This window comes from Hyperolius riggenbachi, chromosome 4 (assembly GCF_040937935.1).
Source record: "Hyperolius riggenbachi isolate aHypRig1 chromosome 4, aHypRig1.pri, whole genome shotgun sequence".
Lineage (NCBI taxonomy): Eukaryota > Metazoa > Chordata > Amphibia > Anura > Hyperoliidae > Hyperolius > Hyperolius riggenbachi.
In genome coordinates this window covers 51,274,800-51,418,978 of record NC_090649.1, presented here as the reverse complement: position 1 = coordinate 51,418,978, position 144,179 = coordinate 51,274,800, and the positions used below count along the sequence as shown (strand labels likewise).

Here is a 144,179-nt window from a genome sequence, read left to right as displayed (position 1 = left end):
GATACATTTCAAAATGTAAATTCAGAAGAGGAAAGATTTTACAATGGGCAAACACTGACTAAATAATCTATAAATGAATATCGTAAAAAATAAACAGGCACAGATCCCAAATACGAAAATCCCAGATGACACATGACCACATTCTTGGGAGTTGCCAAAGTTTTTGTGGCCCCAAGGGGCAAATGATTTGTGGCCCTTCCCCAGTCAAATGCCCCGTCTCCCATAATATTAGGTAACCAATAGAGATGTCGCGAACCTCCGATTTTCGGTTCGCGAACCCTGTTTGTGAACTTCCGCGGAAGGTTTGGTTTGCGTAAAAGTTTGCGAACCGCAATAGACTTCAATGGGGATGCGAACTTTGAAAACTAGAAACACTTATGCTGGCCACAAAAGTGATGGAAAAGATGTTTCAAGGGGTCTAACACCTGGAGGGGGGCATGGATGAGTGGGATAGACACCAAAAGCCCCGGGGAAAAATCTGGATTTGACGCAAAGCAGCGTTTTAAGGTCAGAAATCACATTGCATGCTAAATTGCAGGGCTAAAGTGCTTTCAAACATCTTGCATGTGCATACATCATTCAGGGAGTGTAATTAGAGTACTGCTTCACACTGACACACCAAACTCACTGTGTAACGCACCGCAAACAGCTATTTGCGTGGTGACGGCCGTGCTGGACTGGTGCGCAACATGGCCAGAGTGCAGGCCGTGGCGGTTTTCCAGCCCATATGGTCGTCCCAGTATAGATAGGTAGGCATAGGTAGGTGTCCCAGTATAGGTAGGTAGGCATAGGTAGGTGCCTCAGTAGTTAGCTAGGCATAGGTAGGAGACCCAGAATAGGTAGGCAGGCATAGGTAGGTGCCTCAGTAGTTAGCTAGGCATAGGTAAGAGACCCAGTATAGGTAGGTAGGCATAGGTAGGTCCCCTAGTATAGGTAGGTAGGTAGGTGTCCCCGTATAGGTAAGTTGGTGCCCCAGTAGTTAGGTAGGCATAGGTAGGTGTCCCAGTATAGATAGTTAGGCAGGGCCTGGCTGGCACAGTAATAACAATTACCAAGGTCCAGCTGCAACAGATAGGGCTGTATAATGTCAGTGTCAGTGAGCAACACAAAAAAAAAAAAAAAAACCATCAGGAAAACATTAGAGCTCTCAAAAGAGCTGTTGAGGGGTGCTATTTTAGCAATAACAATCAGCCAGGAGGAAGCTAACAAGCCAAGAGCCTAACTAATCTTTCCCTAGGAGAAAAAATCTGCAGCAGCGCTCCCTAGTCTGTCTATTTGCAGGCACACGAGTGAGTGTAATGGCCGCCGGAGCCTGCCTTATATAAGGGGGGGTGGGGCTCCAGGGCTGAGTGTAGCCGGATTGGCTGCAATGTGCCTGCTGACTGTTATGTAGAGGGTCAAAGTTGACCCTCCATGTGCATTATGGGGCGAACCGAACTTCCGCAAAAGTTCGCCTTTGCAGGTGAACGCGAACCACCCAAAGTTCGCCTGGAACCGTTCGCAGGTGAACCGTTCAGGACATCTCTAGTAACCAATGGTGCACACCTTCCCTCCAATATAGGTAGCCACCAGTGGGGTAACTGAGGAGCTTGGGGTCCTGGTGCAAGTTTTACACGGGTCCCCCAAAGTATTCTGACATGAAGCACCAAAACTTAACAAGGATAGTTTCAGAGAGGTGTAATCTGAATAAGGCCTCGTTCACATCATTTAGCGGAGTTGGCCGAGCGTTTGGAACACCACGCCTACGATCGCACGCCATCTGCGCTATTACGCGTCAGTTCATTTGCTGACGGTTGGCAACACTGGCTTTCATTATGGGGTACATGCTGTAATAATGCTCTAGGCTAGAAAACGTATCAATATTGAAAATCCCTTCTTCAGTTCACAAGAGGTGAGGGAATTACCCAGACACTTATATGCCCGGATAATCCAGTTACTCCAACTTCATAATGCAGCCTGGTTATCCATATGTTAGTTGTTGAAAGCAAACCTGTATTGAGGAAACTTGCTTCAGGTCAGATACTCACCTATATAAAGGGAAGGTTCTTGATCCCATAGAGCCTCTCCACTCCTCGGTCAGTCCAGTCATTCTACAGCTGTCCCCCATTGAAGTTCTGTGACTGACTGTGTCTCTGGGACTCATCAGGCAGCCCTCAGACATACTCGCCTCCTCAAGTGCTTCCGAAGATGGGGCATCTGTACTGCGCACGCAGGAGCCCCCCTGTGAATGCCCTCCTCCCCTGCTCAGTAACATACTGTTAACTGTTTCCAGGCTCCAGCAGCATACAATGAACAGGATAGGTCTGTAAAACAAATTCTCCATGTCAACCGGAGTCTATGTAGGCGTTAAGTAAACCAAGGGTCTTATCTATTTGCCATAAATACCTCACAATCCTTCCAAGATCCCTGGTAATTAATGTATCTTAAAGAGACACTGAAGCGAAAAAAAAAATGATGATATTATGATTTGTATGTGTAGTACAGCTAAGAAATAAAACATTAATATCAGATACATCAGTCTAATTGTTTCCAGTACAGGAAGAGTTGAGAAACTCCAGTTGTTATCTCTATGCAAAAAAGCTATTAAACTCTCCGACTAACTTAGGGCTGGTTCAGACGGACGTTTGCAGAGCGTTTACAGCCAGCGTTCAGGGCTTGGTGTTAAACGCTCCCATTCAAGTGAATGGGAGCGTTTGTACCAAGCTTTCAAGCGCGTTTACACAAACGCGGCGTTTGGGTCCCGATTTTCCCTGGCGTTCAAGGAGCCCCTGGAAGCTACATGTAGCTTCCAGGGGAGGTTAACCGCGACGGCTAATGTCCCCCTAGGGGAAGAAAAAACGCGACCGCATCCAAACGCACACGAACGCTGCTGAACGCGACGCCAGCAAACGCAACGCCTCCAAACGTCCGTCTGAACCAGCACTAAGTCCTGGAGAGGGCTGTTATCTGACTTTTATTATCTCAACTGTAATTGAACTGTTTACTTTTCCTCTGCTAGAGGAGAGTTCACTACTTCACAGACTGCTCTGAAAGACTCATTTTATATGCTGAGTGTTGTGTAATCTGCACATATTATAGAATGATGCAATGTTAGAAAAAACACTATATACCTGAAAATAAAAATATGAGAATATTTTCTTTGCTGCTAATCTTCTAGTAATTATTCATAGTACACAACCAATTCATTATATCATATATTTTTTTTCGCTTCAGTGTCTCTTTAAAGAGACTCTGAAGCGAGAATAAATCTCGCTTCAGAGCTCACAGTCAGCAGGGGCACGTGTGCCCCTGCTAAACCGCCGCAATAGCGCCGCTAAACGGGAGTCCCTTCACCCCCAAACCCCCCACTGCGACACTTGGTCGCAGACTTGGTCGCTCCTGGAGGCAGGGCTAACAGCTGCAGCCCTGCCTCCAGTCGCGTCTATCAGCGGCGCATCGCCGCCTCTCCCCCGCCCCTCTCAATGAAGGAAGACTGAGAGAGGCGGGGGAGAGGCGGAGATACGCACTGACAGACGCGCGTGGGGCAGGGCTGCGGCGGTTAGCCCTGCCCCAACCAGGAAGCGCTCCCCCGCATTACGGAGGGGATTTGGGGGATCAGGGACCCCCGTTAAGCCGCGGGATAGCGGCGGTTTAGCAGGGGCACACGTGCCCCTGCTATCTATGAGGTCGGAAGCGAGATTTATTCTCGCTTCAGACTCTCTTTAAATGACACTTATATTTGCACAAAAAAAAATCTCTCTACCTTCTTTTGATTGTATGTTCTATTATTGTCAGTCAACAGGAATACAGTCTGAAGAAAGCAAAGAAGAATACCGTTTTTTTCTTTTTAATTAGTCAATAAATGGTATTATCCTGATTAAAAACTTCCTATCTGTAAAATACAAGCTCCAGTCTGCAGCAATGTTTAGCTACTAAGATAATTAATTACACATTCTGTGTTTCTCTCTGCTTCTTCCCCCTCCCCTGGAATGATTTGTCTGTGATCTGTCCACACAGGAGCAGCTTGCTACCAAGTAAGGATTAAAGCCAACTAGCCAACTAAATCTGTTGGTAGGGTTTCTTTAGTAATAGCACCATCATTTGGGCAATCTGCTCTGCTCAAAAGCCTCTGAGCTCCGTTTGTGATGTTTACATTTAGTTCCTATCATTACTAAACTAGTTAACATTCATTTTATCACCTGAGTTAGTCAAAAAATATCTAAAACTCACCATACAAACATCAGTATTGTTCACCCAAATGGACCCCACCAGCCAAACATTGTGTCCCCATTATGCCCCCCCCCCCCCCCCCCCCATGGTGAAGGAGAGAATAATAACAGCAACAGTTATGCCAAAGCTAACAGTGATATCACTGACTCATAGAGCATCTCCTTTTTAGTGAATTTATGACAATGGCTCTTCAGTATTAGTGAATATGTAGTGAAGCAACTTGCTCACAAAGAGCTAAAGAGACCCTGTAACAACATATAGTAGAATGCAGTAAATTATTCAGGCTACCCACTGTTACAGTAATTTTCCTGGTTTCTGCCTCAATAACACTTCCTATAGCTATATATTGCTGTATATTGTTATGTAGCCCCTCCCTCCCACTGAGGCTGTTTATCATACCCCCATAGCATTCTGGGAAAACAGATCTTTTCTACTTATTTTAGAACTTATTTTAGTAAATGAATATTCCACAGAGATCACCTGCCATTATTAAAAGATGTTGCCACCTGTAATACATTTCAGAATCGGGGTGAGAAAGGATTTTACACTGGGCAAACACTGACTAAATAAAATATAAATTAATATTGAAAAAAAAATATATACACCATTTTATTCATTATGGTATTTTGACTACAGTTCCTCTTTAGAAGCGATCTTAGTGTACATATAGCCCACATTATCACCCTGACAATACGACAACAAACCTAGAAATCAGGTGCACACAAGCAGGGCCAGTGCTAGACTTTGCCTGAGGCAAACTTGTGAAGATATCCCCCCCCCCCCCCACCACCACCCACCCCCTGATTTGGAATGATCGCACAGCACCCGACCATTTACTCTGCTTCATTTAATGTTCTCACATGACATGCTGCAGCTCAACACAATAACACACTGGCTGGCTGTGAGTCTGTGACAAACACACTGCTCACCCTCAGCCACTCCATTCCACCTCAGTCAGGACAGCAGTGCCACCTCCTCCCTTCTGGGTAACAGTGACCAGCTAAGAAAGCAAAATGCAATGATGAGAAGGCAATTAAAGGGCAACTGAAGCGAGAGGGATATGGAGGCTGACATATTTATTACCTTTTAAACAATACCAGTTGCCTGGCAGCCCTGATGATCTCTTTGGCTGCAGTAGTGTCTGAATCACACCAGAAACAAGCATGCAGCCAATCTTGTCAGCAGGGGCGCGTCTGGGCAATATAGTGCCTATGGCAAACACTGAAATTGTGCCCCATATACATTTAGCAGAGGTGCCCCCCAGTATATGTAGTGAGAATTAGCCCCCAGTATTGTAATTAGATGAGTGCCCCCCCTATATAAGTAGCCCCCCAGTATAGGTTGCTAGAGTTAGCCCCCCAAGTATAAGTATAAGTAACGAGTGGCATCCCTCAGTATAGTGGTGGAACAAATGGGAGGCAGAGGCAGACATGGTGCTGTGGTGCTGTGGTGCCCACAGCAAGAAAAAACAGATCCCAAGCTCACACTGCTGCATATATTTACCAGGGAGTCAACCAGTTCACACCTGGATCCCGTCAAGGTGCACGAATGAACTGTAGAAAGAAAAGGATGACTGGGTCTCCACCTGGATTTAAGCCTCAAAGGCTGCGTTTATTGTATCATAGTTAAAAACCACACATGACATGGTGCTGTGGTGCCCATGGAATGAGCCCCCCCTGCACCACTCTACATACGCCTATGCTTGTCAGATCTGACAATAATGTCAGAATCACCTGATCTGCAAGCTTGTTCAGGGCCTATGGCTAAAAGTATTAGAGGCAGAGGATCAGCAGGACAGCCAGGCAACTAGTATTGCTTAAAAATAAATAAATATGGCAGCCTCCATATCCCTTTCACTTCAGTTATCCTTTAAGTCATAGCAAGCAGCCAGCACCTCTTAAAGAACTGACTACAGTGAACTGAAATCTGATTGGCTGCTGGAGGAGACGGCTCTGTTACATCACAGTTGCCGCCTTTCCTGCAGAATGTGTCTCAGTATGATCTCTGTATCAGTAATCAGGTCACTGTGACAATGCCTGGCCTCAGCATCAGCAGCAGGTGTATTGAGGTCACACAGGCACAGACAGCACCTACCTGAGGGTTCATAGAGAGGCAGTGCCGGCTTCCTGCAGTCTTATGGGGCTGCTGTGCTGTGGTGTCTGGCTGTCCTCTCCTCCCAGCCCGCAGGTCATTGTGTGCACTGGGGCTGCCTGTGTCTTGTCTGCACTCACTCCAAGCTCTGCCTCCCCATTTTCTGTTCCTTTATTTTTTTGTCTTTTTTTTTTGGTCAGATGAGTTTTTTTTGTTGCGTCAGGACAGTTGCCAGGAGACGGCAGAGCTATTCCAGCACAGCCTCTCGCCTCTTTTCATTCAGGAGCTGAGGACACATCGCGTTCACCTTCCTGCCGAGGCAGCGCTGCGTGTGGGTCCTACAGCCTGCCATGTTCACTCACCTATGCCGACTGTGTGTGGACGAGGGCCTCATTCAAGGGATGGGGGATGGCACCCACCCCCGCCCATCAGAACTGCTTTGTGTTTTAAATATTTTTATTGAATTATAAAAAAAGGTGTACAACATTCAAAAAACAACAGTTGAAGTCATATTTAATAACAATATAGATTTCCCAAGCAAAGGATTAGAAACAGAGGTGGCCACTAACGGTCCAATTTCTAGCGAAAAAATTGTTTGAGCGATCAGATAATTCTGATTGAAAATGAAATATCGTAATATATTGTTTACTACACCATCAACGAACCAATCTTTGCTTCTTATCTGTCACAACCAACAAGAAAAATCCAAGAACATCCAATTACACCCATATTTACACCCATTCCAATCATCTGATCATAATTATCTGATCGCTCGAACAATTTTTGGCTAGAAATTGGACTGTTAGTGGCCATCTTTAAAGCGGTATCGTCACCATAAAAATAAAATTTCAACAGCAACTGGTCTGAGTGTATTAAGTGGTAAAGATGCTAATCCTGCATTCAAAACTTTTTCTGCTGTTATGATTTGGAGTTATCACATACTTAAGGAGCACTGGCCCTTTAGTAGTCGTTGCCAAAGAATTGCATGCTGGGGGTTCTTATCTATAATCTATTCCTCCTCTTACCTTTATTTCCCTGCCAGCTGCTTATCTGAAACCTGATCCCCTACTCACTTGTGTTTACAAGCAAGGCTGAAGTGACTCAGCGATTGTAGGAGACAAGAAAAAAAGTAAAGGGCAGAAATGACATCACGAGTTAGTCTTAACTGTGGGCAAAAGACATGGCCCCCACCAGGAACAGAATTCTCGTCATTTACTTACTAACATATACTGAAATCAAAAAGTGGACAATATAATACATGTGTTATGTAAGTAGATCAAGTATTTATCTACTTATATACATGTTTTTATTCCCTGGCATAGTATGGCTGATCCTACTGCTTTAAAGGGACTCCGAGCAGTGCAGAAACTATGAAAAGATGCATATCATTTTAAAGCTCTCTTTCTCCTCTTTCCAATGATATATAAACTACCACCCTACGTCATTTAGTTTTCGCTATTTTCGCGATTGAAATTGCCGCGGCCGCGATTTCGATCGCGAAAATAGAGAAAACTAAAAGGTGTAGGGAAACGATTTAGGTGTCATCAGAAAGAGGAGAAAGAGAGCTTTAAAATGATATCCATCAAGCCATAGTTATATTGTATTACACAGGACGACACTATCCCCAGTGTCAGCAGCTCCATTCTGCTGAATGCAGCTGCTGACTTTGACAAAAAGTCGCCCTGTGTAATACAATATAACTATGGCTTGATGGATATCATTTTAAAGCTCTCTTTCTCCTCTTTCTGACGACACCTAAATCGTTGACCTACGCCTTTTAGTTTTCTCTATTTTCGCGATCGAAATCGCGGCCGCTGCAATTTCAATCGCGAAAATAGCGAAAACTAAAAGGCGTAGGGTGGCGGTTTATATATCATTGGAAAGAGGAGAAAGAGAGCTTTAAAATGATGTGCATCTTTCCATAGTTTCTGCACTGCTCGGAGTCCCTTTAACATGCCCAGGACTAATTTTGATGATGCCTCACTTGTAGGAAACAGGGAAGAGCATTTAAGAACACTCCAGGGGTACACATAGCATGTTGTAAACAGTTGCTTCAGGCTACACTTGACTATTTGAGCGCTTTGTGTATTGGATTGTATGTTGTAAACAGTGATGAAGAAAAGTGAAGACATTCTTTTCGCATTCATGTTCGCAAAAATAATGTTACATTTGATTTTTGATGCCATTGGAAGTAAGTTTTGTTGTTTTTCATGCTTTTCACAATTTTTTGCTGTAAAAATGTTCACAGTAAAAATATCATTTTTCTGCGTTTTTGCTATAAAATATTGTTGTTGTTTTTTTGCGGTTTTCTGAAAATATAAGCTATTTTCATGAAAAAATTTTCGAAATTGAAAATAGCATTTCCAATGTGAAAATTGGAACTACTTTGAGTTGACAATATTTGTTGTATTTTATGTGCTGCAATGCTTTTTAGCTTATAACAAATATTGTATTTACTCTGCTTACCTACGTTTGAACTCTGGATTTACTCTCCCCAGTCTCTCAAGCCAATCCAACAGTTGGATTGACTTGAGCTGTGTCTTATCAGTCGTTGGCCGCCTCTTATCAGTGATAACGCCTTGTCGTTTGCACGTCTTTTACTTGACAAAAGTTTTCCAACTTCTTCAAGTTGTTTGATAATTGTGCATTTAAAAGACTTTTGTTGAGCGTGTGTATGCGGCTTAAGAAAAGGGGATACATGGCAGTGACTGCAAGCCAGATAACTAGAGAGTTCAAGGTGTCGGGGTCCCTGGGGCGCTTCTTGGTCTAATAGCAATCAGTGTGTGACAGCTGGAGTGGGAGGGAAGGAGGGGCGCACTCTGGTGTCTCAGCCTTGGGTGCTGGAGGACCTTGTCCCGGCTCTGTGTGGCATACATTACAAGTTTGGTATAAACTGAATAGTTTCATATAATTAATCAGGTTGGATACAATTTGACAATATGTCACACACAGGCAGGCCCGGATTTACATCACAGGAGCCTAAAGGCACAGATGTCCTGTATTAGAGACTTCACCCTCCATGAACCCACAAACCCACACCGCAAGTGTGCTGAGTGGCCCAGCTGTCACCTCCCCCCTATTTCTCCTCCTCGGTGTAGGTAGCTACAGGTGTCCCTTAGTATTAGGTAGCAAGAAGTACCTTCAATATAAGGTAGCTTGAGGTGCCCCCCAAGTATTAGGTTGCTAGCAGCTGAAGGGAGATCTCGCCAGTGGAATGCAGAGAGCAGGGTGAGTAACCTCTCATTTACACTCTGCTCAGGACTCTGTGAGCCGTCTTTCCATCATCAGAGGAGCTCAATGAGTTCTACTGCAGGTTCGAGCGACAACCAACCCAGCTCGCAGACCACACAGCCGCGGCCATGGTGACCCCCCCCCCCCCCCCTTGGGTGAATCCGGCACCCTGGCTCCTGCTGCCGTCCACGAAACTGAGGTACTCCGGCTCCTCCGTAAGCTGAATCCCAGGAAGTCTTCTGGCCCCGATGGAGTGTCGTCGATCTGCCTGAGAACCTGTGCCGATCAGTTAGCCCCTGTGCTCGCCGCCTTATTCAAGCGGTCTCTATCGGACGGCACAGTCCCCTCCTGTCTTAAGCGGTCTACAATTGTACCAGCTCCCAAAAAACCAGGCAGCACTGAGCACAACAACTTCCGACCGGTGGCCCTAACCTCTAACATCATGAAGCTGCTGGAGTGACTGGTCCTTGCCCACCTGAAAAGGTTCACGGACGCCCACCTTGACCCACTCAAATTTGCATATAGGGCAAACAGATCTGTGGAGGACGCCATCAATGCCAGATTGGCATACGTCACGGAGCACCTAGACAACCCTGCCTCCTATGCTAGGCTACTGTTCCTGGACGTTAGCTCAGCGTTCAACACGATCTGCCCAGACATCTTGCTCACAAACCTGACACAGCTCGGGGTGGATCCCACCCTCCGGGCATGGATCAAGCACTTCCTGACGAACAGAACTCAACAGGTGAGGCTGGGAAACTGCTACTCCAGCGTAAGAATCACCAACACTGGGGCTCCACAAGGCTGTGTACTTTCACTGCTATTGTTCTCCCTCTATACCAACCATTGCATATCATCCGCGGACTCTGTGAAGGTCATCAAATTTGCAGACGATACCAGTATCATTGGCCTTATTGGCAGCAACGGGGAGCACAAATACCGCAGTGAAGTCGAGAGAATCTGCAACTGGTGTGAAGACAACAACCTTGTACTCAACACAGCAAAGACGGTTGAACTAGTCGTAGATTTCAGAAGGAACCCTCCCCCCCTCCCACCTGTCCTCATTGGGGGAACTGAGGTCTCAAGGGTGTCCTCGGTACGGTTCCTCGGCACAACTCTCACGAATGACCTGAAATGGGGGCAAAACACCACCAAAGTTCAGAAGAAGTCACAGCAGAGGCTATTCTTCCTGCGCCAGCTGAAGCGCTTCGGCATGCCCCGGAAACTGCTAACAAGCTTCTACACTGCCACCATAGAATCCATCCTCTGCTCCTCAGTCATTGTCTGGTACGGGGGCGCAACGGCCAGCACAAACTGCAGAGAGTCATAACGGACGCAGAGAAGATCATCGGGTCTCCTCTTCCACCCCTTGATCTCCTCCACTCTGCTAGGATGATGAAGAGAGCCACCCTGATCTCCTGAGACCCCTCCCATCCAGGCAGTCGCTACTTCGAACTCCTCCCGTTGGGCCGCCACTACAGGTCCTTAACATCCAAAACCACCAGGCGGGACAACTCCTTCTTCCCCCAAGCGGTTCGGCTGCTTAACTCCAACCCTCCCCCGACAAGGCCCGCCCACTAGCTTGCCCTGGTGGGGTCGGTCAGCCTGCTCTCGCCCGTGCCTGCCTGGTCCCCAACTGCCCGGGTCTCTGTCGCTGTCCTTATCACCACTGTATCATCACTACCCATCCACTATCAGTAGCAGCTCTATTGGACTAACTGTTGCCTCGGGACTGTTTTCACCTGAAAGCCATATCTATATCACTACTGCATTTCTGTACTTCATTGTTAACTGTATGTGTTGCGAAATTGTCCTCTGTCCTCTTACACTATGTCTATGCTATGTGAACCACAATCAATTCCGAGTATAGCTCTGCTGTACTTGGCGAAATAAAGTGATTCTGATTCTGATCAGGCACCTGTAGGCATATGCCTACAGTGCCTTATGGAAAATCCAGCCCTGGTAACACACCATACTTAGGTGTCCATGAAATAGCGGTGTGAGGGAAAATTTCATGCTGAAATCGATCAGGAATTGGCCTGCGTTGTATGGGTAGCCAACAGATCTCTCTCTGATCAGATTCAATCAAAGAGAGAGATCTGGCTGAATCTGTGAGTGTGTGCCTGTCCCCACTGACTCCGTAATGCTGCAAGGGGGAACCTCTGTCCAGGGGCCACATCACTTAGTGGAATGGACACTTGGGGGCCCATACAGATGTGGGTGCCCTGGGGCACTTGGCCCCTTTGCCCTTACGGTAGTGCTGGCCCTGTCCATACGTATTCCTATAAGTCCAGCAATGCTTCAGGGCCCATTTCCGGTAATGCTGAATTCAGCATGAATCTGCAGCGTTTCCGCGCAGGCGAGACGGGCGGGGCAATGCTGCCTATCTTTTCCATGGCTTTGCTGTCCAGATAGCACCGTACCCGAATCCCTATAGCTGTGCATGGCCCGGCTTAGCGACTCGGGCTGCGCCTTTGCGACACAATGGGAGCACCTGCGGAATTAAAAACGGCTACGGCTTCTAGCGAAAAACTAGCCCTCAATATTGCGTTCTCATATATATATGCATGACATGACAGGCCCTCTTTAAAGTGGGCCTGATTTCGGAACTTCCTCTCTGCCTTAAAAGATAAGCAACTGCATAATAATCTTTAAATAAAAACATTTCTTTGTAACAGATGATACAAATCCTGCAATAAATCTGAAGTGTCTACTTCCTGCTTTCATGGAAGCAGACAGACTGTTAACATCCTGTGTTTACAAATTAGCTGCTCTGTTATGGCAGAGGAGATTCCTGAGCTGACACGGCTGAGAGATCAAATTACAGTGGTGATTAGTCACAGAGGAGGGGGAATTAGACAGGCTAAACTCTCTAAATAAATATAGGGTGCATTTCTCTGTGTTTTCCTTCTGTGCTGTGCAAGAGTTCAGGTCCACTGTAAACACATCAGGACTGTCCGCAGAGAGGGTTGGTTTACGTGGGTGTGCTGATATTATACACTAGAAGAGTGGAAATGTGGGCTTATATAAGAGAGAACAGAGACTACCACCATTGTAACCTCTCCCGGCTGCACTTCAGTAGGAAATCATTATTTACTTGAGGCTAGACGGAAAGGGGCTATCTGGAATGAGAAGATCTCTTATCTTCGTGTAGCATTTGATCCCTCCTGAGAAGCAGGCTGGATACTTGCGTGGGGGCTGCGTGCTGAGGGCGTACTTCAGAGAACTCTACACAAGATCCTCCTTAGAAGATAAAAGCAGTTGTTATTTTTAGAGTTTTCGATGACTGTGAAGAGGGTCTCACATTGAAGCCTGGAGCTCTGTACAGATATGAGACATCGAACGATGAACCGTTCCTTTGTGATGGCCTAAAGTGTACCCGAGGTGACATGTGACATGATGAGACAGACATGTGTATGTTCAGTGCCAAGCATAGTAAAAACTATGCTGTGTTCCTTTTCTTGTTCTTCTGCCTGAAAGAGTTAAACATCAGGTATGCAAGTGACAGTTTCTCTCCAATCAGCACCCAGTTGGAATTCATTAGCGTTTGTATGCAAATTATACCGCAAATTGGCATACGATTTTGCATATGTTTGTATGTATGCGAATTTAACCATGTCAGTGCCTGTGTGCCTTTTCATTGGCTTTATGCGAAATCGTATGCGAATTCGCATTAAAAATTCGCATACCGAAACCGCACGTGAATTTACTATTAAAAACATTGTATGCGAATCGCATAGCGAATTCTGATGGCTCTGCCATGCAGATTTTCCTGCACACAAAACCGCAAAGAAATCCTGACAAGTGGAAACAGCCCCATCCACTTGTATTGCCTTTGCGAATTTGCATGCGGGAAATGCATGCGAATTTGCGATAGTGAAAACGGGCCCTCACTGATAAGGAATTGCCATCATAAAACTCTTTCCCGGCAGGGAACAGTTTCTGAGTGCAGGGTAGAGATGAAAAAAAGGTCACTAGTTCATACATTAGGGCTTAGGGTGCTCATATATCACTTGATCGATCGACCTTCCAATTCAATAATGTTTTGTATTGTAAGTCGGTGAATTGGTGAACAGGAAGCCACGTGATAAGTAGTATTAGGACCCCATTATCACTGTTGGCTACTCCTATCAGGCTCCCCCTAGGCTAGGAGTCCCGTAGAAGCCGCTATGGCTGCTATGGTGATCCCTACACCACTGTCAAGATGACTGACGGTCCCCAGTGATCGCCGCCACCACCTGTTCCACATGACACTGGCACATGTGACTTCACAACATGCGCCAGTCACATGGCACCATCAGTCTTCGTGATGGTGGATGTTGAAGGGTGCCAGAAGTCGCGCCGGTGGAAAGGAGAGACTTTATAGCTCCCAGCACAGGGGTGTGGGTGGGAGGGGGTAATTTTATACTTGGGGGATTGGCATTAGATTTAATGCTGAAATGTATCAGAAATTTGAGTGCGGTGTATTGGCAGGCAACAGATCCCTCTCTGATCAGATTCAATCAAAGAAGAAACCATCTAACGATCAATCAGAAGGTCCGTATCAATCAGTTGAGACAATACTACTTTTTTTTTAGCTGATTCACACTGAATCAGACTGAAATTGTGGGATTTAAAAAAAAAGTAATTTTAGGAGTAGGAGGATAGATGCAGTTGTTTATCTCATGAGTTTATTTTCACCTCGGGCTATCTTTAAAGTGTACCCAACCCAGGACGGGAGGGGGTCAGATTGGACACTAAGGCATGTTTCCTGGACCATGGCATGCCTCTATGTCCTCTATGCAATGCTGTCTGCCCCCCTGCGCCATGCTGTCTCCCCTTGAAATTGCCAACATGCAGCTTGTCGGAAATCTCAAGGGGAAGGGGCGTCGCTTGCAGGATAGGCATTCCTGCAATACACCCACTGGGGATGTTCCTAACGCCCCTTTCCCAGCTCTCATTGAGTAGCTCTGCCGGTGCCCCGCCTCCCTGCACTCTGCTCTGTGATGAGACACACAGGGTAGAGCTTGCAGGGTCATGAAAGTGAAACCACATCCACAGGATTGGCAGAGCGAGGCAGTAATTGAGGCTACCTGATTTTACAAAAATTTCCACCTGAGGCTCCCTTGAAAGTTCAGTTGACGGTCTGTTGTGTTTGTACAGGCATCTCCCACCTTCTGTGCCCATCAAAAACACAAATCTCTGCTATGGAATTGTAATGCTTTTTCCTCAGGTTCTGCGGGAAGCCTCCTGCCTCAACTCCACCCCCCTCTCCATGGGACAGCACAGGCTGCTCAGGAGAGCCCAGCAGCCATGGACTGTCACTGCCTTCTGCAAGACGAACAGCATGGAGATTCAGATTCGGTAGCAAAGCTGTGTATTTTTCATCTGTGTAAAAACTTTCGCATTAACCCTGTCAAATAAATCACTTATAATAGGAACCACAGCATTGCCCACTGATAGTAGATTTGCTAAAAAGCTCTGAATTTTGAGGTCATATGGTGCATGCTCCATGTTCATCAGCATGAATGATCTCCCTTTGTGGGGCACCAGGGAAGGTAGGGGAAACCACTAGACACCAGGGATCACTGTTTGGGGGCCACTAGACACTAAGAAACTGTGTATCACTAGGGAACAATACAGGATGGGAGCACAGGAGCACAGGTCACTAGATGCCAGGAAACTGAATAGGGGAGGAGGGGGCCACCAGACACCAGGGACATGTATAGGATCCACTAGATACTAGGGAACTGTAAAGGGGAAGTGTGTGTGTGTGTGGGGGGGGGGGGGGGCACTAGACACCAGAGAACTGTATGGAAAAAAGAAGGGACCACTAGACAGTAGGGAACTTTATAGAGAAAAGAGGGGACCACTAGACACCAGGGAACAGTGTTTCGTTAGAGAACTTTATAGGTGAGGGAGGGGGTCTACTCTGTACCAGGAAACTGTATAGGAGAAGGAGGCAAAAGACACTAGATAGATTTATAGGGGAGTAAGGGGGACCGCTCTACACCAGGGAACTGTATAGGGAAGGGAGGGGGCCACTAGACACCAGAGAAATGTATAGAGGAGGAGGATGGATCACTCTACATCAGGAAACTGTTGGGAGGGGGGAGGGAACACAACCCGCTTTAAAAAAAAAAAAAAGTGAACAAAGAAGTGTTGAGCTGTAAGCACACTGGGTTGTCTTTATGTACTGGCCCCCTTTCTTCAGGGAAATGGGAGTGATCATGTGTGGTAATTCCTTGTGTCGATGTGAATTAGTGACTGTTATAAGCACAGCAGGGACAAGGGCCTCCAGCACCCAAGACTGAGACACCAAAGTGCGCCCCTCCATCCCTCCCACCCCAGCTGTCACACACTGATTGCTATTAGACTGGCACCCCAGGGCCCCCAACACCTTAATCTCTAGTTATCTGGCTACAGTCACTGCCATGTATCCTCTTTTCTTATTTCTCTCTGCTTCAAACACAATAGATGAAATGATAGCTGAGTGAGTTGTGCGTCCCATACTACACTGCACCCTGAGGCTGGAGCCTCTCTCGCCCCTGCCTCGGCCCGGCTATGGTTATAAGTATTTGTTAGTTCAGTGTTTGTATAGGATTTTAATTATTGAAGCAGATATGCTTCTATCTAACCCGTAATGCGGGGGTTACTGCCAGTAAGTTATACTGACATTACACAAGCCTTCCATAGTTTATTCTACATAACAGTCATTTGAGCTCCCCCCGAGATGACATCTGTCTTGCTGAAGTTTCCTTGTCAGTTCTCTAAACAGCTGTTTTGTTCAATAACAGGAAGTCCGGGACTGGCACTGATAGGCATCATGCCTGGGAGACCAGTGGGTGGTGGTGATAACCAGCATAGATAACGGAACAGAAATGTGGAGGCCAGTGGTGGTGGTGGGGGGGGGGGGGGGGGTTGGGGGGGAGAGGGGGTTAGTGGAACATTAAATTGCATCCAGGAGTCAATCTGTCCAGATGGCCATATAAACAGTAGTTACAGTATTGTTCATGAAATAGACGGATGTTTTGTTTAAATATCACCCAAAGCAATCTTTTATGATTGCATTGGGCGATAATTTTGTAGGCAGTTGTGGCCTTTATAAATATTGCTCAGGGAACAATCAAGTCATTGACAGCTAGTAAGGAAACCTTTACATGAGCATTACCATTGGATAACAGCAACAGAACAATGTCATCTCATACAGGCCAATATGCAGTTGACTTCTTCTGGCTGATACTTGAACACGTTGTCAATAAAATTCATTTTAAGCCACCCGCAAGCAAGAAAATATTTAAAAATAGTACTTTTTCACCTACTTTTTGCAACTTTTTCAATTGGAAAGTGCTGAAAAGTTATTTTAAAAAAATTGAAAAATCTTCTCCTGGGAGAAAAAGTTATTTGCATATTGGGTCACAATAAGAGAGAAGCAAGCAATCTAGCTGGGGAGATAGTTCTCAAGGTCGGGCAGGCCAGGTCGTCAACACACAGACATATAAAGTACAGAGACAGGAGACAGATGCGGAATTCTGACTGTTCTGACTCAGATCATTGTAATAGCAATCTATCCCATGAGAGACCTCTATGCCTGGCCTGAATATGCAGATAAATCACTGTGGACAATCCTTATCAGACAGTTGAACTCACCGGACACCAGATTCATCAGATTACTTGCTTTATTCTGTGAGAAGATTCAGATGCAGCAGTATAGACGGACACAGGTTACAGGTGAAAGACTAGCAGAGTTTGGCAACAGAGTATCAGATATAGCGAAGTACCGAATCAGAGATCAGAAGAGTGGTCAGGAAAGCAGAAGGTCATAACAAATAATCAACAATGCCTAGACTTGGGTGTGAGCTCCTAGATCATCAACACCCTGGAACTGGTCTAGATAATAACACAAATGGTAACAGGATTCCTAGACTAAGGTGTGAGCTCCTTGGTCATCAACACCTTGGAAACTGGTCTAGATAATAACTCAGATAATGACACAGATAATAACACAGATAATAACAGGATTCCTAGACTAAGGTGTGAGCTCCTTGGTCATCAACACCTTGGAAACTGGTCTAGATAATAACTCAGATAATAACACAGATACTGACAGAATGTCTGAGTGCTACCACGTAGTGATCGCAACACCAGACACCAGAGAAATGACCAGCACCCAGTATATATACACCAGCGCTCTCCAGCGCCACCCCTAAATGCTGGACAAATGAAAACTACTGGAATTGTCAGCTGATTGGTTTGGTCAGCTGACACCCTTCTGACTGTCATAAAGGCTCTGCCTCTCCGCGCGCGCGCGTCCTTCTGAACCTGTGTGGACTATCAGTCCCAGCCACACCAGACATGTTTTGTAATGTTTCTGCTGTGTTGGATGCGGAACCAGCCGCACCGCTGTCCAAGCATGCGGCGGTTCCTCCGCGTTCAGCAGTACTGTCAGAAATATGCCTATGCGTGCAAACATCCGCATCCGCCGCCTTGTTCATAAGGCATGCAGCGGTTTCATCGCGCTCCGTCATGCCAGTGGATGCAGACCCACGCGCGCAACCTGCCGCGTTGGACGCGGAATCAGCCGCCTTGCTCTGAGTACCCGCGGCAGCTTTTCCGCATTTTCTCACACTCTCCTTCCCCACGCGACTCCTCTTCTTCCTCCTCCTCTTCCACCCTCTGTGCTGCCGCAGGTGTTGTGGGAACATCGGGTTCGGGTGTAAATGGCTCCCATGACTCCTGCTGCCGTAACTCTTCTCGTTCACGCTCCTCCACAGCTGTATCCACCACTCTACGCACGGCACGCTCCAGGAAGTAGGAGTAGGGGATCAAGTCACTGATGGTGCCCTCATCGCGACTCACCAGTTTGGTCACCTCCTCAAAGGGCTCCATGACCCAGCATGCATTTCGCATCAGTGTCCAGTTGTTGGGCCACAACATCCCCATCCTCCCAGATTGTGTCCTTGTACTGTAATGATACAGGTACTGGGTGACGGCTTTCTTCTGGTCTAGCAGGCGAGAGAACATCAGCAGGGTGGAATTCCAGCGAGTCGGGCTATCGCAAATCAGGCGTCTCACCGGCAAGTTGTTTCTACGTTGAATGTCCGCAAAGCGTGCCATGGCCTTGTAAGAGCGCCTGAAATGCCCACACAACTTCCTGGCCTGCTTCAGGACGTCCTCTAAGCCTGGGTACTTGGACACAAATCTTTGCACGACCAGATTAAGCACATGTGCCATGCAGGGTATGTGTGTCAGCTTTCCCAAATTCAACGCAGCAATGAGATTGCTGCCGTTGTCACACACCACGTTGCCGATCTCAAGCTTGTGCGGGGTCAGCCATTGCTCCACCTGTTTGTTAAGAGCAGCCAGGAGAGCTGCTCCAGTGTGACTCTCCGCTTTCAGGCAAGACATGTCTAACACTGCGTGACATCGTCGTACCTGGCATGCAGCATAGGCCCTGGGGTGCTGGGGTTGTGCAGCTGGAGAGGAGATCGTGGCACCAGCCAAGGAGGAGGAGGAGGATGAGGACAGCGAAGCGGTGGTAGCAGGTGGAGAGGAGGTGGCTGGAGGCCTGCCTGCAAGCCATGGAGGTGTGACAAGTCGGTCCGCTGCGCAGCCACGTACTCCCTGCTTGCTGCCATCGGTCACCAGGTTGACCCAATGGGCTGTGTATGTAATGTGGTGGCCCTGCCCGTGCTTGGCAGACCAGGCATCCGTGGTCAGGTAGACCCTTGACCCAACGCTGTGTGCCAGAGATGACACCACTTGCCTCTCAACTGCATGGTACAGTTTGGGTATGGCCTTTTGTGAAAAATAATTGCGGCCTGGTATCTTCCACTGCGGTGTACCAATGGCCACAAACTTACGGAAAGCCTCCGACTCGACCAGCTTGTATGGTAATAGCTGGCGAGCTAATAGTTCTGCCACGCCAGCTGTCAGACGTCGGGCAAGTGGGTGACTGGCAGACATTTGCTTCTTACGCTCAAATACTTCCTTCACGGACAGCTGGGTACTGCTGTGGGCAGAGGAGAAGGAACCGCTGAAGGGAAGAGGCGGTGTGGAGGAGGGTGGCTGTGAAGGTGCAAGGGAGAAAGTGGATGAAGATGATGCACCTGAAGGAGGAAGAGGAGAAGGAGGGTGGCTTGTCTTTTGAGGGGTGCTGCTTTTCCTCAGGTGTTCTTGCCATAGCTGTCTGTGCCTTCTCTCCAGGTGCCTTCGTAAGGCACTTGTCCCTACGTGAGAGTTGGCCTTTCCACGGCTCAATTTTTGCTGGCAGAGACAACAGATGGCTTTGCTCCGATCTGAGACACACACGTGAAAAAATTTCCAAACCGCTGAGCCCCCCTGGGGTGATGGCGCTACGGTGGCATCAGCAGCTGACGTTGAAGGGCATGTTAGCTGGCTGGCCATAGCTGGCGATACATGGCGCCGGACACTGCCCCCAGCTGTTTCTGAGGACGAGCTCCCTCTGCTTCTATCATGGAGTCGTCTCCTCCTACTCCTCTCTGACTCCTCCTCTGAACTGTCCCCCTGGTCATCTCCTCTACCGGGAACATATGTGGTATCCGTATAATCATCATCATAATCCTCCTGGCCAGCTGCTCTTTCCTCAGACACCTCCTCAAGTGCACCAACTTCAGGTGGTCCACCATCATCCCCATCCACACACGTTACGTCCATACTATCGCCACCTAACTCAGACGTATGAGGTGGTGTACCTGCGCCTTCTTGTTGTTGTTGCAGTAGTGGCTGGGAATCAGTGATTTCACCACCACCACCAAATAACTCCTGCGAAGTGTCAAATGCAGCGGATGTGGTGCTTGTTGTAGCGCTGGTGGCTGTGGGAGATGAGGTGTTCTGTGTTAAATACTCAATCACCTCCTCACGATTTTGGGAAGTGATGGCACGTGCCTTCTTCTGAGCACTGTATTTTGGGGCAGGTCCGCACGAAATCACAGCAACACCACCTCGCACAGACCTGCCGGTGCCTGGTGGCCTTCCTCTGGGTCTGCCTCTACCTCTTCCTCTACCTGGTTTGTCCATTGTGTCCATCTTGGGGGGATGCTAGCTTTATGCAGTGAGGTGGGTTCTCACTCAACACAACAGGTAGTTAGATGCAGTGAGCTGGGTTCACTGAACACAACAGGTTGTAAGATGCAGTGAGCTGGGTTCACTGAACAGTAAAGGTACTTAAGATGCAGTGAGGTGGGTTCTCACTCAACACAACAGGTAGTTAGATGCAGTGAGGTGGCCAGGTGAGTTCTCACTCAACACAACAGTTAGTTAGATGCAGTGAGCTGAGTTCACTCAACACAACACTAGGTATATGCAGTGATGAGGTGGGTTAAGTAAACACAACAGGTACTGGGTAGTTAGATGCAGTGAGCTGGGTTCACTGAACAGTAAAGGTACTTAAGATGCAGTGAGGTGGGTTCTCACTCAACACAACAGTTAGTTAGATGCAGTGAGCTGGGTTCACTCAACACAACGCTAGGTATATGCAGTGATGAGGTGGGTTAAAGAGACTCCGTAACAAAAATTTCATCCGGTTTTCTTCCATCCTACAAGTTCCAAAATCTATTCTAATGTGCTCTGGCTTACTGCAGCACGTTCTACTATCACCATCTCTGTAATAAATCAACTTATCTCTCTCTTGTCAGACTTGTCAGCCTGTGTCTGGAAGGCTGCCAAGTTCTTAAGTGTTGTGGTTCTGTGATGCATCTCCCCCTCCAGGCCCCTCTCTGCACACTGCCTGTGTGTTATTTAGATTAGTGCAGCTTCTCTCTGCTCTATTATCTTTTACAAGCTGGATAAATCCTCCTCTGAGCTGGCTGGGCTTTCACATACTGAGGAATTACATACAGGCAGAGCTGTCTGCACTCTGCAGGAAGAAACAGCCTGACACTTCAGTGGAAGATTGCTGCAGGGGGAAAGAAACACACAAATGATCTCTTGAGATTCAAAAGGAAGGCTGTATACAGCCTGCTTGTGTATGGATGTATTTTCTATGTGTGGACATACTGTACATCAACCTACTTCCTGTTTTGGTGGCCATTTTGTTTGTTTATAAACAAACTTTTTAAAACTGTTTTTAACCACTTTTAATGCTGCGGGGAGCAGCGAAATTGTGACAGAGGGTAATAGGAGATGTCCCCTAAGGCACTTGTATGTTTACTTTTGTGCGATTTTAACAATACAGATTCTCTTTAAGTAAACACAACAGGTACTGGGTAGTTAGATGCAGTGAGCTGGGTTCACTGAACAGTAAAGGTACTTAAGATGCAGTGAGGTGGGTTCTCACTCAACACAACAGGTAGTAAGATGCAGTGAGCTGGGTTCACTCAACACAAAGCTAGGTATATGCAGTGATGAAGTGGGTTAAGTAAACACAACAGGTACTGGGGTACAGGGCCGGCCTTTGACCTGAGCGACCGGTGCGATCGCTCAGGGCGCCGGCTTCCAGGGGGCGCTCCTGTCCCCTGGCCGCATATTTTAATTTGGACTCATGAGGCTGCCGCTGCGGGCCCCGGCTGGGTCCTCTCGCTCCGCCCCCTGGTGCCAAACATGTCCGTGATGGAGGGGGGAGCCGCAGCGCGGGGAGGACAGCCCGACCTCTCCCTCCCTTCCTCTCCGGGCCACCCTCCGTGCTCCCCCTCCAATCCGATGCAGACTGCAGCAGGGATAACAACTCACCTCCCTGGTTCCGATCGCCGGCGCCTCTCACATGCCGCTGGTCTCTTCTACATACATAGTCATCACTGATACACACTAAACTTCCTGCTTAACAGGAAGTTTAGTGTGTATCAGTAACTATGTAGAAGAGAGTAGACCAGCGGCAAATGAGAGGCGCCGGCGATCGGGACCAGGGAGGTGAGTTGTTATCCCTGCTGCAGTCTGCATCGGATTGGAGGGGGAGCACGGAGGGTGGCCCGGAGAGGAAGGGAGGGAGAGGTCGGGCTGCCCTCCCCGTGGCTCCCCCACCACTATGAGGGGAGGGAGGAGGGCACCTACCTACTCTATACTGGGGGCAGCTACCTATCTAATCTACACTGGGGGCAGTTACCTATCTAATCTACACTGGGGGCAGTTACCTATCTAACCTATACTGGGGGGCAGCTACCTATCTAACCTATACTGGGGGGCAGCTACCTATCTAACCTATACTGGGGGGCAGCTACCTATCTAACCTATACTGGGGGCAGCTACCTATCTAACCTATACTGGGGGGCAGCTACCTATCTAACCTATACTGGGGGGCAGCTACCTGTCTAACCTATGCTGGGGGGGCAGCTACCTATCTAATCTATGCTGGGGGGCAGCTACCTATCTAATCTATACTGGGGGCACCTACCTATCTAACCTATACCGGGGGCACCTACCTATCTAACCTATACCGGGGGCAGCTACCTATCTAACCTATACTGGGGGCAGCTACCTATCTAACCTATACTGGGGGGCAGCTACCTATCTAATCTACACTGGGGGCAGTTACCTATCTAATCTATACTGGGGGGCACCTACCTATCTAACCTATACCGGGGGCACCTACCTATCTAATCTATACTGGGGGCAGCTACCTATCTAACCTATACCGGGGGCACCTACCTATCTAATCTATACTGGGGACAGCTACCTATCTAACCTATACTGGGGGGCAGCTACCTGTCTAACCTATGCTGGGGGGCAGCTACCTGTCTAACCTATGCTGGGGGGGCAGCTACCTATCTAATCTATGCTGGGGGGCAGCTACCTATCTAATGTATACTGGGGGCACCTACCTATCTAACCTATACCGGGGGCACCTACCTATCTAACCTATACCGGGGGCAGCTACCTATCTAACCTATACTGGGGGCAGCTACCTATCTAACCTATACTGGGGGGCAGCTACCTATCTAATCTACACTGGGGGCAGTTACCTATCTAATCTATACTGGGGGGCACCTACCTATCTAATCTATACCGGGGGCACCTACCTATCTAATCTATACTGGGGGCAGCTACCTATCTAACCTATACCGGGGGCACCTACCTATCTAATCTATACTGGGGGCAGCTACCTATCTAACCTATACTGGGGGCAGCTACCTATCTAACCTATACTGGGGGCAGCTACCTATCTAACCTATACTGGGGGGCAGCTACCTATCTAACCTATACTGGGGGGCAGCTACCTATCTAATCTACACTGGGGGCAGTTACCTATCTAATCTATACTGGGGGCAGCTACCTATCTAACCTATACTGGGGTCACCTACATATCTAATTTGTACTGGGGGGCACCTACCTATCTAACCTATACTGGGGTCACCTACATATCTAATCTGTACTGGGGGGCACCTACCTATCTAACCTATACTGGGGGCACCTACATATCTAATCTGTACTGGGGGGCACCTACCTATCTAACCTATACTGGGGGCACCTACCTATCTAACCTATACTGGGGGGCAGCTACCTATCTAACCTATACTGGGGGCAGCTACCTATCTAACCTATACTGGGGCAACTACCTATCTAACCTATATTGCAGGTACCTACCTATCTAACCTATAGCTGGGACAAATGCCTACCTAACCTATACTGGGGCAAGTATACTGGGGGCACCTACCTGGCTAACCTACAGTATACTGGGGGGGGGGGGATCTATAGCTGGCTACCTTTACTGGGTCACCTATGCCTGGTTACCTATATACTGGGGGGACTTATAGCTATATGTCAGGAATCAGGATGGACGGAGGCATGCTGAGCCTCAGGCTGCTGCAGAGAAGCGCGCAGCACGTGTGCCACTCAGCCCTGTGACAATATCCTGAGTGACGACGCGCTCACACGCGAAGAGGATTAATTGGGGGGGCACCAAAATCTGGTTACGCTCAGGGCGCTGTGAAACCTAAGGCCGGCCCTGCTGGGGTATATGCATGATAAAGGTAAACCTATCTACCCCTCAAACCATTTATTTAAAGACCCCCACTTACATGACCTAATAAATGAAACACGGACTACCATGGCATTGGATTAATTTAGGCCAAAGCAGCCCATCTTTATTTAACCAAATTAACAATAACCCAAAATTGCAAAAACAACACAACCATCATACCCGTAAAATTCCTAACAGAGAGCTGGGGACAGGGGCCTGGAGGTACCCACTGGAACAAATTTTGTTTTCACACTTGAGTGACATGCAGCCTTGTAACCGGCCCACAGCCGCGCATCTCGGCTCGAGGACAGCTGCATGCCCCATAAAATTACTCTCCTCCTGTCGAGGATCTCATCAAACCGGATTTGCCCCGCGACAAATCCAATAACCTACCTCCGGAGCCCCCTTATCCCCCTCCGGCTGCAATGACTAATAAACGTCCCTTAACCCCCCCCCCCCTTTAAACCAAAAACCCCACCTAACCATACAAAACAGGGGAGGGAGGGAGGGAGCTTCTTTCCCTGAGCACTCACGGAAGCTGAATGACCCGCCCCCTTCTCCTTACCCAAGCACCCCTTCTTGCCGCGCGCCTAAACTCCGCCCCCCGCCCACCAGATCAACCCAGTACTGCCGGGGCAACGGCTACCTTATCATGCCGTGCCCTACGCAGTCGCAAGCTCCGCTCCAGGCTCTCACTTGATAAAGGTAAACCTATCTACCCCTCAAACCATTTATTTAAAGACCCCCACTTACATGACCTAATAAATGAAACACGGACTACCATGGCATTGGATTAATTTAGGCCAAAGCAGCCCATCTTTATTTAACCAAATTAACAATAACCCAAAATTGCAAAAACAACACAACCATCATACCCGTAAAATTCCTAACAGAGAGCTGGGGACAGGGGCCCGGAGGTACCCACTGGAACAAATTTTGTTTTCACACTTGAGTGACATGCAGCCTTGTAACCGGCCCACAGCCGCGCATCTCGGCTCGAGGACAGCTGCATGCCCCATAAAATTACTCTCCTCCTGTCGAGGATCTCATCAAACCGGATTTGCCCCGCGACAAATCCAATAACCTACCTCCGGAGCCCCCTTATCCCCCTCCACCACGAAAGGGCATGAAACCTTATGCCCTTGAGGCCCCCAACCTCAAAGCTCTCTGAATCCCGTCCTCTAACCCCAAGGCCCAGAGATCCATCCCAATATCTGTGAGGTGTACCCCATCCCTCCTGAGAAACAGCCCAATGTCCTCCTCGAGCTCCCCGTGCCTAATGGCCAACCCCCCATTTCTCACAAAATATCTTGCCACCTCCTTGTTAAGCTTTATCCTGGCTTTGTTCACCTTGCGCACGGAGATGGCCAGCCTCCAATATTCACGGGCAACTACGTCCGACCATACTATGACCGTAGCTGGAAAAAGAGCACGTATTCTGAGGAAATCAAATTTGATTTCCTTGATGATTATCCTGGTGGATTTTGAGGCAAGATCATTGCCCCCTAAATGAAGCACCAAAACATCTGGGGCCCTGTCCAATCTGGCCATACTATGCAATTCTGGCAAAAGACTAGGCCACACCATACCTGGAAAGCCCCTCCAATGAATACGTACCTGGGCTCTCGGAAAGCCCAGCTGTCGGCCCTCCGGCCGAACATCCGCTCTCCTTGCGCCCCTACTAACATAGGAGTGCCCCACAATCCACACGATGGCTGGAGCATCTGCAACAAGAAAAAACAAACTAACAACAACTGATACACTCCAAACACCCCTAACCTATACCAAATGGGGCCTAACGTACGACCTGTAACGCATGGAGTCCCACCGACCAATCCTCTTGATGACTTCCTCCCCTAAACCCCAACGTGCCGCCTCGGTAGCCGCCCCAATTCTGAACGAGTGGGAGGCAAACTCCTGCTAAGGGAGCCCTAAGGATCCCAAACATTTTCGGAACACCGACACGAATTGGAAACGGGACAAAGGAATCCCATCCTGATGAGATAAAAACACCGGTGCCTGGCCGGGGCGAATCGCCTGGAAATCCATGACCTTGCCATACGGGCACATAGGTCCTCCAATAGGGAATAGTGTAATATCCCGCCCCTTGCCTGACTGGTCCGTTTTAGATCGCTGCAGATGGATCACTACTGAATCGCTGCGCACCGTTACGTGCTGCGCGAGAATGCCTCCCACTCCCAGCTTGCTGCGGCTCACCAACTCACCTATTCTAAATGCCCCGAAAAAGGCCAAAACAAACGCCGTAGAGAATAGGACATTCTCGTAGGGTGACACACACAGGTCCGGCAGCACCCTCAACAAACGTTCAAGCAACTGATACGTAACCGGGCGCCTAGAATCCCTTGTTACCGCCCCTTTTTTATAACCCCTCAACGCCTGCCGTACCCTAAAATCTTTGGTCGCGTCTGGCAGACCCCTGGCCTTAAACCAAAAGGCCATCGCCGCCATTTTCTTTGCTACCGCAGACACTGACACCCCATCCACAAAGTTCCTACCCAAAAAATACAGTAATAAGCACAGTCTGTCGTCGTCTGACTCACAACCCCCAGCTTGACTCATCAAAGCATCCCACGCGTTCCAGACCGCCGTGTATGCTGCCGCTGATGGCTCGGACAACGATCTCCCGATCATTCCAGACACGGCCCGAAGGGAATCTTCCACACCGCGGATGGGCAAGGAACCCCACGTTCTTCCGCCGCGGGAGCCGCCGCCCGGAACCTGTCCCACTGAAAGCGAGAAAGCGCATCAGCAATCACATTGTCAACCCCAGGCACATGAACTGCAAACACGTATGTGTTAAGGCGCAAACACTCTAACACCAACTGCCGTAGTAGACATATGACCGGAGGGGATGACGCCGAGCAATTATTGATCGCTGAAACCACCCCCATGTTATCGCAATGGATCCTAACTCGCTTGTTCGCCAGCTGCCCTCCCCATATTCGCAGCGCCACCACTATGGGGAATAATTCAAGTAACACCAAGTTAGTAGTGAAACCAGCCTCAATCCATGACGCATCCCAGGGGGCCGCACACCATTGCCCCCCCAGGAAAACCCCAAAGCCTTGGGACCCCGACGCGTCGGTAAATAACTCCAAATCGGCATTACTTACCGTATCCTGCATCCAAACCGCCCTGCAGTTAAACTCCTCAAGGAATGTCAGCCAAACCCGGAGATCCGCCCGAAGATCCGCCGTCATCCGAATCCTGTGATGTGGGACCACGACCCCTGCCGTCGCCAATGACAGGCGCCTGCAAAATATACGCCCCATGGGCATGATTCTGCATGCGAAGTTCAGTTTTCCCACCAATGACTGGACCTCCCTCAAAGTCATTTTCTTACTCTGAACTGCCAACGCAATGGCCCCTTTCAAATCATCCACCTTATCTTGCGGTAACCTACATTCCATAGATACCGTATCGATGGTGATGCCCAGGAATTTCAGTACCGTAGCAGGCCCCTCCGTTTTTTCTTCTGCCAGCGGGACCCCCAAACGGTTGCAAACATGCTTCATGGTTGCCAAGGCATATGCACAGTCCGGCGAATCCGCCGGACCCATAAACAGAAAATCATCCAGATAATGGATGACTGACTGCACGCCCGACACGTCCTTTACCGCCCATTCCAAAAACCCGCTAAACTTCTCAAAAAACGCACACGACACCGAACAACCCATGGGCAAGCATCTATCCACGAAATACTTACCTTTCCAAAAACACCCGAGCAACCGGAAGCTGGACGGGTGAACTGGCAACAGACGAAAAGCCGACTCAATGTCGGTTTTCGCCAAACACGCACCCTGCCCTAACAGTCTTACCCAACTAACTGCCGTGTCAAAAGAGGTATAGACAACCGACGCGTCATCACTTGACAGGCCATCATTCACGGAAGCGCCCCGTGGGAAAGACAGATGGTGAATCAAGCGAAATGACCCGGGCTCTTTCTTTGGCACCACCCCGAGGGGGGACACCACCAGACCAACTAAGGGACAGGTCTGAAAGGGGCCCGCTAACCGCCCCGCCTCCACCTCCTTAGCTATCTTCTTGTCCACAACTTCCGGACGCTCGTTTGCGGATTTTAAATTCTTAAACGGAGGGCTGCACTGCAACGAGCAGCTGCTTGGAATAACAAAACCCTCTTCAAAACCCAAACGTAAAAATTCAGCTATTTCTTGATTAGGAAACCTGCTTAGAAACCCCACCATCTCTGCCACCCTCACTGGCGTCATCCCTTTTATGCCCAGCATCTGCATGCTTGCCTCTCTTGAGTTTGTAACATCTTGCGGCCGTGTGCGAGCCCCCGCAATTGGAGCACTCGTGCTTGAACCGGCATGATTGGCCAAAACGACAGGAACCGTCGTTATACTGCCAACACACGCCCTTTCCTTTGGTGGCCAGCTGACCACCTGCAGATGATCCGCTGGCCGTTGCCTGAAAGGATTGAGGACCTCTGGCTGGAATCATGAGACGCATCCAAAGAGTTATATCTTTGTGGTCCCAGCGCACCGCAGGGCGAACTGCTTTCTCTTGCCTAAACTGCTCATCGTAACGCAACCATGCGTTACCCCCATAGGACCGATGAGCCTCCCCTATGGAATCCATGTAACCGAAGAGCGCCGAGCAATGCTCAGGCTGCCTTTCCCCGATCACGCTCGCCAGAATTGAGAACGCCTGGAACCAATTCTGGAAAGTGCGCGGAATCAATCTGTACCGCCGTTCCTCCTCCCTCTTCTTCTCGTCCGGCTTACCTTTATCCAGGTTAAACTTCTCAAGGGGAAGTAATGAAAATATCTCCACATACTCCCCTCTCCATATCCTTTCTTTAACTTCCTGCTTTAGGTGGAAACCCAGGAGACCGTTAAAACACACATATAGCTCTGCAAAAGCCGCGTCTGCTAAACGCACCTGTCCCGCCCCGTCTGAACGTGCCACCTCGCTAGAGGACCCCTCCTGCCGCACCACAGTCTCCGCTTGTACCCCCACTAAACCCATAGCCGCCGGCGGCGCCACCTGAACCACCCCTTGCGCTAGCGGGACCCTGGCTTGAGACGCAACATCTACTTGAGATGCCGGCGGGCTCAGGACACTTGCCGACCCAGCCCCCACACCCCCCGACCCGGGTGCCCAAGCAGACCCCGGTGCCACTACTGCTCCCCCCACAACACTTGAGACTCCTGTACCTCCATCTGGTACCACCTGCCCCTGCCCTGGCTGCAGAGACCCCGCCACCCCAGTGCCTCCCGCTCCCCCAGGGGCTACCCCGCACATACCCAACAACAATGTGGCTAAAGCCTTAACAGCAGCTATATTGGCCTCACCTGGCTGCTCCGGACGCAAGTCCCTGCCAGCCGTCACTCCGGATCCACTGGCGACGACCTCCTCCTCGACCGCTGACTCAGCTTCGGAAGCGGAGCTGCCCCTGGCCGCCTGGCCACTGGGCCGCTGCTCCGGCTGTTGCCTCCTCACTCCTTGCTGGGACCTGGTTTTCTTCTTGGGCACAGCTGCCCGGCCTCCAGACTTGCTCTTCCTGGTGGAGGCGCTGCTCCCACTGTGACCCGACCGGGCCGCCGCGGTGTGTGGCGCGGCGCCCGCAGGGTGGTTGTCCTTCCGCTGGGCCCTTTTTGTCTGCCGCGCTGTGCGGGGGCTGATGGCCTCCTGTCTTCTGGCCGCTGCGTCACTGCTGGCTGCCCCGCCCGACGGCCCTTCTCCTGGTGAGTCCTGACGGCGTTCAGGGTTCCTCTCGGCAGCCCCCCGCGTCCCATCTGACGCCTTCTTAGCAGGGGGAGGCGGAGGGTCTCGGTTGGGGCTCCCCGCTCGGCGCTGGGCTCTACCTGGAGGCTCAGGGCTGAGCCGGTCCGGTGGGCGGGACGTCCTTCTCTCCTCCACGTGCGGGGTCGGAGCGCTGGTCGCCGCAGCTGCACCTGGCTCCCCAGCCTCCCCCGTCATACTGGCTCCCATCGCCGACAGCTGCAGTTGGACCCAGGCCGGGCCGCGAGATGCAGCCTCCGACCTGATCCGTGCCACTAGCTCCTCTAAGGTGTCCATTCCGGGGTGCGGGCGCTCAGCTTCCAGCTTCTTTCCCTGAGCACTCACGGAAGCTGAATGACCCGCCCCCTTCTCCTTACCCAAGCACCCCTTCTTGCCGCGCGCCTAAACTCCGCCCCCCGCCCACCAGATCAACCCAGTACTGCCGGGGCAACGGCTACCTTATCATGCCGTGCCCTACGCAGTCGCAAGCTCCGCTCCAGGCTCTCACTGTACTGGGTAGTACAATGTGCAGCTCCCTGTCACACACACAGGTAGTCACTGAATGTGCTGGGCTGCTGGCAGTGGCACACACACTATCAATTAGCAAGGCTGTGCATGCAACAAAAGTGTCAGTTTGACACACAGAAAAAAAAAAAGCACAGGATGAGCTCTGAAAAGAGCTGTTGCTGGGTGCTTTAAAAGCAATAATAATCAGTCAGGAGCAAGCAAAGCAGTCTAGAACCTAACTTATCTGTCCCTAGGAGAAAAAGTCTGCAGCAGCTCTCCCTAGTCTGTCTCTAGCAGGCACACGAGTGAGGCTAATGGCCGCCGGAGGCTGCCTTATATAAGGGGGGGGGGGGGGGAAGGGTTCCAGGGCTTAGTGTAGCCTGAATGGCTACAATGTGCCTGCTGACTGTGATGCAGAGGGTCAAAGTTGACCCTCATAGTGCATTATGGGGCGAATCGAACTTCCGCAAAAGTTCGCCTGGTGCAGGCGAACGGGAACCCACTAAGTTCGCCTGGAACCGTTTGCCGGCGAACCGTTCGCTACATCTCTAGTGTGTGATTCAGACACTACTGATACATGAAAGATCAGCAGGACTGCCAGGCAACTGGTATTGTTTAAAAGAAAATAAATATGGCAGCCTCCACATCCCTCTTACTTCAAGTTCCCTTTTAAAAAAAACAGCAACGCAGGAACCTAAAGGTGCTCACACATCTTCCTAAATAGGGATGGCCAATGAGAGTTAATTTTGTGTTGATGCTAAGTTTATGGTAACTTTATGCAAATATATGCACCATGGAACCAATAAAAGGCAGCATTTTCAAGCTGTGTATATTTGCATCAACTCAGAATCATTAGCATTTCACTAACCATACCTATTGGTGCAGGAGGCATCACCCCCTCCCCCTCTATTTGGTCCGATACTCTGGGAGGCGGGTCTCACCTCCCACAGAGCAGAGGAAGGAGAGGTTTTTTTTTAGGCTTTTCTGCATCCCTTTAGATGTGCATATCTGTATTCTGGCATACAGAAGAGCTCCCTCTGGTGGCTGCAGCACATCTAAAGGGATGACAGGATACACTGCACAGAAAACTTTAGAGTGATACATGCAGCTTTCTGCCTCACCGCTGACCTGCTCCACAGCTGGTAAGTGACACTGAGCAGGGCTTAGGCTGGGTTCACATATGAAATAGCGTGAAAATGTATCGTTTTATGTCATGTTTTTTGTTAATAAGAACTGAACTTCATCCCAATCAGTAGCTGATACCCCCTTTTTAATGAGAAATCTTGACTTTTCTTAAATGGATCATCGGGGGGGGGAGAAGTTATATGACTAATATTGTGGTGAAACCCCTCCCACAGTGTGATGTCAGGACCATGGTCCTTTCATTTTCCTGTCTGTGAACCTAGTTGCATTGTGGGAAATAGCTGTTTACAGCTGTTTCCAACTGCCAAAAAAGCAAGCAGCTTCTCCTTCCACAGACATCACCTGCTAGCAGTAAAAATGTCATCATGTGATAAATTGTCAGAATGTAAATCAGGGCAGGGAGAGGAAAGATTTTACAATGGGCAAACACTGACTAAATCATTTACATATAATTATTGTAAAAATGAAGCACTTTTTTTTATTACAGCATTTTCACTGGAGTTCCTCTTTAAAGTGAATAGAGTCCAGAATCTCTCTTTTGAATAAACACAAATAATTATGTTAGGAAGACTAATAAACGCCACATTGAGATGGACTGGAAGCCACAGAGTAAGGCCGGTTAATATAAACCATGTTACATAATACACTGTATAGCGAGCCTACTTTGTATGCCAAACATGCCAAGTATTTAGCTGAGAAATTCAATTAGATCTCACCAGTAATTATGTGACGTGTTTGTTTTCTGTTTATAAACACAGCCATCAATTATATCCACACGTCCCCGCATAATGATGCCCCATTGTGACGCGCTAATTAACGCCGGCAGGGGGTCGCACGCACGGTAATGAATGGTGACAGCGGGTGCGCACTTGTAACCGACTTTCACTCGTATCCATGAGCACCGCTATCCAGCTATGTGGCAAATACCATTGTGCTGTCCGGCCGGCCGGAGGAGCTGTTATTAAGGTGTGATTGTTGCTAGTGCTGGGTGTGCAGTGTGTAATTAGCTACACCGCTACATTGAAGAAGAACAACAACAGTGACATTGACATCAATCAGCGAAAGTTTGGCTGGATAGTGAACTGGCATAACTACAGACCACAGGGCCGAATGCGGAATTTTGACCCGTCCCACCCCACTCCTCCCATTTTAGATGTGCCCCACTCCCTCGCTCCCCCCTCCCAGTATTGTAGCCAGGTATAGGTGCCCCAGTTAGGCAACCAGGCAAAGGTGGCCCCAGTATAGCTAGCCAGGTACAGGTGCCCACAGTATAGGTAGCCAAGTATAGGTTCCCCCAGTATAGGTTAGGCAGTTATAAGTGCCCCCAGTATAGGTAGTCAGCTATAGGTGCCCCCAGTATAGGTAAGTCAGGCATAGAAGCCCCCAGTATAGGTTAGGCAGGTATAAGTGCCCCCAGTATAGGTAGTCAGCTATAGGTGCCCCCAGTATAGGTAAGTCAGGTATAGAAGCCCCCAGTATAACTAACCAGGTATAGGTGCCTCCAGTATAGCTAGCCAGGTATAGATGCCCCCAGTATAGGTAGCCAGGTATAGGTGCCTCCAGTATAGCTAGCCAGGTATAGGTGTCCCCAGTATAGGTAAGTTAGGTATAGAAGCCCCCAGTATAACTAGCCAGGTATAGGTGCCTCCAGTATAGCTAGCCACGTACAGGTGCCCCCAGTATAGCTAGTCAGGTATAGGTTCCTTCAGTATAGCTAGCCAGGTATAGGTGCCCCCAGTATAGGTAACCAGGTATAAGGGCCCTAGTATAGGTAGCAAGGTACAGGTGCCTCCAGTATAGCTAGCCAGGTACAGGTGCCCCCGGTATAGGTAGCCAGGTATAGATACCCCCAGTATAGGTTAGGTAGGTATAAGTGCCCTCAATATAGGTAGTCAGCTTTAGGTACCCCCAGTATACGTTAGTTAGGTATAGGTGGCCACAGTATAGCTAGCCAGGTATAGGTGCCCCCAGTATAGCTAGCCAGGTGGGGACACAGCAGCAGGTGTATGAACAGTGGCAGAGTGGGTAATCACAGATACTTCACATTGCCGGGATCCAGCTTGACCGCTGCCCCTATGACACTGTGGTTAAGGGCTCTGCCTCTGACACAGGAGACCAGAGTTTGAATCTTGGCTCTTCCTGTTCAGTAACCCAGCACCTACTCAGTGAGGAGACCTTGGGCAAGACTCCCTAACTATCATTCCTACATTAAATAATGTGCTCCCCTCCCACCCCAGTATGGTAGCCAGATGGGTTCCTTCCCTAGTATGGTAGCTTTATGTGCCTCACTCCCTCACCCACCACCCAATATGGTAGCCAGGTATAGGTGCCCCAATTATAGCTACCCAGGTATAGGTGTCTCCAATACAGGTAGACAGGCATAGGTGTCCCCAGTATAGATAGCCAGGTATAAGTGCCCCCAGTATAGATAGCTAGGTGTAGGTGCTCCCAGTATAGGTAGCCAGGTATAGGTGCCTCCAATACAGGTAGCCAGGTATAGGTGCCTCCAATACAGGTAGCCAGGTATAGGTGCCTCCAATACAGGTAGCCAGGTATAGGTGCCACCAGTATAGATAGCTAAATATAGGTGCCTCCAGAATAGATAGCCAGGTATAGGTGCCCCTAGTACAGGTAGCCAAGTATAGGTGTCCCCAGTATAGCTAGCCAGGTATAAGTACCCCCAGTATAGCTAGCTAGGTATAGGTGCCTGCAGTATAGCTAGCCAGGTATAGGTGTCCCCAGTATAGCTAGCCAGGTATAGGTGCCCCTCTTCAGTATAGATAGCTAGGTATAGGTGCCTGCAGTATAGCTAGCCAGGTTTAGGTGCCCCAGTACAGGTAGCCAGGTATAGGTGCCTGCAGTATAGGTAGCCAGGTATAGGTGCCTGCAGTATTGGTAGCCAGGTATAGGTGCCTGCAGTAAAGCTAGCCAGGTTTAGGTGCCCCAGTACAGGTAGCCAGGTATAGGTGCCTGCAGTATAGGTAGCCAGGTTTAGGTGCCCCAGTACAGGTAGCCAGGTATAGGTGCCCCCAGTATAGCTAGCCAGGTTTAGGTGCCCCAGTACAGGTAGCCAGGTATAGGTGCCTGCAGTATAGGTAGCCAGGTTTAGGTGCCCCAGTACAGGTAGCCAGGTATAGGTGCCCCCAGTATAGCTAGCCAGGTTTAGGTGCCCCAGTACAGGTAGCCAGGTATAGGTGCCTGCAGTATAGGTAGCCAGGTATAGGTGCCTCCAGTATAGCTAACCAGGGCCGTGCATTTCCTGTACGCACTGATTCACGGAGTTAACGGGGCAGAAGATGCAAACGGCCCGGGAAGACAGTGAGGGACCGATCAGCCTGAAGGGGGCTGGAGGAAGGCCCAGTTATGTACCTTTTTTTTTTTACAAGTCTCAGGTTTCCTTTAAGGTAGCAGTTCCTCGCTCATCTCTCCTCAGTTAGATATTGTATGATGTGGGCAGCTAACAGATCCCTCTCTGAGCACAAAGCCATACATCATGGAGGGAAAAGTCATGTATGAGCGGCTTTGTGCTGCTGCACAGGTACGGCTCACACTCGCACATGTGCAGTACGGCCCACACTCGCACATGCGCAGTACGGCCCACACTCGCACATGTGCAGTACGGCTCATACTCGCACATGCGCAATACGGCTCATACTCGCACATGCACAGGTACGGCTCATACTCGCACATGCACAGGTACGGCTCATACTCGCACATGTGCAGTACGGCTCATTTTCGCACATGTGCAGTACGGCTCATACTCGCACATGAGCAGTACGGCTCATACTCGCACATGCGCAGTACGGCTCATACTCGCACATGCGCAGTACGGCTCATACTCGCACATGCGCAGTACGGCTCATACTCGCACATGCGCAGTACGGCTCATACTCGCACATGCTCAGGTACGGCTCATACTCGCACATGTGCAGTACGGCTCATTTTCGCACATGTGCAGTACGGCTCATACTCGCACATGCGCAGTACGGCTCATACTCGCACATGCGCAGTACGGCTCATACTCGCACATGCGCAGTACGGCTCATACTCGCACAGGCGCAGTACGGCTCATACTCGCACAGGCGCAGTACGGCTCATACTCGCACAGGCGCAGTACGGCTCATACTCGCACAGGCGCAGCACGGCTCATACTCGCACAGGTCCAGTACGGCTCATACTCGCACAGGTGCAGTACGGCTCATACTCGCACAGGTGCAGTACGGCTCATACTCGCACATGTGCAGTACGGCTCATACTCGCACGTGCGCAGTACGGCTCATACTCGCACATGCGCAGTACGGCTCATACTCGCACAGGCGCAGTACGGCTCATACTCGCACAGGTGCAGTACGGCTCATACTCGCACAGGTGCAGTACGGCTCATACTCGCACAGGTGCAGTACGGCTCATACTCGCACATGTGCAGTACGGCTCATACTCGCACGTGCGCAGTACGGCTCATACTCGCACGTGCGCAGTACGGCTCATACTCGCACAGGCGCAGTACGGCTCATACTCGCACAGGCGCAGTACGGCTCATACTCGCACATGCGCAGTACGGCTCATACTCGCACAGGTGCAGTACGGCTCATACTCGCACAGGTGCAGTACGGCTCATACTCGCACATGTGCAGTACGGCTCATACTCGCACAGGTGCAGTACGGCTCATACTCGCACAGGCGCAGTACGGCTCATACTCGCACATGCGCAGTACGGCTCATACTCGCACATGTGCAGTACGGCTCATACTCGCACATGCGCAGTACGGCTCATACTCGCACAGGTGCAGTACGGCTCATACTCGCACAGGTGCAGTACGGCTCATACTCGCACATGTGCAGTACGGCTCATACTCGCACAGGTGCAGTACGGCTCATACTCGCACAGGCGCAGTACGGCTCATACTCGCACATGCGCAGTACGGCTCATACTCGCACATGTGCAGTACGGCTGTGCTCACACACGGATGGGAACACAGCCACGAGGACATATTCGATAAGCCTCAGGACTATTTCAAGCTTCACTTTACTGAGGTAACTGTCTAACCAATACTAGGTACACACAACACAATTTTCTGACAGATTCTGAGATTTACTGTCAGATCGTTTCCAACAGGGCTGCTCTGATTATAACAACTTCAAACAAAACAGAACAGTGGGAGTTTTTTTGAACCAAAGTTCTTGTAGTTTATTCTTTCTTTACAGTCTTTCCAAATCGCGGACAAGGCTTATTGGTACAAACACCGAACTTCCACTTCACATAAAAAGACTGCCTGACACGTGTTTTGGGGCTAACAGCCGCTTCCTCAGAGGCACATCATATACAAACATCCGTAGATTTACGTAAGGAAACACCGCGATCTAGAGTTTCAGGAAAAGACTGCACTCAGCAACGGTAGTACAATGTATATGAGCTGCGATCTCTTGCAGCTCATATACGTTGTACTACCGTTGCTGAGTGCAGTCTTTTCCTGAAACTCTAGATCGCGGTGTTTCCTTACGTAAATCTATGGATGTTTGTATATGATGTGCCTCTGAGGAATCGGCTGTTAGCCCCGAGACACGTGTCAGGCAGTCTTTTTATGTGAAGTGGAAGTTCGGTGTTTGTACCAATAAGCCTTGTCCGCGATTTGGAAAGACTGTAAAGAAAGAATAAACTACAAGAACTTTGGTTCAAAAAAACCCCACTGTTCTGTTTTGTTTGAAGTTGTTACAATTTGATATATTAGGGGTGAACCATACTACAATTTTTTATCTTGTCTATGCTAGGGCTGATCTGATTTCCGATCAATTTCCGTTCACTTATATGGAAAATCGATTGGAAATCAAATTGGACCTGTTGGAAATAGTCTATCATCGGACAGTAAATGTGTCAGAAAATGGTATCGTGTGTACCTAGCATTGCTGTTTTTCTCCTTGCAGGTTCACTTTATTCATAGCAACTAGTGTTGGGCGAACACCTAGATGTTCGGGTTCGGGCCGAACATGGCCGCGATGTTCGGGTGTTCGACCCGAACTCCGAACATAATGGAAGTCAATGGGGACCCGAACTTTCGTGCTTTGTAAAGCTTCCTTACATGCTACATACCCCAAATTTGCAGGGTATGTGCACCTTGGGAGTGGGTACAAGAGGAAAATTTTTTTAGCAAAAAGAGCTTATAGTTTTTGAGAAAATCGATTTTAAAGTTTCAAAGGGAAAACTGTCTTTTAAATGCGGGAAATGTCTGTTTTATTTGCACAGGTAACATGCTTTTTGTCGGCATGCAGTCATAAATGTAATACACATAAGAGGTTCCAGGAAAAGGGACCGGTAACGCTAACCCAGCAGCAGCACACGTGATGGAACAGGAGGAGGGTGGCGCAGGAGGAGAAGGCCACGCTTTGAGACACAACAACCCAGGCCTTGCATGAGGACAAGAAGCGTGCGGATAGCAATTTGCGTTTTGTCGCCATGCAGTCATAAATTTAATACAGATGAGAGGTTCAATAAACAGGGACCGGAAACGCTAACCCATCACAGATGTTCATTGTTCATGTTACTTGGTTGGGGTCCGGGAGTGTTGCGTAGTCGTTTCCAATCCAGGATTGATTCATTTTAATTTGAGTCAGACGGTCTGCATTTTCTGTGGAGAGGCGGATACGCCGATCTGTGACGATGCCTCCGGCAGCACTGAAACAGCGTTCCGACATAACGCTGGCTCCCGGGCAAGCCAGCACCTCTATTGCGTACATTGCCAGTTTGTGCCAGGTGTCTAGCTTCGATACCCAATAGTTGAAGGGTGCAGATGGATTGTTCAACACAGCTATGCCATCTGACATGTAGTCCTTGACCATCTTCTCCAGGCGATCGGTGTTGGAGGTGGATCTGCACGCTTGCTGTTCTGTGTGCTGCTGCATGGGTGTCAGAAAATTTTCCCACTCCAAGGACACTGCCGAAACCATTCCCTTTTGGGCACTAGCTGCGGCTTGTGTTGTTTGCTGCCCTCCTGGTCGTCCTGGGTTTGCGGAAGTCAGTCTGTCGGCGTACAACTGGCTAGAGGAGGGGGAGGATGTCAATCTCCTCTTTAAAGTCTCCACAAGGGCCTGCTGGTATTCTTCCATTTTGACCTGTCGGACTCTTTCTTCAAGCAGTTTTGGAACATTGTGTTTGTACCGTGGATCCAGAAGGGTATAAACCCAGTAATTGGTGTTGTCCAGAATGCGCACAATGCGTGGGTCGCGTTCAATGCAGTCCTAGGCCGAAGAGGTCATAGCCTAGGGTCACAAAAACCTGTTTATTTGGGCAATTTCAATGGTAGTGATGGTGACGTACATAAATCTCAGCCATGGCCGTTAGCAACGTCTGAATTTCACGAAATGTCTCATGCAGGTAGAAGACATATTGTTAGACTTGGATTCCAAAGATGGGGTCCCTACATCTCTGCAAACCAGAGTTACAGGGGTCCAAAATTGGTAAAATCCCCCATAGGCTTTCATTGGGCCTCCTATTTACAGTTCCAAAATCTCACATCTTTTCAAAGGGCAAATGATCAGCAGTGGCAAATTTTCTAGCATTGTAGGGACCCTTAGGGGGAACATGACTGGTGAGTTTCGGGCCCCTAGGCCGAAGAGGTCATAGCCTAGGGTCACAAAAACCTGTTTATTTGGGCTATTTCAATGGTAGTGATGGTGACGTACATAAATCTCAGCCATGGCCGTTAGCAACGTCTGAATTTCACGAAATGTCTCATGCAGGTAGAAGACATATTGTTAGACTTGGATTCCAAAGATGGGGTCCCTACATCTCTGCAAACCAGAGTTACAGGGGTCCAAAATTGGTAAAATCCCCCATAGGCTTTCATTGGGCCTCCTATTTACAGTTCCAAAATCTCACATCTTTTCAAAGGGCAATTGATCAGCAGTGGCAAATTTTCTAGCATTGTAGGGACCCTTAGGGGGAACATGACTGGTGAGTTTCGGGCCTCTAGGCCAAAGAGGTCATAGCCTAGGGTCACAAAAACCTGTTTATTTGGGCTATTTCAATGGTAGTGATGGTGACGTACATAAATCTCAGCCATGGCCGTTAGCAACGTCTGAATTTCACGAAATGTCTCATGCAGGTAGAAGACATATTGTTAGACTTGGATTCCAAAGATGGGGTCCCTACATCTCTGCAAACCAGAGTTACAGGGCTCCAAAATTGGTAAAATCCCCCATAGACTTTCATTGCCTCCCTATTTCACTTTCCAAAATCTCACATCTTTTCAAAGGGCAATGGCTCAGCAGTACCAAATTTTCTAGCATTGTAGGGACCCTTAGGGGGAACATGACTGGTGAGTTTCGGGCCCCTAGGCCAAAGAGGTCATAGCCTAGGGTCACAAAAACCTGTTTATTTGGGCTATTTCAATGGTAGTGATGGTGACGTACATAAATCTCAGCCATGGCCGTTAGCAACGTCTGAATTTCACGAAATGTCTCATGCAGGTAGAAGACATATTGTTAGACTTGGATTCCAAAGATGGGGTCCCTATATCTCTGCAAACCAGAGTTACAGGGGTCCAAAATTGGTAAAATCCCCCATAGACTTTCATTGCCTCCCTATTTCACTTTCCAAAATCTCACATCTTTTCAAAGGGCAATGGCTCAGCAGTACCAAATTTTCTAGCATTGTAGGGACCCTTAGGGGGATCATGACTGGTGAGTTTTGCCACTGCTGAGCCATTGCCCTTTGAAATGGTGTGAGATTTTGGAACGGTAAATAGTAGGCCCAATGAAAGCCTATGGGGGATTTTACCAATTTTGGAGCCCTGTAACTCTGGTTTGCAGAGATGTAGGGACCCCATCTTTGGAATCCAAGTCTAACAATATGTCTTCTACCTGCATGAGACATTTCGTGAAATTCAGACGTTGCTAACGGCCATGGCTGAGATTTATGTACGTCACCATCACTACCATTGAAATAGCCCAAATAAACAGGTTTTTGTGACCCTAGGCTATGACCTCTTTGGCCTAGGGGCCCGAAACTCACCAGTCATGTTCCCCCTAAGGGTCCCTACAATGCTAGAAAATTTGGTACTGCTGAGCCATTGCCCTTTGAAAAGATGTGAGATTTTGGAAAGTGAAATAGGGAGGCAATGAAAGTCTATGGGGGATTTTACCAATTTTGGAGCCCTGTAACTCTGGTTTGCAGAGATGTAGGGACCCCATCTTTGGAATCCAAGTCTAACAATATGTCTTCTACCTGCATGAGACATTTCGTGAAATTCAGACGTTGCTAACGGCCATGGCTGAGATTTATGTACGTCACCATCACTACCATTGAAATAGCCCAAATAAACAGGTTTTTGTGACCCTAGGCTATGACCTCTTCGGCCTAGGGGCCCGAAACTCACCAGTCATGTTCCCCCTAAGGGTCCCTACAATGCTAGAAAATTTGCCACTGCTGATCAATTGCCCTTTGAAAAGATGTGAGATTTTGGAACTGTAAATAGGAGGCCCAATGAAAGCCTATGGGGGATTTTACCAATTTTGGACCCCTGTAACTCTGGTTTGCAGAGATGTAGGGACCCCATCTTTGGAATCCAAGTCTAACAATATGTCTTCTACCTGCATGAGACATTTCGTGAAATTCAGACGTTGCTAACGGCCATGGCTGAGATTTATGTACGTCACCATCACTACCATTGAAATAGCCCAAATAAACAGGTTTTTGTGACCCTAGGCTATGACCTCTTCGGCCTAGGGGCCCGAAACTCACCAGTCATGTTCCCCCTAAGGGTCCCTACAATGCTAGAAAATTTGCCACTGCTGATCAATTGCCCTTTGAAAAGATGTGAGATTTTGGAACTGTAAATAGGAGGCCCAATGAAAGCCTATGGGGGATTTTACCAATTTTGGACCCCTGTAACTCTGGTTTGCAGAGATGTAGGGACCCCATCTTTGGAATCCAAGTCTAACAATATGTCTTCTACCTGCATGAGACATTTCGTGAAATTCAGACGTTGCTAACGGCCATGGCTGAGATTTATGTACGTCACCATCACTACCATTGAAATAGCCCAAATAAACAGGTTTTTGTGACCCTAGGCTATGACCTCTTCGGCCTAGGACTGCATTGAACGCGACCCACGCATTGTGCGCATTCTGGACAACACCAATTACTGGGTTTATACCCTTCTGGATACACGGTACAAACACAATGTTCCAAAACTGCTTGAAGAAAGAGTCCGACAGGTCAAAATGGAAGAATACCAGCAGGCCCTTGTGGAGACTTTAAAGAGGAGATTGACATCCTCCCCCTCCTCTAGCCAGTTGTACGCCGACAGACTGACTTCCGCAAACCCAGGACGACCAGGAGGGCAGCAAACAACACAAGCCGCAGCTAGTGCCCAAAAGGGAATGGTTTCGGCAGTGTCCTTGGAGTGGGAAAATTTTCTGACACCCATGCAGCAGCACACAGAACAGCAAGCGTGCAGATCCACCTCCAACACCGATCGCCTGGAGAAGATGGTCAAGGGCTACATGTCAGATGGCATAGCTGTGTTGAACAATCCATCTGCACCCTTCAACTATTGGGTATCAAAGCTAGACACCTGGCACAAACTGGCAATGTACGCAATAGAGGTGCTGGCTTGCCCGGCAGCCAGCGTTATGTCGGAACGCTGTTTCAGTGCTGCCGGAGGCATCGTCACAGATCGGCGTATCCGCCTCTCCACAGAAAATGCAGACCGTCTGACTCAAATTAAAATGAATGAATCCTGGATTGGAAACGACTACGCAACACTCCCGGACCCCAACCAAGTAACATGAACAATGAACATCTGTGATGGGTTAGCGTTTCCGGTCCCTGTTTATTGAACCTCTCATCTGTATTAAATTTATGACTGCATGGCGACAAAACGCAAATTGCTATCCGCACGCTTCTTGTCCTCATGCAAGGCCTGGGTTGTTGTGTCTCAAAGCGTGGCCTTCTCCTCCTGCGCCACCCTCCTCCTGTTCCATCACGTGTGCTGCTGCTGGGTTAGCGTTACCGGTCCCTTTTCCTGGAACCTCTTATGTGTATTACATTTATGACTGCATGCCGACAAAAAGCATGTTACATGTGCAAATAAAACAGACATTTCCCGCATTTAAAAGACAGTTTTCCCTTTGAAACTTTAAAATCGATTTTCTCAAAAACTATAAGCTCTTTTTGCTAATTTTTTTTCCTCTTGTACCCACTCCCAAGGTGCACATACCCTGTAAATTTGGGGTATGTAGCATATAAGGAGGCTTTACAAAGCACGAAAGTTCGGGTCCCCATTGACTTCCATTATGTTCGGAGTTCGGCTCGAACACCCGAACATCGCGGCCATGTTCGGCCCGAACCCGAACATCTAGATGTTCGCCCAACACTACACGTGACCCGTTCGGCCAATCACAGCGCTAGCCGAACGTTCGGGTAACGTTCGGCCATGCGCTCTTAGTTCGGCCATATGGCCGAACAGTTTGGCCGAACACCATCAGGTGTTCGGCCGAACTCGAACATCACCCGAACAGGGTGATGTTCTGCAGAACCCGAACAGTGGCGAACACTGTTCGCCCAACACTAATAGCAACATACAAGAATCGCACAAACTGTAATCAGTCCTTTGCAGCACAAGCGCCATCTGGTGGTGTCTTTTCGATTTGCTTCCAGTATCTGAAAACCTGTTCTATTTCTCCTAAAGTTCCTCTCCATCCTCAAGTAACGGTTGTCAAAATGACTCCGTTCCTAACACCTGCCCTTTTTTCTTGCTTCCAGCATGTAACCCTCAAAGAATTACTGTTTTCTTTCTGTGTACAGTAATATTTCCCACTTATTTATTGACAAGAGCTGTTCCAATGAGATGTACAATGTTTTTACTTGAAGTGAACCTCCAGACTAAAATTCTACTCAGCAGCACTGAAAAGGCTTGGTGTTTCTTTAACAGTTTCACAGCATCAGAACTTTGTTTTTCTTACCCAAGCCTCATTTTTAGCTGCACAGAAGAAAACTGCCCGGGCATTTTCCCCTTATGCTGTGCAAAGCATGATGGCATTTCTGATGTTGTTCTCATTCTGCTGTTTGGGTGCAATTTTTTCTTTTAATTTTGAAATTTGAAGCCTAGCATGCACCGCAGGGGTGATCAGGACACAGGACAGTTAGAACTGTGTCTCATGCTCCCTGTCACCTCCTTTCAACCAAAAAGATGGCTGCCCCCATGAAATAACAAATAACAAGTATTTGCCTGGAAGAGGCAAGAGTTATATTATCTTTTTCAATTAACATAACTAATGTAACTTAACGACAGTATGTTTGTTTAGGATGAAGTTCCCCTTTAAAGAGGAACTCCAGTGAAAATGATGTAATTAAAAGAGTTCTTATTTTTTACAATAATTATGTATAAATGATTTAGTCAGTGTTTGCTCATTGTAAAATCTTTCCTCTCCCTAATTTACATTCAGACATTTATCACATGATGACATTTTTACTGCTGAAAGTTGATGTCACTGGAAGGAGATGCTGCTTGCTTTTTTGACAGTTGTAAACAGCTGTTATTTCCCACAATGCAACAAGGCTCCCACAGTGTGATGTCAGGATCTCAGTGCTGTGAGGCGCTGACATCACACTGTGGGAGGGGTTTCACCACAATATCAGCCATACAGCGCCCCCTGATGATCTGTTTGAGAAAAGGTAAAGATTTCTCTTGGGAAAGGGGGTATCAGCTACTGATTGGGATGAAGCTCAATTCTTGGTTACAGTTTCTCTTTAACCTATCCGGCAGTATTAATATTATGGTTATATGGTGTAGATCAGTGATTTTGTAATGCGTTTTTATCAGTATGCTTACATCTCAGTTTGCAGCCACTTAGCGCTTGTTCACACTGCAGGCGTTTTCGAGGTTTTTTTTACTCGCAGGCTATTCTTAAAATCCCCCCCCTCACCGCGTGGACAATGAATGTCTATGAGAAGGTTCATATTCGCGTGGATCATGCGCTGTGTGTTCAGTAAAGCGATGCATGTACCATTTTTGAGGCGATTCCGCCTCAGTGGAAAGTACAGGAGAAACGCAAAAACGCTCACAAAATCGTTTTGTGTAGCGATTGCGTTCTAGTTTTTAGGAATAAGTACATTGTATTTATTCTTTGCCGGGTCAAAGAGTTCACTTCCTGACTTGCGTCAGGGAGTGAATTACAAAACCGCTCGGAAAAAATGCCTAGAAAACCGCTAAGCACAAAAACGAATCGCCCATCCAAGCGCCAGGGATCGGAAAAAAAAATATGTGTCAAAAAACGCTCAACGCGGATGGACGTGCGAACAGAACGCAATGTGAACAAGGCCTTAAAGGACAATTAAAGTAAGAAGAATATGAAGGCTGCCATATTTATTTCCTTTTAAAACAATACCAGTTGCCTGGCAGCCCTACTGATCTATTTGGCCGCAGTTGTGTCTGAATCACACCAGAAACAAGCATGCAGCTAATCCTGTCAGATCTGACAATAATGGCAGAAACACCTGAGCTGCTGCATGCTTGTTCAGGGGCTATGGCTAGAAGTATTAGAGGCAGAGGATCAGCAGGATAGCCAGGCAACTGGTATTTCTTAAAAGAAGATGAATATGGCAGCCTCCATATACGGCTCACTTTAGTTGCCCTTTAAAGGACATGTAACTATAGTTTCCAAACTTACAGTGCGCCAGTCAGTCCTTCATAGTGTTTTCACTAAAGCACGTTCCACCTATTAGTAACTAACCTCATTCTGCATGAGTAATCAGCCACACAGAGCAGAAAAAATTAGAAAGAAAATAATGTAATGTACAATATATCTGAAATGAAATTTTTATTATTGTTTTATTTTAATCAGAAAAAGTTTCACACTTCACTCAGGTATTATGTATGCTACAAACTGCAGGAAAGAGCTCCCTCCTGTGGTGTCTTTCAGAATGGTTTTTCCAATTCATTTATTTACACGGGAGTAATGTGTAGCTCACTAATATGTAGGTCACTAACATATTATTATTATTATTATTATTATTATTATTATTATTATTATTATTATTGATTTATAAAGTACCAACATATTCCATTGTGCTGTACAGAACAAGGACTTGTTTACATTGCGTTCCGCTCACGTTAGCGTTGGACTTTTTTTGATGCGATTTTTTTTTTTCCGATTCACAGCGCTTGGGTGGGCACTCTGTTTTTGTGAAAAAACATTTTCCTGAGCGGTTTTGTAATACTCTCCCTGACACAAGTCAGGAAGTGAACTCTTTGACCCGGAAAAACAATACAATGTATTTATTCTTAAAAACGCAAATGCAATCGCTGCACAAAGTGATTTTGTGAGCGTTTTGCGTTTTTCCTATACCTTCCATTGAGGCAAAATCGCCTCAAAAATGGTACAGGCAGCACTTTGCTGAGCGGATCGGAAACAAACCACTCAGATGGGAACACTCTCATAGAGAATCATGGCACAAGCGTTTTAAGGGCAATTTTGAAAAATCGCCAGCACTTCAAAAAAAAAAAAAAAAAATCATAAAGCGCCTCTAGTGTGAACGAGCCCTCAGAAAACGTTTTTTCTTAATATACCTTGTAGCCTCCACCCATCCCCAACTGTCTATGTTCATTTGGGGTTTGAGGAGAGTAAGCCTCCATGTACACCTCTTCTTCAAAGCATACTATTCAAGCAGAGATCTGCACCGATTGCAGCTAGTTTACTATCAGTATAAACACTGTATTAGGGCGCATTCACACTGGAGCGATTTGCAGGTGTTTGTCACAGATCGACGAATCCCTGGCAATCGCTAGCGCTTTGTAGAGCAGTAGTGTAATTAAATGTATATGTCAGTGATCTCACTGCAACGATCGCCAGCGATTTGCGGTAAATGAAGGATGGAGCTTTTTGAATTAATTATGCAGGAGTTTAATTGTATCCAGAGAGGAGAGCTCATCAGAGGAAAATGTCAGTCATAGTTACTCTTATCTTTTCGTACGGTAATTAGAGCTAATTACCAATTTTTTTTAGACCAGGTATAAAAACTGTCCAGAAACTTTAGAACCAGCTGGTCTTGTGGTGAGTTAATATGCAATTTTAAATCTCTATTGAAATATGTCACAGACTTGTCACTTGTCACAGATACTTAAAGTGAACCTCCAGACTAAAAATCTACCCAGCAGCACTGAAAAGGCTTGGTGTTTCTCTAAAGTGAACCTTAAGTCAAATGGAAAAAATGAGATTTACTCACCTGGGGCTTCCCTCAGCCCCCAGCAGCCGATCGGTGCCCTGGCAGCTCCGCTCCGATGTCCCAGGACCCGCCGGCGAGCACTTCCGGTTTGGCCGTCACCGGCCGACAGGCATGGGAACGCGAGTGATTGTTCGCGTTCCCAGCCTGTATATCGCCCCCTATGCTGCTATTGCGACCTCCTGGCCGCAATAGCAGCATAGACACCACCGGCCCCTACAGACGTCCTGTGCCTGCGCCGGGACAAACCGATCCTCCGGCCCCCCACAGCCAGCTAGCCAGTGTCGTTTTAGTGAGTGAGCAGTCACTGAGCCACTTCGCTTGTCCCGTTCACGCCACCATCTCCATCCTGCACATGTATAGTACCAGATTTTTCATACTGTGCATGCGCAGGGCAGCCATGGCGACGTGAGCGAGAGCGAAGGCGCGCATGGCAAGGGCCACGCAGGTGGCAAAATTACAGGACGAATGCAGGGGGCAGGTGGAAGCCCCAGGTAAGTGAAACTTTTTTTTCTCAGCCCCAGTTAAGGTTCATTTTAGGGAGCAGTGTCTTGCTGTCCTTCTCCTCTCACATGAACATTATCTGGCTAAAGAGCACACTCCATTCCCCCCACTCCAGTTAGTCCGCCCTGCTGCATTCTGGTGCCAGGTACACCTCTCTCACATTGATCAAAAGCAACCACTGCTGCATTTGATAGGTCCATTTTGAGCTGCATAAATGTGCATGAAATTAGCATAACATTTCTGTCAATTCAACAATTATTTGGATCTTGTTGACCAACCCGAAGATGGCAACACAGGCTTCTTTAACCTGATAGGATGTGGACACGGTCACATTAAAAGCAGAACTACAATACAGTCTAAATTTTCCCTCTGCTCCAATAGGTTTGTGACAGTGTTATACATATACTAAGAAAAGGAGCCTGTTTTTTTTTTTTTTTTAATGAAACTGACGGAAATGGTTAATAATGCTACTTTCACTTTGCCCTGGAGCTTTGTCACGTGATTGTGCTGACTGGAAGCCGTGCAATCTCTTAGCTGTATCCTGCAAAGTTTTTCCTTTGCTATGTGGAGAGCAGAAAGCTATTGTTTGCTAATTGTACAATGGGGGAAAGCATGCAGCTGCACTGATCCCGAGAAAAAGGCTGCTCTCTTATTAAGTGTACTTTAACTTGTGGGGTAAGGTGATTACAGAATAACTGGAACTAGTTTTATTTAGAAAATTCAGCAGCTATATCTACATGAAGGAGAAATTAATGTAGAATTCCTAGCTAGCAAACAACATGAACCAACAGCAAACAGCAGTACAGATTACCTTGTAAGAAATGCAAGTAGCACAGTGCCATCTACAGGCCAAGTGTATGAACACTACACATAGATGATATTACTCTGGGACAAAGGAAGGTAGGACAACTATCTGGACAATAATGTTAGGTCACATTCACCAACTTTAAAAACCATTTTTTACTTGCATTTTTAAAATCGAGTTTATCAAAAACTATAAGGCCTTTTTGCAAAATTCTTTTTATTTTTATTTTTTTACTTGTACCCACGATTCTCCTTAACGTATGAAGCAATTTTGGTGTCAATAGCATGTATGGGGGCTTTGCTATTAATTGCTAAAGTCGGCAAGAAATTGCGCAAAATTTCACGCGAAATTACGAATGACTACACGAAATCAATAGAATTTTCAGATCACAATTACGTATAAGCATAATTGCGAAAATGTACGCAAAATTTTGTGAGATGGTAATTTGTTGATTACGGTCATCACTAGAATACTCCCGGTAACTGGAGCGCAATTGAGGGGCAAGCGCGGTGGAATGCGACTGGACTCCACTGCAGGAGAATGGAGCAGCCCGGGAGGACATCGAGGGAGCCCATGGCCTACAGGGGGCTGGAGGAAGCCCCGGGTAAGTAGAAATTCTTATGTTCAAAGCATCTCAGGTATTCTTTAAGAGACTTAAGCAGCTTATTAAAACAAACAAAACCAAGAGTGGAAAAACACAGATCACTGTGAAAGTTTAAAAATAGATTTTTAGATGTGAAACCTGTAGACATTTCCCTGTTTTCAAACACATCTCACCGACCAGTTTCCACCTTGCCGTGTTGAGATTCTATCCACGACCTTCAGATGTTTCCTTCAGACTTTATCTCAGCCTGTTAGGAAGCCACAGCAAGTTCTGCAATTGATGGACGAAGTGGGAACTCGGCTAGCAAGTCACGGACGTTCCATCTCTTCGTTGTTTTGCTCACTGCCACCAGCGCGATGCGCAACACAACAGTCTTCTCATAGATGAGTGGGCAGGAAACCACAGGTCGGGGGACTTACTAACTGACAGGTCAGAAGCAAAACAGATCTGTGCAGGAACTCAACAGATGAGCCCTTGTCACACCTAGCGCAGGATTATCACTTTGTGGATGGTTTTCTATATGGAGTTCTGGTGTCTTCCAGATATGCCTTCTATCTGAACAGCGAGGTAGGTGTCCATCTCTGATTCCTTGTGCTGGAGCTTGGAAAACTCCATCTTTCATATTCCATTCATATTGTAAAGTTGGCCACACACATACGATACAACCTGGGCCACACACATAGGATACAACCTGATTGATAGTGTATTCAATAAAGTGATTGTGTACATAAAATAGGGCAGCATGGTTGATAGTGGATAGAATTCTTGCCTTGCAGTGCTGGGTTCTAATCCTATCAAGAACACTAATTGCAGGGATCCTGTATGTTCCCCGCATCTGCGAAGGTTTACTCTGGGCACTCCGGTTTCTGCTCACATGCCAAAAACATAAGGATAAGTTAATTAGCTTTCCCCTAAATTGTACCTGGACTATAATGGACTTATGAATATGGTAGGATTAGATTGTGAGCTTCTCAGAGGACCATCAGTGACATGACTATGTACTCTGTAATGTGCTGCAGAAGATGTCAGTGCTATATAAATACATAATAATAATATGGGAGGACATTAGACTATGACTATGGTAGGATTAGATTGTGAGCTACTCTGAGGACAGTCAGTGACAGGACTATGTACTCTGTAATGTGCAGCAGAAGATGTCAGTGCTATATAAATACATAATATTGATGATAACAATAATAATAATAACAATAATAATAATAATATGGTATGACATTAGACTATAACTTTGGCAGGGATTAGATTGTGAGCTCTTCTGGGGACAGTCAGTGACATGACTATGTACTCTGTAAAGTGCTGTGGAGGATGTCAGTGCTATATAAATACATAATAATAATATGATAGGACGTTAGACTATGACTATGGTAAGATTAGATTGTGAGCTCCTCTGAGGACAGTCAGTGACATAACTATGTACTCTGTAAAGCGCTGCAGAAGATGCCAGTGCTATATAAATACATAATAATAATAATAATATGGTAGACCATTAGACTATAACTATGTCAGGGATTAGATTGTAAGCTCCTCTGAGGACAGTCAGTGACATGACTCTGTACTCTGTAAAGTGCTGCAGAAGATGTCAGAGCTATATAAATGCATAATAATAATAATATGGTAAGACATTAGACTATGACTATGGTAGGGGTTAGATTGTGAGCTCCTCTGAGGACAGTCAGTGACATGACTATGTACTCTTTAAAGTGAACCTAAAGCCAGTTAAAAAAATTCACTCACCTGGGGCTTCCCTCAGCCCCCTGCAGCCGATCGGTGCCCTCGCAGCCCCGCTCCGATGCCTCTGCACCCGCTGGCGAACACTTCCGGTTTGGCCGTCACCGGCCGACAGGCATGGGAACGCGAGTGATTGTTCGCGTTCCCAGCCTGTATATCGCCCCCTATGCTGCTATTGAGGCCAGGAGGCCAGTAGGTTGCATGCCTGTCGGCCGGTGACGGCCAAACCGGAAGTGTTCGCCGGGGGGTGCAGAGGCATCGGAGCGGAGCTGCGAGGGCACCGATCGGCTGCAGGGGGCTGAGGGAAGCCCCAGGTGAGTTAATCTCATTTTTTTTAACTGGCTTTAGGTTCACTTTAAAGCAATGCGTAAGATGTCAGTGCTATATAAATACACAATAATAATAATAATAATTTAAAAAAAATAAAAATCTAAATGAACATTTGATTGATGTCGCCCCACCATTTGTGCAGAAATATTTAGCAGATGCCTGATAATTGGGCACAGTATTCAGTTGGCCTGCAAAAAAATAAAAAAATATAAATAAGGGTGGCCAGTCAGTGCAGTAAAACTAGTTTAGGATTCACTTTGTTTATGTTGTTGTGTCCACCAACAGGAATAAAAAAAAAATTGCTTAAAGGATATGTTACATGAGGCGGAAATTATCAAAACGTTGTGTGACTGAGGCACCTAGGGCTGCATATATCCGCTGTCTGTGTGTGCCGGTAGGCATCAATATTTTAGAGAGGTCAGGTAGATCTTGGAGTTAGGAATAAGTTAGAGTAATGGCGGCCACACACATTACAATTTTTAAAAAAAGAAAAAAATTTGACAATTTAAATTTTTTTTTTCTCGAATGAAAAATTGGACTCTTGTAGCCAATGTACCACACACGTATGTTTGATTTTGACACAATCACAACAAAAGCGATCAAATAAAAGATATAAATGAGATGTAATACTATAAAAATTTTCGTTTATAAACGTGTTTTGGATGCTCTGTGCTTTCACTGCTATGTAAAACACAACTCAAACAACCTTAGAAAATGTACCTTATATTAACAAAACTATTCCTCATTTATTTTAATCAACAACACTACATTTATTACAGTAAACAATTAGAATTATATCTAATGTGTCACTTTGACAAATATAGTTTCTTTATTCTTGAATGTAAACTTAAAATTAGGTTGAATGACTTTCATACAACCTTTCACACACCATTCAATTTCTTACAAAATTGATATGATTTTTCTATCCTTTCATAATAATAATAATAATAATCTGAACATTTGTATAGCGCTTTTCTCCTGTCGGACTCAAAGCGCTCAAGAGCTGCAGCCACTGGGGCGTGCTCAAGAGGCCACCCTGCAATGTTAGGGAGTCTTGCCTTGAACTCCTTACTGAATAGGTACTTGACCTAGCCAGGATTCGAACCCTGGTCTCCCATGTCGAAGGCAGATCCCTTAACCAGTACACTATCCAGCCACTTTCAAATCGATTTTAATAGAGAAAAATGACAATTTTAATCAAACTTATTTATTGAAAAAAAAAATTATATAGATTTTACACGCAGTTGATCATTTTAACTGAATGGGGGTAAAAGCGAACAGAAAAATTGTAACGAGTGGCCACCATTAGGCTAGATTTACAGTATAAGCGAGGCTGGGTGCACACATAGCAGAAACGCTAGCGTAGCGGGAAACGCTGCGTTTTAGGCAGCAGTGTTAGTCTATGGAACACAGAAGAAGCTGCGTTGCACGGCGTTTGTACAGTAAGCGTTTCGCAGACGCTGGTAGTGTTGCATAATATGCAGGATGGCTGCCAAAACGCACATAAAGAACGTCTATGGTAACACATATGCATTGCGTTTTTACTGCGTTTTTAATTAAAAAGTTAAGATCTCTGATGTATTTCCGCTTCCTGTTGTCTTCCTAGTGATTTGCATATATTTAAAAAACGATGCATACAAAACACCTTAGTGAAACGCAAACGCATTAAAACGCATGCAATACGCATGAAAAGCACATCTGCTTAACAAAACACAAATGCACCAAAAACGCAGTAAAAAAACGCTACTTTTTCATGTTATGTTATGTGTGAAGCCAGCCTTACAGTTAGAGAAAAGTATTGAGCTATAATAAGGATAACAATGGACTAGGTTAGGCAGTGGACACACTTGTCTTTCAGTTTCCTGCATGTTTTTCTGAATGCGTTTTCTGCTCACCATGTGTGTTTGCATGCAGAAAGAAAGTGCTTTTTTCACAGCAGCTAATGTACTTGATAGAGAAAACTGACAAAATGTACAGAATTTTCCTGCAGAATGTCATTTTTTTTCTGCATGCAAAAAACACATTAACGTGGATTTGAACTCTTGCACAGAAGGAAAACATATAGAAATGCACCCTTACATATTTAGAAAGTTTAGCTTGTCTAATTCCCCCTCATCTGTGTCTAATCACAAGTTGGAATTTGATTGTGGATGACTGCCACAGCAGAGAGGCTAAGGAGGTTAACAATATGTCTGCTTCCATGAAAGCAGGAAGTAGATACACTGCAGATTTATTACAGTTTTTTATCAGTGTAACACAGGAAAGCAATTTTTTGTTTTTCTTAACATCTTAGTAAGGGGGCTTTTAGGACCATTGTAGTCCCTTACACACTCCAATGAGTTCTGGGTCACCATGAGCTTGCTGGTTAGTCTGTGCCTCTCGGATTCAAAAGCCCTACTCCATAGAGCCAAATTAATCCATGCCATGCACTGATGAGGATCAAACTATCCGAAACAGTCTGTATGCATGTTGGATTATTATGGCTCTGTACAATTTAACAAGCTGACACATCATTGCATTCCAGCAGTTCTGGAGGTGTGTTTAGCTTCTAAGGGTAATAATGGTTAATTTGCATATATTCAGCAGTGATGCCCTGGGAGACATCTCAAGCTCACTCCAACCTGAATTATCGCAAATTCTTTCTGTTTTAGGAAAGCAATTTTTTGTTTTTCTTAACATCTTAGTAAGGGGGCTTTTAGGACCATTGTAGTCCCTTACACACTCCAATGAGTTCTGGGTCACCATGAGCTTGCTGGTTAGTCTATAACACAGAAATGTTTTTCTTAAATGTTAGTATGCTATTGCTTATCATTTAGAGCTGAGAGGCAGTTCTGAGTTCAGGTCTGCTTTAAAGAGAAACTGTTAGCCAGGATAAAAAAAACACATATAAGTAGATAAATACTAGTTCTACTTACATAACAGATGTATTGCACTGTCCATATTTTGATTTTAGTGAATTTTATAAAGTAAAATAAAGAGAATTCTGTTCCTGGCAGTGGCTATCTTGGGTCCCATAGGCTGAAGCCAATCCTGATGTCATTTCCTCCCTGCGGGCCCTTTTCCACTAGCTGCGTTTTTGCCAAAAACGCATGCGTTTGCTGATTAAGTGCAGCCTGTTTAAAATAGGAATCTTGGGTGATTATGATGCGTTTTGCGTTTCAATGTAAAGTATAGGACCGCATGAGAAATGCATAGAAATGCGTATTGCGTTTTATATTGATTTGACCACTAGTATCTATTTTCAAAAATCAAGACAACACTTGCCAATCAGAAAAACGCAAACGCATAAAAAACGTGCATCAAAACAGGTTAAAAAAGCAGTGGAAAAGGCCTTTACTCCCCGCATCCCTCCTCCTCCCCGCAGCATTACAGAGCACAGTGGGGAGGCATAAAAGCAGTGCATACAGGCTCACCTACTCATGGTTCCAGGCGCTGGAGTTCCCGACTATACTCTCTGCACTAGCACTGGCAGTAGTGCAGGATATAGAAGCGCCTGGAACCATGATGAAGTGAGTCTGTGTGCGCTCCCAAGGGGGGATGCGACAAGCGTGTGGAGAGGGAACGGACGGTGGCACACTAAAGGAGGGGGGCCAAGGACAGTGACAGAGGACAGGTGCTGCTGGCCCCCCTCCCTGCGCCCTAGCAGCCTGCGACCCCTGGGATAGTGGAGAACAGGAGGATCTCCAAGGTAGCCAATCACAGAGGTGTAGGAGGGGAAAGCGGGAGAAGTAGAGGCTTCAGCCAATCGGGCTGAATTAGTATGCACTGCAACTTCCCTTGTCCGGCAGCCGTACGGGATAAAAGCCAGGGAGCATGGGGAATGATGTTTTATTGGGGGAAAAAAATGTAAGATTGATTTTAAACTTTTGAATTGCCGGGTTAGCATCCTTTTTATTTATTTAACAGCTACAAATAAAGTATTGATTTTGGATTTTATGCCTGACAACTCTTTAAGTGTGAACTAGTCCACTGAGTAATATGAATTCTCAGTTTTCAGCCAAGTGTGAGTCATTGTCTGCATGATGGAGGTTTAAGTTACATACAAGAGAAGGGGTGCAGGTAAAGTTAGGCATAAAACAAGAAAGCATTAAGGCTGGTTTCACAGTGGGACGTTACAGGCGCACGTTAGAGCAGCCTGTAACGCAGCCCACCGCACAGTAATGAAAAATCAATGGGGCTGTTCACAGTGCGGACGTTGCGTTACATTGTAACGCTGCGTCACAAGACAACGTACTGCATGCAGTACTTTGGACTAGACTGCTTGCACATGCTCAGTAATGTTGGGGAGGAGCGGAGAGCGGCCAGGCACATGGCTAATTAATATGCACTGCACATTATGACGTGCAGTGTTTACTTCCTGGAGCAGCCGCTCTGTGCGGCGATTGGCCGGCGGGACCACGTGATGCCGCATGCGCACAAGAGTGCGAATCACGGCATCACTGACGCCAGAGTGAGCTGCACAACGCGGCTCACTCTGACGTCTAGATCCAGCACCACCAGGCGGTGAGTTAGGGGGACGTTATGCGACCTTAACGCCCCCTCTAACGCAACGTCCTGGTGTGAAATTAGCCTAAAGTGTACCTGAGACAAATTATAGAGAAGAATTTATACTTACCTGGAACTTCCTCCAGTCCCATGTACTTGGCGGACTCCCTCGCTCTCCTACTGGGTAAGTGTAAATTCTTCTATTTAAGACGTCTCAGGTTTCCTTTAAAGCAGGGCCGGATTTACCATAAGGCACTGTAGGCATGTGCCTACAGGCGCCTGATGATGGAAAGGAGGCTCATACCCCTCCCCTAGCGCCTCCCTCTCTACCTTACCTATGCAGAGTCCTGAGCAGAGTCCTGAGCGGAGTGTAAAAGAGGTTAATCACCCGGCTCTCAGCATTCCACTGGCCAGATCTCCCTTCAGCCGGGGGCACCTCTAGCTACCTAACACTTGGGGACACCTCTAGCTACATAATATTGAGAATAGCTCTAGCTACCTAATAAGTGGCACCTGTAGCTACCTATGATGGACAAGTGAGCTAATGAACAAGGGACATCTGGACAAGCCAGCCAGGGCAGTTTCTAGGCTAAAATGCACCCAGGGCGAGGGTTAAAATTGCAGCCCCCCCCCCCCCCCCCCTGCGAAGCCAGGTATACATGTCCGCAGTGTAGGTTAGCCAGGTCTAGTTGCACTCAGTATAGGTAGCCAGCTACTATAGGTCCCCCCAGTATAAGTAGCTAGGCATAGTATAGGTAGCCAGGCATAGGTGCCCCAGTATAGGTTAGCCAGGTAGGTGCCTCCAGTATAGGTAGCCGGTATAGTTGCCCCCAGTATAGGTTAGATAGGCAGGTGCCCCCGGTATAGGTTAGAGAGGCAGGTGCCCCCGGTATAGGTTAGATAGGTAGGTGCTCCTAATATAGGGAGTCAGAATAGTTGCCCCCATCCTAGGTTAGATAGGTAGGTGCCCCCAGTATAGGTTAGTTAGGTAGGTGCCTCCAATATAGGTAGCCAGTATAGTTGCCACCAGTATAAGCTAGGTAGGTAGGTGCCCCCAATACAGGTTAGATAGGTAGGGGCCCTCCAGTATAGGTTAGATTAGGTAGGTGCCCCCCAGTGTGGTTAGATTAGGTAGGTGCCCCCCAGTATAGGTTAGAGTAGGTAGGTGCCCCCCAGTATAGGTTAGATTAGGTAGCTTCCCCCCAGTATAGGTTACATTAGGTAGGTGCCCCCCAGTATAGGTTAGATTAGGTAGGTGCCCCCCAGTATAGGTTAGATTAGGTAGGTGCCCCCCAGTGTAGCTAGATTAGGTAGGTGCCCCCCAGTATAGGTTAGGTGGGTGCCCCCCAGTATAGGTTAGATTAGGTAGGTGCCCGCCAGTATAGGTTAGATTAGGTAGGTGCCCCCCAGTATAGGTTAGATTAGGTAGGTGCCCCTAGTGTGGTTAGATAGGAAGCTGCCCCCCCATAATGGAGGGGGGAGCCGCAGCCGCGGGGAGGGCAGCCAGACCTCTCCCTCCCTTCCTCTCCGGGTGCCCTCCGTGCTCCCCCTCCGAGTCTGACGGCTGTGTACAGACTACAGAGCGCATTAGCGCAACTCACCTCCCTCCCTGGTTCCAATCGCCGCCGGTCTCCTCTTCTGTCTTCTCCTCATAGCCGCTGACACGCTGCTTCTGGGTAAACAGGAAGCAGCGTGTGTATGAGCGGCTATGAAGAGAAGAGGAGACCGGCTGCGATTTGAACCAGGGAGAGAGGTGAGTTGCGCTAATGCGCTCTGTAGTCTGTACACAGCCGTCAGACTCTGAGGCGGGAGCAGGGAGGGCGCTCGGAGAGGAAGGGAGGGAGAGGTTGGGCTGCCCTCCCCGCGGCTGCGGCTCCCCCCTCCGTTACTGCGCCCACAGTCCTTTGGCGCCCAGGGCGCCCGCACAAGAAACGGGCCTGCAGCCAGCACACTTGTGGTGCAGTTTATGGAGGGCGGAGTCTAGGGTGCCAGGTCATTTGTGCCTATAGGCTCCTGTGATGTAAATCCGAGCCTGCTTTAAAGGAAATCTGAAGTGAAAAGAATATTATGAGATAATTTGTATGTGTAGTACAGCTAATAAACAGAACATTAGTAGCACAGATATGAGTCTCCTATTGTTTCCAGTACAGGAAGAGTTAAGAAACTTCAGTTGTTATCTATGCTAAAGAGCTTCCCTGAGCTCTCCGACTAATTTAGTCAGAGAGCACAGCTATTTTCTCAAGCACTTATCTCAGCATGCCTCTCACTGTTTCTTATTTATTTAAGGTTTTTCCGCCAGGAAGTTCAAAGGGTCGTTAGCTCTGCTCTGTTTCATCATTTCAAATGCAGAGTGTAATTTTTAAACTGCAAATACTAGAGAATGATGCATTGGTATAGAAAAAACAGCTATATAACTGACAATAAAAACATAAGACTCTTTTCTTTGCTACTTATGTTCTATCCGTACTACACATAAAATTCATTATATCATAGGGTGGTTTTTTTTTCACTTCAGTGTTACTTTAATGGCCCGTTTCCACTGTCGCGGAAATGGCCGCGAATCCGCAGAGTTTCCCCGCAGGCAAATCGCGCGGGGAAACTCTGCCATAGGGGATAACGGCGCCACCGGATGAATTGCTTGCAGTAGCGATTCGGCCGGAACCCCCTACAGAATTTGCGGCGGAGGCTGCGATTCCTATAGCCGTGCATGGCACGGCTCATGGGATTCGCCTGCGATCCCGCCCACCCGCTCAGTGCCAGCGTGCGTCTACGAGACGCATGCCGCACTAGTGGAAACGAGCCCTCAGCTGTCTAAGCACTTGGTTAAAATAATATACATGACATATACAGTAGTGTGCAAAAATTTTAGGCAGGTGTGAAAAATGCTGTAAACAAAAAATGCTTTAAAAAATGGAAGTGTATATCATTTATTTTCATCAATCAACAAAATGCAGTGATTGAACAAAAAAGAAATCTAAATCAAATTAATATTTGGTGTGACCACCCTTTGCCTTCAAAACGGCAACAATTCTTCCAGGAACACTTGCACACAGTTTTTGAAGAAACTCGGCTGGTAGGTTGTTCCAAACATCTTGGCGAATTGACCACAGATCTTCTGTGGATGTAGGTTTCCTCACATCCTTCTGTCTCTTCATGTAATCCCAGACTCACTCGGTGAAGTTGAGATCAGGGCTCTGTGGGGGCCATACCATCACTTTCAGGACTTCTTCCTCTTTATGCTGAAGATAGTTCTTAATGACTTTGGCTGTATGTTTGGGGTTGTTGTCCTGCTGCAGAATACATTTGGGACCAATCATACGCCTCCCTGATGATATTACATGATGGATAAGTATCTACTTCAATTTCTTAGCATTGAGAACACTATTAATCCCGACCAAATCTCCAACTCCATTTGCAAAAATGCATCCACAAATGTCAAGGAGCCTCCACCATGCTTCACTGTTGCCTGTAGACACTCATTATTGTACCGCTCTCCAGCCACAGCCATTCGATGCACAAATTGCCTTCTGCTACAGCCAAATATTTCAAATTTTGACTCCTCATCAGTCCAGAGCACCTGCTACCATTTTTCTGCACCCAATTTTCTCTGTTTTTGTGTATACTTGAGTCGCTTGGCCTTGTTTCCACATCGGAGGTATGGCTTTTTGGCTGCAAGTTTTCCATGAAGACCACCTCTGGCCAGACTTCTCCAGACAGTAGATCTGTGTACCTGGGTCTCATTGGTTTCTGACATTTCGTAGCTGATGGCACTGCTGGACATCTTGCGATTTCTAAGGGTAATAAGCTTGATGTGTCTTTCATCTGCTGCACTAAGCTTCCTTGGCTGAGTCTGACCACTGCGTGTACGATCCTGAACATTGCCCATTTCTTTGTGCTTCTTCAAAAGAGCTACCTATAAGAGTTGATACTGGTCTGAAGGCAAAAGGTAGTAACACCAAATATTGATTTGATATAGATTTTTGTTCGCTCACTTTGCATGTTGTAAAATGATAACAATAAACAATCATTAATATTTCTGAAAGCATGCTTTGTTTACAGCATTTTTTCATACCTGCCTAAAACTTTCGCACATCTCTGTACATCAGATTTCTGAGGTGGCAAAATAAATGTACCTTTACTTACCTGCGGCTTCTTCCAGCCTCTAGAAGTCATTTGTGTCCCTTGCTACAGCTTTGGTCTTCTCCTGGGTCCTGCTGGCAGCCTCTAAGCATTGCCGACCTCCGATGGGTCGGCGTTCTCTGTGCATGCACGACACGCACCCCCTTCATGCGAAAAACCACCCACGTCACTGGGAGCATACTGTGTTTGCGCAGTATACATCCTATGATCTCTGTATAAATTAGAAGAGGAGTGTACTTTTACAATTAGATGTACTTACGAGTTGCGGGTTCACAGGATTCTGGGTGAGCACTCATAAAAGGATCTAAAGGAATGGTTGAGCTGCTTTCACACTCCAGATGGTGACGTAGCGCGCCGCGGTGAAAAGTGGGGAGGACTGAGGAGCGCGCAGCAGCGAAGACTGGGGAGGGTGCGTCGCGGTGAAAAATGGGCGTGGCCATGACATTGTATGGGCGGAGCTAACATAATGATGTAACAGCGAGGCATAAGAAAGAAGTGTTTACACTATGATGTAGACAAACGAGACTTTGCATCATGGGTGTGCAGAAACTGTGATGCTAATAGTATACCGTAACCACAAAACAGCAAACATAGCCATCTATGACCATTAAATAATAAATGCAGTAACAGTTACCCCGGACACCAGAAAATAAACGCAATAGGCAACATGTCAGCACAAAATAACCGCAATGCGGGCAACATGTCAGTACAAAATAAACGCAATGCGGGCAAACATGTCAGTACAAAATAACTGCAATGCGGGCAACATGTCAGTACAAAATAACCGCAATGCGGGCAACATGTCAGTACAAAATAAACGCAATACGGGCAAACATTTCAGTACAAAATAAACGCAATGTGGGCAACATGTCAGTACAAAATAAACGCAATGCGGGCAAACATTTCAGTACAAAATAAACGCAATGCGGGCAACATGTCAGTACAAAATAAACGCAATGCGGGCAAACATTTCAGTACAAAATAAACGCAATGCGGGCAACATGTCAGTACAAAATAAACGCAATGCGGGCAAACATTTCACCAGACAAGAAACGCAATGCGGGCAAACATTTCACCAGAAAATAAACGCAATGCGGGCAAACATTTCACCAGAAAAGAAACGCACTGCGGGCAAACATTTCACCAGAAAAGAAACGCACTGCGGGCAAACATTTCACCAGAAAAGAAACGCACTGCAGGCAAACATTTCACCAGACAAGAAACGCACTGCGGGCAAACATTTCACCAGAAAAGAAACGCACTGCGGGCAAACATTTCACCAGAAAAGAAACGCACTGCAGGCAAACATTTCACCAGACAAGAAACGCACTGCGGGCAAACATTTCACCAGACAAGAAACGTACTGCGGGCAAACATTTCACCAGAAGATAAACGCAATACAGGCAAACATTTCACCAGAAATGAAACGCAATGCGGGCAAACATTTCACCAGGAATGAAACGCAATGCGGGCAAACATTTCACCACAAATGAAACGCAATGCGGGCAAAGTTCACCTGGAAAAAAACCATTTACTCACCTGGCAGAAGTCTTCCTCTGGCGCGCTGCTCCGTTCCGGGACCGTCTTGTTCCTCCTGCTCTCTCTGGTCTCCCGCGCTGACAGAGCTACGGCAAGATGGCGCCCGAAGTCCTGTACTGGAGACACAAATAGGTCTCCAGTACAGGGCTTCGGCAGCCATCTTGCCGTAGCCCTGCTCGCCTGCCGGTGTCGGAGCAGACACCGGAAGAGAAGGCTGGAGCGGGGCTGCAGGCAATGAACTGGCACGGCATCTATAGACGCCGCTGCCAGTTCATGAAGAGAGAGTGGCCAGAGTCCCGAGGCCGGGACGTCCCGCTGCTGAAAGCGGGACGTTTCCCGGGACCTCATTAAGCCTGGGACAGCGGACCCCGAATCCGGGACGCGTCCCGGGCAATCCGGGACGTCTGGTCACTCTAGCTTCAGCCCTGCCTCACATGCGTCTGTCAGCGTGTATCTCCGCCTCTCCCCCGCCCCTCTCAGTGAAGGAAGACTGAGAGGGGCGGGGGAGAGGCGGCGATCCGGGTTGACAGACGCTGAGAGGCAGAGCTGCGGCTCATAGCTCTGCCTCTCACGGAAGCGCTGCCCGGATTGCCCCCCTGGGAGTTTGGGGGGGGGGGGGGGATTTAGTTAGTGTACAGCCGCGGGAACATGTTAAACAATATTTTTGGGAAAATAAAGGATTTTTATGAGACTTCAGAGGTGTGTACATATGTACAATTACTGTCGGCCGCAAGGATCAGGACTCCATCCCTCTGATGATGTCGGTATAACCACTCATCCAATTTTGAAACACGGGAACCGCACATAGCAGGAGCTGAGGGAGAATGTCAGGAACTGAAGGAGAATGGACATTCTCCTCCAGCTCCTGTTATGTGCGGTTCCTGTGTTTGAAAATTGGATGAGTGGTTATACCTGGCTTCATTTTGTCCAGATGTCTTTTAAGATCATGTGTTAACTATACAGATTTGTCTTTATACTGTATGTGGAGGCCTGATGAAGGGTCTATCCCGAAACAAGTCAACGTTGTCACCTCAATATTTACAACTGCACTAATGTGGATGTTAATCACTGCTGTATGCTCGCCATTCTCTACTATGGAAAATGTTTCCTGAAGGATACCTTTTATGAACAGTTTTGCACAAGTGTTGTCTTCAATAAAGACTTTTTGTATTTTTGCATATAAATTCTTCAATGTTTTTGATATACAGATCCTTGTACTGGTATAATGCATAGATACATCCAAGTTTGATTTGCCAATTTTATCACCTCCATGTAGTATGGGGATCAACAGGCTTAGAATACTATGGACAGATTGTGTAGGTAGGCTCCATAGGTGTAGCAATCATTCCTGCGAGCCCCGCCATTGCAGGGGGGCCCAGAGGCTTTGGTGGCCCCTCCTCCTCCCTCTCCCCAACCGCAAGTGCTGCCAATTAGCAGAAAAACCCTCCCTGTTCGCTCACAAAAACCATGTGCAGGAGCGTGGGTAATGTTTTCCTGCTTCCAGATGCTGCTTCACAGCAGAACACTCTCTGCTGCCATTTGCTGACTCCCGATCACGTGACCTGTATGGGGTTTGGGGACCAAGGGGGCCCCATGCTATCATTTTTGCAGGGGGCCCCTATTAAGTCTAGTTACGCTCCTGGTAGGCTCTCATACTACATGGAAGTGGTAAAATTGGCCAATAACTTGCCAAACAAAATTGGATGTGTGTACTAGGCCTTATGTTATTGTCTGTTCTCATTGGATTGTGCCTAAATGAATATAAAATAGGCAGAGAGGCGTAACTACAGGGGAGGGGAGCAGCCCCTTTTACAGCAGGGAGACCCAGAGCAGTAAGAGGGCCCCAACCAGGGCCGGCGTTCCCATAGAGGCAAAGGGGGCATTTGCCCCAGGGCCCCCGACCTCTGCAGAGGCCCCGCGCCGCTGGCCTTGCTGAATACTGCCTGCTCCCCTGCTCGCTCTGCTCCCCCGGGGCCCTCGCTAACAAGCTGCAGCAGCAATTACTCACCACTTCCGGCAGACGGCACAGTCCGGGCACTTGCCATGTTGTCTTCCACCTCCTCTATGACCCGGTGCGTGTTTACAAATAACGCGTGCCGAATCATAGAGGAGGTGAAGGACAACATGACGAGTGCCCGGACTGTGCCATCCGCCGGAAGAGGTGAGTAATTGCTGCTGCAGCTCGTTAGCAAGAGCCCCAGGGAGCAGAGGTAACCGCTGGGGGGGGGGGGGGAGGATTCGGGCAGGGCCCCCCATTCAATTTGCCCCGGAGCCCCTTAAGCTGGCCCTGGCCCCAACTACTACTTCGCTCCATCTGATAAAGGGGTCCATCCTTCAGATCAGGTGTTTTGTGTCTGCACATTATGGGTGTGGAGATTATGGTGCCCGCACTTGTTATATGATCCCTGCAAAATGGTGCCTCAGGCTGTGAGGGTCACCAGGGGTAGGCAATGTAAAGGGTTGGAAACATTAAAGGGCCCCATCAGAGTTTTGTGTGTAAAAAAAAATCTCTCCGGGTTGGTTATGTATTGTGCAACACTTTTTGAAAACGCAGCTATAATAAGTAACACTTCTTCAGAAATGTCACTTCTTAATCAGAAACTTTCAGAGCAGAGAACCTGTTGACATTATCAGGGGTGCAGCGCTCTGCACATTACTATCAGATATTGGCTATTTTGTTGGTTGGTTTCCCTTTTATCTGTACTTTCTGTGTAGATGGTGGCTGTTTACTAAATCCTCTGCTTTACCACTTCTGGACCACAGGCTTATTTTTTTATCAATATTTATTGTATTTTTTTTTTCAAATAAAGGTGGTTATTTTTGTTTTATTTACAAACCCCTGCCTCCCCCCGCCAGCTAATCAGCGTGATCAGCTGTCATAGGCTTCAGCCTCCTCGGCTGCTCCACTCTCTTATAATCTTCATTGGCAATCTGGCTGGCTGCACTCTTCTGCGCAGGTGGATGGGTTGTGTGCACAGCTGGGCCGCGCATGCGCAGGAGCTCATGACTGGCCAGATTACTGGGGGGATTACAAGAGAACAGAGTGGCCGGAGAGGATGGCAAGGGAGCCCACACACCTCATGGGGCTGGAGGAAGTAAGCGTAAGTAAGTATAAATACACCAATAAAACCCATCTCAGGTACACTTTAAATGACCAGTTAAGGCACATTTTATTTATAATATTTATACTTTAAATAGAATATTATCTTAATCACCAGTCGACAGATGCTTTGTATATATACACCCCTAATTAATTCACTTGAAGACCAGGGCCGAATATATATGTATCGCCAAGGTTTATGATGGCACGCACTATTGCACCCATGCGTGTACATGCATGCCCATGTCACCCTATGATTGGTCAATGGGAACATGTGTTCCCAAGCCAATCAAAGTGCCTCTTGAAGAATTAATGATCCCTGCTTCAACCAATAACAGAGATAATTCATGGAAATGAAAGTAAACACATTTCCTGTTAACTTAGAACAGTTTTAAGTACACAGAATAAAGTGTGCGGGGACATCTAGTGGATAAGAAGTAACATGACATTAAAATACATAAAAAATACATTTCCTATAACCATTAACCCCTTCTTTCCGCCCCCATGGTTACCAAAACAAAACGCAAACACAAAAAAAAGGCCAAAGTGACAGCATTTTTTTTAAATACATAGTTACCTTACAGACTCAACTTTATGTATATCATGAGGGTATATTACTGTTATTTTTGCAAATAAGGGCTTGATAGAATATAACGAGAAAGCAGAAAACATAATATTGTCACCATACATTTTACTAGGGACACAATTTAACTACTCTCCTACCACAGATTATTTACCCTTAAAAACCACAGCAATTTTCACATATCACGATCCTCCCATTCATTCGCCAATATCTTTATTGCTGCTTTTCCCACCAAAATAATCTGTGTATTGTTTTTTCCCATAAATTAGACTTTCCTGCGGTGGTACTTTTTATTAGAATTATTTTATTTAATTTAATAGAATTTTTTAAGAGAATAAAAAGAACAAAACTGAAAAAAAAATCATTACTTTTTAGTTTTCAGACATTATTGTATTAAAATAAAATGTAGCTAAAACCCACACATTTTATTTGCCCATTTGTCCTGGTTATTACAACATTTAAATTGTGTCCTTAGTACAATGTATGGTCTATTTGGAAATAGAGGTATATTTTTTCCATTTTGTATTTCTTTATACTAAACCAATAATTACAAGCCCTTATTGGCAAAAATAACAGCAACATGCCTGCATTGCATACATATTAAAAAAAAATCTGAGTCCCTAAAATAACTTTTTTATGTATCCTAACAGCCTCAATGTTAAGTATGCTGCAGGACCTGCGTTTGCATTTGGGATAAAATCACATCGCACTGGTTTGCTCCATCCCATTCAAAGACATTAGCCAAGCGCTTTTTAGCCTGTACAAACTGCTGCGCTTTTGTTACACTCACAAATCGTAAAAATGCGCACAAACAATCCCACAAAGAAGACGAGAAAAATCTCAATTGCCAATCCGTGCATACAGGAAATAGCATGCAAAAATCGCTATGATGAGTGCGATGGCCCCTGAAGCTGCTTTATTTGCAAGAAACTAACTTTCTCTTTGATAACCGCAATAAGGCAATGTAGGTGATCCTGGGGGTTCCGTAATCGGAGACCATCTGAGCAGGATCATCCACCAGGCAACCTAGGCAGGTGCCTGGGGCCCAGTGGGTGCCAAGGGGCTAACCTGCCACCTTCTCTGACCTCTCTCCACTGCAGCTTACTGAAAGGATTACAAAGGGGCCCCAAATCTACTACTTTGCCCAGGGCTCCATTAGATCTTAATCCTTCTCTGGAGACAGAATAATCACTTTACAGATAATTAAAGATGCCCTGTCATATAGCAGAATGCAATCAATTATTCAGGATACTCACTTTTACGTTAAAAGTAACACGAGGTGAGAGACTTATGGAAGCTGCCATATTTATTTCCTTTTAACCTCCCTGGCGTTCTATTAATGATCGCCAGGGCGGCTGCGGGAGGGTTTTTTTTAAATTAAAAAAAAACTGTTTCATGCAGCCAACTGAAAGTTGGCTGCATGAAAGCCCACTAGAGGGCGCTCCGGAAGCGTCATTCTGATCGCCTCCGGCGACCAGAATAAACAAGGAAGGCCGCAATGAGCAGCCTTCCTTGTTTTGCTTACATCGTCGCCATAGCGACGAGCGGAGTGACGTCATGGACGTCAGCCGACGTCCTGACGTTAGCCGCCTCCGATCCAGCCCTTAGCGCTGGCCGGAACTTTTGTTCCGGCTGCGCAGGGCTCAGGCGGCTGGGGGGACCCTCTTTCGCCGCTGCTCGCAGAGCGGCGGCGATCAGGCAGCACACACGGCTGGCAAAGTGCCGGCTGCGTGTGCTGCTTTTTATTTTGCAAAAATCGGCCCAGCAGGGCCTGAGCGGCGACCTCCGGCGGTGATGGACGGATATATTCGTCCATACCGCTGAGGAGGTTAAACAATACCAGTTGCCCGGCAGTTCTGCTGATCTTTCTGTTCAGAAGTGTCTGAATCATACACCTGAAACAAGCATGTAGCTAATCTTGTCAGAATTTTATCACAAACATCTGATCTACATGCTTGTCCAGGGACTATTGCCCAAAGTATTACAGGACCAGCAGGACAGCCAGGCAATGTGCATTGTTTAAAGAGAAACTCCGACCAAACATTGAACTTTATCCCAATCAGTAGCTGATACCCCCTTTTACATGAGAAATCTATGGCTTTTCACAAACAGACCATCAGGGGGCACTGTATGACTGATATTGTGGTGAAACCCCTCCCACAAGTAACCCCTACCACAAGAAAAGTTTGAACTTTTGGCAGTTTCCTGTCTGTGAACATTGCATTGTGGGGAAATAGCCGTTTACAGCTGTTTCCAACTGCCAAAAACCATGCAGCAGCTACATCACCTGCCAGCAGTAAAATGTTCACAGGAGTTCCTCTTTAAAGCTGACCCGAACTCAGAATTTTCTCTCTGCTCTAAAGGTGGCCACTAACGGTCCAATTTCTAGCAAAAAATCGTTCGAGCGATCAGAAATTCTGATCGGATGAAAAATCGTTCACTACACCATCAACTAACCAATCATTGCTTCCTATTTATCACGCCCACCAAGAAAATCCAAATTTTCGTTCGACGAAAATTCATTCGGGCGACATTTTTCTCACTCGTTCATGATCGATTGTGTCCACCAATAGAGATTATTTACAACCAATCCGATCAGAATTTCTGATCGCTCGAACGATTTTTTGCTAGAAATTGGACTGTTAGTGGCCAGCTTAAGAGATAAGTGACAGCATGATAACCTTTAAAGAAAATGTTTTTATTTGTTACAGCTGATACAAAGCCTGCTATAAAACTGCAGTGTGTTCACTTCCTGCTTTCATGGAAGAAGGAATATTGTTAACATCCTATGTTTACCAATTAACTATCTGCCCTGGCAGTCAGCTGACACAAATGAGGGAACAAATTACAAGTAGTACTTTGTCACAGGTAAGGTGGAATTAGACAGGCTAAACTCTCTAAATACCTATACATTGCATACATACATTTTTTATTTAAGTATTTTTTATATAGCGACAACATATTACGCAGCACTGTACAGAGTATATTGTCTTGTCACTAACTGTCCCTCAGAGGTGCTCACAACCTAATCCCTACCATAGTCATATGTATGTATCGTGTAGTGCATGTATGAGTATAGGGCCAATTTTTTTGGGGGAAGCCAATTAACTTATCTTTATGTTTTTGTGATGTGTGAGGAAACCGGAGTGCCTGGAGGAAACCCACACAGACACAGGGAGGATATACAAACTCCTTGCAGATGTTGACCTGGCTGGGATTTGAACCAGGGACCCAGCGCTGCAAGGCGAGAGCGCTAACCACTATGCTACCGTGCTGCCCGTTGCATTTCTATATATTTTCCTTCTGTCCTGTACAATAGTTCAGGTCCACTTTAAAAGGAAATAAATATTTCAGCCTCCCTATGGCTCTCACCTTGCTTGGGTTCCCTTTAAATATCCTGGTATCCGCATCAGAAACACTTCCTATATCTACACTATATACTGCTTTATATTGGTATGTAGCCCCGCTGTCCCACTGAGGCTGAGTCTGGGCTGTTTATTGTGTAGAATTCTTTCTGTACCGCTATCACTAAAAAGTGTAAAATATACATGTAAGAGCATATTATTATTATTATTATTATTTAGTATTTATATAGCGCCGAAATATTACACAGCGCTGTACAGTGTATATATATATATTGTCTTGTCGCTAACTGTCCCTCAAAGGAGCTCACAATCTAATCCCTACCATTGTCATATGTCTATATTATGTAGTGTAAGTACTGTAGTCTAGGGCCAATTTTAGGGGGAGCCAATTAACTTATCCGTATGTTTTTGGAATGTGGGAGGAAACCGGAGTGCCTGGAGGAAACCCACGTAGACACGGAGAGAACATACAAACTCTTTGCAGATAGTGCCCTGGCTGGGATTCGAACCAGGGACTCAGCGCTGCAAGGCAAGAGAGCTAACCACTACGCCAGAGTAAAATAGGCCATAAATTACCTTTCTCTTATGTTGCTGTCACTTACCGTAGGTAGTAGAAAAATTACAGAACCGACAGGTTTCGGAGTAGTTTATCTCCTCATGGGGAATTCTCAGCATGGCTTTTACGCTTTATAAAGACACTCTCTGAAAAGGATTTATACTTATATGCTGGCCAGCATACCTGCAAACTTCTTTGGCAGTTGGACGGAGCATCTGCCATTCACTAAGTGCATTTTAAAATAAAGAAAATCTTGAGAACCCCCATGAGGAGATGAGCTGGTCCAAAACTAGTCCGTAATGTCAGATTTCTTCTACTTACTGTAAGTGACAACAACCTAGGAGAAAAGTAATTTATAGCACATTTTACTCTGGAAGAAATGTGCTTCTTAATTGAATATGTTTACACTCACTTTAAATGTATCGGTTTTTGCGATAGTGGCCCTTTATATTGCCGTGGGTGCCAGAAACAAGTAAAGCTGTGTTTAGCAGTTTCATGCAGCAAATCATGGTGTATATGTAAAACTCGATGCAAAAATTAATTTCCTGACAAAATAGTAATGTTATGGTAATATGCAATTATTTTGCTTGTTACCAAATGCCACTTTGCTTGTGTAGCTGACTTTTCTCAGAAACGTGGAGAAAGTATGGGAGTAGAATTTTAGCATTCTTATGTTTAATCCTTAGATCCACAGTGGTGTTTTTTATTTTACCTATTTATATTTTGTCTGATTTAATTTAGAAATGTAAGGCAACATTTACGGCGGCTGGCATGTGATGTTACACATAATATGTGTATGTACAGTGCAAATCATATTAATAACCAGCCTGTTTTTTTTATTATTTTTTTTTTGCTGCCTGAAAGAGCTATTTTTCAGGCATGCAAGTGACAGCTGCTCAGTGTAACTTTTCCAATATGCTAGTACTTAATTCCAATAGTAAAATATCGGTAATCTTTACAGATATTTTACTATGCACTAACCTATCCCTACTCTGACATAGGACCCTTCCTCTTGATGGCTAACACTAACCGATCCCTCAGGCAGTGCCTAACACTAAGCCCACCCCCCAGGTGGTTTTTAACAAAGGGGACCCCCAGCGAGCACTGTAATCACAGCGCAGGAGATTTGGGCGCACACTGAGTAACTTCGGCGCCGTCAGAAGACGGAGCAAAAGATACATTTTAAAACACTATAATTCGGCCTCCAGCAATAGCTGGAAGCCAAATTATATCATTTCCCAATATCCACAGGGACCTGGAGGGGAAATAGTAATTAACATCGCCGGGACTTGTGCAGCAGCAGGATAAACCATATACCGGCTGTATCCTGTGCCCAAGTCTCCCAGCCGCGATTACATATGTATGCACCGCCAGGTTGTGCCTCACACTAAAACTCCCCTAAAGGATGCCTAATTGTATCCCTCCCTCCACTCCTAACCATAGGTGGGCTCCTAACCTTAACCCCCATTCCATGCCTAACCCTAAAGCCCCCTCAACACTATCTTACAATAATGCCATAGGTACCCATGTAAAACTCTAATAGAGGCTTTAAGAGTAAATTTATGCGCTGGAGTCCCCTGATAAAATAGCGGCCGCTGGGGCCTCCCACAATGTGAATTCCCACAATGCAAATTGTGCCTATAAATAAATAGTGGATAATTGATTCCTAACTGTTAAAGAGAATCTGTACTGTAAAATTCTTACAATAATAAGCATACCATTCTATTCATTATGTTCTCCTGGGCCCCTCTGTGCTGTTTCTGCCACTCTCTGCTGCAAACCTGGCTTGTAATTGCCAGTTTTAGGCAGTGTTTACAAACAAAAGACATGACTTCTAACCAGAGTGTGATAGTCTGAGAGGAGCTCAGTCTGTGACTCACACAGAGCCTGCAGGGGGCGTGGAGATGGTGTGTATAGCTTCTATCCTATCACACACAGAGTAGAACATTCCTGCCTGAGTGCCTGAGCCCAACAAAGCCCTCAGAGGAAAGAAGATTCGATTATATAACAGAGATAATACAGCCACTGTGCAACTAGGAAAGGCTGCAGTAAGACAGACCACATTAGAACATGTATAGGAACTTATAGGATAGAAGAAATAAGGCTGAACATTTTGTTACAGAGTCTCTTTAAGTTTGAACTGCTGAATAGCTGATAATTTTTACTATAGCCAAGTTCTTGTAGCGGTAAACTTACCATTACCATAGCAATGCGGCTAAATTTACCAGTTGAACTGCTGTCAGCGGATATTTTGAACTGCAGCAGTAGATACTTTTTACTATAGCAGAACTCTTGTAGCGGTGAACTACTTACCATCACCATTCCACTGCGCCCAAATTTAACAGTCTGCGCCACGACAACTGTTATTATGGTCAAATTAAAATGTGAGTATGGCTGCACCAAAATTTACTCACAGCTTAAAGGGATACTGTAGGGGGGTCGGGGGAAAATGAGTTGAAGTTACCCGGGGCTTCTAATGGTCCCCTGCAGACATCCTGGGCCTGCGCAGCAACTCACTGATGCTCCGGCCCCGCCTCCGGTTCACTTCTGGAATTTCAGACTTTAAAGTCTGAAAACCACTGCGCCTGCGTTGCCATGTCCTCACTCCCGCTGATGGCACCAGGAGCGTACTGCGCAGGCACTGTATGGTCTGTGCCTCCACCGTGCAGTCCTGGTGACATCAGTAGAAGCGAGGACACGGCAACGCAGGCGTAGTGGTTTTCAGACTTTAAAGTCTGAAATTCCAGAAGTGAACCGGAGGCGGGGCTGCAGCATTGGGGAGTGGCTGCTCGGGCACAGGATGTCTGCGGGGGACCATTAGAAGCCCCGGATAAGTTCAACTCATTTTCCCCCGACCCCCCTACAGTATCCCTTTAATTTAAGTGTTCCTTTTTATGTACTTTGGAAGTACTGCATTAGCAAGCAGTGTAAATATGACATGAGCGTGACTGTTGTGTTTTGGTCTGTGCTCTGTTCATGTAGCATGGGTGTAGGTGGGAGTAAGAAGACGTGGAAGAAAGAAAACCAGTATCATGTCAGAGGATCTGCCCCCAGCCAGTTTTACAAAGTATCCCATCCGCCAACGGTAAGTCCAGCTTCTATCACACTTAGACTATTATTTTTTTTGTAAAAATATGTTTAAAAGTGAACTCACAGTTGTAAAACAATATATGTGAATTGTGTTCATTCAGTCCAGCTGATCTTAAAGCTTAAAGAGTAACTGTCGGGCATAAAATAAAAAATCAATTTATTTTTATCTGGTAAACAAGTAATAAGGATGCTAACGAGGCAATCCAAAAGTTAAAATCTCTATTACTTTTCTTGTTGATAAATGATCATTCCCCAGTTTACCTGACTCTTATTTGGTACACAAAAAGGAAGTTGCAGGGCATGCTGGGTTGTCCTTTCTTGCTTCTCTATTTCCCCTCTGCAGCCTGATTGGCTGAAGCCTCTTTCCCTCCTATTTTCCCCTCCCACACCTCTGTTCCTCTCTGATTGGCCAATATTTCTCATGCTGAGACAATGCACTTTCCATAGTGAAGGGCGGGCAAATCAGGCAGAGGAAATGACATCAGAATTGGCTTCAAAATGGCCACACTTAAAATGGGAAATAGAAGGATTTTCTCTTTTTTAATGTAGAAAAATCACTAAAATCAAAAGGTGGACAGTGCAATAAATATGTAAGTACTACGTAGAGCAAGTATTTATCTATATATATATATATATATATATATATATATATATATATATATGTGTGTGTGTGTTTTTTTTTACTGAGATAGTATGGCTGGCAGCTCTTCTTTAAGCTGAGCTGTGACCTCCCTATTATCCCCTTTTTGAAAGTACACACATTGCGATTTTCCAGACGATTTTTCCAATGACTATTGTTTTTTTGAACGAGGAGCGGTCATTTATGCGACATCGCAACGTTGGTGCAGGCGCACGAATAGCTTTGCTTATTAGTAGAGAGCTTTTTTTTTTATAACTTGAATTTTTATTGAAGGTTTTCAACATAACAAGAATATTAACATGAGGAGATAGCAATGAGGTCAAATAATGCATAATTACATGAAAGTGTTGAGATATAAAAGGATTAATAGGTTGTGAGGCCTTAATATATACAAAAAGAAAACTTAAAACAAGAACTAGAGAGAGAAAAAAAAAAAAAAAACCAGAACTCCTTAAACATCCTAGAGTGATAAGATATGGGTTCCAGCACAGAGATCAGAAGCATTGTACAGAACATTATCTAAGAAGTGGATACTATAATGCTGGGTACACGCGATGCGTATTTTCAATCGATTTTCTGTCCGATCGATTTCCGATTTGATTTTCCAATCGATTTCTGATTCGATTCTGTTATCTTTTCTCATCTATTTCCATTCACTTCTATGAGAAATCGATCAGAAAACCGATCGAAAATAAGAATAATAAGACATGTCGGAAATTATGTATTGAACCATCTATCTAACACAAAATTGTATAGTGTGTACCTAGCATAAGACAGTAAATAGAAGAGCAAAGGTATATTGCGTAATAAGCATCCCAAAAAGGATCATTAACCCGTTACGCCTCTTAAGCCTCATCTACACGGTACAATTTTCCGTCAGATTGGATCTATTAGACCAGTGTTTCCCAACCGGTGTTCCGGCGGGATGTTGCCTGGTGTGCCGTGCGGGGATCCCCAACCTGTGGTCCGCGGTACGCAGGACTGTCCTCTTCCTCCCCCCTCCGGCCGCTTTTATTACCTTAGCAGCGGCCGCTCTCCCCTCTCCGGCGCGTGTATTTATTCAAGCAGCGTATCTCCCGGCTGCTCTGTGTGTGATGCGCAGGAAGCAGGGCTCGGTTACCATAGTAACGGCAATACATATCGCCGTTACAGGAAGCCACTGCTCTGCTTCCTGCTGCATCACACAGAGCAGCCGGAGATACGCTGCTTGAATAAATACACGCACCGGAGAGGGGAGAGCGGCCGCTGCTAAGGTAATAACAGCGGCGGGGACGGGCGGGGGGCACCACCTACCCATACTGGCTATCCTGGGGCACTATACTAGCTATCCTGGGGCACTATACTGGGGCGCTATCCTGGGGCACTATACTGGCTATACTGGGGCACTATTCTGGCTATACTGGGGCACTATACTAGCTATACTGGGGCACTATACTGGCTATCCTGGGGCACTATACTGGCTATACTGGGGCACTATACTGGGGCACTATACTGGCTATACTGGGGCACTATTCTGGCTATACTGGGGCACTATACTGGCTATACTGGGGCACTATACTGGGGCACTATACTAGCTATACTGGGGCACTATACTGGGGCACTATACTGGGGCACTATACTGGCTATACTGGGGCACTATACTGGCTATACTGGGGCACTATACTGGGGCACTATACTAGCTATACTGGGCACTATACTAGCTATACTGGGGCACTATACTGGGGCACTATACTGGGGCACTATACTGGGGCACTATACTGGTTATCCTGGGGCACTATACTGGCTATACTGGGGCACTATACTAGCTATCCTGGGGCACTATACTGGGGCGTTATCCTGGGGCACTATACTGGCTATACTGGGGCACTATACTGGCTATACTGGGGCACTATACTGGGGCACTATACTAGCTATACTGGGGCACTATACTGGGGCACTATTCTGGCTATACTGGGGCACTATACTGGCTATACTGGGGCACTATACTAGCTATACTGGGGCACTATACTGGCTATACTGGGGCACTATACTGGGGCACTATACTGGGGCACTATACTGGCTATACTGGGGCACTATACTGGCTATACTGGGGCACTATACTAGCTATCCTGGGGCACTATACTGGCTATACTGGGGCACTATACTGGCTATCCTGGGGCACTATACTAGCTATCCTGGGGCACTATACTGGGGCGCTATCCTGGGGCACTATACTGGCTATACTGGGGCACTATACTAGCTATCCTGGGGCACTATACTGGGGCGCTATCCTGGGGCACTATACTGGCTATACTGGGGCACTATACTAGCTATACTGGGGCACTATACTACCCATACTGGGGCACTATTCTGGCTATACTGGGGCACTATACTGGCTATACTGGGGCACTATACTGGGGCACTATACTAGCTATACTGGGGCACTATACTGGGGCACTATACTGGGGCACTATACTGGGGCACTATACTGGCTATCCTGGGGCACTATACTGGCTATACTGGGGCACTATACTAGCTATCCTGGGGCACTATACTGGGGCGCTATCCTGGGGCACTATACTGGCTATACTGGGGCACTATACTGGCTATACTGGGGCACTATACTGGGGCACTATACTAGCTATACTGGGGCACTATACTGGGGCACTATTCTGGCTATACTGGGGCACTATACTGGCTATACTGGGGCACTATACTAGCTATACTGGGGCACTATACTGGCTATACTGGGGCACTATACTGGCTATACTGGGGCACTATACTGGGGCACTATACTAGCTATACTGGGGCACTATACTGGGGCACTATTCTGGCTATACTGGGGCACTATACTGGCTATACTGGGGCACTATACTAGCTATACTGGGGCACTATACTGGCTATACTGGGGCACTATACTGGCTATACTGGGGCACTATACTGGGGCACTATACTAGCTATACTGGGGCACTATACTGGGGCACTATTCTGGCTATACTGGGGCACTATACTGGCTATACTGGGGCACTATACTGGGGCACTATACTAGCTATACTGGGGCACTATACTGGGGCACTATACTAGCTATACTGGGGCACTATACTGGGGCACTATACTGGGGCACTATACTGGGGCACTATACTGGGGCACTATACTGGGGCACTATACTAGCTATACTGAGGCAACTAAACTCCCTATACTGGGGCAACTATGCTAGCTATGCAGCCGCACCCCCCCCCCCCCCCCCATAGCCTGCTGCGCACAGCACTGTTGTCCACTAGGTCGTGCAAACACCCGCAGCAAACCCCCCGCCGTTCCCCGCCCCGGAGAAAAAATTGGTCACAAAGTGTTCCCCGGGCCGGAAAAGGTTGGGAACCACTGTATTAGACGGATCTATTAGATCATTTCCAATCGGTCCAATCGGATTGCATCCGATTTTGCAATAGATTTTGGGTACTTATCAAAGCAAAATCTATCGCAAAATTGATCTGAAACAATTTGGACATCTACACACGATGCAATTTCTTATTAGATCTATCTAATAGATCCGTCTATCTGATGAAAAATTGTACCATGTAGATGCCTAATTTTTTTTTTTCATGTAGCTAGCCTATCGCTAGCTACATGATTCCCCCCTCCCTGCTCTCTCCCTCCCACCCTTCCGATCGCCGCCGGCGTTAATACCCATCAGGAAATCCCGTTCAGAACGGGATTTCCTTTAGGGCTTCCCCCATCGCCATGACGACGATCGGACCAACGTCATCGATGTCCCGATCCACCCCATAGCGCAGCCTGGCGGTGATTGGCCAGGCTGCGCAGGGGGTCTGCAGGGGGGGCCCTCTTTCGTGGCGGCGATCGGGAAAACACGCAGCTAGCAAAGTGCTAGCTGCGTGTTTTAAAAAAAATTATGCAAATCGGCCCACCAGGGCCTGAGCAATCCAACGCGGCGTTACTGGACGAGCTGATCTTGTCCGTAACGCCCGGGTAGTTAAGTTTGTTTTCCATGTCTAAATTGAGTAGAGCTTGATGTAGGGTGTGTTCTATATTAAGTGGTGAGCAATTCTTCCAATTAGAAACTATAAAATGTCTAGTGGCAAGTAGTAAATGTGTGGCTAATAATCTATGATCATGTGGGATTTGGTGTAGATCTATGTGGAGTAAGGCCAGTTGGGGGAAGGGAGAAGAAGCAGGAAACTTGGGCGCATGAAGCTAGTGGACAAAAAGGGCACCGCCATCACTCCCATAATAAATATACAGTCCTGCCAATGAGTATTCGCTACCACAAAAACCACATAAACTTGTAAAAGATGTTGTGACAGCGCTCCTCTTCTTATCTGAAACTAAACAAAATTCTGCACATAGTGCATTACTGTAGTCTCATATTGCAAGTAATACACGTGCCACCCCAAAGCGTGCAAACATGATTCAATGTGCTCCATTCTCTGTGATAAAACAGACACCCCTCCAATGTAGCAGCTCACCAGATGGACACCACCTTAAAGTCCAGCTGGGTCTAGCGTATAGCCTTAGAGCGGCAAACTTTAAATCACAACCTTCACAGCTCCATTTTTAAAAGCGTACAAATCCAAAATTTATTGCACATTTCCACATGTAAAAATAATGTAGCGTAATACAACCTTAATTAATCTATTCTAGTGCCTGCGCAATACAGCGCACTTACGTGAATAGATGAATATAGAGCATATTGGGCATCACAGCCCAGCAGTATTGTTCACCCTCTGGCGGCGCCGACGACCCGACCCTCCGCTAGGCTCGTTCCTCTCAGTACGCGAACTTCCCGCTGCCCAGTGACTTCAGACGCTCCTGGCTCCTCCCTACGCGTTTCGCCCGCATGGACTCATCAGGGGCTGACGTCACAGGTGCGCCGACGTCTCTTATACCCTGGGCTCCTCCCTATCAGTGCGCCGGATTCGACGCTTCCTTCCTCCATAACGTGCGCCGTTTTCGGCGCATTACGTGCGTCAAGGCCAGCCTGGAATGCATCTCCATGGAAACCAACCACGGCTGCGTTCCATGCTTGCGTAACTGCGTCCGTGTGGATCCAATATTTCCTAGCCACCACTCCTGATGGCCTGTATAGTGCCATCTACTGTTCACAATGCTAACTCCCAGCCCTTTAGTGATTGATACTGGCTGAAAGTCATTAGTCATTAAAAATAAGACCTAAAAGTCCGCGATCTTAAAACATAAACATATTGAAAAATTTTTATTTTTTTTTTGCTCTATATTCATCTATTCACGTGAGTGCAATGTATTGCGCAGGCCCTAGGATCGATTCATTAAGGCCATATTACGCTATATTGTTTTTACTTTTTTTACATGTGGAAATGTGCAATAAATTTTGCATTTGTTCGCTTTTGAAAATGGAGCTGTGAAGGTTGTGATTTAAAGTTTGCCGCTCTAAGGCTATACGCTAGACCCACCTGGACTTTGAGGTGGTGTCCATAATAAATATCGTTTGATGGGCGCTGAACAGTAAAAAAAGGGCGCCGGAGATTATTAACGTTTTCAAACGGTGCCCGGAGATTTTTAACGGCGCTTGTGATGATTTAAGTTTACAAAATGCGCCTGTGACGAATAACGTTTACAAAAATACTAAACATATTTATCGCATTTAACTAAAACAGTATTTAAAATGTTATCCCTTACTGTTTGTAAAACATTATTATTCACAAAATAAAGCGATCAGTACGTAACGTAAATTGTAATATATTTTTTACAGTCACTATTTGTAAAACATTATTCTCCACACAATAAAGTGATTCGCCGATCACTACGGGCGGTTTTAGGGTGAGGCACCACCAGGGGGGTCTTAGGGTTGGGGATAGGTACAGGGAGGGTTCTGTGTGAGAATAGGGTTAGGTTTAGTTATAGTAAAATGTTAGTAATATTTACTAATGTTTTACAATAGTTATTACGAACACACTTATATTTTTTTTTTCATCGTTATAAACAATATTTTCAGATTTTATTATATGAAGAAACGATAAATGAAGGTTATTGACAAGAATATACAATTATAGCGATTAAAACATTTATTATCATTTTTTTAACAAACGTAATTATAAGTTTCACTTTTAAAACAGGGAGATTATCGTTTTCACAATTTACGATTTCATACACATTATTAAATGTTTTTTAATTTGTAAAACATTATTTGTAAACTAAATACAACAATATTTTTATAAAGGCTATCACCACTTATCGTTTACACCCCGCGCCCTTTTTTCCCGACGTCCCTTTTGTATGTACGCGAAGGGAGAAAGATGCCCGTACACATTCAAAAGATCATTATCTGCAAAAGATCTGTTCCTGCAAAAGATCCATTCCTGCAAAATGCATTCATAGTCTATGATATCTGCATCTATCATACACACCTTGTTTAACAGACTTCATCTGCATATCTGACAATCATCTGAAGATCTGAAAATCCATCCTGGTGGATCTGATCTGCAGTTGATCTGCAGATGAATGTCTGTTAAACAAGGTGTGTATGAGGATCTGCAGATCTCATAGACTATGAATGCAATTTGCAGGAATGGATTTTTGGCAGGAACAGATCTTTTGCAGATAATGATCTTTTGTGTCTGTACAGCATCTGTGTGTGCAGCATCTTGCAATGATTTTTATCTGATGGGGAGTTCAGCACAATAGAATTGACTGTGTAGAGTATGGCTCTCATACTACATGAAGGGGGTAAAATTGGTCTGATATCTTTCATTTCTCTTTCAAGTGTGTATGTAGCATTACTCTCATAGCTGTTCCAATGTGGTTTGTGAGTTTGTGAGTAAAAACCTGAAAATATAGTATTTTATTCCACCATAGAACTAATTTGCATTCTTCCTTCTGATCTCAGCTTCCAGGCTCACGTTCACAGAATTTCGAGCTTAAGAAACCGACCAAACAAGGTAAGAACCAGGCATATTTTAATAGGGATTTTCTTTGGATAGTAACAACTGGTTTTAGAGTTATAGACAATTAGTGGGAATGCCAAGTTTGGAAAAGAAGTGATAATTTTACATAATTTTGTGCCCTGCATTACTTTGTTGGTGTTGAATACAAGTGGTTTTGAAGAGAGTCTAAAAGGGTATTCAATATCCCCAAAACTGCAAAGTAAGTTTAAATTTTGGGGAACTTTCCAATGTTCCCCCTCATTACTTGGCACCCCACTCAGCAGGGGATGTCTCAAAATTGGTAGGCACATGGAGGAAAGAGGCTTTATTGCCTCGGCTACTAGATAGTGATGGTCATGTCTAGGAGAACTCATGGAGAAGCATGTGATCAGTGTGGTCAGGTGAAAGATACTGTATGTAAGTCTCTGATTTGCTAGTCATGATCATGTGCCAAAGCAGGATGTGATCACAGCAAACAGAGCCGGGACAAGGTTCTCCAGCACCCAAGGCTGAGACACCAAAGTGCACCCCTCCATCCCTGCCACCCCAGCCGTCACACACTGATTGCTATTAGACTAAGAGGTGCCACAGGGCCCACAACCTCCCCAATACCTTAATATCTAGTTATATGGCTTGCAGTCACTGCCATGTATCCACTTTTCTTATTTCTTTCTTCTTTAAACACAATTAGGAATGACAGCTGAATGAATTCTGCGCCCACTCCTACACTGCGCCCTGAGGCTGGAGCCTCTCCAGCCTATGCCTCGGCCCGGCCCTGACAGCAAATCAGAGCTTTGCAAATCTATCAGCTGATCAAACAAACCATGTGCTTCTCCATGAGTTCTTCTAGACACGACCATCACTATTGGTAGACACCCCTACTTAGTTCTGACAGACGGACAGTTGTAGCAAACTGGTAACTGTAACTGAATGGGTCTTGAACGTGAAAACAAAAAACCCAAGCTGAATAAATTCTGATTTTACATAACAGAACCACAGCTTGACTGGGCATTATCATAGCAAATCATACATTTGGTCATTAAAGTAATGTTGGCTTCTTAATCAGAAGGTATTTGATTTAATTTGTTCAGCTGTTGAAATACATTCCTTCTTTCTGTCTGACTCATTCTATGTACAATTGGGACTGTACATGTACATACACATGCTTAACTCATCATGTTACATGTCATTTCAGGTGCCCTTTAAAGGGAACCTTAACCTCCTCAGCGGTATGGACGAATATACACGTCCATCACCGCCGGAGGTCGCCGCTCAGGCCCTGCTGGGCCGATTTTAATGAAATAAAAAGCAGCACACGCAGCCGGCACTTTGCCAGCCGCGTGTGCTGCCTGATCGCCGCCGCTCAGCGGCGATCCGCCGCGAGCGGCGGCGAAAGAGGGTCCCCCCAGCCGCCCGAGCCCTGCGCAGCCGGAACAAAAGTTCCGGCCAGCGCTAAGGGCTGGATCGGAGGCGGCTGACGTCCATGACGTCACTCCGCTCGTCGCTATGGCGACGATGTAAGCAAAACAAGGAAGGCTGCTCATTGCGGCCTTCCTTGTTTGTTCTGGTCGCCGGAGGCGATCAGAATGACGCTTCCGGAGCGCCCTCTAGTGGGCTTTCATGCAGCCAACTTTCAGTTGGCTGCATGAAACAGTTTTTTTTTTATTAAAAAAAAAACCCTCCCGCAGCCGCCCTGGCGATCTTAATAGAACGCCAGGGTGGTTAACTAAAGGGGGAAAAAAGGAGTTTCACTTACCTGGAGCTTCTACCGGCCCCCTGCAGCCATCCTGTGACCGTCCCGGGATAAACCGATCCTCCCGTCCCCCACAGCGATCCAGTTTCGTTTCAGGCAACTGGTCCATCGGTTGGCCACTGCGCCTGCGCAGCCCTGGCCATGCGCATCTTCAATCAAGCTCACGTTTGGCATCGCCATTGTGCGCATGCGCAGTACTAGATTTCTCCTACTGCACATGCGCAGGACGGCGATGTGAGCGGGAGCGAGGACATGTGCAGCCCTGAGGCCCGCCAACTGACCAGTTGCCTGAAATGAAACTGGCTCGCTGTTGGGGACCGGAGGATCGGTCTGTCCTGGCGCGGGCACAGGACGTCTGCAGGGGGCCTGTAGAAGCCCCAGGTTAGTGAAACTATTTTTCCCCCATAGTTAAGGTTCCCTTTAAGGGCCGTCTTCCACTAGCTGGCGTGCATCTGGCACTTGATGTGATGCAAGCACGCATCCAGACCTCTTAGCCACGGCACGCACAGCTAGGGATTTGGTTGTGTTTTGCAGAAATCAGAATTGCACCACACCAGCAAACAATTGAAAGTATAGGCAGCATTTCCCCACCTGACGCCCCTGCCGATTTGGTGCAGATTGGGGCAGCAATTGTCCCTAGTGGAAATGTGCTTTAAGTGCAGGAGAGGCTGCTAAATGAGGAGGGGGCTTTAAGTGCAGGAGAGGCCAAAAAAAGTTAGGAAAACCATTAACCCTCCTGGCAGTTGATTTTTATTTTTTTTTTCAAATGGGCAGAAATCTTTTTTTTTTTTTTTTGTTTTTTTGTTTCATGTAAAGCTACCAGAGTGGTAGCTACATGAAACACCACTAGAGGGCGCATGTGTCCCTCTAGTGCGATCGTCGCCGGCATCAATAGCAAACAGGGGAACGCATATAGAACGCGTTCCCCTGTTTGGCATCTCCTGTAGCCATGGCGACGATCGGAATGACGTCAGACACCTCAGATCCAGCCCATAGCGCTGCCTGGAACTCATTGGTCCGGGCAGCGCAGGGCTCTGGCGGGGGAGGGCCTCTTCCGTCGCTGCGCGCGGGCGATAGCCGCAGAGCGGCGGCGATCAAGCTGTGCGCGCGGCTAGCAAAGTGCTAGCTGCGCGCACAGCACTTTAAATGGGGAGAATCGCCCCAGCAGGGGCTGAGATATCCCCCTGCGCGGCATAGCCCGAGCTCAGCTCGGGCTTACCGCCAGGAAGGTTAAAGAGAGCCCGACTTGGGCTCATTAAAATAAAAAAAATATGCTACCTGATCCGGGGGGTGAGCGGATCAGGTAGCCGCCAAAACTGTCCGCCGTTTCTGTGGGCCGCACTGGCCCATTTTCACTTTCATGACCTCTGGGTCATGACACTGGAAGGTTAGAGATCACTCTCACAGCAGCATGCAGGGAGGCGGGGGGAACAGCAGGGGGCATGGCCAGGGAGAGAGCTGCCCAATGGCAGCTCTGGAAAGCTCTGCAGGAATGCCCCTAGTGGACGTTTTGGGGGGCAGAGACAGAGAGTGGTGGTGGGGGGACACAGAGGCATCTCATTAAACCAGTGACGTACTCTATGCACTCTATGCATAACAATTGATGCAACAAAACCTGCCAATGGCAACTACAGTGTCAGAGATGCAAGAAAGGGATGGGGAACAGTTTAATGATTACTACTATACAAAGTATCTATAGAAGTGATTATTATGACCAATAGAGAGCTAATACTGTAGTTGAGGGAGGGCCCCGATGCGGTTCCAACCTCTGCACCCCATATTGCTACACCCCTGCATGAAACATGCCTCTGTGTCTCCTCTGCTCTCAGTGTCGGAATGGGAGCTGGTGGTAAAGCTGAGGAAACCCACCTGCTGGCCATGGGCGTCCGCAGAAAATTTTCCAGTGGGGAGCAAATTTGGGTTGGTGTACGTGCGCCAAAAAATGGAGCTACGTCATGCGGCGCGCCGAAAAATGGGTGTGGTCATGAACCAGAATGTGGGTGTGGTCGTGGGTGGAGACAAGTTTACATGAACTAAGCAATGGTGGGACATTAGATTAGGACAGTGGTGGCAAACCTTTTGGAGGTCGAGTGTCCAAACTGCAAAGTCACTTTACTATCACAAAGTGCCAACAGCAATTTAAACTAAATACAAACGTTTTAACTCATACATGAACATTATGGAAAATTAAGTTGAAAATAAACTGTGAAGATAAACAATTTCATCCATCGTACTCCTGAAAAAAATTATTCATTTTTTTTAGAACCTCCCAGTTTCATTTTCTGTTTTAAAAAGCGGAAAAAGTAGGTTTAATGCTATTGTCTCATATGATGATGATTCAGCTTTTTCCATAGTCTCGCAGTTAGCAATCATGTGACCCCCAACAAGACAAATTCAGCAATCATGAGGCCCCCCCCCCCCCCATCAAGACAAATTCAGCAATCATGAGGCCCCCAACATGACCAACTCAGCAATCATGAGGCCCCCAACAAGACAAATTCAGCAATCATGAGGCCCCCAACAAGACAAATTCAGCAATCATGAGGCCCCCAACAAGACAAATTCAGCAATCTTGAGGCCCCCAACAAATCATGAGGCCCCCAACAAGACAAAGTCAGTAACCATGAGGCCCGCAACAAGACAAATTCAGCAGTCATGAGGCACATAAATAGACAGCTTTTCACATAAATAGGCAGAATGCCCCCTTAATATGTAGACACCTCTCACCTGGCAGCAGTTCCCCAAAATACACTCAATCTGACAGCAGTGGTTCCCCAAAAATAGGTAGCCCCAGGTCTATAGGTGTCCCCAGAATAGGTGGCCAGCGGTATAGATGTCCCCAGAACTGGTAGCCAGGGGTAGAGATGTCCCCAGAACAGGTAGCCAGGGGTATATGTGCCCAGTATATGTAGGCAGGGGTATATGTGCCCAGTATATGTAGGCAGGGGGATATGTCCCAGTATATGTAGGCAGGGGGATATGTCCCAGTATATGTAGGCAGGGGGTATATGTCCCAGTATATGTAGCCAGGGGATATGTCCCAGTATATGTAGGCAGGGGTATATGTCCCAGTATATGTAGGCAGGGGTATATGTCCCAGTATATGTAGGCAGGGGGTATATGTCCCAGTATATGTAGCCAGGGGGATATGTCACAGTATATGTAGGCAGGGGTATATGTCCCAGTATATGTAGGCAGGGGTATATGTCCCAGTATATGTAGGCAGGGGGTATATGTCCCAGTATATGTAGCCAGGGGGATATGTCCCAGTGTATGTAGGCAGGGGTATATGTCCCAGTATATGTAGCCAGGGGTATATGTCCCAGTATATGTAGGCAGGGGTAAATGTCCCAGTATATGTAGGCAAGGGGTATATGTCCCAGTATATGTAGCCAGGGGGATATGTCCCAGTATTTGTAGGCAGGGGTATATGTCCCAGTATATGTAGGCAGGGGTATATGTCCCAGTATATGTAGGCAGGGGTATATGTCCCAGTATATGTAGGCAGGGGTATATGTCCCAGTATATGTAGGCAGGGGTATATGTCCCAGTATATGTAGGCAGGGGGTATATGTCCCAGTATATGTAGGCAGGGGGTATATGTCCCAGTATATGTAGGCAGAGGTATATGTCCCAGTATATGTAGGCAGGGGTATGTTATAATTTAAGTAGGCCTCAGTTACTTGGCCTGAGTTTTATGTAAAAGGCTTGTCCGCAGTGTATGCCTTTAAAATCAATAGAGGTTTTGTGATGCAGGCAGAGGCATCTCAGGGTCTGCGTGTAGCAGAGGATACACGCAGATACTGAGAACATGTTCCTAAAAGAAGGCCATCGGCCTACTCTGACCTCCACGTACACCACAGGAACAGTAAACATCGGCCATATTTACTAAACATCCACATTCCTGCATTTAGGTCAAATGCCTCATTGATTATTAATCAAGTAGGTGGGTATGATGACACCACCAGTGGGTCCACCAATAATCTGATCTAGGGGGTGGCGAAGATGATGTCATATTTAACTCTTTCCTAGTCGGTATTAAACCCGGAGTGAGCGATGGAGAGAGCATTCTGCTTCTTCCTTCCGCACTAGCTCGCAAGGCCGACTGGGACCTCTAAGCATGTTCTTCCTTTCTGTAATCTGATATAATGTATGCTGTACATAGGTAGTTTAGTGTAACGTAGTTAGGAAGAAGGTACCTGATTGACTTCAGCAGGGAGTCTAATCACGAGCTTGTAACGCAACATGAAGATTGGCATGGCTAGGATATGATGAATGTATCTATCTGTATTCCTGTTTCCTGAATAAACAACGTAAACATTGAAGAAGCCTGAGAAAGTCTATCTCCTGTTTGCTGTGTGGAGAGTCAAGTGATCTCACAGTCTGTGAGACGGTGGTGTCGAAGCAAGGTGATATAAGAACAGTTTATAACAGGGTATATGTCCCAGTATATGTAGGCAGGGGTATATGTCCCAGTATATGTAGGCAGGGGTATATGTCCCAGTATATGTAGGCAGGGGGTATATGTCCCAGTATATGTAGCCAGGGGGATATGTCCCAGTATATGTAGCCAGGGGGATATGTCCCAGTATATGTAGGCAGGTGTATATGTCCCAGTATATGTAGGCAGGGGGTATATGTTCCAGTATATGTAGGCAGGGGTATATGTCCCAGTATATGTAGCCAGGGGGATATGTCCCAGTATATGTAGCCAGGGGATATGTCCCAGTATATGTAGGCAGGGGTATATGTCCCAGTATATGCAGGCAGGGGTATATGTCCCAGTATATGCAGGCAGGGGTATATGTCCCAGTATATGTAGGCAGGGGTATATATCCCAGTATATGTAGGCAGGGGGTATATGTCCCAGTATATGTAGCCAGGAGGATATGTCCCAGTATATGTAGGCAGGGGTATATGTCCCAGTATATGTAGGCAGGGGTATATGTCCCAGTATATGTAGGCAGGGGTATATGTCCCAGTATATGTAGGCAGGGGTATATGTCCCAGTATATGTAGGCAGGGGTATATGTCCCAGTATATGTAGGCAGGGGGTATATGTCCCAGTATATGTAGGCAGGGGGTATATGTCCCAGTATATGTAGGCAGGGGGTATATATCCCAGTATATGTAGGCAGGGGTATATGTCCCAGTATATGTAGGCAGGGGTATATGTCCCAGTATATGTAGGCAGGGGTATATGTCCCAGTATATGTAGGCAGGGGGTATATGTCCCAGTATATGTAGCCAGGGGGATATGTCCCAGTATATGTAGCCAGGGGGATATGTCCCAGTATATGTAGGCAGGTGTATATGTCCCAGTATATGTAGGCAGGGGGTATATGTCCCAGTATATGTAGGCAGGGGTATATGTCCCAGTATATGTAGGCAGGGGTATATGTCCCAGTATATGTAGGCAGGGGTATATGTCCCAGTATATGTAGGCAGGGGTATATGTCCCAGTATATGTAGGCAGGGGTATATGTCCCAGTATATGTAGGCAGGGGGTATATGTCCCAGTATATGTAGGCAGGGGGTATATGTCCCAGTATATGTAGGCAGGGGGTATATATCCCAGTATATGTAGGCAGGGGTATATGTCCCAGTATATGTAGGCAGGGGTATATGTCCCAGTATATGTAGGCAGGGGTATATGTCCCAGTATATGTAGGCAGGGGGTATATGTCCCAGTATATGTAGCCAGGGGGATATGTCCCAGTATATGTAGCCAGGGGGATATGTCCCAGTATATGTAGGCAGGTGTATATGTCCCAGTATATGTAGGCAGGGTGTATATGTCCCAGTATATGTAGGCAGGGGTATATGTCCCAGTATATGTAGCCAGGGGTATATGTCCCAGTATATGTAGGCAGGGGTATATGTCCCAGTATATGTAGGCAGGGGTATATGTCCCAGTATATGTAGGCAGGGGTATATGTCCCAGTATATGTAGGCAGGGGTATATATCCCAGTATATGTAGGCAGGGGTATATATCCCAGTATATGTAGGCAGGGGGTATATGTCCCAGTATATGTAGCCAGGGGGATATGTCCCCAGAAAAAGTGACCATGTGTGCAGGAGGAGGGGAGCAGCGCAGAGAAGAAGGAGAGCTATGGGCACTCACCTTAGGGGGCTCTCCCTCCCTCTCTCGCTCTCTCCTCCAGAGTCCGGAATGAAGTGTGCAGCGGCTGGCAGCGGGCGGAACTTACCTCCTCTCGTCGCACGCGCCGGATGGATTAGCCGCTACTTTGGTCTGATCCAGACCAGAGTGCGGCACCAGAACTTCCGGCGCAGGAGCGAGACGAGGTAAGTTCCGCCCGCTGCCAGCCGCTGCACACTTCATTCCGGAGGGGACAGCGAGGGAGAGAGAGCCCCCTAAGGTGAGGGAAGGGGGGGGGGGAGACGTCCGCCCTTCCCCACTGTGCCCATAGCTCTCTCTCTTCTCTGCGCTGTTCCCCTCCTGCTGGCTGCACGGGCACGCGGCCAGGGGGAGGGGGCAGCGGGCGGCCAGGCTCGGGCAGATGCCCGGTTTTGCCGTATGTGTGGACGCCCATGCTGCTGGCCAAGCAGCAGTAACCCTGTGTTATCCTTCCCAATAGAAACCTGCAGCAAGTCTTCACTGTGAGCAGCAACACCTATTACTGCTGCTTGGCCAGTAAGTGGATTTCCTCAGATTTACCACCTCCCAGTCCAACACTGTCTGACCCCCAAGGAACCGCCTCGGGTTCTCTATAAAGCACACCTGAAGTGAGAGGGATATGGAGGCTGCCATATTTAATGTTAAACAATGCTGATTGCCTGGCTGTCCTGCTGATCCTCTGCCACTAATATTTTTAGTCATAGACCCTGAACAAGCATGCAGCAGATCAGATGTTTGACTGAAGTCTGACTGGATTTTTTGCATACTTGTTTAGGGTGTGATTCAGACACTACTGCAGCCACCAGAGAAAGCCAGGCAACTGGTGTTGTTTAAAGGGAAATAAATATGTCAGCCTCCATATCCCTCTCACTACAGGTACTCTTTAAAGCACTGATAAACTGTAATGAACCGGCTACCTGTGTAACTATAGTGGACATATTGTTGGGCTGTGATCCTGAATGTGTTTCTTTCTCTTGGCACAGAGAAGAGGTTTGTGGCCGCATTGTATGATTACACACCGATTAATACTGGAGACCTCCAGCTACAGAAGGGAGAGAAGCTGCAGCTGCTGTCAGAGTGAGTGATTTTCATGTATAGGAGATAATAAGGACCGCGCTCAGGGTGGGATTTCAAGAAAGGCGACGAAGGAGGGGTTATGCTGCACATGGAAGAGGGGGTTGCACATGGAATAGGAGGGGTGATGCTGTACATGGAATAGGAGGGGTGATGCTGCACATGGAAGAGGGGGCTGCACATGGAATAGGAGGGGTGATGCTGCACATGGAATAGGAGGGGTGATGCTGCACATGGAATAGGAGGGGTGATGCTGCACATGGAATAGGAGGGGTGATGCTGCACATGGAATAGGAGGGGTGATGCTGCACATGAAATAGGAGGGGTGATGCTGCACATGGAATAGGAGGGGTGATGCTGCACATGGAAGAGGGGGCTGCACATGGAATAGGAGGGGTGATGCTGCACATGGAATAGGAGGGGTGATGCTGCACATGGAATAGGAGGGGTGATGCTGCACATGGAAGAGGGGGCTGCACATGGAATAGGAGGGGTGATGCTACACATGGAAGAGGGGGCTGCACATGGAATAGGAGGGGTGATGCTGCACATGGAATAGGAGGGGTGATGCTGCACATGGAATAGGAGGGGTGATGCTGCACATGGAATAGGAGGGGTGATGCTGCACATGGAAGAGGGGGCTGCACATAGAATAGGAGGGGTGATGCTGCACATGGAATAGGAGGGGTGATGCTGCACATGGAAGAGGGGGCTGCACATGGAATAGGAGGGGTGATGCTACACATGGAAGAGGGGGCTGCACATGGAATAGGAGGGGTGATGCTGCACATGGAATAGGAGGGGTGATGCTGTACATGGAATAGGAGGGGTGATGCTGCACATGGAATAGGAGGGGTGATGCTGCACATGGAAGAGGGGGCTGCACATGGAATAGGAGGGGTGATGCTGCACATGGAATAGGAGGGGTGATGCTGCACATGGAATAGGAGGGGTGATGCTGCACATGGAAGAGGGGGCTGCACATGGAATAGGAGGGGTGATGCTGCACATGGAATAGGAGGGGTGATGCTGCACATGGAATAGGAGGGTGATGCTACACATGGAAGAGGGGGCTGCACATGGAATAGGGTGATGGGGTTATGCTGCACACAAAGGGAGTCATAACACACTTGGCCTAGGAACGGGGTGCCTAAAGCTCTGTCCCCTCTTGAGCAGAGAATGAACCGCACTTCTGCGCAGTCCGTGATAATCCCGAGCAGACGGATGCATTTGCCCATATATTCTACATCATCTTGGAACCAGGGGCGTAACAATAGACCCTGCAAGGGATGCAGCCGCAGGGGGGCCCAGAAACCCTAGGGGCCCCATCCTGAGATACTGACAACTAAGGGCAAGGATCGAAAAAACTTTCTGCTGCACAATTGTTCCTATCACTGCATCTGCTCAGCCACTGATAAGGAATCATACAAAGTTTTGCAGACAAAGATTTGTAGACAGTCCCTATTCAGTGTGCAGCAGGCTCTTCTGTACAGCGCCCAGCCCCCAACCTCTCTAGCCTTCTCCAAGTGCAGAGGGAGTTCTGCTCTATCAGAGATGGACAGAGTGAGTGTAATAAGCTGAGGCTGGGAAGGGGGTGGGAGGGGACATTTGCAGGAGGGGGCCCCATCCAAAGTTTTGCAGGGGGCCCAGAGATTTCTAGTTACTCCCTGCTTGGATCAATTTGGATTTCATGGACCATCCCCAACAAGCAGTTATGTAGTCAATATATGGCTAGGTTCACAGTGGTCAGTTGTATAAAGCACGCTTTATAATGTGTTATAATTGCTGTGAACTGCAATGGAGGCAGGACACAGGGCCGACTCTAGACATTTTGCTGCCTGAGGCAAACTTGTGAGAATGCGCCCCCTCCTCAGTCAGGACAGCAGTGCCACCTCCTCCCTTCTGCTGTGCAGGTCACATGAATCACTGCTGCTCTCCTGCCTCCCCCCTCCTCACTCACTGTCAGACTCCTCACACAGCACAACAAGCTGCTTTTCCCCAATAATGACCTCTTCTACTCTCACTTCTCCTCCTACTCTGAGAGCATGCTATTAGTGTAAGCACACAGTACAAATATGCTGCCCCTCTAATCTCTGCGCCTGATGCAAATGTTTCACCTTGCTTCATGAGAGAACCGGCCCTGGCTGGACATAGACTTTAATGCAAAGCATGCATGCAGTGAGTGAGATCTGTTGCAATGCAGCACTGTGAACAGGCCCATAGAATTGTATGGGCAGTGAGTTGTCTTACAAAAACTATTCTGCGACACAACTGACCACTGTGAACAGATCCATTTGATTCAAGTAATGTGAAGGTATACTATTGATTAACATAGGAATCCGTTCACCTCCATCAAGGTCTGTTCCGTTAGGGCTGATTCGCATTACAAGGGCTTTTTTAGCACTAGTGATTTGAAAAGCTCTTGCTAATGCATTGCTATGGGGGATTTTTTAAAAAAAATCACATCGCTGCAGTGTGAACACACACATAGGATAACATTAGCAAGAGCACATCAAAAAGTGCTTGGAGAAAGTCCCTGCAGTGTGAAACAGCCCTCAGGGCCCGCTTTTTTAGTCCATTGTGAACTGGGCCTTTCTCTGCACTGTTGTCAATGTCACATTGTACTTACTGATAGCAGAACACTCGACACTGTCATTTGGATTTGCAGGGCAGATGTTAGTCTAGGCCAGGCATGGGCAAACTTGGCCCTGCAGCTGTTAAGGAACTACAAGTGCCACAATGCATTGCAGGAGTCTTACAGCCACAGTCATGACTCAAAGGCAAATGCATTGTGGGACTTGTAGTTCCGTAACAGCTGGAGGGCCAAGTTTGCCCATGCCTGGTCTAGGCTCACAGTGGGATGTTGTGCAGCGGAGTTATAAATTCTTATAACGCAGCTTACCGCACTGCAATAAGAAGTCTATGCAACGTTCACAGTGTGATGTTAGCGCTGCATTGTCACCTGTAGCGTTATGGTAATGCACTGCTGTGCGTTACCAGGTACAGGTGCAGGGGCTGCAGTAGATGTTAGCCAGCAATAGCCTAGCTGGTATGCCCCCCACCCCCCGATCCAGCCGCTATATATATACTAAGCCTCTATCCAGCGACCACCGCAGTCTCCTCGCACAGCTCCGATATCGACTATGGGGAGATTCATACTGCGCATGATGCCATGTGGACACTTGTACCTACCTAGCCTATACTGGAGGACACCTGTACCTACCTAGCCTATATACTGGGGGACACCTGTACTTATCTAGCCTATACTGGGGGACACCTGTCCCTACCTAGCTTGGAGGACACCTGTTCCTACCTAGCCTATACTGGGGACACCTGTACCTACCTAGCCTATACTGGGGGACACCTGTTCCTACCTAACCTATACCGGGGACACCTGTACCTACCTAGCCTATACTGGGGGACACCTGTTCCTACCTAGCCTATACTGGGGACACCTGTACCTACCTAGCCTATACTGGGGGACACCTGTTCCTACCTAGCCTATACTGGGGACACCTGTACCTACCTAGCCTATACTGGGGGACACCTGTTCCTACCTAACCTATACCGGGGACACCTGTACCTACCTAGCCTATACTGGGGGACACCTGTTCCTACCTAGCTTATACTGGGGAAACCTGTACCTACCTAGACTCTACTGGGGGACACCTGTTCCTACCTAGCCTATACTGGGGACACCTGTACCTACCTAGCCTATACTGGGGGACACCTGTTCCTACCTAGCCTATACTGGGGGACACCTGTTCCTACCTAGCCTATACTGGGGACACCTGTACCTACCTAGCCTATACTGAAGGACACCTGTACAGACTGGGGGACACCTGTACCTACCTAGCCTATACTGGGGGGCACCTGTACCTACCTAGACTGGGGGACACCTGTACCTACCTAGCCTATACTGGGAATACCTGTACCTATCTAGCCTATGCTGGGGGACACCTGTACCTACCTAGCCTATACTGGGGACACCTGTACCTACCTACACTGGGGGACACCTGTACCTGCCTAGCCTATACTGGGGGACACCTGTACCTGCCTAGCCTATACTGGGGGACACCTGTACCTACCTAGCCTATACTGGGGACACCTGTACTTACCTAGCCTATACTGGGGACACCTGTACTTACCTAGCCTATACTGGGGACACCTGTACTTACCTAGCCTATACTGGGGACACCTGTACCTACCTAGCCTATACTGAAGGACACCTGTACCTACCTAGCCTATACTGAAGGACACCTGTACCTACCTAGCCTATACTGAAGGACACCTGTACCTACCTAGCCTATACTGAAGGACACCTGTACCTACCTAGCCTATACTGGGGGACACCTGTTCCTACCTAGCCTATACTGGGGGACATCTGTTCCTACCCAGCCTATACTGGGGACACCTGTACTTACCTAACCTATACTGGGGACACCTGTACCTACCTAGCCTATACTGGGGGACACCTGTTCCTACCTAGCCTATACTGGGGAAACCTGTACCTACCTAGACTATACTGGGGGACACCTGTTCCTACCTAGCCTATACTGGGGACACCTGTACCTACCTAGCCTATACTGGGAGACACCTGTTCCTACCTAGCCTATACTGGGGGACACCTGTTCCTACCTAGCCTATACTGGGGACACCTGTACCTACCTAGCCTATACTGAAGGACACCTGTACTTACCTAGACTGGGGGACACCTGTACCTACCTAGCCTATACTGGGGGGCACCTGTACCTACCTAGACTGGGGGACACCTGTACCTACCTAGCCTATACTGGGAATACCTGTACCTATCTAGCCTATGCTGGGGGACAACTGTACCTACCTAGCCTATACTGGGGACACCTGTACCTACCTACACTGGGGGACACCTGTACCTGCCTAGCCTATACTGGGGGACACCTGTACCTGCCTAGCCTATACTGGGGGACACCTGTACCTACCTAGCCTATACTGGGGACACCTGTACTTACCTAGCCTATACTGGGGACACCTGTACTTACCTAGCCTATACTGGGGACACCTGTACTTACCTAGCCTATACTGGGGACACCTGTACCTACCTAGCCTATACTGAAGGACACCTGTCATACACAATATAATGCAATAGTACTTTAGGCTATCAACAGAATCTGGCTAAGTGTGGATCCCCAGCTCCAGCTGGTTCTAGCACACTTTGGGATCTGACTAGGGTCTGAGTGCTAACACACAAGTATTCGCTGACTGCAGACAACTTGCAACTGACAGAATGCCTGCTTTTATACTGTGCTGGACTCAAACAGCCCGCCCAGCCATTCAACCAATCACAACGTGGCTCAAGGACCTTGCAGTACAGCTCAAGGACCTTGCTGAGGTCAGCTGACCAGCTGGTCAGCTGACTCTCTTTCTAAGAGTATAAAAGGCTCTACTGCACACGCGCGCGGCCCCTACGGGGTCCAGACTGTCATGAGAGGTGTCTCGGCGAGCAGCATGCCATGAGGCCTGTGAAGGTGTTCCAGGAGTGCAGCCTCGACGTGGAGTACGCTGAGAGGTCTGCGACTGAACGGTGGATCGTGCTACCGCTGCGGACGTGGACGTTTCTCCGCGTTCCGCATGCGGCCATGCGGGCGGTTGCGCTGCTGATGCGGACGCGGACACACGTCCGCGTTCAGCCTGCTGTTGCCTCATTACAGTACCCCCCCTTTCAGGCATGACCTCCGGGCATGCCTCACCCGGTTTCCCAGGATACAACTCATGAAATCTCCTCCTTTTCTCCTCAGCATGAAGATCTCGAAGGGGAACCCATGACCTCTCTTCTGGCCCGTACCCCTTCCAGTGCACCAGATACTGGAGCTTGTTGCGTGAGAAACGGGAATCTAAAATGTCCTGGACTTCATATTCCAATTCCCCATCCACTACCACAGGAGCAGGGGGAGTAGAATCTACCCTTACCGCAGGCTTCAATAAAGAAACATGATAAGTCCTGCCACATCTCATATTAGTAGGTAATTTTACCTTGTAAGTGACCTCATTGATCTTACTCTCTATAGGGAAAGGCCCGATAAAGCGAGGACCTAATTTTGCTGATGGTTTCCTGAGAGGAATGTGTCTAGTAGAGACCCAAACATAATCCCCTGGAATAAAGTTCCACTCCGTGGAACGTCTTCTATCAGCAAATTTCTTTTGAACAGAAAAAGCTTTGTCCAAATTATCTCTGACCTTCCCCCAGATCTCTCTGAAAGTCCCCTGCCATTCCTGGAGAGCTGGAAGAGGTGACTCCTTGACTGGAAGTGACGTAAACTTGGGACACTTCCCATTGACAATCTGAAAGGGAGAATAACCAGAGGATGCGTTTTTCAGGTTATTGTGGGCAAATTCAGCAAATGGGAGGAATCTTGTCCAGAGATGTTGTGCATCTGCTATGTAACATCTAAGAAACTGCTCCATGGACTGATTGATCCTCTCTGTCTGCCCATTAGTCTGGGGATGGTAACCTGAAGAGAATGATAAAGAAATCCCCAGATCTTTACAAAAGGCCCTCCAGAACTTTGACACAAATTGTACCCCCCTATCAGATACAATATCCACCGGAATTCCATGTAACTTAAAGATGTTATTAATAAATAAATCTGCCAATTTACGGGCAGATGGAAACCCAGACAGAGCAACGAAATGTGCCATTTTACTAAATCTGTCCGTAACAACCCAGATGACAGTGTTACCTTCAGATTCAGGCAGCTCACCCACAAAATCCATGGAAATGTGGGACCATGGAACCTGTGGAGAAGGCAGGGGCTGAAGAGAGCCTGCTGGAGCTTTTCTGGAGGACTTACTCCTGGCACAGACAGAGCAGGACTTAACAAATTCCTTACAATCAGACATGTAAGAAGGCCACCAGACTGCCCTATTCAAGAGTTCCTGGGTTCTGGCAATACCTGGATGTCCCACATTCTTATGTTCATGAAACATCTGGAGCACCCGTTCCCGAAAACGAATAGGGACGTACAGAAGTCCCTCAGGTTTTCCATTGGGAACATTGGACTGGCATGCAATAAGCGATTTTGACAAGTCTTCGGAGATCTCAGTGGCTGCCAGAAAATACCTCTCAGGTAGAATATTGACAGGAGTGGCTGGTGGGGCAGATTCAGATTCAAAACACCTGGATAAGGCGTCAGCCTTAACATTCTTATCCCCAGGCTTATAGGTTATGATAAAATCAAACCGGGAAAAAAAAAGTGCCCATCTCGCCTGCCTGGGTGTTAACCTCTTGGCCTTCTCAATGTATTCGAGGTTCTTATGGTCAGTATAAACAGTAAAGGGAAATTCTGCCCCCTCTAACCAATGACGCCACTCCTCTAGAGCTAACTTAACAGCCAACAATTCCCGGTTCCCCACATCATAATTCCTCTCTGCCGGTGCAAACTTTCTTGAAAAAAATGCACAAGGATGAACCTTATTATCAGGTCCAAAAGCTTGCGAGAGGACTGCCCCAACCCCAACCTCCGATGCATCTATCTCTACTATGAAGGGGCGGGTGACGTCAACATGACGCAATATGGGGGCGGAACAAAAAGATTTTTTTAATGATTGAAAGGCCTCAATGGCTTCTGGTGACCAGTTAGTCGCATCAGCGCCTTTCCTGGTCAACTGGGTCATGGGGGCAACAACTGAAGAGTACCCACTAATAAACCGCCTATAATAGTTAGCAAAGCCTAAAAATCTCTGCAGGGCTTTGAGGCCTGAAGGTTGCGGCCAATCCAAAACTGCTGAGACTTTGCTTGGATCCATTGCCAGTCCAGAGGTGGATATAATATACCCTAAAAATGCCACCTCTTTCACCTCGAAGAGGCATTTCTCCAGCTTAGCATATAACTGGTTCTCCCTGAGCTTCTGTAACACAAATTTTACATGCTTCCTGTGTTCCTGTAAATTTTTTGAAAAAATTAAAATATCATCAAGATAGACCACTGTAAACCTGCCAGACACATCTCTGAAAATATCGTTTACAAACTCCTGAAAGACAGCTGGGGCATTGCACAATCCAAAGGGCATAACTAAATACTCATAGTGACCGTCAGGAGTGTTAAAAGCGGTCTTCCACTTGTCGCCCTCTCTGATCCGAATAAAATTGTATGCCCCCCTCAAGTCTAACTTTGAAAAAACACAGGCCTCAGTAATCTGAGTAAACAGGTCATCAATGAGTGGAAGAGGGTATCGATTTTTTATGGTGATTTTGTTTAGCTGCCTGTAGTCTATGCAGGGGCGAAGACCACCATCCTTCTTTTTAACAAAAAAGAAACCTGCACCAGCAGGAGACTTGGAGGCACGGATAAATCCCTTCTCCAAGTTCTCCTTGATGTAATCTTTCATTGCCACCTTTTCAGGGCTGGAGAGGTTGTACAAACGACCCCTAGGAGGCAGTGTACCCGGTCTCAATTCAATGGGGCAGTCATAGGGTCTATGTGGAGGCAACCTGTCAGCAGATCGAGGACAAAATACGTCGGAAAAATCAGTGTACTGAGGTGGGACCCCCTGGACCTGGACCTCTGAAGCACACACAGAAATGGATTTAAGACAATTCTCCTGACAATAGGAGGACCAGGCAGATAATTGGCCCTCTTTCCAGTCTATTTGAGGGGAATGCTTCTTCAACCATGGTAGCCCCAATATGACGGATGAGGTGGCCATCTTTAAAACATAGAACTGGATGACCTCAGTGTGCAATACTCCAACCTGAAGTGTGAGCGGCGGAGTTTGACAAAGAGGTGTCTTGTTCTGTAAAGGAGAGTCATCGATTGCTGTAACATAGATGTGTCTTTGTATGGGAAGAATGGGAATGTTAAAGTTTAAAGCCAGGTCTCTGTCAATGAAGTTGGCAGCTGACCCAGAGTCAACAAATGCAGAGGTTAGGAAGTCACTGTTCTCCCAATGAAGAGAACAGGGCAGCAAGATTTTATTCTGACATGGAGGTAGAACTGGCTCGCTTAGGGTGGTACCTCCAACCATCCCTAAGCGGACAAGTTTTCCGCCTTCTTACTGCAGTTCTGCACTCGATGACCCTTTTCCCCACAATATAGACACAGACCCTCCTTCCTTCTCCTAGCTTTCTCAGCGACTGAGAGTCGTCCGTGCCCCAACTGCATTGGCTCCTCCTCTGGAACCTCAGGGGAACCAACAGTAGAGGGCGCTCTAACTAGCACAGATGACCTGCCCTTTTTATGATAGCGAATGCGTCTATCGATCTTAACCGATAAGGCAATAGCTGCATCTACATCTTTGGGCTCAGGGTGGCTTATCATGACATCAATAATGGACTCGGAGAGACCAGTCATGTATGTGTCTAGAAGAGTGAACTGATCCCACCTCACTGAGACCGCCCACCTTCTAAACTCGGCAGCGTACTCCTCAACCATACGATTGCCTTGCTTTAGGCATCGGAGTTTACGCTCGGCAGTGCCGGCTAAATCAGGATCCTCATATATGATGGCCATGTTCTTGAAAAACTCGGACACTGAAGATAAGGCAGAGTGACCCTCAGGTAAGCTGAAAGCCCATGTCTGAGAATCCCCTTGTAACAAAGTTTTAATAAAAATTACTCTCTGTACCTCAGAACCAGATGATATGGGCCTCATCTGAAAATAGGCTAAACAACGATTTTTGAAATTACTGAAGTCGGACCGAGAACCAGAAAATCTTTCAGGAAGAGCCATCTTAGGCTCGCTACTGGCTGGGGAGGGTAGAACATTAAGTGGTGCCGGCAGTTTCTGAAAGGCCTCAGTCAGCTGGTTGATCTGGACCTGCTGAGCAGCAACGGTGTTTCTAAGCTCATCGACTGCCGCAGTTAAAGTCTGCAACTGCTCGGCAACTCCCTCCATGTTACTTTTACTGGTCTGCAGTACTGTAATGTTGTGGTGTTTGGTGTATACACTTCAGAGTTTTCTGATTATTAGTGATCCGCAGTATCACTAGTAATACAGATATATTTGATTATATGGTGATCTGCGGCATCACCAATAATACAAATATTTATGCGTACTCTGGAAAACAAGGTACAGATAACTTGTGGAAAACCCACCACACTGACGTTAACTCAGAGGGATGGAGACCTCTGGAAGGAAGGGCAGTGTGTGCGATTCTGCGACTAGGATAAGAACGCAGAATTGCGTTCCTCAACAGTAATGATATGCTGAGGAGTTACTGAGTTCCCCGCAAGAAGAACTCAGCAGAGTTAACCCTTTAGTGGAAAACCCACTAAAGGGGGCAAAGTCAAACGGAAAAACGGTTCGGTATCAGAACTGGCAAAGAAGTACCGAATCGACAGACAGAAATCAAGATCAGAGGTCAAGCCAAGGTCAGCAACTGGAAATCAGATGAGCAGAGGTACAGAATCGAGAAACACAAGGGTAGTCAGAAGCCAAGCCAATAGTCGGTAACGGTACGGGCTGGCGAAGTACAAAATCAGGAGACAAGAGGATAAAGAGGTAACAGGCAAAAGGTCATACACAATATAATGCAATAGTACTTTAGGCTATCAACAGAATCTGGCTAAGTGTGGATCCCCAGCTCCAGCTGGTTCTAGCACACTTTGGGATCTGACTAGGGTCTGAGTGCTAACACACAAGTATTCGCTGACTGCAGACAACTTGCAACTGACAGAATGCCTGCTTTTATACTGTGCTGGACTCAAACAGCCCGCCCAGCCGTTCAACCAATCACATCGTGGCTCAAGGACCTTGCAGTACAGCTCAAGGACCTTGCTGAGGTCAGCTGACCAGCTGGTCAGCTGACTCTCTTTCTAAGAGTATAAAAGGCTCTACTGCACACGCGCGCGGCCCCTACGGGGTCCAGACTGTCATGAGAGGTGTCTCGGCGAGCAGCATGCCATGAGGCCTGTGAAGGTGTTCCAGGAGTGCAGCCTCGACGTGGAGTACGCTGAGAGGTCTGCGACTGAACGGTGGATCGTGCTGCCGCTGCGGACGTGGACGTTTCTCCGCGTTCCGCATGCGGCCATGCGGGCGGTTGCGCTGCTGATGCGGACGCGGACACACGTCCGCGTTCAGCCTGCTGTTGCCTCATTACACCTATACTGAAAGACACCTGTACCTACCTAGCCTATACTGAAGGACACCTGTACCTACCTAGCCTATACTGAAGGACACCTGTACCTACCTAGCCTATACTGGGGGACACCTGTTCCTACCTAGCCTATACTGGGGGACACCTGTTCCTACCTAGCCTATACTGGGGACACCTGTACTTACCTAGCCTGTACTGGGGACACCTGTACCAACTTAGCCTATACTGAAGGGCACCTGTACCTACCTAGCCTATACTGAAGGATACCTGTACCTACCTACACTGGGGGACACCTGTACCTACCTAGCCTATACTGGGGGACATCTGTACCTACCTGGACTGGGGGACACCTGTACCTACCTAGCCTATACTGGGGGACACCTGTACCTACCTAGCCTATACTGGGGACACCTGTACCTACCTAGCCTATACTGGGGGACACCTGTACCTAACTAGCCTATACTGGAGGACACCTGTTCTTACCTAGCCTATACAGGGGACACCTGTACCTACCTAGACTGGGGGACACCTGTACCTACCTAGCCTATACTGGGGATTCAGAAGACAGATGGGCACCGCGCGGTGAGTGACACAGAACAGGTAATGTATAAATGCTTGACACTTTTTGGCAAGTTACAGGAAAAAAGGTTATGAAAATTAATTGGATCACTTTTTGCACAGAAATGAGAAACCCAGCAGAAACTGAACACCGAGGAGGTTAAGGATTGATCCATTCCCGGCATACCCTCCCGACCTTGTTTATTTCATCTGTTTTGTTCTTTTTGTTTCAGCACCCACGGAGAGTGGTGGTTCGTCCAATCTGAGGTCAGCGGCCAGGAGGGATACGTGCCCAGCAACTATGTCACTCAAGTCGCCACCTTGGAGATGGAAACGTGAGTGGATAGGAGCAGCGTGACTGTAACTGGATAATCATCTTTTAAACAATTGTTATTATTCCTTCTATTATACCGTATTCACCACATACTGTTGTTACGCAGCACACTTCACAGAGAAAATGACAACCTCTTTACCAGGCCCGCTCCGCCCATGATGCCAAGTGGGGTGACTTCCTTAGGCGGCAGAAGTCTGGGGGCAGCACCAGGCAGAAACAGAAATTGAAGAGAGTGCCTGGCCAACCTGTACTGGGGGCGTCTGTACCTAGCTACCAACACTGGGGGAACCTATACTTGGCTACCTACCTATACTGAGGGTGCTTTTTGGGGCTCATCACAGTTATAATGTGTGGTGCAAATTGTTGGGTGCTTTGCGATCATTCCAATCTGGGTGGGGGGCATCCTCAGGCAGAAAAAAGTGTAGAACCGGCCCTGCTCTTAACCACTAAAGTTATCTTTTCACATTGCACACATTTCCACCAGTTGTGCTTTTATCCAGCGGAGGAACGGCTGAGTGTGGGATGAAGGCGAGAGACCAGGAAGACTTCAGGGGGGCTGGAAGAAGCCCCAGGTATGTAAATGGGCATTTTTTTTTAATAGGTTTCTTTTAAAGAGTACCTAAATTATAAATTACAGTTTGCTTTAAACCTAATAAGTTGGCAAGATCTGTTAAATCACACATAATAAAATGCAATTTTCTCACCCCCAGGGTCTGTATTCCACATATGGTCTTGAAATCCCTGCCCCTAGTGTGAAATTGGGCCAGGGTGATTTTTTCTTTCTTTCCAAACCATAGGTGCAAAGGATGCTGGGTGATTGATGTCATAACTCCACCCTCCATGTCCATGTGATCTAACCCAGGCACACAGACAGACATCTCAAATAAGAATTATAGCAAACAGACAGGATAAGACAGGCTACAGCAGTTCTCCTGTCTCTCCTCTCTTTCTACACACTGTGAAAAGAGAAGTAATTTGATCCAGGCAGGCAGAGAGCAGGGGAGGGAGGGGCAGGGGAGGGAACCAGGCTGGAGGGGTGAGCACAATGCTGATGGTGTACTTTGGCAAGGCTTCAGCATGAGGAGAAAGAAGGAAGTGCTGCTACAGATATAAATGTGGGTCTGTTTTATCCACTATGAAGTACCAGATCATGTAAACTTTATATGCTCACCTAACTGTACACAGTGCATACACTAGATATATGTATTGCCATTCAAACCTTTTTTGGCCGGAGGTGCTCTTTAAGAAGGAACTTATCCAATGACAGTTGTTTTTGCCTTCTTTAGAGGATTTCATGGAAATGTGACATTGTACAGTCACTATACTCAGATTAAGTACAATCAAGTACTTAATCTAATAAACACAAAACAATTTTTACTAGTAACCAAAACAAAAATAAAATTCAAAAAGTCATTGTATAGTTCCCTGTCAGGCTGGTGAAGTGATAGCGTGGGATGTCACCTGACGTGTAAAGAATGAAAGTGTCAGGGTGTTTCCTGGAGGTGTATAGTGCGGAAACCGCAGCTCCTCTCATCTATATGTGCCTTACTTTCCATACGGTATACCCCGAACTACATCAGAGAGAAAATACAGCGAATTAATCCTGTGAGCTTCACTCGCAACATAACTAAGAAGAGAGAAACTGTGATGGCACGTTTAACAAGCAGAAGTACATAGATATAATAAATGAACAACCATACGTCCAAAGGTGCACATTACAGTTCCTCAGACACAGGTCCTCTGAGGAAGCGCGCAGACGGCCAATCATGGTCAGCACTTGCTTCAGATGAGCAGCTTCAGTATTTTTCTGGGAAGTAAAGATAGTTGAGTTGAAAAAAGATAGAAGTCCATCAAGTCCAATCAGAAAATAGAGATGGGCCGAACGGTTCGCGGGCGAACGGTTCCAGGCGAACTTTGGGTGGTTCGCCTTCGCCGGCGAAGGCAAACTTTCCCGGAAGTTCGATTCACCCCATAATGCTCTATGAGGGTCAACTTTGACCCTCTACATCACAGTCAGCAGGCACTTTGTAGCCAATCTGGCTACACTCAGCCCTGGAGCCCCACCCCCCCTTATATAAGGCAGGCTCTGGCGGCCATTAGACTTACTCGTGTGCCTGCTGCTAGTCAAAATAGGGCGAGCTGCTGCAGACTTGTTCTCCTAGGGACAGATTAGTCAGGCTCTTGGCTTGTGAACTTGCTCCTGGCTGAACCTAATTGCTTAAATAGCACCCCTCATTCAACAGCTCTTTTCAGAGCTAATCCTGTTGTTTATTTTTTTTTTCCTTCTGTGTGTCAAACTGACACTAGTGTTGCTTAGACAGCATTGCTAATTCATACTGTGTGTGTGCCACTGCCAGCAGCCCTGCCAGCAGCCCAGCCAGCAGTAGCACATTCAGTGACTACCTGTGTGTGTGACAGGGAGCTGCACATTGTACTACCCAGTACTGCATATACCTACTAGTACCTGTTGTGTTGAGTGAACTCACCTGACTGCATCTAACTACCTTTGTGTTGAGTGAACTCACCTCTCTGCATATAACTACCTTTGTGTTGAGTGAACTCACCTCACTGTATATAACTACCTTTTGTGTTCAGTGAACTCACCTCACTGCATATAACTACCTTTTGTGTTCAGTGAACTCACCTCACTGCATATAACTACTTTTTGTGTTCAGTAAACTCACCTCACTGCATATAACTACCTTTGTGTTAAGTGAACTCACCTCACTGCATATAACGACCTTTGTTGAGTGAACTCCTCTCTCTGCATATAACTACCTTTGTGTTGAGTGAACTCACCTCACTGCATATAACTACCTTTGGGTTGTGTGAACCCACCTCAATGCATATACCTAGCATCCCCCCAAGATGGCCAAAATGGACAAACCAGGAAGAGGAAGAGGTAGAGGCAGACCCAGAGGAAGGCCACCTGGCACCGGCAGGTCTGTGCGAGGAGGTGTTGCTGTTATTTTGTGCGGACCTGGCCCAAAGTACAGTGCTCAAAAGAAGGGACGTGCCCTCACTTCCAAAAATTGTGAGGACGTGGTTGAGTATTTAACATAGAACACCTCATCTCCCGCAGCCACCAGCGCTACAAAAAGCACCACATCCGCTGCATTTGACACTTCGCAGGAGTTATTTGGTGGTGGTGAAATCACTGATTCACAGCCACTACTGCAACAACAAGAAGAAGATGCAGGTACACCACCTCATACGTCTGAGTTAGGTGGCGATAGTATGGACGTAACGTGTGAGGAGGGGGATGATGAAGCTCCTGATGTTGGTGCAGTTGTGGAGGTGTCTGAGGAAAGTGAAGCTGGGCAGGAGGATTATGATGTCGATTATACGGATGCCACGTATGTTCCCAATAGAGGAAATGACCAGGGGGACAGTTCAGAGGGGGAGCCAGAGAGGAGTAGGAGGAGAAGAGCCCATGAAAGAAGCACAGTGAGCTCGTCCTCAGAAACAGCTGGGGGCAGTGTCCGGTGCCATCTGCCATGTATCGCCAGCTATGGACAGGCAGCCAACATGCCCTTCAAGGTCAGCTGCTGATGCCACCATAGACAGTGCCATCTCCCCAGGGGGGCTCAGCGGTTTGGAAATTTTTTAACGTGTGTACCTCAGATCGGAGCAAAGCCATCTGTTCTCTCTGCCTCCAAAAATTGAGCCGTGGAAAGGCCAACTCTCACGTAGGGACAAGTACCTTACAAAGGCACTTGGAGAAAAGGCACAAACAGCAATGGGAAGAGCACCAGAGGAAAAGCAGCACCCAAAAGACAAGCCACCCTCCTTCTCCTCTTCCTCCTTCAGGTGCATCGTCTTCATCCGCTTTCTCCCTTGCACCTTCACAGCAGCCACCCTCCTCCACACCGCCTGTGCCCTTGAGCGGTTCCTGCTCCTCTGCCCAGTACCCAGGTGTCAGTGAAGGAAGTCTTTGAGCGGAAGAAGCCCATTTTTGCCAGTCACCCTCTTGCCCGGCATCTGACAGCTGGCGTGGCGGAACTATTAGCTCTGTCAGTGTGAAGCAGTACACTAATTACACTCCCTGATTGATGTATACACATGCAAGATATTTTAAAGCACGTTAGGCCTGCAATTTAGCATTCAATGGGATTTCTGCCCATAAAACGCTACTTTGCGTCAAATCCAGATTTTTCCTGGGACTTTTGGCGTCTATCCCACTCCTCCACCTGAGGGTCCAGGTGTTGGACCCCTTGAAACATCTTTCCCATCACTTTTCTGGTCAGCATAAGTGCTTCTAGTTTTCCAAGTCCGCCTTCCCATTGAAGTCTATTGCGGTTCGCAAAAGTTTGCGCGAACCGGAGCTTCCGCGGAAGTTCGTGAACAAGTTTGCGAACCAAAAATAAGAGGTTTGGCCCATCTCTATCAGAAAATTAGCTGCAGAACAGTCCTGCCCCCTCACATATATCAGTTGATATAGAGAGAATCGAAAAACCCTCACAAGGCTTGGACCAATTAGTCCTAAAAGGGAATTATTGCCATGGATGTCCTTCAATGCAAAGAAAGCATCTAAGCCCCCCTTAAACACAGTTATAGAATTTGCCATAACTACTTCCTGTGGCAATAAATTGCACATTTTAATCACTCTTACAGTGAAGAACCCTTTCCTAAAGAAACGGCAAAAACTTTTTTCCTCCATGTGCAGATCATGTCCTCTAGTCCTTTGTACAAGCTCAGGGAGAAAAAGCTAAGCTGCCAAGCTTTTATATTGCCCTTTGATGTATTTATACATGTTAATTAGATCCCCTCTAAGGCGTCTTTTCTCTAGACTAAATAAACCCAGTTTATCTAACCTTTCTTGGTAAGTGAGACCTTCCATCCCACGTATCAATTTTGTTGCTCGTCTCGTTGCTCGTCTCGTTGCTCTAAAACTGCAATATCTTTCCTGTAATGTGGTGCCCAGAACTGATTCCATATTCCAGAATCCAAACGTGGCCTGACTAGAGAATTAAACGGGCAGAATTATGTATTTGCTCTAAATTGAGGAACACTGGACCCAGTACTGAGCCCTGTGGGACCCCACTGCTAAGAGTCACCCATTTTGAATATGATCCATTAACCACAACTCTTTGCTTTCTGTCCATTAGCAACCAGATTCTTCCCCGATAAATGGTGATATTCACAAAATTATTTTGACTGCATAAACCGTATTTAAAGTAAACATGAAGTGGGAATAAACTCATGAGACAGCTAATTCTATGTGTAGTACCAATGCAAAATAAAATATTAAACAGAAAAATGAGTCACAAATTTCCTTGACATTGCGTTTTTGGTTTTGCATACGCAGAAAAAAAACCTTAAATATTGTAGCATAAATTTGCAGATCGCATGCAAACTTTCACTGACTTCAGTAGCTGAGGAAATAAAAACGCACATGAAAGTTGGCATACAAATGCAAATTTTAAAGAGACTCTAAAGCAGGGGTTTCAAACTCAATTTACCTGGGTGCCGCAGGAGGAAAAGTCAGGATGAGGCTGGGCCGCATAAGAGATTTCACGTGTCCCCGCCGCAAAACGAGGGCTGGAGAGCCCCCAAATCGCCCGGGGGGCAATCCGCCGGCATTTCCTGGAAGAGACAGAGCTTTCAGCTTCAGCTCTGCCCCTCCTGACGTCAATCGCGGCTGATTGCCGCCTCTGCCCGCCCCTCTCACTCTTCCTTCACAGAGAGGGGCGGGGAGAGGCGGCGATCCGTGCGGCGATTGACGTCAGGAGGGGCAGAGCTACAGCTGGAAGCTATGCCCCTCAGCGCAGTCATGGATGTTTGCCCGGGGGATTCGGGGGCTCTGCAGCCCTCGTTTAGCGGCGGGGATGTGGCGGATTACTTGGGAGCACTGAAGCGAACTATAAGGTAAAATAGGCAAAAATAGTTCGCTTCCGTGTCTCTTTTGCTTTTGCCAGCGGGGGCCACAAAATATTGTATCGAGGGCCGCAAATGGCCCGCGGGCCGCGAGTTTGAGACCCCTGCTCTAAAGCATCCCAACATATTGCATGCAGTGTGCTACTGCAAAACGCGCACGTTAACAGCCAAGATGAAGCATACTTTCCATTGACTGTATGCTTTACTGTATGCGCTGCAACATACGGATAACTTGCGGCATGTCTTTTCCATTCCGTTACGTTCCTGCTTTTACCATACCTCCCAACTTTTTGAGATGAGAAAGAGGGACACATAAGCCATGCCCCTGCCAAACCCCGATCACGCCCCCGCCACACCTCTAGTCACTCATACCATAAAGATTTCATAAGAAAAATATGTTGTTTTATAATTCAAACCACACTGGTCCTTTCTATCCTGGTTCACTTTCCTTCATATTAACATTTTAAAAGTATTAATATATCAATTTAAAGGATGGGAATAAAGTTTAGAGTCAAACACATTTTTAATAGAGAAATATATATATTGGGGCTGGGAAAATAGGGCGCCGGCAGCTAGTGGACAAAAAGGGCGCCGCCATTCACTTCCATAATAAATAACGCTTAAAGAGACACTGAAGCGAAAAAAAATATTTGATATAATGAATTGGTTGTGTACTATGAATAATTACTAGAAGATTAGCAGCAAAGAAAATATTCTCATATTTTTATTTTCAGGTATGTAGTGTTTTTTCTAACATTGCATCACTCTATAATATGTCCAGATTACACAACACTCAGCATTCAAAATGAGTCTTTCAGAGCAGTCTGTGAAGTAATAAACTCTCCTCTGCTAGAGGAAAAGTGAACAGTTCAATTACAGTTGAGATAATAAAAGTCAGATAACAGCCCTCTCCAGGACCAAGTTGGTCAGAGAGCTTAATAGCATTTTTGCATAGAGATAACAACTGGAGTTTCTCAACTCTTCCTGCACTGGAAACAATTAGACTGATGTATCTGATCTTAATGTTTTTTTTCTTAGCTGTACTACACATACAAATCATAATATCATCATTTTTTTTTCGCTTCAGTGTCTCTTTAATGGGCGGCGAACAGGAAAAAAGGGCGCCAGAGATAAATAACGTTTTACAAGCGGCGCCCGGGGATTTTTAATGTTTCATAACTGTGCTTGTGGTGATTTACGTTTAGAAAATGCACCCGTGACGAATAACGTTTCTAAAAATACTAAACATATTTAACCTATTTAACTAAAACGTTATTTAAAATTTTATCCCTTACTGTTTGTAAAACATTATTATTCACAAAATAAAGCGATCAGTACCTAACTTTTAATTGCAATATATTTTTTACAGTCACTATTTGTAAAACATTATTATCCACATAATAAAGCGATCACTAAGGGGGGTGGTTAGGTTTAGGCCCCACCAGGGGGGTCTTGGGTTTAGGCACCACCAGGGGGGTCTTAGGGTTAGGCACCACCAGGGGAGTCTTAGGTTTAGGCACCACCAGGGGGGTCTTAGGGTTAGGCACCACCAGGGCGTCTTAGGGTTAGGCACCACCAGGGGGGTCTTAGGTTTAGGCACCACTAGGGGGGTTCTTAGGTTTAGGCACCACCAGGGGGAGTCTTAGGTTTAGGCACCACCAGGGGGGTCTTAGGTTCAGGCACCACCAGGGGAGTCTTAGGTTTAGGCACCTCCAGGGAGGTCTTAGGTTTAGGCACCACCAGGGGGGTCTTAGGTTTAGGTACCACCAGGGGGGTCTTAGGTTTAGGCACCACCAGGGGAGTTTTAGGTTTAGGCACCACCAAGGGGGTCTTAGGGTTAGGCACCACCAGGGCGTCTTAGGGTTAGGCACCACCAGGGGGGATCTTAGGTTTAGGCACCACCAGGGGGGATCTTAGGTTTAGGCACCACCAGGGGGGGTCTTAGGTTTAGGCACCACCAGGGGGGATCTTAGGTTTAGGCACCACCAGGGGGAGTCTTAGGTTTAGGCACCACCAGGGGAGTCTTAGGTTTAGGCACCACCAGGGGGGTCTTAGGTTTAGGCACCTCCAGGGGGGTCTTAGGTTTAGGCACCACCAGGGGGGTCTTAGGTTTAGGTACCACCAGGGGGGTCTTAGGTTTAGGCACCACCAGGGGAGTTTTAGGTTTAGGCACCACCAAGGGGGTCTTAGGGTTAGGCACCACCAGGGCGTCTTAGGGTTAGGCACCACCAGGGGGGATCTTAGGTTTAGGCACCACCAGGGGGGATCTTAGGTTTAGGCACCACCAGGGGGGGTCTTAGGTTTAGGCACCACCAGGGGGGATCTTAGGTTTAGGCACCACCAGGGGGAGTCTTAGGTTTAGGCACCACCAGGGGAGTCTTAGGTTTAGGCATCACCAGGGGGGTCGGTCTAGGGGTTAGGGATAGGTACAGGGACAGTTCTGTGTGAGAGTAGGGTTAGGTATAGTTTTAGTAAAATTTTAGTAATACTTACTAATGTACTTACAGCACTTATTACGAACGTAGTTATATTTATATCATCGTTATAAACAATATTTTCAGATTTTATTATAAAAAGAAACCATAAATGAAGGTTATTCACAATAATATACAATTATAACGATTAAACATATATTATCGTTTTTTTAACAAACGTAATTATAAGTTTCACTTTTGAAACAGAGAAGATTAACGTTTTCACTATTGCCAATTTCATACACATTATTTAATGATTTATAGATTTGTAAAACATTATTTGTACACTAATTACAAAACAATATTATCGTTTACACCCCGCACCCTTTTTTCCCGACTCCCTTTTTGTACGTACGCGTATATATTTACATAGAAAGAGGGACAAAGTCCTGAAAGAGGGACAAATGAGGAGAGAGGGACTGAGGGACACACCTCCCAAAGAGGGACTGTCCCTCCAAAAAAGGGACAGTTGGGAGCTATGCTTTTACTTGTGTTACTGTAAAACCAGCCTTAGGATGACAGGAGCATAATGACTATTACGTTGCTCGTTAGCCCGGCAGCCTTGGATGAGCACGCGTGTCTGAATTGGCTCTACAGCGCACCTTTCCTCTAACACAGGAAACATGTGAAGCCACAGCAGGCTGTGAATCAGATGAGACAGGAAGCACAAACACCGAGATCTGGCTCCTCGCCTTGTGCTGCTCAGCTTGCGGTGACAGTCTGACGGGGCTCATCAGCTCAGAGAGGGGCTCAGTCTGTCAGCATCCGAGTTCAGCAGCTCACCACTTACCAAAGGGTGTCAGCTGCAAATAGACAGCTCCACTCTCTAGTTTTGCACTTTTAAAGGACCTCTGTTGCGAAAATCTTAAAATTTTAAATACATGTAAACATATACAAATAAGAAGTGCGTTTCTTCCAGAGTAAAAGCAAGAAGTTTTAAATCAGGATGATAAAACTTCTTGCTTTTACTGATGGCTAACACGGTACAATACCCTACTGCTACTACTATTCCAGAGTAAATTGAGCCATAAATTACTTTTCTCCTATGTTGCTGTCACTTACAGTAGGTAGTAAAAATCTGATCGAACCAACAGGTTTTGGACTAGCCCATCTCCTCATGGGGGGATTCTCAGGGTTTTCTTTATGTTTAAAAACACTTAGTGAATGGCAGTTGCTCCGTCCAACTGCCAAAATAGTGTGCAGTGAGCAGGGAGGCTGGCCTGCATCTTTGTATAAATCTTTTTGGGAGTGTCTTTATAAAGAATAAAGGCCATGCTGAGATTTCCATATGGAGAGATGGACTAGACCAAAATCTGTCGGTAATGTCAGATTTCTACTACCTACTGTAAGTGACAGCAACATAGGAGAAAAGTAATTTATGGCTCATTTTACTCTGGAAGAAATGTACTTCTTATTTGTATGTGTTATAAATTTTAATATTTTCGCAACAGTTTAAAAATGTGATTGCCAGTTTCATAACAAGAGGGCCAATATTTATAAAAGTGAGAGCATTGTTTATTCCTAATAGGGACAGGTGAGTCGCTACGCTGCCAAAGACTCTGCAGGGGCCACAGGGAGCAAAAGCTAAGTTGGGGAGGAGACTCCTTGGGCAGCCCCTACAGGCCCTGGGGCAATTGCCCCCTTTGCCTCTATGATAGTACCCAGTGCCAGTTCTAGACTTTTTGCTGCCTGAGGTTGGACAACCCCCCGCTTTTGGAATGATCGCACAGCACCTGACAATTTACTCTGCTTCATTTAATGTTCTCACATGACATTCTGCAGCTCAACACAATAGCACACTGGCTGGCTGGCTGGCTGTGAGTCTGTGACAAACAAACTGCTCACCCTCAGCCACTCCATTCCTCCTCAGTCACGACAGCAGTGTCACCTCCTCCCTTCTGCTGTGCAAGTCAAATACAAACACTGCTGCTCTCCTGCCTCCCCCCTCCTCACTCACTGTCAGACTCCTCACACAGCACAACAAGCTGCTTTTCCCCAATTCACCTCGCTTTTCTCTCGCTGCTCCTCCTACTCTGACTGCATGGTGTAAGTATAAAAACAGTACAAACATGTTGCCCCTGTAATCTCTGCGCCTGATGCAAATGTTTCACCTTGCTTTATGAGAGAACCGGTCCTGGCCGGCCCTGTTGCAACCATGACAACAACTGTCCTGCTGTAGTATGGATGGTTTAAAAATCCCCATCTCGCTGCATGAGCAAATAGTTACTTAGACCTCTCATTTTCAACAGCATTACAGCAAGCTTAGTACTCCCACCTGACTATCTATGTTGGGAACACTGTGGAATGGATGCTTGTTATTGCCATATGATATACACAGTTGAACTGAAGTGATTGCTTTTGTCTAAAAAAAGTAAAAAAAATGGACTTTCCCTTTGAAGCAAACCAAACAGCAATTTCTGCTATGAGGAAAACTTGTTAATTGCTGTAGCTCTGAGGAGAGTCACATGATCAGCTGAATAGCCAGTAAGAAGGGGGAAGGGGTGGAGCCTTTTCTTCAGTAAGCTAAAGCTGATTGCTTAGTCATATTCAGAGTCAACATAACGGACATATTACTCATCTACAAGTATTTGTAAAATTAACAGCATAGGCTGTGCAGTGCAGGCGTGTCTTCATTTTTTTTTTTAAAGAAGGTGCAGGTTTATTTTAACGTCATCACAAAGATTAAATGCATCATCAGTAAGTCTCACTTCTCATTTATTGAGTTGTAATGTATGGTTTCTCTTCCATATTCACATACCTCCCCCACAGCGGCTACAAGAAAACATGCATATTTAGGTGCTGGTGCTGCAGCCCAAGCTATCTGTGCACACACATCCCCTCCTACATTACCTAGTCACTTCCAGTCCCTCTGGCCACTCCCACTACATCCCTTTCCTTTTAGTCTCTCCAACCACCAGGGGTCGTTTTTATTAAAATAGGCTGCTCATTTAGCGCAAAAAACATCTCATCTCCCATTTACAAACAATGACATCTAGTGGTCAGAGTGAGTGAGTGCAGGTGCACAGATGGTAGCTGCTAGCCTTGTACTTGGGTTTTTCGGTTGACCATGCAATTCTCGGGCAATTGTTGAATTACACCAGAAACAAGCATGCAGCTAATCTTGTCAGATCCGACAATAATGTCAGAAACACCTGATCTGCTGCATGCTTGTTCAGGGGCTATGGTTAAAAGTATTAGAGGCAGAGGATCAGCAGAATGCTAGATAATTTGCATTGTTTAAAAGTAAATAAATATAGCAGTCTCCATAGCCCTCTCGCTTCAGTTGTCCTTTTAGCCTGCTTTCACAGTGGGACGTTACAGGCGCACGTTAGAGCAGCCTGTTACGCAGCCCATCGCACAGTAATGAAAAATCAATGGGCTGTTCACAGTGCCCACATTGCGTTACATTGTAACGCTGCACGTTCTGGGAAAGTGCTGCATGCTGTGCGTTATACGCGGCTAAGCAGCGTTAGACTGTTTGCACATGCTCAGTAATGTTGGAGGAGGAGGTCTCCCATCCACCTCCTCGGCCACCTACATGGCTAATTAATATTCACTGCACGGTGTGACGTGCAGTGTTTACGTCCTGGAGCACCGCTCTGTGCGGCGTCTGGCTGGCGGGACCACATGATGCGGATCACGTGGTCTCCGCAGTCTATAGCACAAAATAGGCACACCAAGAGCTGCATAACGCAGCTCTAGGTAGCGTCCTCCACCAACACCACCAGGCGTTGCATTAGGGGCACATTATGCGACTTATAACGTCCCCTAAAACGCAACGTCCTGGTGGGAAAGAGGCCTAAAGTCGACGTGAGTTCTTGCACAGGACAGAAGGAAATCAGAGAGAATGCACCCTTTGTGTTTTTAGAGAGAACAGCCTGTCTAATTCCCCCTCAGCTTGAGGCTGGGTGCACACATAGCAGAAACGCTAGCGTAGCGTATAACGCTGCATTCTATGCAGCAATGTTAGTCTATGGGACGCAGAAGAAGCTGCGTTGCACTGCATTTTTACAATATGCATTTCGCAAACACTGGTAGTGTTGCATAATATGCAGGATGGCTTCCAAAACCCACATAATGAAAGTCTATGCATAGCATTTTTTCTAATGCGTTTTTGATAAAAAAAAATAAAGATCTCTGATGTTTCCACTTCCTGTTGTCTTCCTAGTGATTTGAATACATTTAAATAAAAAAAGCATACAAAACGCATATGCGTTTTAAATTAGAAAACCGCAAACGCATAAAACGCGTGAAAAATGCATCTGCGTAAAAAACGCAAATGCAAAACGCACCAAAAACGCAGTAAAAACGCACCATCCTAATACGCTACTTTTTCACGCTATGTCATATGTGAACCCAGCCTCAAGTAATCACAAGTGTCATTTGATCTCTCAGCTGTGTTAGAACAGACATTCGGCAGTCCTCGGCAGACACAGCTAATATGTAAACACAAGATGTTAACCCTTTGTCTGCTTCCATGAAAGCAGGAAGTAGACACACTGCAGATTTATTGCAGGAGTTCTGTAAGTTGTAACAAAGAAATAGTTTTTAAGTAAAGGTTATTATGCTGTTGCTTATCTTTTAGAGCAGCGAGGAAGTTCTGAGTTCAGGTCCGCTTTAAAGGCAGATGGAGAGGATTTGGTGCCAAAATGAAATATTTTTCTCAACTTAGTGAATGTAATGATCTGCTCTGCTGTCTGCACAGGCAGACAGCTGTTTGACCATTTTGTAAATCTGAGTGCGGCAGGTCCCTGGAAAAGAGACCTGTCTCCACTCTGCAAGCTGCAGAGTTGCTGTTCTGGGGAGGAATTTGCATCCACATGTCATGCAAATTGCTTAGCTGCTTCCTCTGATGGCTTGCAGTATAAAAACCATTTCTTCCCAGAATTCCCTACTGGTCATGATGGTTTGTTCCTGCTAACTCACCTGGAGTATCAGCCTTTGCTATTGTTTGCTAAGATTATCTTAGAGTATTTCATTGGGTGTGCACTAGGCATTCCTTCTAGCGTAGTCAGGTTGTATTATCTGTTTTGCCTTGTACTGTCTATCTGTTGCGATTGTCTTGTCGCCAGCGGCAGTCGACAGGAAGTCGTTCTGTCTGTACTCCGTCTTAGGGGTGCAAGCCAGAGCAGCGGTTGCTACTGGTTGATTCATCTGTTTGTCTGTCTGGATCGCATCCGCTCTAGCGGTAGTGGCGGTGGTTCCTTCTGTGCTCTGTCTGGGAGTGTAGGCCAGAGCTGCGGTTGCTGCTGGCTACTCCTTCTCTCTGTCTTGTCTGGTACGAACGCTTGCTGTAGGCTCGGTGAGGTAACCGTTTAGCAAGCGTTCGCGTTCTCTATTTCGTGTTTGTGTTACATTGGTTAGTTAGGGTGGCACGCTTATCACTGGGCGCCTAACGCGCGGTGATCGTGTCTTTAACGAGTTCGCTGTTGCGAATGAGTTCGGAGTTCGCGTATAGCTAGCGTTTGTTATTTTCTTTGACGTTCTGATCATTGTTATTTGCTATGTCTTTCTTGCTACACTTGTGCTCTGTCTGATCGGTCTTGTGTCACTATTGGCAATCGCCACTCTTGCGATTGCGATCCCACTTCGTTTCCGCTGTTGTGTGTTCACCGTCGCTGGGTGGCGACTAGATTGGTGGACACACATACATTCTGTCTCTGTGATCTCTCTCTCTAAGGGCTATCTTGCCCTGCATTGCTTCAACTCGTACAATTCCCATCTGACATCTGTGGCAGTGCAGAGGCTGTGTTCCTTTGCACTCCACAGCTCCATCTGCCGGTGGGAATTTCCCTCTACAGGTGCATTGCACCACAGCTGGGTTCTGTTAAAACACACGCTTGTGGAGGATTTCCGCAGTGTCAGCACGTTTCTTGTGCAGTGAAATTGTCAATATTAGAGGTGATCAATGTGAAGCAAATCATTTTGGCTCACCTGCAAATATCATGCAGATTGTATGCAGCTTGGAATCTGGGCAGTCAAAAACAACAGGAAGTTAAGTTGCCCAGTTTCAAGCTGCATGCTTTTTTTCATTAATCTTGCATGCAAGTTATTTGTTGATCACTATATATGGTCATTGAAATGCAAATAAGTCTGGCTTGCATGTTAATTTAAACACTTCACTACTGAGGGGTTTTTCCCCTTATGGAACAGAGCAATTTTCACCTTTCAGCGCTCCTACCTTTAATTCACCAATAACTTTATCACTACTTATCACAATAAAATGATCCATATCTTGCTTTTTTGCCACCAATTAGGCTTTCTTTGGGTGGTACATTTTGCTAAGAATTCTTTCATACTAAATGCATTTTAACGGGAATAATAAGAAAAAAAATGAAAAAAAAATATTATTTCTCAGGTTCGACCATTATAGTTGTAAAATAAAATGATCTACTGTGCATAAAACCCACACATTTTGTTTGCCCATTTGTCCAGATTATTGAAACATTTAAAATATTTCCCTAGTATGAAAATAAAGGTGCATTTATTCATGTCTGTCACTAAGCCCTTACTTGCAAAAATAACATTAATATACCCTCACAACATACAGTGCTGCCCATAATTATTCATACCCCTGGCAAATGTTGACTAAAGGCCCATTTCCACTGTCGCAGAAACGGCCGTGAATCCGCAGAGTTTCCCCGCAGGCAAATCGTGCGGGGAAACTCTGCCATAGGGGATAACGGCGCCGCCGGCCGAATCGCTTGCAGTAGCGATTTGGCCGGAACCCCCTACAGAATTCACGGCGGAGGCTGCGATTCCCATAGCCGTGCATGGCACGGCTCATGGGATTCGCCTGCGATCCCGCCCACCCGCTCAGTGCCGGCGTGCATCTACGAGACGCACGCCGCACTAGTGGAAACGAGCCCTTAAAGTTACTTTTATTCAACCAGCAAGTATTTTTTTGACGGTAAATGACATAGATGTCTCCCAAAAGATAACAAGAGGCATTGTACAAGGGGCATTATTGTGGGTAAAAAATTATCCGCTTTTATTTACATTTCAGCAAAAAGTGTCCAGTCCAAAATTATTCATAACCTTCTCAATAATCAATAGAAAAGCCTTTATTGGTTTTTTTCATGGTGCTGTTTACTGTGATTCGGTTCCCTGGTCCATTGGCTGAAAAAAAACACCAAAGCATTAGGTTCCCGCCGTCATGTTTGACAGTGGGGATGGTGTTCTTTGGGTTGAAGGATTCTCCTTTTTTATGCCAAATGAAGGAAACATCACTGTGACCAAACAATTCAATTTTTGTTTCATCTGACCATAAGGGCTGGTTCAGACGGGCGTTTTTGTGGCGTTTAACGCAGCGTTTCAGGCGCAGCATTTTTTGGGATCTACTGCCATCCCATGCAAGTGAATGGGAGCGTTTAGAGCTGGCTTTTGCAGGCTTTCATGAAAGCCTGGCAGTAGATCCCAGCGTTGCGTCTAGTCTCAAAAGCAACATGCTGCTTTCAGAGGCGGTAAACGCGAGGAAACAATAGCAGAGACCAGAACTGCTAGCCTTGAACGCTTTTCAAAAGCCTTTAAAAGCTAGCTTTTAAACGCTGGCGTTTAAACGCTGGCGTTTGAACGCAATGCCAAGCAAAAGCTCAGCAGACGCCCGTGTGAACCAGCCCTAACACAAAGACCAGAAGTCTTCATCTTTGTCCAGATGAGCATTTGCAAAGGCTTTTGTGTGCCTTATCTGGATAAGTGGCATCCTCCTTGGTCTGCATCCTCCACAGATGCAGATACAGATGCAGTATCCGTTGGATTGTCAGCCTTGAGACATTGCCACCAACAGAACCCAGAGTTACTAGGATGGCCTTGGAGGTGATCCTCAGATTCTTTTTCACCTCTCTCACTATACTCCAGGCCAGTACAGGTGTCACTTTTGGCTTCCGACCACTTCCTCTGAGATTTTCCACAGCGCGAAACATCTTGTATTTTTTAATAATACTTTGCACTGTAGCCACTGGAACTTGAAATCATTTAGAAAGGGCTTTGTAGCCCTTTCCTGACTTGTGAGCAGCCACAATGAGCAGCCACAGGTCCTCACTGAGCTAATTTGTCTTAGCCATGAGTGTCCACAAACCAACTGCAGAGAGCTGCTGTTTTTAACCAGTCGAGTTGATTAAAACAGCTGTTCCCAATTAATCAGAGTAATTAGGATGTTTTAGAACAGCTTGGACAATTTGGAATGGTATAGAACTTTGGATTTTCCCGCAGACTGTGACAGTTTGTGAAGGGTATGAATAATTTTGGACTGGACACTTTTTGCTCAAGTGTAAATAAAAGCTGAGATTTTTTTCCCCACAATAATGCCTCTTGTACATCTTCTAATTATATTTTGGGAGACACCTATGTCATTTCCTGTCAAAAAATAACGTGCTGGTTGAATAAAAGTTACTTTAAGTCAAAAATTGCCAGGGGTATGAATAATTATGGGCAGCACTTTACATATTAAAAAAAAGTTCAGTCCATAAGGTAACTATTTTTTATTTTTTTTTAATATGCAGATTTTTTTGTGTGACTATGGGAAAGTGGGGGAGGTAAGGGGTTAAAAAAACAAAGTATGCAGGTGTAATTTTACTATTTGGCCTCAAGATGTCCTCACGCATAATCTTCCTGTGCAATGCATACTGTTAGTACGCTAACAGGAACTAACGCATGCATGTGTTACTTCATTTGTTACAATGACCGCGGCATCTCATTGCGTTCCCATTCACTGTTCTCCCTACTAATGGGCAGTGGCAAGAAAGCATGCGGGAGCACGAGCAAGCAGGAGTGCGCACAGCGGCGATCACGGCAAGATACGTATATCTACGCCCCTAGAGCTAAGATGAAGTCTGCAGGGACGTAGATATACTGTATCTTTTTCATTAACTGATTCATGCAGGTTGTATGCATCTTGGAATTGTGCCAATCAAAATCAGCAGGAAGTGGATGTGATTGGTCTAGCTCCTAGCTGCATCAAATTTGCATGCAAGCCTTAACTATTAGCATCTCATTGGCTATGTCTACTGTTTCCCCATAAAGTCTTTTTCATACCCCCTCCCCGCTGTTCCGTCTATTGCTGAGATATACTGAAAACTGACCAGTAATATATAAATATTCTGTCTTCAGATTCTATTTTAATAACATCACCCGGAGAGACGCTGAAAGATTATTGTTGGCTCCAGAAAACGTTATCGGGACCTTCCTGATTCGGGAGAGTGAAACCAACCCAGGTACAGTGTGTGACCCCAGCGCATTTCCTCTATAGTAACAACTGCAGGACAAACTAATCTACACAGAGCTACACACAGGAGAAAGACATGCAAATTACAGGAGTGTCAGGAGGAAATCCTCCAATGTCAGGAGAAAACCTATTTTCTTTGATCTTTTAATCCGCTGTATTGATTCTTTAACCCCTTTGGCGTTATGATTCTTTCTGGATTTTAGGGTCTAAAAGCGATGCAATTTTTTTGCACCCTTTCAGACCCTAAAACCTGGAAAAAAACATGCTGCCAGTGAGATCTGCAGACGTTTTTAAATCACTCACCTCCCTGGCTCCAGAGTGAAATTGCCGGCTGTCGTCATGACGACAGTCGACGATCTCACCAGGAGGAAGCAGAGCCCCGGAGGAGTGGAAGAAGATTGCCAGCCAACGTCGGGATCCCCCGGGAGGTATGTATAAACGCCCACTGCGCGAATTGCTCTGCATTCAGCCTCCGGCGGCTACCCCGAGTAGAGGTCGGGATTACCGCACTTAGCTGCGGTTTTCCACCCTGACCTTAGCTCGGGATTACCGCCAAGGAGGTTTATACATAATAATAATAATATGGAAGAACATTAGACTATGACTATGGTGGTGATTAGATTGTGAGCTCCTCTGAGGACCGTCAGTGACATGACTATGTACTCTGTAAAGTGCTGCAGAAGATGTCAGTGCTGTATAAATACATAATAATAGTATGGTAGGACATTAGAATATAACTATGGTAAGGATTAGATTGCGAGCTCCTCTCAGGACAGTAACAGCTCCTCTGAGGACAGTCAGTGACATGACTATGTACTCTGTAAAATGCTGCAGAAGATTTCAGTTCTTTATAAATACATAATAATAATAATATGGTAGGACATTAGACTATAACTATAGTAAGGATTAGATTGCGAGCTCCTCTCAGGACAGTAACACCTCCTCTGAGGACAGTCAGTGACATGACTATGTACTCTGTAAAGTGCTGCAGAAGATGTCAGTGCTTTATAAAGACATAATAATAATATGGTAGGACATTAGACTATGAGTGACTGTGGTAGGGATAAGTGTGAGCTCCTCTGAGTACAATCAGTGACATGACTATGCACTCTGTCAAAAGCTGCAGAACATGTCGGTGCTATATACAATAATAATAATAATAATATGTTAGGACTTTAGACTATGGTAGGGATTAGATTGTGAGCTCCTCTGAGGACAGTCAGTGACATGACTATGTACTCTGTAAAGTGCTGCAGAAGATGACAGTGCTATATAAATTAATAATGATAATAATATTATGTTAGGACATTAGACTATGACTATGGTAGGGATTGAAGTGTGACCACAATTCTTTAAATATTTACCAAAGAAAATATCCATATTTTTAGCTTTTTAGTCAAAGAGGTGAAAATGAGAAAATCAGGCTTCTCTGTGCATAAAATTATAATTGTTTCTGTGGCTATGCAGAATATATAAATGCAACAACTTTCATGCTTAGACTGTGTGTATACTAAATGGCCAGAAGATGGCGCTGTGCATTTTCTCTGTGAGCAATGTGCTGTTGTGCTACTTGTGCTGTAACATTCTTGTGTGAGATGTTTTTTTCTGAGTTGCCTTTCTTGATTGCAGCCTCTGACCTGACTGCCCCCCCTCCAATTTTCATACTGACCTCATCTGCTGACACTTTTACAGTAAAGAGTCTAAGACTGCTTATTTTAGTCCTACTAGTCCTTACGGTACAAAATCCCAAATATAGCACGCCTACAGCTCTAGTAGAGAAACCCTCTCTGATTTACAGTAAGGCCCACGTACACAGCAAATACCAGCAGCTGAACAAACTCTATAATCACTATATGTAACTGTAACTGTGTCTATAATCACGGCAGAGCTGCAGGATGTGAAAGTCATGCAGAGCTTAATGGGGAGAATAGACAGGAAACCACAGGTCCACATGCTTGTCTGCCTATATGTTTAGAGAGGTAAGCCCCAGACTTCACTCCTACTCTGATAACTCCTGGCCACACCCACATCCTGGAGGATACCACATTCAAATTGCTCCACCCTCTTCTCAGCTTGTTAGAATAATAAATATTATTTTTGTTATAGAGCACTCACATCAATTTACTAAGAACATAGTCACTAACTTCCCTCAGAGGAGCTAAAAGTCTAATCCCTTCTATAGTCTAATGCCAATTTCTGTGGACGAGTTTCAAGCCTGAGAGTCTAGAGTGCTCTTCACTATGCCATTGTGCCACTCTGTAGTATGTTTCCCCAAATAGCATAATTAAGCAAAGTGTGTAGTCCTCTGGAGATATGGCCCACCATGGAAATGATTTGGGGCATGGGCTCTGAATACTTGGAGCTCCCAATGATACTGATCAGGGTATGACTATTACTATTTTTCTCACAATGCCGGAAAATCAAATTGAGTACACTCAATTTTTTGACTAGTCTACAAAAATCATGCACATGCAGGGATGGATTTAAGCCAAGGCCACCTAGGCCATGGCCTAGGGCACCACAGAAGCAAGGGCACCAAAACAGCAGGCAAAACTGATGCAACATTTGTGAACTTGCAAATGCTGCAATGTAGGGAGTTCAGGCAAGCGTCTGAACGCGGTACTCTGCTGCTAGCTGCCTGTGCCGCAGCCATATTGCTCTCTGTGCACGTTTGCATTGTGGCCGGCGGCTATGGACTTGGACAGCATTGGAGACGGAAAAGAAGAGGAAGCTTCTGCATTGGAGACAAGTGGAGAAATGAGTGACGCTGATGGCTGCTGCGGTGTGAAGATGAGCTGGCTACCTATACTGAAAAAAGGAGGGAAAAGTAGGGGTGAAGGGAGTCATCTGGCTACCTCTACTGGAGGGAAAAGGGGAGGGGTCATCTGGCTACCTATCCTGGAGGGAAAAGGGGAGGGGTCATCTGGCGACCTATACTGGAGGGAAAATGGGGAGGGGTCATCTGGCTACTTATACTGGAGGGAAAGAGGGAGGGGTCATCTGGCTGCCTATACTGTGGTAAGGGTCATCAGGCTACCTATACTATAGGGAAGGGGGGGAGGGGTCATCTGGCTACTTATACCGAGGGAAGGGGGGAGGGGTCATCTCGCTACCTAAACTGAAGGGGGGCAGCTGGTGACAGCGGCCTTGGGCGGTAAAGAGTACAAATCCGGCCCGGTGCACATGATCAACAATTTCAGAAGTTGACACTGTTGAAGGCCCCCCACATTGAACGTTCTACAGAGCTGAGTAGGATGTTACTTTGTCACTCAATGTTTGCATTATACAGTATGCTTATGGATTTCCTTAGGAGTTGTCTTCTGCATGAACAGGAAGCGCAAGACCGTCTGGAATTTAACATCCAGTGCTCCCACCCTTGCCTGGGGCAAGGCCCAATGAGAAAACCTTACCAGAACACAACACCTTCATTTAAAGAGACTTTGAAGCGAGAATAAATCTCGCTTCAGAGCTCATAGTTAGCAGGGGCATGTGTGCCCCTGCTAAACCGCCGCTATAGCGCCGCTAAACGGGGGTCCCTTCACCCCCAAACCCACCCCCGCAAGACTTGGTCGCAAGTTGGTCGTAAATCTTCTTCTTCCTGGAGGCAGGGCTAACAGCTGCAGCCCTGCCTCCAGTCGCGTCTATCAGACGCGCATCGCCGCCTCTTCCCTGCCCCTCTCAGTGAAGGAAGACTGAGAGGGGCGGGGGAGAGGCGGAGATACGCATCTGACAGACGCGCGTGGGGCAGGGCTGCGGCGGTTGGCCCTGCCCCAACCAGGAAGCGCTCCCCCACCGCACCGAGGGGATTTGGGGGTGAAGGGACCCCCGTTAAGACGCGGGATAGCGGCGTTTTAGCAGGGGCACACATGCCCCTGCTAACTATGAGGTCTGAAGCGAGATTTATTCTCGCTTCAGACTCTCTTTAACTCCTGAGGGCCCTATGGTTCCTGGTCTGGTTACCTCTGGGCCAACCCAATCATGCCCCCTTTCGGCAAGCAAGGCCTTTTGCCCTCTGGGCTTCTTAGCCCTGACATGGTTCTGCCACTGATCTGAAAGAAAAACAACTTCAACAATGAGTGCACAAGTCTTGCAAATTGGCAGTTTGCTAAATAAAATTGTACTCTTTCCTACTACAGTGACAAATTAAAACTGAGAGTTTGGAAAGTGGGTCAAGCTGAGAATTTTGCATAGCAAACGGCCATGCCGCCACTCTGCTGTAGTACGGGTTCTCTTTATTGTGCATTTGGGGGTTTTCCTGATATTGGCAATGCAAGCATGTAATATGTGTAGTTATATTAATATTATCGTCTGTACTTCAGGCACCTATTCCCTGTCCGTGCGGGACAATGACCCGGCCCGAGGAGATGTAGTCAAACATTATAAGATCAGAATGCTGGATAAAGGGGGATACTACATCTCTCCGACGCTCACATTCTCCTCCCTACAAGAACTAGTGAAACATTATACTGGTAAGTCGTATTTATTGTCTTATTTTATGAGCATTTGCAGTTATTTTCTTCCTTAAAGGAAACCTGAAACGGGATGGGGGGGGGGGGGGGGATTCATACATATCTGGAGCTTCCTCCAGCCCCCTTCAGACCTTTGACTCTCTTGCCATCCTCCAGGGCCGCCTTGATCCTCTGCTAGAGTCCTCTGAAATTTCTCCAGTTTAGGCGTACTGCACATGCGTGGCCTGGCCCTGTGCACGCCCCCATTGCGCTTCCGTCAGCGTCTGTGCAGGTGCAGAACATTCCCGGTGACGGGAGCGTGATGGCATTGAACACATGTCCCTACAGGACAATCGAGATGGCCTGAGGAGGAGCCAAAATTCTAAAGAGGGCGTTTAGGAAGCCCTAGGTATGTAAGAATTTCCTCCCCACCCACCCCCATCTCAGGTACACTTTAAAGAAATACTGAAGTGAGCTGAAAAATACACTTAGATACTCACCTATGTGTAGGGAAGGTTCTGGGTTCCATAGAGGCTTCCTGGTCCTCTCTCCATCTCCTCCTTCCACCACCAGGCCCCGGTGAAGTTCTTTGACCAGCTTGGATGAATACCTCTTCATCTCTACTCGGGCAGCCTTCAGAGGTACTCGTGTCCCCAACAAAGACAAGCGCATCCGTACTGCACACATGTGACTCTGGCTCCTGCATGGGCACTTTGGAAGCACCTGTTATTGGAAGCAATTGGGGATGTGAGTGCATCTGAAGAATGCCGAGGAGTCCCAAAGGTGCGAAAATTTAATGAACGACAACGGTGCGACAAAGGCATGTAGCTAGGACTGGGAAGACTTTATCAGGGGCATGCTGCTGCTAAGGGAAGAGAGGACCAACAAGAAAGTTGGCCTAGGAGTGTAAAACGTATAAATCTGGCCTTGCATATCTATGTAGTACAAGACTGAAAATAATGTTGAACTTATTGCTTGGATATATTTTCATACTATGTAGGAGTGGCTAGATTGGACAATCCAGTTTGTACGCTGTATGGACAGCTAATTAAACCAGAGACTTTGGGCCTTATGCACAAAAACCCAGTAATATTGCTGTGCACCGACAGAGCATGACAATATTAATGTTACCTCCAGCAACGTGTACCCCGAGTTACAGTGCGATATTAGCGCTACCCGTGGTACTCCAATAGAGTGAGGAATGCTTCAGTAACGAGTGTTACTAATGAGATTTACAGTTAGTAATGCTCGTTACCTTAGCTTCGCTCATGCTAATAGTGAAACTTGTGTTGCGTTTGTGCACGGCAATAATACCGCACCTTTGTGTATGAAGCCCTTTGTCTCATGAGAACTTCTAGTCATCTTTCCATGGTCCATAATCCTTCTCTTCTGTCATCTCTCTCAGTCATATCTGACGGTTTGTGCCATAAGCTGGTGAAGCCCTGCCCTGCAGTCATGAAGACGAAGTGGGAGACGGATGTCTGGGAGATCCCCCGGGAGTCCCTGAGGTTGGTGAAGAAGCTTGGAGCTGGCCAGTTTGGAGAAGTGTGGATGGGTGAGTTCTAAGTAGGACAGGAACTAACAGGAAGGAGGCGGTCTGTACATACTAAATGCAGTGCGCAGCAGTGTAGTTATACTTTACCTGTTTCCGGTGTAATACACACATCCTCCACTTCCTCTTCAGTTGTATGTGCCGTGGAACCAGCCAATCACCACAAAGCTTTAGTCCCGCAACTGAACAGGAAGTGGAAGATGCGTGTATCACACCATAAACAGGTAAAGCATAATTTTATAAAGTATGGCTACAGATCTATTTGTGACAACTGCTTCAGATCTCTCAGGCCTGGTACACAATGGCGTCAATTCACCAGAGGTTACCAACCTATTTATCTCTTGGGAGGTAATTTACCTCCTGTGATATCTCCAAATAGCAATTCTCCAGAAGTATAGGGGAAAATATCGACAGAGAGAAATGCAAGAGATAAATGTGAGATAAGTATGAGATAAATAAGTGATAGTTAGTAGTTAGTTTTTCTCCAAATCACAATTCACCAGGGAAGAAAGGGGGTGTGGCCATTCGTTATTTTTTCATCTCTTTATCCCCTGAATGAACCTGGAGATATCGTGGTTTTCACACAGCAACTGCTGCTGTGGAAGATGGAGCCTTTTGAGCTTACTCTGTTAGGCCTGGTGCACACCAAAAACCGCTAGCAGATCCGCAAAATGCTAGCAGATTTTGAAACGCTTTTTCTTCTTTTTCTGTAGCGTTTCAGCTAGCATTTTGCGGTTTTGTGAAGCGGTTTTGGTGTAGTAGATTTTATGTATTGTTACAGTAAAGCTGTTACTGAACAGCTACTGTAACAAAAAACGCCTGGCAAACCGCTCTGAAGTGCTGTTTTTCAGAGTGGTTTGCGTTTTTCCTATACTTAACATTGAGGCAGAAACACCTCCGCAATCCAAAATCTGCAGCAGCCCGGGAGTAAGCGTTTCTGCAAAACGCCTCCCGCTCTGGTGTGCACCAGCCCATTGAAATACATTACCCAAGCGTATCCGCAGCCGCAAGCGGATCGCAAAACGCAGCCGAACTGCTCTGGTGTGCACTAGGCATTAGAGCTTGCTTCTATTATGAGGAGACGAAGGCGCAGGAGGAGGGTCTGTTTAATCGCTCCTCGTATTTTTCGTGAGAGAACAGTTCTTGATAATTTTACTGAGACAGAGGTGGTGAAGTAGTTCAGACTCACTCGTGATATGATTTATGATATGATCCGGCAGTAAAAGGCGGGAATACTCTGGTCAGGTAGTGGTAAAACTCCGCCTCCTACCCACAATGCTTCACTTTCAAGCTTACAGAGAGGAAAAGTATCCCATGTAAATCATTAATACCGATTACCTAACTCTCTGCTTTCTCACACTTTCCTCATGCATATCTCTCCATTATCCCCTGCTATCTAACATTTTTCTCTCTGTCCTCTCACACTGGTGAATTGACTCCAGAGTGTTAAAATACCTCATGAGATAAACTACCTACCTTTTTTCTCTTAGTAAATCCTCTCTGGTGAATTGACGCCAATGGCGTCAATTCACCAGAGGTTACCAACCTATTTATCTCTTGGGAGGTAATTTACCTCCTGTGATATCTCCAAATAGCAATTCTCCAGAAGTATAGGGGAAAATATCGACAGAGAGAAATGCAAGAGATAAATGTGAGATAAGTATGAGATAAATAAGTGATAGTTAGTAGTTAGTTTTTCTCCAAATCACAATTCACCAGGGAAGAAAGAGGTGTGGCCATTCGTTATTTTTTCATCTCTTTATCCCCTGAATGAACCTGGAGATATCGTGGTTTTCACACAGCAGCTGCTGCTGTGGAAGATGGAGCCTTTTAAGCTTACTCTGTTAGGCCTGGTGCACACCAAAACACGCTAGCAGATTTTGAAACGCTTTTTCTTCTTTTTCTGTAGCGTTTCAGCTAGCATTTTGCGGTTTTGTGAAGCGTTTTTGGTGTAGTAGATTTCATGTATTGTTACAGTAAAGCTGTTACTGAACAGCTACTGTAACAAAAACCGCCTGGCAAACCGCTCTGAAGTGCCGTTTTTCAGAGCGGTTTGCGTTTTTCCTATACTTAACATTGAGGCAGAAACGCCTCCGCAATCCAAAATCTGCAGCAGCCCGGGAGTATGCGTTTCTGCAAAACGCCTCCCGCTCTGGTGTGCACCAGCCCATTGAAATACATTACCCTAGTGGATCCGCACCCGCAAGCGGATCGCAAACCACAGCAGAACCGCTCTGGTGTGCACTAGGCCTTAGAGCTTGCTTCTATTATGAGGAGACTAAGGCGCAGGAGGAGGGTCTGTTTAATCGCCCCTCGTATTTTTCGTGAGAGAACAGTTCTTGATAATTTTACTGAGACAGAGGTGGTAAAGAAGTTCAGACTCACTTGTGATATGATTTATGATATGATCCGGCAGTAAAAGGCGGGAATACTCTGGTCAGGTAGTGGTAAAACTCCGCCTCCTACCCACAATGCTTCACTTTCAAGCTTACAGAGAGGAAAAGTATCCCATGTAAATCATTAATACCGATTACCTAACTCTCTGCTTTCTCACACTTTCCTCATGCATATCTCTCCATTATCCCCTGCTATCTAACACTTTTCTCTCTGTCCTCTCACACTGGTGAATTGACTCTAGAGTGTTAAAATACCTCATGAGATAAACTACCTACCTTTTTTCTCTTAGTAAATCCTCTCTGGTGAATTGACGCCATTGGCAGTTAAAACGGTCCATTTTTCGCCTCTATACTGGAACTAATAAGTGATGACTAAAATTGGCAAATTTCACTTGTCCTTAATCTCTTTAAATTTTTATAGTTACGATTGCACTCACAATAGCTAATTCGGAACGCTAAAAATGACACGTAAATTACGTTAGTGTACGAGTGTATATGTGTAACAGAAAAATTGCAACTTAATTACGATTATGATCGTAATAGCTCATTTGTAATTATGAAAAATTTGCTCAAATACGCAAAATTCCATGTAATTATAGGCAATTTTCGGTAATTATGAGCAATTTTCTGTAATTAAGAGTTAATGCAATATTACAATGCAAAAGTATGAATGAATGCAAAATTAAGTAAGAGTTTGCCAAAAATTACGCATTATAATTGCAAGTAAGTTCATGGTAATTGCAAATTACAATGCAAAATTATGCATATGCAAAATTTCGTCTCATCCCTACTTCCAATCACTGTTCACCACTGCTTCTGAGGTTGGGGCCACTCCCCCAGTCCTGCCTATAGGCCCAAAGGAGTTATCAAGCTATTGCTGACCAATTTAAAAACTGCTTTCTTTATACCTTGTATTAGAGCCCTGCTTGACACCAATATGTGTCATTTGCTGTTTAAAGTGGACCTGAACTCTTGCACTGGACAGAAGGAAAACATAGAGAAATGCACCCTGTATGTATTTAGAGAGTTTAGCTTCTCTAATTCCCCCTCATCTGTGACAAATCACAAGTGTAATTTGATCTCTCAGATGTGTCAGCTGGCTGCCCCAGCAGAGCAGCTGACTGGTAAACACAGGATGTTAACCTAAGTCGGCTTCCATGAAAGCAGGAAGTAGACACACTGCAGATTTATTGCAGGATTTGTATCAGCTGTAACAATGACAAGTTTTTTTTTAAAGGTTATTATGCTATTGTTTATCTTTTAGAGCAGAGAGGAAGTTCTGGGTTCAGGTCAGGTTAGACAGACATCCTGCTAATGACACCTCTGAGTGTCATATGCAATCTAAGCAACTGATTTTCCTGCCATGACACAAGGCATGGATCGCTGTACAGCTGTGTAAAATATTGGTACTAAGGTATAGTATCCCGTTTGGGAAGTTTCTAATGATTTTTCTCTTTAAAGCGGATCCGAGATGAAAAACTAACTATAACAAGTAACTGGTCTATATATCTTATCTAAAGTTTAGATAGTTTACACAGCAAATCTAGTTGCAAACAGCTTCAACAGTATATGATTATTTATTTCTGTGATACAATGAGGGCAGCCATGTTCTGTTTGTCACATTGTCACAGGCCTGAGGGCTGGAGATGCAATAGGCTTGCCTGTGTGTAAATTCACTCCCCTCTCCTCCTCCCCTCTGCCTCTGAAATCTCTGGCTAGTAACCTCCTCCTCCTCCTCCTGCCCAGACTGAGCTCCCATAAGCCCTTGCTACAGTGCCAAGGCACTGTGAAAAAGCTGTGGGCGAGGCTTGTTTAGTTTATAGGGAAATAGAGTATTAAAACAAAACAAAAAATGTATTTGGCTTAAGGAGTGCCCTATAAACTATATGAAAGGAACACAATTATGCAAAGAGTAAAAGTTTATCTCGGATCCACTTTAATTTATAATCCCTCAGGATATTACAACAACAATATGACAGTAGCCATCAAGACATTGAAAGAGGGCACCATGTCTCGCGTGGCCTTCCTGCAGGAGGCAAACCTGATGAAAACACTTCGGCACGACAAGCTGGTGCAGCTCTTTGCTGTGGTGACCAAAGAACCCATCTACATTGTGACGGAGTACATGGCAAAGGGTGAGTGACCAGGCCAAGCAGGGAAGGGGGGCTTAAAGAGGCGCTATGGTGAAAATAATCTCATTTTTTAAATAAATTATTTATTCATTACACAGGAAGTGTTGTGTATGTGTTTTACTTTCACTTAGTGAATGACCGCAGGCATCTCGCTGATGCCAATGATCAGTTGTTACTTTGATTGACTTTGGGAACACATGCTTCCATTCACTTGTCCATTCACCTGTCATGGGCATGTGGTGGTGAAAATGCGAAAGTACGTATATATATTCCCCTGATCTGCAAGTGAAGTTTTCAGGGGCGTACATATACGTACCAGGTAACAAGAAAAGAAAAAGGGAGATCGAGAGCCCCCAATAGTGTATTATCGTTTTAATAATTGGCACAAAGTAAGGCAAAATAGTTATACTCACAAGTCTGGGTTGCCGGTAGGGGCAACCACTTCAAACGCAGACAAGGAGATTTGACCTGTCCTCGCTCAGGTTTAAGAAGTCGCTCTCCGTAGAGGAAAAAAAGAGGGGTGTCAACACCCATCCACCAGTATATACGTACCAGGGATTTGGAACTGGTTAAGATTGCGTCAGACTATCACTGCTACTGTTTGGAATCCATACCCTGCTTGTTAAAGGGAACCAGAGACGAAGCACCCTCATGTATTTTACCATATAGATCAGTGGGAACATTAGAGAAAACACCTACCCTGCTTTCTGTTTCATTGTGCACTGCACAGTTTGCTTCTAATCAGCCCTGATAAAATCCCAGACTGAGCATTCAGTCTGGCTTTGCTCAGGAATATTTATAGCTCAGTCTGTGTTCTCTCATGTCTTTTCAAGTCCAAGACTGCCCCCTGCTGGCTCTGCTCAGGAATCATTATAGCGGAGTCATTATAGCAAAGCCAGACTGAATGCTCAGTCGGGGATTTTATCAGGTCTGATAAGAAACAAGCTGAGCAGTGCAGAATGAAACCGAAAGCATGGTAGGTGTTTTCTCTAATGTTCCTATTGATCTATATGGTAAAATACATGAGGGCAGGGGCGCCTCTGGCCATTTTGTCACTCAAGGCAAGGAAACCTGTGGCGCCCCCCCCCCCCCCCCCCCCCCATGCAGCAGCTTTTCACCAGAAAATAATTGTATTACAGTAGTGGTTCAGTGTAATACTACGAGCCGCCGATCTACCGCCACTATACCACTGTATAGTTTTTTTCTAAGGACACTGTAGGAGGCAAGCCTCTCTTCTGCATCATGCTGTGTACATTTACCAGCTTGCCATCAAATTGTACATTTATTTCCCTCAACCAGCCTAGTGCTTCACATTGCCTTATATATTGCCTTATATATTGTACCAGCAGCCTGGGGGAAAATCTCCCTCCTTCCTCCTGGCTAGTCCGTTCTGAAATGCACACAAACACACCATTCTCCTCTTCTTTTCAAGTCATAAGGAGGGGCGGGCAGGATAGGAGTCACACAGACACACTCTAGATTCTGAGATAACACTAACATTAGGGAATGCCATACAAAGTATTGTAGACAAAAGGTTTGTAGATTCCTTATTTGAGGCTGAGCAGTAGAGGCTTTCATTAGAACTTTTTATCTCATAAGTTTTTAGTCTCTAAGGACAGGAAAAATAAACCTTTTTTCCCTCAAAGCGCCCTGCCATAAATCTGCGCTCTAGGCAATGAGCTTATCAGCTGGTCTCTAGAGGCGCCTCTGCATGAGGGTGCTTCGTCTTTGATTCACTTTAAAAAAAACTCTTGCAGTGTGAGCCAGGCCTAAGCTGCATTACCTGATGGTGCCACCATCATGGTGGTGTATTATTTACAGTATCTCTTCATGTTTTTCTTCAGTAGAGAGTTCGAACTTGTTATACTGGGTGCCTATCTGTGTGTAGAGACCACTCTGCTCTACCAATTCCAACTATTTCCTGTTGATAATAATCTTTATTGCCTTCTCAGGAAGTTTGGTTGATTTTCTGAAGACAGATGAGGGATTAAATCTGCGATTTCTGAAACTGGTGGACATGGCGGCCCAGGTCTGTTAGTATTTTATCACATTTTACTTGTTTTTTGCGTGGTTGTTTCCCTCTATGGAATAATCTGAGCTTTTACAAATGTTTGAAGTGTTTATTCCACCTCAACCTACAATACTGTTTTCACATTTTTACGCACATAAAGAGGCCTGTTATAGTTTATAAAATGTTTAATGTAAAGCTCTATCTCATAGCTGCAAGGATTGGTAGATGTCGGCTGCAATAACTTACCATCTCGCTGTTAAATCATTACAAGTCTAAAACGCCAACCCACCCACTGCTCCATTGGCAAAGCCGTCATGGCGTTATTTTTGTAAAGTGTACAAAAGTGCTGTGGACATCTTCCGTTCCTACTAGCAGCTGTGGACCAGGGATTATATTCTCCATTTGAAAGTACGGTAAACCCTCATTGGGGTGCCTCCGCCTTTGACAATACAATTTGCTTGGCTGTCCTTCTGATCATTTGTCTCGAATACTTTTAGCCATAGACCCTGAACAAGCATGCAGATCAGCTTGTTTCAGGTGTGTGATACAGACACTGCTGCAGCCAGAAAGACCAGCAAGGCTGCCGGGCAACTGGAATTGTTTAAAAGGAAATAAATATGGCAGCCTCCATATTCCTCTCGATTCGGGTGTTTTTTAAAGAGAAATATACAAAGGAAGAGCTAAGCCGGCACTGCTGTTGCTGTGTTCTTTATTAGCCAGATATTGCTGTCATCACAGGGTGCATAAAGTTGATACAAAAAATCACATACCGTGTAAAAATGGGCTAGTAGCTGTGAGATGGTGGTGGGCGCTGGGTGCAGGAGTAGCCTGACGGCCGTTTCGCGCTGTCTAAGCGCTTCTACGGAGGCTGTATGGCGGGGGTAGAATTGTTTGGTAAAAATACCCTCTGGTGCGGCATTCGGCGGACTTCCGCCTTCTGGTGCCGCCCCTAATCTTCCCCTTCAGCCAATCACCTAGTGAGGCGCATCTGCGCTTCATGATTAGCTTCCGTGGGGAAGAGAAGAACTAAGTTACTGGTGCCAGAGCGGGCCAAACTTATTAGGTGGACGCTAGAGCTATTGCTCTTATACGGCAACCTGTAACTGGTTAGGCGCCATCTTGTGGCCAAAATCAAAGCTGCAGATAAAAATCTTTTTGTTAAAACTAATGTGTAAAGCCTAAGTGTTCAGACTGGTTCATATGGAACCAGATGGCTGTGCAAAAAGTGCAATTATAGTGCTTGTATTCACAATGTGATGAGCGTGTAACTCTCTATAACATATTCATAAAACATTGGATAAAGTGAGGGTCAAGGTGTGACCAATAGGAACCTAACCAGGTGTTTTAAAATGCTCAATTCATGAGACATATTAAAAAAAGGGAGGTAAATGAGCGGGTAGGGGGAATGCTACAAATATACTGGAACTTAAATCCTAAGGACCATCAGAACACATGTAAACACATACATTAATACAGTAGGTATAAGGAATAGGGTGGCTGAAACTCGTCTGGGAAGTTTGGCCCGCTCTGGCACCAGTAACTTAGTTCTTCTCTTCCCCACGGAAGCTAATCATGAAGCGCAGATGCGCCTCACTAGGTGATTGGCTGAAGGGGAAGATTAGGGGCGGCACCAGAAGGCGGAAGTCCGCCGAATGCCGCACCAGAGGGTATTTTTACCAAACAATTCTACCCCCGCCATACAGCCTCCGTAGAAGCGCTTAGACAGCGCGAAACGGCCGTCAGGCTACTCCTGCACCCAGCGCCCACCACCATCTCACAGCTACTAGCCCATTTTTACACGGTATGTGATTTTTTGTATCAACTTTATGCATCCTGTGATGACAGCAATATCTGGCTAATAAAGAACACAGCAACAGCAGTGCCGGCTTAGCTCTTCCTTTGTATTCATCTGACATCTGTCCACTTTAGTCAGAGCACGCTGAGTATGCCTAAAAATTCACCCGCTGCAGCCCTGCGGACTCCTATATAACAGATGTGAATCTTTTGCAGTGCCGACTCCTCCCTCTTTTACCCCTTTCTATGTGTCTTATGTTTTTTAAAGAGACACTGAAGCGAAACAAAAAATTATGATAGAATGATTTGTATGTGTAGTACAGCTAAGAAATAAAACATTAGGAGCATAGACATAAGTCTAATATTGTTTCCAGTACAGGAAGAGTTAAGAAACTCCAGATGTTATCTATGCAAAAAAGCCATTTAGCTCCAAGACTTTCAAAGTCACAGAGAGCTCTGTCTTCTGAAGCTTGATATCTCAACTGTTAATCATTGTATTGTTTTTTCTGCTGCACAGGATTGGTCAATAATTCACTGGGCTGCTCTGTAAAATCATTTAGAATGCTGAGTAATGTGTAAACTGTAAATATTAGAGAATGATGCAATGTTATAAAAAAAAAACTATATAACTGAAAATAAAAATAAGAGAATATTTTCTTTGCTACTAATGTTCTAGTAATTATCCATACTGCACAACCAATTCATTATATCATAATTTTTTTTCGCTTCAGTGTCTCTTTATTAGTAATGATCATAATGTGCTAATTATGGTTTCTCACAATTGTACGTAATTTTCGTGATTTACGTAATAGGAAAAATCATAATAACGAAAAATTATATGCAATTTTGTGTAATTTCGAGCATACAAGATTTTTCATAATTATGAACATTTTTGTTTTCATGATCATAATCACAATCGGTTTCATGATGACATTTTCAGAATTATGAAAATTTTCGGAATTCCGAGTATTTTTCTGGCTGAATTTTCATGTAAAACACAAAATTACCATTTCAAGTTACCTGTAATTTCACAAAATTTTCTTGTTTTACAAGAAGTGATGAAATTATGAGTAACACGAAATTAAACACGAAATTACGATTGAAAGCGAAATTATGACACAAAGTTACTAATTACGAAATTATGAAATACAGAATTATGAATTACGCATTTTCTGATAATTACAAATTACAATTCCTTGCCAAAATTGCAAATTTCGTGTTGTAATTACGAAAATGTCAAATTTCGTCTCATCACTTCTCTTAAAGGAAACCTAAACCACCAAAAAAAATAGTTTCACCTACCTGGGGCTTCTACCAGCCCCCTGCAGCCATCCTGTGCCCTCGCATTCACTCCCACCTCCTCTGGTCCCCCGCCGCCAGCTAGTTTTGTTTTTGCCGACTCAGAGGGCCGCCATGCGTACCTTTGCACACGTTCCCGCTGGTGCAGGAGGCTATCGCGGACGTCAACACGTATCTTTGTACGCGTTGCACCTGCAACGGCGGCAGGTGACCAGGGCAGCAGTGAGTGTCTACGAGGGCACAGGATGGCTGCATGGGGCTGGTAAAAGCACCAGATAAGTGGAACTCATTTTTTGGGGGGGGCGGGGGGGTGTTAGGTTTCCTTTAAAGAGAATCTGTATGGTTAAAATCGCTCAAAAGTAAACATACCAGTGCGTTAGGGGACATCTCCTATTACCCTCTGTCACAATTTCGCCGCTCCTCGCCGCATTAAAAGTGGTTAAAAACAGTTTTAAAAAGTTTGTTTGTAAACAAACAAAATGGCCACCAAAACAGGAAGTAGGTTGATGTACAGTATGTCCACACATAGAAAATACATCCATACATAAGCAGGCTGTATACAGCATTCCTTTTGAATCTCAAGAGATCATTTGTGTGTTTCTTTCCCCCATGCACTGAAGTTTCAGGCTGCTCTTTTCTTCCTGCAAACAGCTTTGCCCTTGTTTGTAATTCCTCAGTATGTGAAAGCCCAGCCAGCTCAGAGGACGATTTATCCAGCTGATTAGAGCAGCTTCTCTCTTATCTAAATAACACACAGGCAGTGTGCATAGAGGGGCCAGAAAGGGTGAGTTCATAGCAGAACCACAACACTGAAGAACTTGGCAGCCTTCCAGACACAGGCCGACAAGTCTGACAGGGGAAAGATACATTGATTTATTACAGAGACTGTCATAGTAGAAAGTGCTGCAGTTAGCCAGAACACATTAGAATAGCTTTTGGAACATGTAGGATGATAAAAAACAGGATGCAATTTTTGTTACGGAGTCTCTTTAATGCAACACACAGAAGCTTTTTAACATGAGAGCAGAATGCAGAGCAGAGATATATTTAGAAGGATGCCCTGCGTGTAAATCTTGCTGTGGCATCCTCACGCTGGCGTCTTCTCTGGCAGGAAGCTGCCTGTAGCTTAGATGATTTTTCCACTGCAGCCGGCTCGATGTAACTTTGAGAAATCTTTTTTAAGTTACAGGAACTCTCTTAGAATATCTTGTGAAAACCACAAGGATGTCTATGCAGATGCTGCAGGTACTGAATAAAGATGGCTGCGATATGACTTTCTGCTGCATGCGCTCATTGTACACGCATTTCACAAACAGCTGAAAGAAAAACAAAAAAATATTATTTAAAAAATGACCACCATCTGCTGCTGTGAGTCAGGTGCTGACTTACAGGAAATGGATGGGCTGCAAAAGTATGCAAAGGCAACTGAAACTGAATTTAAAGGTTAGAGATTGAGAAGTGTGTCAGCTCTCCCTTGGGCTCAGGCACCATACTGCGCATGCGTGAGCGAGCGAGAGAGAGAGATTGCTAGCGCAGGTGCAATACAGAGCAGCACGTCTTCAGGAGCACTCGGGTTCAGTATATGGGCCTTCAGTATAGGTAGCAGGGTATATGTGCCTTCAGTATAGGTAGGTAGCAGGGTATAGAGGCCTTCAGTATCGGTAGCAAGGTACATGTGCCTTCAGTATCGGTAGCAGGGTATAGGGGCCTTCAGTATAGGTAGCACAGTACATGTGCTTTCAGTATTGGTAGGTAACTAGGTATAGGGGCCTTCAGTATAGGTAGCAGGGTATATGTGCCTTCAGTATAGGTAGCAGGGTATATGTGCCTTCAGTATAGGTAGGTAGCTAGGTATAGGGGCCTTCAGTATAGGTAGTAAGGTACATGTGCCTTCAGTGTGTAATGATCGCTGCTGCAGCAGGTGTTGCTGGAAGTAGTAGTGCTGCAGCTCAGGCAGTTCTGATCTATTTCCATGCAAGCTGCATAGCTTTGTCTGTCTTTCCCTGCTGTCAGCTTGTGACTGATTATCATTCACCTGTGTGGGAATCTGCATGTCTGCTCCCATTGGATGACCTCAGTATAAAGATCTGCTTCCTGCAGGGTTTCCTTGGGTATTCATAGCTTCAGTTTAAGCCTGTCTTGCTGTCGCTTCAGCCCTCGATCGTGTTTCTTGTTCTAAAGATACTTTGCTGGTCTTTGCATCATATATTGGTTCATTGCCAATATATATGCATACCAGCACGTTTATTATTTTCCTTGTATTTGTGTTACGTTGATACATCAGTGTCGCTGATGTATACGTACACGAACTGTTTATATCCTGTGTGCAGTTAGTCAGCTTTCCAGCACGTTTTGGTAGGTTGCGCGTACCGTGACCACCCGTGCTGAGGTAGTTACCCTGCTCCTGGTTCTGTTTGTGGATTGCGTTCATCTCTGCGAAGAGATAAGGAATCCTTCTGAATCCTGTTCTGTTACCGTTTGTGGATTGCGTTCATCTCTGCGAGGAGATAACGAATCCTTCTGAATCCTGTCCTGTTACCGTTTGTGGATTGCGTTCATCTCTGCGAAGAGATAACGAATCCTTCTGAATCCTGTTCTGTTACTGTTTGTGGATTGCGTTCATCTCTGCGAAGAGATAACGAATCCTTCTGAATCCTGTTCTGTTACCGTTTGTGGATTGCGTTCATCTCTGCGAAGAGATAGCGAATCCTTCTGAGTCCTGTTCCCTGTATTACTCGAGTCCTAGTCAGTGTTCCTGCTTATGTCATATATCGGTTCATTGCCGATATATACATATGTTAGTCAGACGTTACAAATAGTTTCATTGATAGCTGTAATTGTAATACGCTAGGAAAACATACTTATTGTATATTTGTCTGTGTTACGTTCATCTATCTTGATCCTGCTATTTCCTGACTATCCTGTCCTGTCTTTGTGAGGCACGCCATCGCTGCAATCGCATTGGCTGCCTCATTCCAGTCTGTCTTGTTTTGGACGCTTGCTGTCGCTAAGTAGCCGCTAGCTAGCAAGCGTTCATTCTGTCTACCTGTCCTGATCTCCTCAGTTCTGGTTTATGCGCTCAGCGCTACTTTGCGCTGAGACGTTATAACGAAAGCGTTGTTTGTGGCTGTCAGATCTGCACCGGCTCTGTGCGCCACAATCTCCTATTGGAGTCGGTCCTCCCCTCCACTATACTAGGGATAGCCTGTTTCCTTGTGCTGGTGTGTGTACCTCCTCCACGCCAGCTCATGCGTTGCATGCTGACTGTGGAGAATACACCACCAAGCCTTACATTATGAAAACCCCATTACCAATCCCCATTGTGGGGGGGATTCCCAGAAAGTATGACAGTGTTAATTATGGTTCCTGTTCCTTTAAGAAATTTGAAGAACTTAGCTCTGAAACAGAAAATGAGTTTTTCTCTGAATGTGCCAGGTTCCTGGCCAATCCTGATCTCCAAGCGACTCCTGTTTCAACCTGGGCACTCCAACTAAGTTATATTTTGTTTAAAGGGGAATTATTCCAGTGGGCATTTGATGTTCTCAATCATTCCGATTTGAAAGAGAGACCGCTGGAATTTCTAGCGTTTGTGATCCATAACTGGTTGCGCATAGATCCATTGCCTTTTCCTCTTAATGAACTCCTGGCAGCAGGTCAATCAGCTACTCCGTCAATTGCTTGCAAAAATGTTCAGCAAGCAGAAGGTGTTACTGATAATTTTCCTGCAGCCTTGAATAAATCTCCAAAAACAGCAGGGTCTAAGGCAAAACGCAAACGTTCTAAGAAACGTGTCCGATCTGCAGAGTCGTTATCCTTAGCGACTGAGACCTATAATGAGATTCTGCCATTAACAGATAATGAAATGCAATTGTCTTTCAGGGGAGTTAAATGGACTTATGAAACTACTAATGAACTTTCCTCCCTGGCTAGGGAAAATAAAGATTTTTGTTTAAAATAATTATCTGAGTATGATTATGAGGAGATATTACAGAGTATTGAACAAATCAACTTATTTGTGAAGCAAGGAAAGTTTGCATACACTACAGTTCAGCACTTGCTACAGGTATTGGAGATTCTTAGGAATAAGGAATCTGCCAATCACCTGCTAATTAACCCAATATATGTCCCTGCTACAATCATATCTGCAAACCATGATCTGCCTGTTAAGTATGCTTGGAATCCTCCATTTGAGAAAGGAGAGATGGAAGCTCTGGTCAATGAATGGAAGAATGATTCAAGTTCATTTTGTCAATTTTACAGTGCAAAAAGTGAATTAGTATTGAATGCATGCATTAAGTCTGCCTATAACCTAATAAAAACTGGTGTGTGTGGGTATGACTTTGTGGCTCCATTGATTGATGTGTGGGAACTGATTTTGGATGATTTTTATGTGACTCCGAATTCGCAAATTTGGCGTTCTGACCCGCCTGCTTCAGCACCTTTGGCTGATTCAGCAGGTGATTCGGAGCTCTTTTTGTGTGAAATTGAAGTTCCTGCAATTCCACCCTGTACCATGGATAACTCAGTGTTACTTACCAGTAAAACAGAAGCCACTGATACATTCTTAACCTTGCCCTGCGCAAATTTCTCAGCAGAGAATCCAGAGGTCCTGCTGACTTCCGAGTCCAGCCTAGCCAGTACTCATGACTCTTTGTTCAGTGAAACAGACACCAGAAAAATCTTGCCTGCCTCTGCAAACACTTCTGCAGAAATTACCTGTGTTAATAAAGTTCAACTCCTGTCTGATCCAGCAGATGCCAATAGATGCACTACATCAGTTTCCGAGTCCCAGCAATCCTGTCTAGAAACCTCAGAACCCCAGCATCTGAATTTTCCAATTTTACAAATGAATGGTGATTCAGATGCGCAAACATTGTGTCTTGATCTTCCTGTTTCTACACCTCGCTCTAGTTTCGTGAATAGCTCAGAGCATCTGCTATGTGAACCTGAAATCGCAGAATTACCTTGTTCAGAAAATGTTCCAGTAAATTTGCCCTGTACCATGAATTGTGCAGTAGATCTCTCAAATGAAACTCAGGTCACAGAATCATTATGCTGTCCAGCAGGTGCTTCCATGGTTTTGCCCTGCAATATGGACTGTTCAGTGATCCTGTCCAGTGAAGCTGTGGTCGCAGAGTCTTATGCTTCACCCAGTACTTTGGATACTTCAACCCCTCTAGCAGAGGAGTCTGAGGCACTGCTTACCTCAGTTGGTGTTGCAGTAATATTCACTTGTCTAGCAGCTGTTTTGGAATTACAGTCTGCTCTAATAAAACTTGATGAATTTCTGCCCAGCAAAGCAGAAGCCATTGAAATACTGTCCTCGTCAGCAAGTGTGTTAGATACCTTGCCCTGTATACAGTCTGATTTAACCAATGTTGTTGAGTCCCTCTCCAGTGTTGTAACAGCCGAGGAACTCCAGCCCTGTCCTCTGAATGTTTCAGAAGTCTTGCCATGTAACATGGATAATTCTGATTCTCTGGTCAAAATAATAGAAATCTCAGAATTTCAGTCCGGTCTGATGAGTGTTCCTGAAACCCAGCCCTGTATCCTGAAAGATTCTGGTTCTCTGGCCGCTGTGGCAGAGGTTCCAGAGTCCCCTTCCTGTCCAGGGAATTCCTCAGTTTTGCCTAGTCCAGTGGGGGCTGCTGCAATACTGACTTGTTCTGCAGCGCCTCATGAGCTCCAATCCAGTGTATTAGATGAGTCTCTGTCCAGTCCAGAGGTAGTTGTGGAGTCCCTATCTGGTTCAGTGCATACATCAGAAGATTTGTCCTGTCTTGTTAGTGCCCCTGAATCTGATTTGTTACTGACTTTGCTGGAATCAGCGACATCTAAGTCTGATCCTGCATTCTCGTGTAAAAGTCCAGTAGTTGCGAAGTCTAGTCATGATGGATTTTTTTTGGCCAGTCCTGGTTTTGGTCCTGTCTTGGCTGACCCTGAGGCTCACAGTTCCTTGACATGCCCAGAGGTTTCTCTTGTGCCAGTGTGCCCAGATGTTCTTTGTGTGCCAGAATGCCCAAGTGTGTCTAAGGTGTTAGCGTGCTCTGATGCTTCCTTAGTGGGAACATGTTCTGATGTTGCCAGTCTGCCTGCATGCCCAGAGATGGTTCTGGTCCCTGAAAGCCCTGATCTTGATGTTTGTCCTTGTGGCCCTGACTCGGGAATTGCCCTAGGTTCCATAGGGGTTCTTGATAGTTCTCCATGTGAGCCTAAGGGGCGTTCTGACCTATGGGGATCTCTTTGGAGGTTCAAGGTGTTCTGGGAGGTCTCTGAGAAAACTTGTCCTGGTGCCTTGGACTGGTTCAACAGTGGGTTTTGTGTTGGTAAAGACAGTCCCGGTGGGCATTGCAAAGGCTTTGGCGTTTTTGAACGGTTCCTGGAAGGCGGTGGGTATCGCTCAGGGAGTTTCGGAGGGCTTTCTTCTGGAAATCATGGTTCTGATGGGTGTCACACTGGGGCTTGTAGTACTGATGGGCATGGTTCTGTAGGTTCTGGTTCTGATGGGTCCAGTCTTGTGGGGACTGATTCTGGAATTCGGTCTTGCCGGGCTGTCCCGGTCATCATGAATTATCAGTCAGACTGTTTTGTTGGGAATTTCAGTTTTGAAAAGCGTCTGGAATCCGCTTTTAAGGGCGGGGGTACTGTAATGATCGCTGCTGCAGCAGGTGTTGCTGGAAGAAGTAGTGCTGCAGCTCAGGCAGTTCTGATGTCTTTCCATGCAAGCTGCATAGCTTTGTCTGTCTTTCCCTGCTGTCAGCTTGTGACTGATTATCATTCACCTGTGTGGGAATCTGCATGTCTGCTCCCATTGGATGACCTCAGTATAAAGATCTGCTTCCTGCAGGGTTTCCTTGGGTATTCATAGCTTCAGTTTATGCCTGTCTTGCTGTCGCTTCAGCCCTCGATCGTGTTTCTTGTTCTAAAGATACTTTGCTGGTCTTTGCATCATATATTGGTTCATTGCCAATATATATGCATACCAGCACGTTTATTATTTTCCTTGTATTTGTGTTACGTTGATACATCAGTGTCGCTGATGTATACGTACACGAACTGTTTATATCCTGTGTGCAGTTAGTCAGCTTTCCAGCACGTTTTGGTAGGTTGCGCGTACCGTGACCACCCGTGCTGAGGTAGTTACCCTGCTCCTGGTTCTGTTTGTGGATTGCGTTCATCTCTGCGAAGAGATAACGAATCCTTCTGAATCCTGTTCTGTTACCGTTTGTGGATTGCGTTCATCTCTGCGAAGAGATAACGAATTCTTCTGAATCCTGTTCTGTTACTGTTTGTGGATTGCGTTCATCTCTGCGAAGAGATAACGAATCCTTCTGAATCCTGTTCTGTTACCGTTTGTGGATTGCGTTCATCTCTGCGAAGAGATAGCGAATCCTTCTGAGTCCTGTTCCCTGTATTACTCCAGTCCTAGTCAGCGTTCCTGCTTATGTCATATATCGGTTCATTGCCGATATATACATATGTTAGTCAGACATTACAAATAGTTTCATTGATAGCTGTAATTGTAATACGCTAGGAAAACATACTTATTGTATATTTGTCTGTGTTACGTTCATCTATCTTGATCCTGCTATTTCCTGAGTATCCTGTCCTGTCTTTGTGAGGCACGCCATCGTTGCAATCGCATTGGCTGCCTCATTCCAGTCTGTCTTGTTTTGGACGCTTGCTGTCGCTAAGTAGCCGCTAGCTAGCAAGCGTTCATTCTGTCTACCTGTCCTGATCTCCTCAGTTCTGGTTTATGCGCTCAGCGCTACTTTGCGCTGAGACGTTATAACGAAAGCGTTGTTTGTGGCTGTCAGATCTGCACCGGCTCTGTGCGCCACAATCTCCTATTGGAGTCGGTCCTCCTCTCCACTATACTAGGGATAGCCTGTTTCCTTGTGCTGGTGTGTGTACCTCCTCCACGCCAGCTCATGCGTTGCATGCTGACTGTGGAGAATACACCACCAAGCCTTACACAGTGTAGGTAGGTAGGTAGGTAAAGGGACCTTCAGTATAGGTAGCAGGGTATAGGGCCTTAAGTATAAGTAGGTATAGGGGCCTTTAGGTAGGTAGGTAGGTAAAGGGACCTTCAGTATAGGTAGCAGGGTATAGGGCCTTAAGTATAGGTAGGTATGTAGGTAGGTAGGTATAGGGGCCTTTAGGTAGGTAGGTAGGTAGGTAAAGGGACCTTCAGTATAGGTAGCAGGGTATAGGGCCTTAAGTATAGGTAGGTATGTAGGTAGGCAGGTATAGGTGCCTTTAGGTAGGTAGGTACGTATAGGGGGCCTGTAGGTAGGTAGGTAGGTAGGTAGGTAGTGAGGTATTGAGGCCTGTAGGTAGGTATAGTGGCCTGTAGGTAGGTAGGTATAGGGGCCTTTAGGTAGGTATAGGGGCCTTTAGGTAGGTAGGTAGGTACGTATAGGGGGCCTTTAGGTAGGTATAGGGGCCTTTAGGTAGGTATAGGGGGCCTTTAGGTAGGTGGGTATAGCGGCCTGTAGGTAGGTAGGTAGGTATAGCGGCCTGTAGGTAGGTAGGTAAGGATAGTGGCCGGTAGGTAGGTAGGTATAGTGGCCTGTAGGTAGGTATAGTTGCCTGTAGGTAGGTAGGTATAGGTGCCTTTAGGTAGGTAGGTATGTATAGGGGGCCTGTAGGTAGGTGGGTAGGTAGGTAGGTATTGAGGCCTGTAGGTAGGTAGGTATAGGGGCCTTTAGGTAGGTAGGTAGGTAGGTATAGGGGCCTTTAGGTAGGTAGGTATAGGGGCCTTTAGGTAGGTAGGTAGGTATAGGGGCCTTTATGTAGGTAGGTAGGTAGGTATAGGGGCCTTTAGGTAGGTATAGGGGCCTTTAGGTAGGCAGGTAGGTACGTATAGGGGTGTAAGGCTTGGTGGTGTATTCTCCACAGTCAGCATGCAACGCATGAGCTGGTGTGGAGGAGGTACACACACCAGCACAAGGAAACAGGCTATCCCTAGTATAGTGGAGGGGAGGACTGACTCCAATAGGAGATTGTGGCGCACAGAGCCGGTGCAGATCTGACAGCCACAAACAATGCTTTCGTTATAACGTCTCAGCGCAAAGTAGCGCTGAGCGCATAAACCAGAACTGAGGAGATCAGGACAGGTAGACAGAATGAACGCTTGCTAGCTAGCGGCTACTTAGCCACAGCAAGCGTCCAAAACAAGACAGACTGGAATGAGGCAGCCAATGCGATTGCAGCGATGGCGTGCCTCACAAAGACAGGACAGGATAGTCAGGAAATAGCAGGATCAAGATAGATGAACGTAACACAGACAAATATACAATAAGTATGTTTTCCTAGCGTATTACAGTTACAGCTATCAATGAAACTATTTGTAACGTCTGAATAACATATGTATATAACGGCAATGAACCGATATATGACATAAGCAGGAACGCTGACTAGGACTGGAGTAATACAGGGAACAGGACTCAGAAGGATTCGCTATCTCTTCGCAGAGATGAACGCAATCCACAAACGGTAACAGAACAGGATTCAGAAGGATTCGTTATCTCTTCGCAGAGATGAACGCAATCCACAAACAGTAACAGAACAGGATTCAGAAGGATTCGTTATCTCTTCGCAGAGATGAACGCAATCCACAAACGGTAACAGGACAGGATTCAGAAGGATTCGTTATCTCCTCGCAGAGATGAACGCAATTCACAAACAGAACCAGGAGCAGGGTAACTACCTCAGCACGGGTGGTCACGGTACGCGCAACCTACCAAAACGTGCTGGAAAGCTGACTAACTGCACACAGGATATAAACAGTTCGTGTACGTATACATCAGCGACACTGATGTATCAACGTAACACAAATACAAGGAAAATAATAAACGTGCTGGTATGCATATATATTGGCAATGAACCAATATATGATGCAAAGACCAGCAAAGTATCTTTAGAACAAGAAACACGATCGAGGGCTGAAGCGACAGCAAGACAGGCTTAAACTGAAGCTATGAAAACCTGAGGAGTCCTGCAGGAAGCAGATCTTTATACTGAGGTCATCCAATGGGAGCAGACATGCAGATTCCCACACAGGTGAATAATAATCAGTCACAAGCTGACAGCAGGGAAAGGCAGACAAAGCTATGCAGCTTGCATGGAAAGAGATCAGAACTGCCTGAGCTGCAGCACTACTACTTCCAGCAACACCTGCTGCAGCAGCGATCATTACAGTACCCCCGCCCTTAAAAGCGGATTCCAGACGCTTTTCAAAACTGAAATTCCCAACAAAACAGTCTGACTGATAATTCATGATGACCGGGACAGCCCGGCAAGACCGAATTCCAGAATCAGTCCCCACAAGACTGGACCCATCAGAACCAGAACCTACAGAACCATGCCCATCAGTACTACAAGCCCCAGTGTGACACCCATCAGAACCATGATTTCCAGAAGAAAGCCCTCCGAAACTCCCTGAGCGATACCCACCGCCTTCCAGGAACCGTTCAAAAACGCCAAAGCCTTTGCAATGCCCACCGGGACTGTCTTTACCAACACAAAACCCACTGTTGAACCAGTCCAAGGCACCAGGACAAGTTTTCTCAGAGACCTCCCAGAACACCTTGAAC

The 144,179-nt window shown here is 46.4% G+C and overlaps 2 protein-coding genes across 2 annotated transcripts in view; one reads left to right on the top strand and one right to left on the bottom strand.

The window, feature by feature from the left end:
• Nucleotides 1–6,549, bottom strand: part of FAM167A (family with sequence similarity 167 member A) — a 135,654-nt gene extending 129,105 nt beyond the window's left edge. Inside the window, exon 1 of the mRNA XM_068279008.1 lies at nt 6,304–6,549. The gene's annotated coding sequence lies outside the window, so the exon portion shown is untranslated. The remainder of the gene's footprint in view (nt 1–6,303) is intronic.
• A 65,254-nt stretch (nt 6,550–71,803) lies between these two features.
• BLK (BLK proto-oncogene, Src family tyrosine kinase) lies at nt 71,804–130,515 on the top strand. The gene is made up of 9 exons (XM_068233226.1): nt 71,804–71,905; nt 79,407–79,458; nt 88,320–88,413; nt 100,275–100,376; nt 117,835–117,938; nt 122,269–122,418; nt 123,803–123,952; nt 128,301–128,480; nt 130,430–130,515. The coding sequence occupies exons 1-9, from the start codon at nt 71,804–71,806 to the stop codon at nt 130,513–130,515; spliced, it is 1,020 nt and encodes a 339-aa protein (XP_068089327.1).
• The last annotated feature ends 13,664 nt before the right edge of the window (nt 130,516–144,179 follow it).

Excerpts from the sequence above, each read along its gene's own strand:
- BLK (XM_068233226.1), top strand. The coding sequence starts at position 71,804 with ATGGGTGTAGGTGGGAGTAAGAAGACGTGGAAGAAAGAAAACCAGTAT. Across the intron at positions 88,414-100,274 it reads AAGCTGCAGCTGCTGTCAGA|CACCCACGGAGAGTGGTGGT; the intron begins GTGAGTGATTTT and ends TTTTTGTTTCAG. Across the intron at positions 117,939-122,268 it reads GGAGAGTGAAACCAACCCAG|GCACCTATTCCCTGTCCGTG; the intron begins GTACAGTGTGTG and ends TCTGTACTTCAG.